Below are 144,179 nucleotides of genomic sequence, written 5' to 3'. Positions count from 1 at the left end.
GGCCACAAAGTCAGGGGAGCTTGTCTAGTCAGGCTCTTGCTCAGGAACCTGATATAAGAGAGAGAAATTTAAATCAGATAGTGGTCTGCTCCAGACTTGTGGTCTCTGGTTTCTAGGCAAGTCAAAGTCTTATGTGATCCAAGCTTATAAGGCAACCAGGAATAGGCAGAGCAAGTCAGTCTGAAGAAAACAAGAGGCCAGAGATGGGAGATGGGGAGTGTTGAACAACTTTCCATTTCTTAGGCATGTTGTGCACTTTATATCCTTGTGGTTTTTTTTCTATATGCTTACCATCAAAACCTCTTTTACTCAGGCTATTTCAATGAACTATGCAATTTAAAACCAAATGAGTTCTAATTATTCTAATAAGGTATTTCAAAAGTGATGAAAAGCTGTGTATGCAAAAATATCTAGAGCACTGCTCCTTATAATAACTAAACATGGGAAAACACTGAGTCACCCAATAATAAATAATAAATGATACTATGTTTGCTCAATGGAATATTATGCAGTCATGGTAATGCATAAGTAGAAAAAATGTATGTAAGTAAAATTTTTTCAATAGGGAAAATAAATTGACAGCTAATAGGAAAGAAAGGTAGGGGTGTGTGTGTGTGTGTGTGTGTGTGTGTGTACACACGCACACACACTAAGTGTAAATGATCAATATTGTCAAAAATTGTGCTAAATTTTTGAGAATAGGTTGAGCATATTTAAAATCCCCTGAAAGTATTTAACAGAATTTTCAAGTCTCAAAACTGGACAAAATTTTAAAAGTCAGTATAATTTTTATTTCTTTAGATTCTGAATATTTTTAGGCCATTGATACAAAGCCATCCGTCAAGATTCCTTTCCTCAGAAGTCCCTGTTTCAGGATCACAGAATTAACCATGTTAAATCATAATGCCTAGTAACACCCAGCTTTCCCTTTCATTCCTCAATGAGCAGCATGAAGAACCCACTGAAACACACTTAACATGCAAGCCCTGCTCAGCCAGGAAAATGATTTCAGTGATTGCTCTCAGCTCCAAATCCTGCACCTGGAACAGACGTGATAGGCTAGCTCCTAATAAAACTGGATTCTGCTCCAGTTTAATTTACCAAGGCATAAATTCTAAGCCACCTGAGTGAAATCAATGTAGCCCACTGGATTAAAATTCTAAGGGCAGCAGCGCCTAAGAAGGGAAAAGAAGGAAGCAGGAGAGAAGATTGGAGGGCATGAAGCAGGTGAGTGTACAAAACCAGTTTCATGTTTTCAGGACGTTGAGGGCTTGGGGGAAGAAGGGAGAAAAATAAACTATCCCAATAATTTAATGAACAGTAAGATGGGAGCATTTATGGCTATTCCGGGACACTCCAATAAAAAGCTTTTCCTGGATGCACAGACATCGATAATACTGATAATGCTCAGGAGACAGCACTGGCTTGTACACGTGGTCGCCTTTTGCACAGCCTGAGATGAGCACAACAGCCTGCCCAAGAGGCATCTGGACAGCACACAGAAAACAAAAGGCTGGGCTCCCCTCCACAGAATCCACTAGAAAGCAAAATCAGTCTGTTACAAAAACATGTTTCCTATTTTCTGTTTTATAAAGTCAGTGATGATGGAGGGTGTGTAGCAGAATCTGTTCTCCAGGAATAAGTAAAAAAGGGGAGCGTAAGGCTCAGGGATATCCCTCAGTGAGTAGAGGGAAGGACTGGCTGTAGAGTTCCCACCCGGTTTTGGACAAACACACATGTCCAGTTTGGGTTGCTAGGTCACTGCCAGTCTTACTGAAATAATGTTCTCCTGGAACCAAAGACAAAAGGCCCATAGATGTCCCAGACCATGGACTTTCCCTTAACATGACCAAGATGAAATTCTCCCTGCAACAGGATGCCAAGCCCTTCCATGGCCAAATCCACTTGCCACCATTTTTATTTGCATCAACTTCCCGCATGGACTTAATTTCCGTGCTGCGCTGTCGAATTTTAGGGAGGGGCCATGTGGCTATAAAACTGCCAGAACTGCCCTGTAAGGCAAAGGTGCCAATCTTTTTGCTATTCTGTTCATAGTCTCGTGAGCTGGTGGGATGGCAATCCTGGAGCATGAGAACGTGTAGCGGCACTGCCAGGGTGCTCTTTTGGTCCAGGCACCATAGCCCTTCTCTTGCTGGCACTGACATTCATCTCATCCCGTTTCTCCCTTCTCTTCCCTTCTATGTGCGGTTTACTTCCTGCTAATCATGTTATTTCTCAAGGCCTCAAACTTACTCATCTTCTCCCTGCTACTGTTGTTACTGCCTCAAGGAGTAAGTTTGCTACTTCCTATGTGACGGGCTTCATGGGTATGTGAACTGTGCACCAGGCACCGTGTTCAGATGAGCCCTGTGCTTGGTTAAATGTTCTGCTGGCTTAATATTCAAGAAATTCTTTTTTTTTAAAGATTTATTTCTTTATTTTTACAAGCACCGGGTACAGTCAGAAGCGCGGGAGGATGAGAGAATTCACCAGAGCCAGAGCCGGGAGCAGAGCAGGCAGAAGGACCGAAGTACACTGCTGAGGGGAGCAGCGGGCGGCAGGAAAGGTCTGCGCGCCATGTGGGACCCTCCCCCGGTGGCTGGGGAGCAGCCGGGGATCGAACCGGTGCTGCAGAGGCTGCGGGCAGCTTCGCAACCCAGCGCTCAACCGCTGCGCTACCAGGGAGACCCTTGTTCATGAAATTGTTAACAAAATTTTGAGCAAGCAAATCTACTTTTTCATTTTGCAACAGACCCCACAAATTATGTAGCTAGTCCTGAAAATCCTTCCAGTAACTTCATATCAAATCTCCCTACTCCTTTAGACTTTCTTTTTTTTTAAAGATTTATTTATTTATGCATACAAGAGCTGGGGTACAGGCCAGAGATGTGGGGGGTGAGAGGATTCACCAGAGAAAGAGTGGGGAACAGAACAGGCAGATTGACCAAAATACACTGCTGAGGGGAGCAGTGGGGTGAGACAGGAGAGGTCTGCGGCACCATGTGGGTTGCTCCCTGGCTGGCCGGGAATCGAACTTGTGCTGCAGTGGCTGCAGATAGCTTCACAGGGTGCGTCCCAACCCCTGAGCCAATCAGGGAGGCCCTGGACTTTTTTTTAATGACCTGATTGAGGGCCTCTAACCATTTTAATTGTTCTTTTCTGACCTTTGTCTGCAGAAGTTGCCACAGACCCTACATATAATCTAGTCAGCATGGACTGCAGAGATACCTCAGACTCAGCTCTTGCAGTTTCCTAAAACTGTACGTATGGTGTTAGCAATAGCAAATGTTTTATTGAGTGTTTACTATATGACAGGTATTGTGTTAAACACATACATGGGTTTAGTCCTCACAATAATCCTTGTAGCTGAGGAACAGATTTATCTTCAGATTGCAGATAAGAGAACTAGTTCAGAAAGGTTGTGATGGCAGTCTTCATTTCCCCAGCTCCACAACATGGAGTCACCTTAGATGGGCTGAGCTGAGCAGCCAGGTGAAGTTCTAGATCACTGAAGCCACATGGGCTCTGGGTGCTCTCTTGCTTCTCCAGCTTTGACTTGCACCCAGAGACTTGGGGGGACTTGGAGGAGACACATGTAGGAGAGGCACTTAAAAGAGATGTGGGTGAGACATGTGGGAAACTGTCCTTGGCGGAGACAACTGCAGCCATTACCTTAATTTGTATTCTTGTATTGCTCCTTTTGTCCCAGACCTGCCTTATCCCTTTCCTGCTCTTCCCAGCTAGGAGGTACTTAGCACTGCATAAGTTTAACCCTGTTTGACTGGACATTTGTGTGTGAGGGGATGGGTAATTTGGGGGGAGGTGGTTATTGGGAAAATATTATTAGGACTGTCCTCCCTTGTCTTCCCTCTCTATGCACACTAACTCTGTTAAAGATCTTTCACACTAAGACTACTTCCCTTTACTTCACATGGTCGATGGCAGGACTCCATTCTAGAACATGCACTCCCTTAAGTTTGGGGTCCCTGGGTACCCCTCAGTCACATGCCAACAAGGTTACATCACCTGCTTAAGATTATACTGTGGCAGGGAAGAACTGAAACCCAGGTCTGATGGGCTTTTCCACACTGTCTACTATAACAAATTCTCCCAAGTCACTCTTAGAGGCACTGATTATTGGGAAGCTAGCAGCAGTATTTACTGAACTACTTTGCCTATTCTGAGCTTATTGTCAACTAATTTTCATCTAGGATGATTCATCTGGCAAGGCATCTTTGCACACTGATTGTTCTCCTTCCACACAGCCATTTCCTTCTCCAGCTTCATGCTGTCAGCTTCTCCTCTCCCATCCCCACAAATACACTCTTTAGCTTAGCTGCTACATTAGTTTCCAATTGCTGCTGCATTACCACAAACTTAGAGTGATTTACAACAATATTAATGTATTGTCACACAGTTCCGGAAGTCAGAAGCCTGAAATGAATCAGATAGGGCTAAAATGGACAAAGATGCATTCTTTCTGGAGACTTAGGGAGAAACCATTCTTTACCTTTTTCATTTTCTAGAGGCTGTCTGAACCCCTTGGCTTGTGGCCATGTCACCCTAAACTCTGCTTATCATTATGTCTTCTTGTCTGACCCTCACCTTTCTGCTTCTCTGTAATTACTTAGCCCATCTGGATAATACGCAATAATCCTCCCATTTTAAGGTGAGCTGATTAGAAATCTTAATCCCATGTACAACTGGAATTCCCCTTTGCCATGTAATGTAACTTATTCACAGGTTCCGGGCATTGAGACGTGGTCCTTATGGGGGACCCCATATTCTGTCCACCATAGCCTCCCTACCCCCCGAATCTCTGCCTCCACCTCCCAGTTCCTCTTGTGACCTGGATTTCAGGGCTTTCCCTAACCTGCTCACCTTCCTATGGATGCATTCTGGTTCTTCTATGCTGAATCAGTAAACATTTACAGAGCACCAAGGCTCCCCTGGTGGCGCAGCGGTTGAGCGCTGGGCTGCGAAGCTGCCAGTTCGATCCCCGGTCTCCCGCGAGGATCCCATATGGTGCAACAGACCTCTGCCTTGTCCACTGCTCCCCTCAGCAGTGTATTTTGTCAGTCTGCCTGTTCTGTTCCCCGCTCTGGCTCTGGTGAATTCTCTCACCCTCCCGCGCTTCTGACTATACCCAGTGCTTGTATAAATAAATAAAATATTTCAAAAAAAAAATTTACAGAGCACCTGTACGTGCTAGGTTTTGCTAGGGACAGGAGATATGAAGTTGGGGTGGAGGGCATAGTCTCTGCCTTGAAGCTTACATCTTAGTGAATCTGACAGAAAAATCATGACAAATAAGAAAATATAGCAATTACTGGGATAAAGGGGAATACAAGTGGTGAAGGGGCATTCAGGGCTTGGGGTGGGGACTGGTATGGAAAGATAGTCCTACTGCTCCTAATCCTATCACATATCCACAAAATCACTGTGAAAAATAATTTATGTTCTTGTCTCAGATGTTTCTAAAGTGCCACTGCCTGGCAATGCCAGGCAGGGCTGGGCTGCACAGGAACATGCAGCCCTCCCTCTGAGGTCCTGAAGGCCTTCCTTTAGCGTGTGGTAGTGGCAGCTACAAGAGTCACTCATGACCAAGGTGAAGAGGACCCCTGCCAAGTGCAACAAGCTATTTGCAGTGTTCAGGAGGGGTAGGGCTCATCCCCAAAGGTGATCTTCTCATTTCCCCCAGTCTAAACCTGACCAAAAATTCTTATTTTGAAAACTGAATAGGAAGAAATTAAATACACAAAGATGTAGCTTAGTTTTTCTCTGCATCTCCAATAGAAGTCTGAAGGAATCAGAACTTAAGCTTTCAATGATTTGTGTTTGTATTAGATAATTTATCACCGCTCAGGTCGTGGATGTGCCTGGTGATTAAACTTTGTTCCTACCTGTGGCCATTTTGTAACTCTTACCATAAGAAAACCAGAAGCTATATTCTGAGGCTGTAAATTCCTACCTACAGATACTCACAAGAACCAAGGGGCCTTGTTTCCAGCTCTGTACTGAACTCTACTGTCTCCTTTTAGAAGCACAAGCAAAGTGTGTATATGTGTGAATTTTTTACATGTATATAAATTTTGTTTGACCTCCCTATTTATGACAAACTAAGCCACTTAAATCACACACACACACACACACACACAACCTTTCCAAAGGAACATAACCAAAAAACTCCTTAGATGAGACTAAATTCACGTTAAATCAGGTGACTTTGAGAAGTCACCTGTGTTGTATGGGGCTTTCCAGTTGATCAGAAGTGTTCGTGGTCACTGAATTTTACTCCTTGTAACAGCTTGTGAAATAGCTGTCCTTGATGGAGGTCCATTAAGCCCTAAAGACCTTTCAAATGTAGAATCTCCTTCTGAGAACATGGACTGAAGAGGGGTTTTCATTTTCTACTTAAACTACAAAGGACTGAACTAGGGTAAGTTGTCCTCTCTGCTTTTAGTTCCTTATCTGCCATATGGCCATCAGCCTCATGGCCTCACCTGCCACATCTAGCAACATGGACATCAGCTCCCAAGGCAACCTCCATCTTTAGTTGATTCTGACTAGTGGTGAGGGTCACAGATTCTCCGAGGTGCATCTGCAAGAAGGCCACAGAGGGCAACACCTCTCAGGAGTCCACTATGGGTTGTCTATGCTGGAAATAGCTAAAACAACCCAATCAGATCCTTTCACATGGACAATGTGAATGACAGAGCTCACAGAGAAGGTGCATCATTGAACTGCGTATTTCTTCCTCTAAATAATGCGCCAGGCCTGCTGTTTATCCCAATTCTTTTTTTTAAATATTTTTTTATTTTTAAAAAAGATTTATTTATTTATTTATTTATTTATTTATACAAGCACTGGGTACAGTCAGAAGCGCGGGAGGGTGAGAGAATTCACCAGAGCCAGAGCAGGGAACAGAACAGGCAGAGTGGTCTCCCCAGTGGCACAGTGGTTGAGCGCTGGGATGCGAAGCTGCCTGTAGCCTCTGCAGCACCGGTTCGATCCCTGGCTGCCAGGCGAGGGTCCCACATGGCGCGCAGACCTCTCCTGCCGCTCGCTGCTCCCCTCAGCAGTGTACTTCATCAGTCTGCCTGTTCCATTCCCTGCTCTGGCTCTGGTGAATTCTCTCACCCTCCCATGTTTCTGACTGTACCCAGTGCTTGTATAAATAAATCTAATAAAAAAAAAGAAAGAAAACTGATTTCTTTAAAAGGGCCTCCCCGGTAGCGCAGTGGTTGAGCGCTGGCCTGCGAAGCTGCCCGCAGCCTCTACAGTGCTGGTTCAATATTCGGCCGCTGGCAAGGGTCCCACATGGCGCTCTTGCTGCCCGCTGCTGCTGCCCGCTGCTGCTGCCCGCTGCCCTCAGCAGTGTGTTTCGTTTGTCTGTTCTGCTCCCTGCTCTGACTCTGGTGAATTCTCTCGCCCTCCTGCGCCTCTGACTGTACCCAATGCTTATATAAATAAATAAATAAATCTAAAAAAAAAGAAAAAAAAAAAAGAACAGGTAGACTGACGAAGAAATACACTGCTAAGGGGAGCAGCGGGCGAGGCATGAGAGGTCTGTCTCGCCATGTGGGACCCTCACTGGCAGCCAGGGATCGAACTGGCACTGCAGAGACTGCGGGCAGCTTCGCAGCCCAGCGCTCAACCACTGAGCCACTAAGGGAGGCCCTGTTTATCCCAATTCTTAAAGTTCTGGCACTTGGAGTTATAATGTGGCTAAAGAGACATTATCAGGCATCTACACAATATGTCTCCATTGATGAACAAAATACAGATGCCTCTCCTCCTTGAAACTTCAAATAAAGTCAAATAAATACAAAGGCCTATTTACACTGCTCATTCTAAAGATAAGGACATGGAGTCTCCAAGAGATTAAGCAATCCATAATCTTTCCTGGCTAGGCAAAGTATAGATAGCCTCTGTAACCCTAGCTCCAGGCTGTAGTTAATAAAAACAAATTTAAAAACTGAGTGAAAATTTAAAATATTACTTAAAACTAAAAATTGTTAATTGTATGTTGAATGGGGGGGCAGTTCCAAAAGGTTACATACTATATGATTCTATTTACTCACCATTTTTGAAATTACATTTTAGAAAGGGCTGTCAGGGGTTGGAGACAGGGACAGTGAAGGGGGCCAGTAGGCTTTGGCTGATTTAATTGGCAAAGTGCAGGGTGAGTTTAAGGTCAGATTTTCTCCATTGAGCCAACCACAAGGAAACCTTGGCTTCCAGGGCAATTTCTCAACTTAGTTTCCACCCTAGAGAAGTTAAGTGAAGTTGGAAGCTTTCCAAATGATTAGTGTGAGATTAGGATTAACATCCAGATACTTGCCTGGTGAAAAAGAATTTATGCTACCTTGGTGCTACAGAGAGTCAACTGGACTTTGATGTGATGGTGAAGATTGCTGACAAAACCTGCAAACCATTACATGTGATTTGTGGAAAGACAGGGTGACCAGATGGCTTGTGAAGCAGAGCCTGAAAAAAGAGCAATTCCAGCTTGGTCTGGCTCAGTTCTCTCTGAGCTGGTGACTATTTGTAGCCAATATGCCAATGGCAAGGACAGAGATGTACAAGAAGTTTGGCAGACAAAGCAAGAGGAGAGTGAAAGGAAGAGACAGGAGAGAGCTAGTGCAGGGTTCACAGCTTAAATGGACTGTGTCTGTTCTTAGCAGCTTACAAGGGCTCTAAGCAAGGTTCTCAGTCTCCATGAGCTTCAGATTCCCTGTCTGCAAAACATAGCACAATAGTGATCCCTTGCCCAGCCTATGTTACCAGGTTGTTGGGAGGAACAAATGGAGTAATATAAGTCAGAAGTATTTTATGAGCATTTAGATCCCATGCAAATGCAAAGATTAATGATATGATTTGCCAAGATTCCTACTAGGGGTCCCTAAATAAATCTGTCACTATGATTCAGCAAATAAGTTAATTTAGACCGAAGATTGGTGGGTCCACGGCCTTCAAGTGAGCCTGCCTATGGATCAGGTCTTGGTAACAGCTGCTGCACTCACATGAAGAAGGGAGCACGATGGGTCACACCTGAGCTAAGTGCTCATAACTTCAGCTGATTTCTCAGTTTCCATGGCTCATCCTTGGCCCAAGGCTATATATATATATAAGAAGCCTTAGTAATAAATGAATGCTAACTTAGAGTTTTTCCCCTCCTCTCTTTTTCCTTTTAGGAAATTTGGTAGGTAACTAGATTCGCAGTTGCTGGACAGGAGGGAGACTGTCACAGTTGGTAACAGCCTAGCCGGAGGCCCTCTGGGAGAGAAGTTATTTGAGCTGAAACCCTCTGACAAGTAGCAGAGTGTGCTAGCATTGGACTCAGGCACCTATGAGTGACCTACCTTTATCCTGAGCCATGGTTTCCTCACAAGTGGTGCTTGTCTTCTAGAATTGTTCTGAGGACTAAATGAGAGGAAAAAATATGGATCAGGTGGCACAGAGCAGAAACATAACCATCAGGATCCTTTCTCTTTTTCTTCTTCAAAGGATACAAAGGTGGTACTACAGCTCCTTTAAAAATCTTTCAAGATTTATTTTCAGAAAGAACGAAAATAGGACCCTTGGATAGCCAAGCTTATCTTCTTTGGAGCTCCGGGAAATGCATCTTGTCAAGCTTGGGATTTGGAACCAGACATAGATTCATATCCATGCTCCACTAATCACAAGCTATTTGATTTTAAGCATGTTAATCTCGCCTAATCTCAGCCTACTCAAGTGTGAAACAGTTTAATAATATCTATAAATATGGCTGCTGAGAAAGGTGAAAGCTATTGTAGTGTCTAGGACAGGGTCTCACATACAATCAGGATATACAGTCAATGTTATTTACTGTCCTGTGTGTACAGGAAGGAATGCACAAAGAAATGGAGAACTTAGTTCACAGACATGGCTCTAATTTTGTGAAGTATCAGTCATCTCTGGTTCCATCTGTGCAGTACTTTCTTGCCAGTGAAGTTAGACAATAGTTCACACAAAAGATCTTGGGGGGCATATATGAGTCAACAAGGTGATGTGACTGCCAAGAAAAAAGAGGATATAATCCCAATGCCATACCTGGACTTGAACAAGCTGGAAAGTGTGTGAAAGGGAGCAAGCAGGTTGGGGAAATGGCAGGAAAGCTATCTTTTGAGAGATTTCTGAGGGACTGGGACAAGAGAAATTTTAGAATGAGTAAATAAGCCAGTATTTGAAGGGCTGGTATGTGAAGGGATGATTTTGTTTACTGTCATTTCCTGGAGGGCAGAAATCAGACCAATGGGTAAAGTGGCATGGGGATGAATTTCAGCTCAATACAAAGAATGTACTGACAATGCAGCGATCCTGTGAGAACGCAGAGGAACAAGGCTGTTCAGTACAGGTGACATGTGTCCTAGAATTTGGCAGCAGGGGTGGGGGAAAGGAGAGTTGGGTGGGCTGGCCTCTCTTCACAACTCTGAAATTCTAACTCATGACAGGCCCACAACTGCTCCAATAGAACCAGTCTCCTGTTTAGTGATTTATGTGATCCTATTGTTCCCTGTTAAAAATCCTGGGAGCATCATAAAGTAACAGAAGATGTATTAGGTACCTCAATTCCAGTTACAGGTGACTACTACAAATGAAAGGTCCAAAAGAGGTAGTTGACAAACACATACTGCTCATCTACTCTAAGGGTGGGATGCCAGAAGTATAAAACCTAGCTCTTTTTGTGTAACTTTATACCAACAGTATAATAGAGAAAGGAAGTTATCACCATCACTAACACTTAAAAACTGATTTTGAAGTAAAAAATGATTGCTTTCAATTCAAGCACAACATTTAATATCACAAATCTGTTTTCTTATCCGTAAAATGGGGGTGATAGTGATCTTTGTGTGTTTAATCATTAGGTGAACATCTTTTATGTACCAGAGCTGGTTCTACTTGCTGGGAATTTATGTCATACCACTCTCATGGGCTTACCTTCTAGTGGGGAGATGTAGCAATAAACACAATAAGTAAACGAAGGGATGTCGGTGTGAACATACCAGGAGAAAGTGCTATGAGAAAATAAAGCAATAATGGGGACAGGGAGGGAGAAGTGGTTTCTGTCAAAGGATTAAGTGAGCAATAAGGGTAAAAGTTATTGCATGGATTGGTTGAGTAGAAAAACTTTAATCAGTGTTAGCTATTATTACCAGGAAGACTTCTGAGCTTGTACAGTTACAAATGTATCACCCCACTGCTGAATTACTGAACAGTTGTAGAGCATTCAAAACCAGAAGAAGTGGATCCTGATATTTTGTGCAGGTGGAATAAAGGAATCAATGAAAATGTCATGACTTTGGGGTTCTGGCATTGCCTCATTGTGCAAGGATGCTGGTAAAACTCTGCAGGAAATTTAGAAATGTAGAAACCAGAGCTTGAAATGAGTTACATCAGATAAGTGACCCGACTTTTCTAAGCCTTAGTTGTTCCTCCCTTTGACCAGGGCTGTCACGGCTTAGTGGTAACATGTGAAATACTGGGCACAAGCAGGTACAGCTTCCATTATTACTACCACCGTCCAAACAAACATACTGGGATTTTCAGAGTGGGAGCATTAAGAAACAAGGCAGTATTCCTCAGGAGGGAACATTCCACAATCATGTGTTGCTAGGAGTTGGACTAAGGTCACTTGTTATGAGAACAAACCAGGAAAACATAAGGAAGCGTTCAACTGATTAAATGCTCAGTCCAGGGCTCAGCTTTGCTAACTCCTTGGCTGTAGTCTTCAGAATTCCAGAAGATGCAAACAAAGGCACACTGATTCACTCAAAAGAGTTCTTCGTACAAACCTGAGGAGTTAGCCAAGAAACAGTCCAAAAGGATTTATGAAGTGTGCTTCCCTCCACAGGGCCTGCAAGTCAAGGAGATACACAAGCTCCCTTTAATCACCCTTATTTTCCCAGAGACCTCTGCAGCATAGTCCCTCTGCTTCTTACCACTGTGACTGAGTGTCTTGGGAAATGAGAATTTAATTTGTACTGTGCTGAACTTTTTCTCATGGGGACAGCTTTACAAGGAAGGAGCTTTTTGTGCTTTCTCTGAGGGGGAAAGTAGAAAGTGCATCCCTATTGATCCCATTTCTGCAAGTTCTGAAGGAAAACTTTGGGGTCTTTATTGGTGTTAGTGCCTTTCCACTATCCCCCTTCTTCCAGACAAGGGAAGCTATTTCTAGAATTGGACAGATAGCACCACAACCCTTCCTCTGCTGTTAGGGGACCTGTTTCTAGCAGTCTTGCCCTTTCAGGGGTAGCTAGGACCACCTGGTACTTCAAAAGGAAGAAAGCGGCATCAAAGGACAAAGTCAAATTTTGCTGGTCCAAGTGTGTTCTCCTCAAGCTATCTGAGGTGACAGGCTAGTGTGCTTTTATTTCCAAATCATCAGGAACTGGTACTTTTATAACACATTATAAAAACTACATATTGCTACAAGTTCTTAAATTTCTGCTCGTCTTCCTTATTACTCCATGAGGTCATTGTTTAGCCATGGACTTGAAAGAAACGTCACATAAAGTCATTTTACCCCCTTTGCATATGGGGGAAAATGCTATATTTACTGCAGTAGTTGGCACTCACTAAATACCTGCTATTATTTTTAGTATTTTCTCCTAGCTGGTGAGAAAGAGGGAACATTAACTGGCAGACTGAGATGCATGTCTGTGGGATTAACTTTCAAAATTTATAATCCATAAGACAAAGATCAAAACTCTAGAATCCAACATCTAGATCAGTGACTTATTAATCTGTGAAGTAGTAGCATCCTTACCACATACTATATGCATTAGTCACACTATTTTTTTCTTTTTAAATGCTGGTCAAGACATTTTTAATTGATTTCAAACCCAGTTTGAAAATTACAAGAGCAAATGATCACTAGCACTCCCAATCTTGATAGTATAATGAGGGGATGAACAACTAGTTCCTGCCAGTTGTTCACGACTTAGTCTCTATCAGTGTTTCACAACTTGGTTTCTGTACAAGACTGACATTATTAAAGGAAGGTGAATCTGAAAGTGTTCATTTTCAAGTCAGTTGGCTTTACAATGGTATATTCTTCATGAGCCTATGGTCACAAGGAAAAATGGTCAAATTTGTGGGTAATCTGGCCTCAATCCACTGGATAACCTAGAATTATCACTGGATAAACCCCTACCAATCTTCATGCACGTTTCTCTCAGGCAAATGTGCCTGAGATGGGCTACAGGAAAGTTTCTTCACTGGATTCGGCTGTCTTGCTAACCTGCCTTCTTTCTGGGGCATCAGTGGGAATCAAGTGGGCACTAGAAATATTTAACTAGTTTCTATTCCTTCACACTTTAGAAGCAAAGTAGAAAGTGAGGAACTTCCTAGGGGAAGAATGACATGTGACTTTCTGTCTGAAGGGGTATTTATAACATTAAAACATGAAGAGGTATTTATAATCCTTTTAACAAATAATGTTAACTGTCTTGAATTTCAACTCAGCAAAGAATAAACCATAGAATAATTTTATTTCCAAAAACTTTTACATATGTGCTCTAACCTCCCCTTTCCTCTTGCAAACACCTCAAACTGACCTCTTATCAATTTGAGTTGACAGAATTTTCATTTTGATGCAGGCTGTAATCTCATACAGGTGTAGCTCGTTTTATTGTGCTTCTCCTTGTTGTGCTTCGTATATTATGTTTTCCTCTAACTGAAGGTCTGTGACATTGAAGGTCCTGCATTGAGATGTCTAACTTTTCTTATCAATAAAGTATTTTTTTAAATTTTTTAAAAGATTTATTTATTTTATACAAGATTTATTTACTTATTTTATACAGACCAGATGCGCAGGAGGGTGAGAGGATTCACCAGAGACACAGCGGGGAACAGAACAGGCAGACTGACGAAATACACTGCTGAGGGGAGCAGCGGGGGCAGCAGGAGAGGTCTGTCGCGCCATGTGGGACCCTCGCTGGCCGGCAGGGATCAAACCGGGGCTGCAGAGGCTGCAGACAGCTTCACAACGCGGTGCTCAACCGCCTGTGCCACCAGGGGAGGCCCCAATAAAGTATTTTTAATGAAGGTGTGCACCTTTTAAAGACATTATTATTAGACACTTAGTAGACTACAGTATGGTGTAAACATAATTTTCATTTGCACTGGGAAACCAAAAAATTCATGTGACTTGCTTTACTCCAGTATTTGCTACATCACAGTGATCTGGAACTGCAAAACTGCAATCTCTCTGCAGAGTACATATATTCAATACAAAGTCCTGTGCTATTCTCTAGCTGAGGTGAGACGTGAGGATCCAGGGGTGGAAGAATGAGTTGGTCTCTTTCTCACTCACTTTTCTCCTTCTCTGGGAGATTACTCTCTCGGTTTCCTTTTATAACCATGTACACGACATTTGAGAGCTGTTTCTGCTGAGATGCCATCTCCAGATAAGTTCTGTCTGCATGGTAATGCTGGCTTACTTCATGAAGGTCAAAAGAGGGTGTCCATTGAACTACCCCACCTAGGTTGGGGTGAGTTTTCTGACTGACCAAGAAGGATGCCATCTGACGTCCGTGGTACCATCCACTTTCTAGTTCACTCCTAGCGACACATCCATTACTGTTGAGAGGCACTGCCAAGTCCTTCCAAGACTTGTGGGGGATGTTCTGTGGGGCACCAGCCAGGAAGCATTAAATCCCAAGCCACTGTCTATGAATTCACGTGAGAGCACAGCACAGTGTCCAGGAAATCTCACATCGTGTCCCACCAACTACAGCATCTCTTTCTTCCCTTAGTTTTGCAGAGTCTGGGCATGGGAGCTTTTTCTGTAATAGGGCTCACCAACTTTCAGAAAAAAGATGATCTCCCAAATTGAATGTCCCCCTTCTCTAAGGTAGGCTCCCCCCAAAAAGTGACATCCTCCAGAGTGTGATGGGTGAGAGTAATTTATGAGCTGGTTCTGCTGAAGTATTTTTTGAAAAAGTGATGCAGCAAAATGCTGGCCACAGAGTTGGCTGCAGAAAGGTAAAGATTTTAAACACCTTAGTTTTCGCTACCAGCTCTTCTCACCCATTCTTAGAAAACAGGTTAAGACTCCACACAGAATCTCATACATTAGAATTCTACTGAGTCATGTGCCAGGCACTGTAAACACAGTAGTGAACAGAGCCTTTGTCCCTGCTCTCAGGGAGTTCACAACCTAATAAGTCATTAAACACACACACACACACACACACACACACACACACACACACACACTCTCACTCAGACATCTACCTAATTCAGTTGTGAGAAGTGTTCTGCAGGAAAAACAGAGTGCCAGGAGACTGGACATGTTGGTGATGGGGTGTCAGGGAAGGATCTCCGAGGAATTAACCAGAGATCACAGGGTAAGAGATAACTAGGTGAAATGAGTGGTAAGGGTGTCTCAGGAAGAAGGAAATGCAGCTGAGGAAGGAGGTGGATTGCTTCCCTGGGACAAAGAATGGCCTGATCAACTGGGATGGAGAGATGGATCTTGGCAGGTAGGTGGAAACCAAGTCGCCTGGACCTCAAGGAACACATATGAAGGACAGTAGTCTTAATGTCTAGAGTAAAAGAAGTCACCAGAGGGTTTTAAAATCAGTGATGTCACCATCAAATTTTCATTTAAAAAGGTTATTACAGGGCCTCCCTGGTGGCGCAGCGGTTGAGAGCTGGGTTGCGAAGCTGCCCGCGGCCTCTGTGGCGCCGGTTTGATCCCCGGCTGCTCCCCGGCCACTGGAGGGTCCCGCATGGTGCGCAGACCTCTCCTGCCGCCCGCTGCTCCCCTCAGCAGTGTACTTCGGTCCTTCTGCCTGCTCTGCTCCCTGCTCTGGCTCTGGTGAATTCTCTCACCCTCCCGCGCTTCTGACTGTACCCAGTGCTTGTATAAATAAATAAATCTTTTTAAAAAAATAAAAAGGTTATTATAGCTGCACAGTCAAAAGTCCAGACTTGAGGGAGGAAGGTAGAGTGTATGGTGGTAAATTTAAAAGCACTGTAACATACACTGAGTCTAAGTTGTACCAGAAAACCCAGGAAATACTTTTAAAACTTCACAGGTGAGAGAATTTTAAACGCATAGAGACTTGGAGGCTATACTTTAATTGCTTACTTGAAACCTCAGGTATCTTCACACTGAAGACTCCCTAAGGAAGAGAGCCGTCAACTAAACCCTATTGTCAGCTACAAGAGTGCAATTACCTTGAAACGTATTTGGTGATAGTGGTAAAATAGACAAGCCACTTTTAAGTGTACAGTTCAGTAGCTTTAAGTACAATCACACTGTCGGACAGCCATCACCACCTCTCTCCAGAATCATGTCATCTTCCCCAATAACTGTATACCCATTAAACATGAACTTCCACTCCCCTTCATCTTGCCTTGGGCAAACTCCACTTTCTGGTCCATGAATTTGACTACCCTAGGAATTTCGTATGAGTGAAATTCCACAATATTTTTGTGCATGTATTTGGCTTATTTTACTTAGCATATTGTCAAGGTTCATCCATATTGCAGCATACGTCAGAATTTTCTTCCTTTTTGAGCGTGAGTAATACTCTGCTGTTTACATACGCACTTTGTGTATCCATTCATCTACCAATGGACACCTGGGTTGCTTTACCTATTGTGAATGTCACTGTGAGCACAGGTGTACAAATATGTTTGAATGCCTTCATTCACTTAAATAACCAAAAGTGGAATTGCTGGGTCATATAATATTTCTATGCTTAATTCCATTCTTCCCATTCTCACATACCTAAGCTGAAGACTGCAATGAACACATCAACCAAACACACATTGTGTTTTAATCAAAGCAATGGAAAAATCCCATCAGCTTTCTCTTGCATCACTTCTCACTTAACCTGTTGGAACATCTTACATCTATGAACTATCTTAAAGATGCCAAGGCCCTCCAGGCCTAGGCAAGCCTTCTAGAACTCTTGCCAGACTCAGCTTCAGGGTTTTCTGTTGACAGGAAGCAGGACTTAGTAAGAGTCTGCATGTAGAAATGCAACAGTGGCTCCATCCTACAACCAACCCTTAGATTTGCAACATCCCATAGGATTGATTGAGGTCAAAGTCGGGTAAGTATAAAACCTGAGTTTTTATAAAACCAGTAATGGGAAAACAGGAAGATCAGGGAAGGTGCTGAAATCCTCACCACGGCCAGCAATTGCACAATCTATCACTCCCTGAAGCACTTTTTTCCACCTGTTATAACACTGAAACTTGAGTGATTCAAATTACTTGGGAATTCATCAATCCCAGAACTTTCCTTTCTTAGAAGCTCTTCCAGAGTTTCTGTCAGAAATTCCTTTTCTGTTTAAGGGAGCAGAAAACTCCAAGGAATTTCAGGGCTGGTAACACAATACATAATAAGGCAGAGCCAAGCTTCCCTATAATTAATCAGAAACATAGCCCAGAGGCTGAAGTTTAGAAAAATTCTAAATACACGAGGTCATGTGAAGGTACGGGGCCACAGTGTAGTCAATGCTATGAGGAAAACACTTCAGGGCCCAGGTTTGGTCCCAGGGGTTATTCCCAGGCATGGTTCCTCTTGGGTGCAGGAGAGAGAAGAGAGATTAAAAAGAGTTGTTTGAATCAGCAAAGGAACACTGTGACCAGGAAATGTCTGAGGACTGGTAAGACGAAGGGTAAAACTCAACTGCTCTAGATGGAGAGGCAAGGCTTTGCCTCCCTGCTTGCACCCTCTTTCCTTCCTTTCTCATTATGTGCCAGGAAAGAACCTGATAAAACAATTGGCCCAAATCTGGAGCATCCCTGGTGGCCTAGGGGTTAAATAGAGCTATTACCACTTTGGCCTGAGTTCGATCTGTGGCCAGGGAGCCAGTCCACACGGCACAGCAGACCTGTCTCGCCTGCTGCTCCCCTCAGCAGCATATTTCAGTGAAGCTGCCTGTTCTGCTGCCCACTCTGTCTCTGGTGAATCCTCCCCCCAAACCCCACATCTCTGGCCTACACCTCAGTTCATCTATGCAATCAATCAATATAAAAAAAAACAAACCAAACAACTGGCCCAACTGTAAGACACTGCTGGGTGGTGCTGATGACTGGGTAAGGCCTCTGTTCAGAGGCCACACATATGGCTTCCCTTTCTCTGGCCTTCTTGCCCTATAATACACAGGCCTTAACCTTAGCAGGTTCTCTGTTCTCTTTTTGACTAAGCATATGGGTCGCTGCTTTGAGTTACTATACCAGTAGCCTGTCTGCGGGGTGAAGGGTCCCAGACATAGACATGAGCCTGGGAAGAGGCAGGAGCCCCTGACTAGGCAGGGGCTGAGCCTTGTAGTGTACTATCATCTAGCACGTAAGGTCACGTACTCTGATTCCCACCTGCTGATCTCCACCTATACAGCTTCCTTAGGAGTCTTGAGAGAGGAGAAATGTGGGAAATCCTGAGCTCTCCAATAACCCTCTTGCCCCCACCAGTATTTCTAGAGTAGGATGCAGCTGAAGATGTGTGCTTGGTTTAACTTCCCAGTCTTTTATGCAAACTTGATGTTAGCTTGGTCATTTATAAGCTTCTATCACTGAAACTAATTTGTTCTAGATGTTATTGCAGAGTCCTTAACTGCTAGATAGAAACAAATTATTTACACTTTATTTTCACGTACAAGTGACAGTAGCAGCAATAACATAGCATTCACTAAATATACTTTGAATCAGACTAGGTTCTAGAAATTTTTTGTTTCTGAAACACTGTATGTCCCTATCCATTCCTTAAACACAAATTTATTTTATTTATGCAACAATATAAACAGTGCTCAACATGTATGTTTTTTCTCCCTGTTCAAGGTCATTTTAATTTGGAATATCTACTATTGACAGGTGTTGAGCTATTCCAATCAGGTTACCTCTCACATTTACCTTTTTTAAATGGCAGAAATTCCTCTGCATAGTAGCTCCAGAAATAACTAACCCACACTTAGTACTTACCTAATATTGGTCTCTTAAAAGTCCCAAACATCTTACTATATGTCTGCTCAGTACAACAGTCTTTCTGCTGCTATGCAAATGACTCCCCAACTCCTCTTTATGCCCATGTTACAAATGAAGAAAAAAAAACAGATGGCAGGATATGCCTTCCATATTAGGAGAGGTACGATACAGAGATAGGTTGAGGTGGTTTCTGGGTCCCCTCCACCTGTTTCCCAGGCCTCTTTCATCTTCTGTCTTCCTTCCAGGGCACGTGGGGACTCCTTTGATGGAAGGCAAGATGGCTGCCATCCTTCAGTTATCACAGTACTGTACCTTTAGAATGGACAGCATCAGCACTGTGATAACTGAGCCAGGGCAGCCTGTCAGTCACTGTATCCGCCAGCAGCATCCTTTCTTGGTGGCTGTATTACTCCCTCCGAAGGCTCCCCATGAAGTGAAGGACTAAATGATCCCCTCTTCTGGTTCTAGATATGGGGAAGCAGCAGAAAAAGTAGGTCAGAGCCCAGGAAATGGAGAAATATTAAAAGGCCCAGTAGAATTATATTAGAATGAGAGGTGAACACATGATTAATACCTATTAATGAAGACGAGCAAGCTTTTGCTGACAATACATGGAACATGCAATAAGCTTTCTTGTTCTGCTTCAGTGTATCCCTTTTGTGCAGGCGTTCCCTGGCCCCATCTCCCTGACCTCAGTCATTCTCACCGTATTTACTGAGAAACTACTATGTTCCAAGATCCCTTCTAGATATTCAGGAAATGAAAAATTGTAAGACAGGTCCCTGTCCTCAAAACACTCATAATCAAACAAGGCAATAACACTTTACACTTGTGCAACATTTGATGCTTTCCTATGTGCTTTCTCATTTGGTGTTCGTAAGAACCTAAGGGGTTGTCAATGAATCGTTCATTAATTCATCAAAAATTATTCTGGCATTAAGTTCAGTATCCTTATCCCATTCCACAAATAGAATATAAAAACCTCTCCTAAGAGAGGTTAGGTGGTTTACCTGACCATACCACTATGTCATGGTGAACCTAGTCCTCAGTCCTTATCTAGTAACAACTGACTCCTGTGTTTTTCCCCACCACCCCAACATAGCACTTCAACTTCATGAGTCGAGTGTTAAGTTTACACAACCAAAAAAAATTTCTGAAAACATTTATTTTCTGCTTAATATTTTTAGTTTTCTCAGAATCTTAGATCATGAAACAGAAACTAGTAGGGGTTTTATGATTTAAGAAGAAATGCACATTAGCCAAAAAATGATGTTCACTGTTCGTGCTCTGAGTGCTAAGAATGTACTCATATTGAAGACAATGAAGATGATTATGTACTTAGTACAGCTGTGGGGTGATTTTCCCTACAGTTAATGTCAATTCTACCGTTATGTAGTGCAATAATTGTTAACAACCTTTGGGATGCCTTTCAAAAAAAATCGAGAGACACACATCATTTGTTTTGAAATTATCTGTACCTTTGAGATGTACTGTGCAGTAATCTCAGGGATGAGTCTTACTTTTAATAAAGAGTACAAAAAGATGCCGAAATTAGAATTCAGACTTCAAAATATCAACTTATTAAAACCATGATTCACTCATTTTGGTTCCCCCCCCTCCATCAGTCATAAGGTCTTAAGTTATTTCATTATGAGTGGAACCTGACAGATATTGGAAAAATAATTACGTTTTCAATTAAGCATTTGCTCAGTTGCAAAGACTCGTCACATGCAAATTAGGTAGCACTGTACTTGAATAAGTCAGATAGATGAATCAATTCTTTAAATCAGAAGTCAGTGGGCCTCCCCTGGTGGCGCAGCGGTTGAGCGCTGGGTTGCGAAGCTGCCCGCAGCCTCTGTAATGCCAGTTCGATCCCCGGCCACCGGCGAGGGTCCCACAAAAAAAAAAAAAAGAAATCAGAAAGTAGGAGGACACAATGAGTCTAAATTCACTATTAATTCTATGCACTGTGAAACTGACCTTATCTTCTGAAAATTAATATCCAATGAAATAACCCACCTACAAACAAATTAAAACAGCATTCTCTAACGTGCAAAAATATCTAAATGTTAAGAGGTCACTGTCTAGGTCTTAGCCAGCTGATGTAATACAGAGTTGAAACACGAGAGGGCAATGAAGATTTAAAAAAAAATTGGATCCCATAACCTAAGGTTCCTGGAAATAGTTGCAGTTTCACCCAAATTATAAACATCTGTTACATGAACAAATATATTATGATTATTGGAGAATAAAATTTTAGATAGCTGATCCATCAAAAGGGACAGAAGATTACCACCTAACATTTCCTGGCCACAAGTCCTGTCAGCTGTGGAAAAGATGAATACTTTGAAATATTGCTGGGTGGATAACTATGGGAACAAATAAATAGCTCTGATATTACTTAGTAGTTATTAGCTTTGGAAAATATGAATACTGCAGGGTGGATAACTACGGGAACAAATAAATAACTCTGATATTACTTAGTAGTTATTAGACTGTTCCTCACTAAGATCGAGTACCAGTGCAACCGAATGGCTAAATATGTAGTCTACAAGGATGAACTTACTGTTTGTAGTGTGCTACAAAACTAAAATTCACTCTATTAGTCATGACCAAAAACCATACAACTAAACATTTTGGTACAATAAGAATATTTCCTTATTTTCCTCTCATTTCATTTTTTTTCTACCTAAATGAAAGGGGTGGGGGAAACCCAAGTGACCAAGTCATAATAAAAAGCAAACTGTCATTCTGTGAATACTGAAGTTAATAATCTCTCAGAATAATTCTAAAGTTTTAAGGAATTGCATTTCATAAATCCTAATAAGCAAATGCTTCAAAATAGTTTCCTCTTGGAAATTACTCTTTCAAAATGTACATTTTGATTTAAGAAAATCAACTATATCAGACACATTTAATAGAGATTTCTTATAAAAATCAAACTTCAAAACAAGTAATTACAGGAGTTCATGCATTGTAAGAAAGTATACTCATAGGAAGAGGGAGAAAATTATAATGTAAAATGCTTTATTCTACCAGAGAGCAAACTGAATAGAAATACTAAAAACAATTTCTTCATGCTACATGCACCAATCATTACCATCTAGAAATTCAAGTAATTCTGGCAAACCGTATACTAAAAAACTTGCTCTCACACTATGTAGAGTACAAACACAAGCACACACACACAAAAAAGTTATGTCCCTCTTACCTATGGCCTGAAAATGCAAATACGATGATTTCGAACCTTTAAATATCAAATTACATATTGAACAATTGTAGGTACTGTGAAGAAACTTGCTGGCAATACAAAGCATTTGAAAATATTTTAAAACTAAAATACTTCAAACAAGTTGTTTAATTTAAATCTGACAGTCTTTTATTAAAGAAGGGTTTTTTTTTTTTCCAACTTGAAAAGCATGATCCAACTCAAGACATTGCAAAACATGCAAACTGGACCAAATTGCAATGTTATAAAAACTGCACTGTCGATAAAAGATGCTCAAATGCCAACTACTGCTTTGTCGGAGGTACACAGAAGCTGTATTTGCATTTTATTGCAAAGATTTGCTATATTCTGTGTTTGATAACTTGTGCCAAATCTGAGTAACAGATTCCTTTCTGTTTTTGTGGGTTTTTTTTTTTTTTTTTTTTTTAAGGAAAAAGGAATTAGCTAAAATGGCAAGGAAAACCCAAGGACCACAATCCAGTGTAGTCAGCCCTGATGCTGGCACAGAAGCATCAACTGGGAATAAATGAAGGCTCATTGTGTTTTACTACTTCAGCACTGTCTTCTGAACAGTCCCATGTTGCAGTTTTAGCAGGTCTATAGAAGGAAAAGTCTATCAGAGTTGGTATGCATCTAATGACACTCAGAAACAGCACAGAGCTTTCTCACTCATGCTGAACTGGGGTTTCAGCCCAAAGCTTCCAGGAGACTAAAAATTTACAAACTGGATTGGCCCATTTACTATTTAATAGAATATTCTAGTATGTGGTCTGTCCTTCCTACACAAGTAATCCACTTACATTATTTCTTTTTTAAAAAAAGATTTATTCATTTACGCTATAAGAGCGAGGGTGTAGGCCAGAGGTGGGGGGTGGGGAGGATTCACCAGAGACAGATTGGGGAGCAGAACAGGCATATCTACTGAAATACACTGCTGAGGGGAGCAGTGGGCAAGGCAGGAGAGGTCTGCTGCACCATGTGGGTCACCTCTCTGGCCGGCTGGGGAATCAACCTGAACTGTGCTGGCTGGAACTCATGCGGCAGTGGCTGGTGAAAGCTTGATAGTGCTATCTTTAACCCCTGAGCACCAGGGAGGCCCCAGCTTCCATTATTTCTAGCCCAACTATTCCACAGTTATTTTCTTTTCTGATTTTTCTCTAGATTCTACTCCCCCCCACTCATATTTTAGATATCATAATCTGCTCAGAAGTCAGTTTTATTCTGATTTCACCTCTCTATTTTACTCTTTTAAAATAACTATTCAAAAATATACCACCTGACTTCAGAATGATTCACCCTAGCTAACCATCTCTAAAAACCTGACTGTCTCCTATTAATCTATGATTTCCTTTTAACTGCAGCACTGCCATTTAAAACTGCTGGGTCTTAGACTCTCAAGTTCTCTTAATGGACAGCTAACGAGGGCAATACTAAAGACTTGCACTAACCTCTGATTCCAGAGCCTGGGGCTGTTCCAGAAAAAACAATTATATTCCTCTTTTCTAGAGTCCACCATGCTCAGCTTCTAGTCCTACACCTGTCAAGTGAATACATTTCTACTAGTAGCATACACCACAGTGGCAGCGCACTCATTCAGAGCACTATTCTTACACTGGGATTTAATTTGATGCTGTTTACATACTATTTCCTCAAATCAACAATACCATCCCTAAAGTCACAGTCTGTTTTCTGCATGTCCCTTCACAATGCTAATCTGGGTCCTTTCTGCACAGTACAAGTTCATCAGATATTGGATTAAATGATGAGCCTCTTCAACTCTCAGGAATTCTCTAAACAGGTTATCAACTAAAATACATGTTCAATCACAGCCTCTGTCTGCATGGTCTTATGCAAGGCACTTGACAGTTTGTGATCTAGAAAATGAGGGGGGGAACTAAATGGCCCTGATGTTGCCTTCAGTGCACTACTTTCTCATTAGATAAAACCAGATCCCAGGGGCTCCCTTGGTGGTGCAGGCGGCTGAGCGCAGCGATGTGATGCTATCCACAGCCTCTGCGATGCCGGTTCCATCCCCGCCGGCCTCAGAGCAACCCACATGGCAAGCAGATCTCTCCTGTCTCGCCCGCTGCTCCCCTCAGCAGTGTATTTTGTCAGTCTGCCTGTTCTGTTCCCCGCTCTGTCTCTGGTGAATCCTCTCACCCTCCCACACATCTGGCCTGTACCCTGGTTCTTGTATAAATAAATAAATAAATATTAAAAAAAAAATCCCAAAGACAGCACTATTTCTATCCAATATTATGCTTTTTTTTAAAAGGAAAGAAGTCAGCAACCTTGTGGGGTCCAATTACCACCAGTGGAACTATAGTACCAGGGCAGAAAGTAAAGGGAGAGAAGGAAAATTAATGACCGCAAGTGGTTAAGTGAGACCGGTAAGATGCTGCCAGGTGCCACAACAGTTACTGTGCCACACGCTGTTCTCTGACATATCCCGGTATGCCTAGAAACCGTGGACAAAAGCAGCTATAGCTAAGTGGGTGGGTACCTAAATTTTCCCGTGACACTCCTCTAGTATTCAGTATATTTGTATTGACCTTTCCTGATCAGGGCATGCCTCCTGCATGGAAACTGTAAAGAAGTCACTAAAAGGGCTCACATTCTGTAACAGTAATTCTTGGGATTCCCAAATATCCACATGGAAAATAGCAGAGGAATGCAAATGGCTGACGCACATGAAATAACTGCATTGTATGTAGTCAACTCTTTTGAAATTAATCCATGGACACAAAGGAACAGATTAGGGGCCAGCACTGTCCAACCGAAGTAAAATGCAAGTCACACATGTAGTTTAAAATGTGCTAGTAGCCACATTTTAAAAACATTTCAAAACAGACAGGTGAAATTAACTTTAGTTACCTATTTCATTTAGTTCAATGTATTATCATTTGAACATGGAAGCCATATAAAATTTGGGTATTTTACTTTCCTTTTTTGTACTAAGTCTCTGAAATCCAGGCTGTGTTTTAAACTGAAAACTATATTTTACACTGATAACAATTTCAATTTGAGCACTAAATTTTCCTCAGAAATACTTATCTATGTTTAGATTTCATAAAATTTACAGTTTAAAAAGTAGGTCCATATGCCCCATTTTCCAAATATTGAAGTTTTCCAATAACCCAATCTAGCATCAACATTAAAAGTTAAGTAACTTTAAATTCAGCTCTTTATCACTCTAGTCAGATTTCAGGTGCTTAATACCACATATGGCTAGTAGCTACCAAGTTAATGTGGGTCAGACAATTCTGTCACTGGATTCTTTAAACCTGAACAAGATTAAAAGACGTGTTATCCCATCAATCAGCAAGTCCTTCTACAGCACCTGAGAGGTGCTGAAATTATGCCAATAATTTTCTGCCACACCCATAATCCTTGGGTGTCAATATTCCAGGGCTGACCATTTATTAAGCAGCCTTCCCAAGGCTTAAACAACATTAGTTCAGAGAGACAGGCACAACTCAATTCAGGGGGAGGATGGAGAAATGGAGATTCAAAGATATGAAGTTATTTCTGAGGTAAGGGTTGGAAATCCTGACACAGTTACTCCTTACCCAGGATATTAGTCACCCTGCAAGTAACAGTCATTGCTTATAATAAGCCTCTCAACATCCATACTCACAGCAGCTATCACTGCATCCTCAGGTTCTTGGCCTTCCTCAAGGCTCCCTCCTAACTTCCCCCACAACCTTCTCATTCTCTAGCTAACTCTCTAGTGCACATTCCAGGAGCCCCTCTTTAATTCATTGAAAAGTGCTTGTTCTGTTGACATGCAGAAACATATGAATAATTCAATAAATGACTCTTGAAACATCCTATTAATCATTCATTGGTCTAGGTACCCAAGTTATCTGAGGAAAGCTTTTCTGAAAATACATGTAAAGTCTCCCCCAACCATTCCCCCAAAGGAACCAATTACAAATACTCCAGCTTTCTATCCCCAGGTCAAAGTTCAGCGTTCCTACTGTGGAAGATTTAAAAGTTGATCTTCTAAAGGAGCTGGATTCCTAAGGTAGTTCTATTTTCAGCTTCTTCCTGTTCTGAAGCTAAAGTTGGAAGGGTTTAGGTGGTGATGTCATGGAAGGGAGACTACTGGCAAATTTTACAGAAGGGTCTTCTCCAGCGGCTCCAGGAAGGCTCATATGGGGGCAGACTAGGGGGAATGTTCACTTCTCATATCCCCTGCCTCCCTCTTCAGTTCCAGTTATCTGTTAGCCAGCAAGAAAACAAGTTCCAATAAGCATGCAAACATATTTACATATTTTCCTTCTAAAACATCTCAAAAATGAACAGTCTGGGGAGAAGGAAAATGTCTCACTCTGAAGAAGAGGGGAGACAATCTCTCTCCACCCTTCACTCTCACGTCCCCAAATAGCTATCATAGGAATAGCGGCCAAGAGGCTGGGAAGGACAGAGAGCAAGAGGAAAGGGATTATTAAATCTAGAGGTTTGAAGTGGGAAAGGCTGCTGGGGAGATTCGGGTCAGAAAGGAGACCCTTAGGTCTCTTCCCTTGCAAGGATTCCTCCTCCCTTTTGGAATGGTTAGTTCTGGGGCTGGGTGTGCCTTCTGCTTGGGAAGCTTGTTTGGCTCTGGAAAACTAAGAGGGGCCAGGGTGGGGCCTAGGGAAAAAGAGTCACAGAAAGGCTGCTTGGTTCTGATTCTGGGTTAAGTAAGGCAAAGAAAGAAGGGGGCTGTAGGGGGGTGAGTGGCTGACTCCATTCGAAGACCCAGTGGAGAATAAAAAAAACACACTGGGGCAAAGGCGAGTTCACCTCTCTCTCGTTCTGGCTGCTTGGTTGGTGGGGTAGGGTTGGTAGGAAAGAGAAAATTCCAACACATCTGTAGACCACAACTTGCCCGGGAGGGGGCTGGTTGTGTGCTCTGCTGTACAATCGGCAGGTGAAAGCAGCACTTTTTGCTCAATTCTTGGATGGGGGTTAGCTAAGAAATCTGGGGAATTGAGGGGTCTCTGGTTTCCCTGCTGACCTCCCTTTAAAGCAGGAAAAAGCACAGGTAGGATCCTTCCCCAAGAAGGTGGCAACAGGCACGCAGGTAGCTGAGCGAAGGCAAAGATTCCTTGGCCCAGGAAGGCAGGGAGAAGTCCTGGGGTCAGCTCCGGCCAGAAGCAGGCAGTCTCGGCCAAGTCCCCTCCCCCTTTTCGCAAACCGTCCTAGCCCGGCATAAATTACAGCAACGCACCCCCCCCACCACCACCCCAATAACGTTTCCAATAAAAGCAGCAGCCTTTCATGCCTATATTTAAAAATAACGCCCTGCAAGCTCTGGATGCTGGAAATAAACAGGTGAGCCCGGAGAGAAGCGGGAAAAAAAATTGGGGATGGGAGAAAGAACGTGCAGAGAAACCGAGGTTTCCCCGCCCTCCCAGCACACCCCCGCCCTTCCAAGCCCGGGAGATTCTGCGTGGCAGGTTGCAAGCTAAAAATGTCTCTTGGACAGACCCCCTTCTCTCCTCCCCGCGCCCATTCCCCCTCCTACCCCGGGGGCCGGCGTCCCGGCCGGGTGGCAGCGCCGGGTCCCAGAGCGTCGCGCGGGGCTCGCCCTCACCCCGGACCGCCGCCGCCGCGGGGACTTGGGTCTTCCTCTCTCCTCCCGCCCTCCTCCGCCGCCTCCTCGCAGACTCCTCCCGCCGGGTCCTTCATGTAAACAACATCCAGGCTCTATTTACAGTCGCCGCCGGACGGCGAGGGACCCACGCCAGCACCCTGGAAGAAGGCGGGGGTGGGGGAAAAGCGAGTGCGCAACATTTACACACACACACCCCGCCCCGCCCCTCCGCGCCGCTCCCCCTTAGGGGCCGCAGCCGGGCGCCGGGGGGCTCCGCGCGCGCGTCCGACCTGCGCGGCTCCTGACACCTCAGCGGGGGCCCAAGGGGAGCGGCGGAAACGCTCCCGGGCGAGGAATCCCCCCACCCCGCTGGGAAACCCACACACCCCAACAACAACAAACCCAGACCAGCAGCACCCTCCGAGTGCGAGCGCGAGCGCGGGCCCCCCGCCGCCCCCGCCCCTGAGGTGCCTACCCTGAGGTGGCGAGCTCCGTGAGGCGCCCCGAGCGGCCGGAGACGGGCGGCCAGCGCCGGGCAGCGGCGCGCCCTCGGCCCCTCCGCCGCCGCCGCCCGGCCCGCCCTCGGCCCGCCCCCCGCGCGGGCGCCGAGCGGGCCGAACCCCGCGGCGGCGGGTGCGTGAGAGCGCGCGCCGCGGCCGGCCTCGCCGGAACGGCCCCCTCCGTCCGGCCCCACGGCCTCCCGCGCCCCCGGCGGGCCCCGGCGCGCCGCGAGACGGTGCCAAGAGCGCAACGGCCAGCGCTGGCGGCGGCGCCCGGGCGCGCACTCGGACGCAGACACTCGGCGGCTCCGAGCCCCGCGCGGCCGCACGCCCCCCGCAGGCGCCCGGCCCCGCGCGCGTCTCGCCGCCCCCGCGCCGGGCCCGCCGCCCCCACACCCACCTGCGCCCCCGGGGGGTCCCGGCCCCCCCGTTCCTTTGTTCTTCCCGCTATTTGCATGAGGATTATCTAATGACGCAGCAAGGCTCGCCACAACGTGACCGTCGCCATTTTTCTGTTTTTATTCTATCTCTGCCATGTGATAGATGGGCGGGGGGGGGATGGAAAAGGGAGAGAAAGACAGGATTAAAAAAAAAAAAACAAAAAACTTCCGGGTCTCATGACCGGGAAGGGAGAAAAACAAAAGGGAGACGAGACACAAGTCCCAGGGAAGGATGTGTGTGCGTACGTGCGCGCCTGTGTGTGTTTGTGTTTGTGTGTGCGCGTGCGTGCGCGCCGGCTCCCCGCCGGTGCTCGGAGAAGAAGGGAGGCCTCACGGAGGGCTGGGAGCATCCTCGCAGCTGGGGAGGACCCCGGGGGGGGGGGGTCCAGATCGCGCACCCCTCAGCTGTAGCGGTCGCCTCTCCGGGCCTCAAGCGCTTTCCAAGGCTCCGCGGAGCTGTGCGCGGGATGCCTTGCGTTCGCCCCTGAGGTCTCCCTCTCGCTCCGGGGCAGGGCGGGCGTGTGGCTCGGGGCTGCGTTCGAGAAGTCTCGCTGTTCCCGTGAAGGAGGGAATGATAAACTTGAAGGCTACTGTACTAAGTTTTCAAATTGTTGTGATTGTTGTTGTCTATGACAGCCGCGTGGCACCACTAGGCAGAGTCTAATGTGGGTTCTCGCCCTTCCTCTCTTTCTCTGCCCCAAACGGACACACCCTCGTGTGGTGTTCCTTGGGGCCATTCATCATAGGTTGATTTATATGAAAAGAAAAATTTTAATAAATGGCTGTTCAGAGTCAAGCAGCATTGTTTCAGGAGACAGTAATAGAGCAAGGTGGGTTCGTGTTACACTCATGTGATTCACATTCAGAGAGCTTGATAGGCATTTCCTTTATTCCCAAATCTGTTCACCTTAACTGAAAACACAACGGTGCTCTGCCTTGTTTTCAGTGAGATAAAAAAATTTTTTGTACTTTTGTTGCTACTGTATTTCCTTCGGGCACTTTCACTTTTATTTCTCTTGAGTTTCCTTTCGGGTTTCTTGTCTCTCATAATTCAGAACACAAGTGAACTTTTAGAGTTATCTCGGGTTCCTCACTTCATGCATGAAGAAACTTAAGTCCTTAGTTGAGTTGCTCCAGGTCACACATTTAATTAGAGTGGAGTTTGGATGGAGACCTACTCACCTGGTATCTCTGTTACAGGGGTGTATATGGGGGCGGGAAGGGGGTGGTGGTGAGGGATGGACTTGGATGGGGGAATTGCTCTGTAATAAATGTATGGCAGCAAATCTGCACATATCCTAGAAATGAAAAATGGAGAACACCAGATCATTCTCTTCTTAGGACTGGTGTGAATTGATTGCTTCTCCTAAATCCCCTTTCTTATGATGGACTCAAATATATCTGTTAATTCGTTTCCGTTTCTCACTGAACAACTCTACATGATTGTTTTAAGTTGTTTTTATTAGAATCACAAAATGGACCTCCTTTGTACACCTACTGTATCCTTTTTGTGTTTATTTCATGGCATTTTTGCAGGCACAGAGGGTTAATGTGTCTCCCTGAACTAATGGGTAAATTTGGAGCGTAACAACCATGCTATGTGTTTAGCACCTTGCCTGGCAATGAATGAACAAATGAGAGCCCCAAGGGAAGTTTTTTCCCCCCTAATTCCATCCCGACCACCTCTAGGAAATCCTTCTATGTTTCCCGTAGAAGGCAAAACACTGGAGATGCTTTTTTATTCTTACACCTTTGCAGACCATGTTGGGCAAATTTCTAATCTATAGAGCCAAGCAAAACAATTTGCTTTCTCAAATTTTTAAATCAAGTTTGGTTTCTCTTTTATATATTCCCTCTTATTCATATAAGTAGATATGCCAACACATGCCTTTTGACTTTTGCTTTCATAGACTTCCAGAGGTTAGTGAAATTTAAACTATGATTTTGCCCTGTTTAGTCTGGAATCTTATTTTCAGTGGTAGTATTCTGCTGCTTCCTGGAATCCTGTGAATTAGGTGAGGAAGCAAACAGTTGAGCAGGCTGAAAAGGTGTACAGCCTCTGGACAAAAAGTGCACATTGGCAAATTTAAAAGACTGGAGGAGGGGGGTGGGGGGCGGGAGGGGAGGGATTGGGGTCAGAATGGGGGGTTTGCAATTGTATGGGGGAATATAAAAAAAAATTTATTATTTAAAAAAAAATAAAGTAGATTCTCCTAAAAAAAAAAAAAAGACTGGAGGGTCTTTTTAACTGATGTATGCAATTATATTTACAGCTTGGAGTAAGGTCTGGATTGTCACAGATTGAGTTCATGAACTAATGCATCATTACAAAGAAGATCAAACATTAGTCCTCTAGGCTACCATGTAGCTGATGATCAAAGAGAGAGCTCTCATAGCCTCTCCAACAATCTTCCATCTCCCCAAGACACACTTGAAAAATGACAATTCCAGGTGTGTGAAAGGGTGGATTTTGGAATCAGCCAATCTCAGCTAATCAACTAATCTCAGCTCTGCCCAGTATCAGCTGTGCCATCCCAGACAAGTTACTCATCACTTCTGATTCTAGGTTTTTTACCCATAACATAAGTATAATAACACCTGGCTCAACCAGGAGGTTTTAGGAGTGAAATTTAATCAAAATTGAATAAAATATGTGTAAAGCACATACCATAATACTAGTAACATAATCTTCAGTAATAAGTGGCTGTAATGATCATTTAAATTGTATTTTTATTTCCCCCATATACTTCCCAGAATTAGTCTTTCCCCTTTGGCTTTCTGATTCTGAAAGTACAACAAACCTACTATTAATGAAAGTTCTGTGACTATGAAGATAAATAATAGAACGTGCTCTCAAGAAGTTCACACTTAAGTCTTGAAAAAGATACATAAACAAGTGAGGATACTGGTGGATTGAAGACAAGCACTCAGCTCCTACCACTTTGTGATGACCTACCTGAGAAATATTTAATTACTATCTAGATGTATTAATATCCAGGCAATGAAAAAGCTTATGGAAGCATGAAAATGCAGGGGGGGAGAAAAATCACTTCTCAAACCAACTTATATTTGTACATTAATGAAGATTACCTGTAAAACTCCTTCTAATCAGTATAATTCCACAGCTTTCAAAAAGTTTTCTGGTCTGGTATGAGATTTCCTTTGCATTTGGGCAAAAACTATGCCAGGTTTTTCCTTTGAGGTAACGTTGAAGAAGTGTAGTTAATGGTAGGCACTTTTGGTTGTTAATTAATTAGGCCATTTTAATCAAGCACTATTTTCTGAGAAACTTATTCCCAGTCCTGGTGGTTAAGAAGCAAAGCTGACAAAGATATAGACGTTGCCCCTAAGGAATTCATTCAACAAATATTTATTGATTCCCTATTGGGAATGAAATAGTAAACACGACATTGAATTTAATGAAAGATTGATATATAAACTATCTTCCCAAGAAGTATGTGATTGACACAGGGTGTGGGAAAACAAAATATATCCCTTCGCCTCCCATCCCCCCCCAAGGAGCAATGTTTGCTCCTTGAAAGATAGAACAGTTTTTTTTTTTTTTTTTAAATTTATTTATACAAGCACTAGGTGCAGTCAGAAGCACTGGAGGGTGAGAGAATTCACCAGAGCCAGGGATCAAACCAGTGCTACAGAGGCTGCGGGCAGCTTTGCAACCCAGCGCTCAACCGCTGCGCTACCAGGGAGGCCCGACAGAACAGTTCTTAAGAGAATAATTTGGTCTCTACAGCCCAAGTGAACCTAAGTATCTTGCTAGTGTTAGGTGGAATTATGAAGTGAGTGAGTTTATGTTCAATTCCCCTTTGGTCTGGGCTATTTAAATAGCTTTCTGGTCTCAGTTCCTGTCTTTCTGAACTGTTTTGTTCTCAAGAAACGACTAAAGTGATGAATCTAAAATGCAAACCCAATTATATTATTCCTCTGCTTGAAAATTTTTATGAAGCCTCATTATCTGCTAAGCATGGCACACTAGACCCTTTGTGATCTTGCAATGCTAGGCCTTCTGTAGAGGCAGGACAGGACACAATGCAGGTTTTCTGATCCAGCAGACCAGGTAAAGGAGGAGTCAGTCCTCAGTGGCTTTTGCAGGTCTTTTATTTAGATTTACCAGGCATATGGCAGGCAGGGGTGTGGGGGGCCGGGAGGCTGGCAGTCCTCCCAGACCCCAGCAAATCCTCACTCTATCTGGGCTCTCTGGCGTTCTCTCTGCTTCTCTTCTCTCGGCTTCTGTTTGTTCTTGGCTTCTGCTGGCATCCCCGTGACGCCGCCCTTATAAACTCAGTCTCTCAGCCCAGGTGTACCTACTTCAGGTGCCCGCCATCAGGCATGCATTCAGGACCACAGGTTTCCCTCATCTATCCTAATGGCGGGAGGGCAGAAAAATCTGATACTTTTTCCTTACCCTACACCTTCCAAGTCTCATCCTCCATAAGATCCCCCATGTAGAGTTTGACAGATTTAATAAATAAAAATTCTGGATACCCAGTTAAATTTAAATTTCAGATAAATAGTATTTTTTTGGGGGTTATGAACATGTCCCCCAGTATTGCATACTTACTTATACTTAAATGTATCCTTTGTTAATCTGAAATCTAAATTTAAGTGAGCATTCTATATTCTGTCTGGCAGCAGTACTGGAGCTAATCTGATTAACTTGCCATTCCCCACTAGTCTCTTCATGCCTTTGTCAGTATTTGACCACATCTCCACCCTGCTCCTTTTCCACATGCGATTCTTCGGCTTCTTCTTGGGCTAGATGTGGGGCTCTGGAACTTGCCAGGTGTGAGCTCAAAATTGACTCTTGCTGGGGACCGACCTGACCACCTGTTCAATATCTAGGTTTCTGCCCTAGTTCCTATTTATCATTTCCATTCTCCCTCCTGAAACTGGAGTTCTGCTGTGAACCCTAGTTTCCTTAGCAGGGGGGTCCACCCCTGGTTTTTCACATGTCTCTCCCTGGCGCTGTGGGGTTAAATCCTTTTTCCAAGTTGCTGACTGGGCTCCTGACCAGTTAGGATGGATCATTAAAGCTGCCTTATGTGCTGCCACTTCCCTGTCGTACTTACTACAAGTGATGGAAGAGACTCAAATGAGATCAAGTTTGTGAAATTGGTTTGTAAAGTATAAAACCTCTATGATGGTAATTCAGTTTGGAGATTAATTTCAAGTTCTTCACCTGGTCCTGTATATGAAAGTGCCTCACAAAAGTGCTCTGGGTGTCCCTTGTTCCCATTCATATCTAGTGATGTTTGATGCTGAAAATTATATGGACTTTTTTTCTGAATTTCCTCTAATTTTTGATTAAGTGCATTCGATCACACTGACTATTTCATTATGAGTGGATCTGGATTTAATTAAAAAAATTAATGTTATAAAACAGGGCACACCTCTTAGTGACTGCAACTAGTCTCACAAACTATGTCATACCCTGGGCTTATGTAATAAACTCTGATCTTTTCTATTGTATTTCATTTTTTTTTTAAATTGGCTGACCCACCAAATTAGTTTCATAACCCACCAATGGGTTGTGACCTGCATTTTGATACATGCTGATCCGCGTTACCCATTGAGATTTTCTGTATTAACCAACTGACCAGGACAATTTTCAAATGTCTACTTCATTTGGTGCTATCTCCAATAGCAACCACCTTTGCCCACAAAAGGAGTTGAAGCTACCTCATTGAGGTAGCCTCCTGTTAAGATCAGTAAGAAAAGTACTGTAGCCAGACTTTCTAAGCTACCTGACATTAATATATAAAATTTCTGGGAAGGTCATTTATAGAGATAGCTGCAAAATTTTCACTAACGGCAACTCATTCATCTTAGAACAGAAGGATATTGTTGGGGGGCTCTTCTTTCTCAAATTTTTAAAATAATTCCTGGTTGGGTTAAAGAGACATTTTGGTTTCTGAGGAGTCATACTAATTTCAGGGCTAAAACATAAACAACAGTTCTCTAATTCATGGCTATAATGTTATTTTATTCTCCTTTCTCGTAAATGACCAGCAGGTTAATCTAATATTCAGACTGCCTTTTAAGAAGCTGGAGAACAGTAGATTCCAGAGAAAATAAGGAAAATATTTGCAAAGGAAGCATGGTCCAAATGGAATGGAAAGAAGACAATTTATTTAAGGAATTTTTATGATACAAAGAGTCAATCCAGGTGCTGGAATTTAGGACTTTCTCTCTCCTCCCCTTCTTTTACATAGGATTGCCTCATTTATTTTTCTTTATGGTCGGGTTTCAGTATAGTTTGTTTTATTGGCCTGCAAAATACCAGTTTTAGATCAGCAGTGGTACAAAAACTAGATTGGAGAAAATCAAAGAGAAAACAGGAGAAGAGGAATTCGAGGCAACTAGTCAAGGTGATGATTTGGGTTGCAGAGAAATACAGTGGTAACCAGATGAGGAAAGTAGAGTCAAGGGGAGATTTTAATTTATTGGTTTTTTTTTTAAAGATTTATTTATTTATACAAGAAGCGGGGTACAGGCCAGATGCATGGGAGGGTGAGAGGACTCGCCAGAGACAGAGCGGGGAGCAGAACAGGCAGACTGATGAAACACACTACTTAGGGGAGCAGCAGGCGTGCCAGGAGAGGTCTGCCGCACCACGTGGGCCCCTCGCCCACCCGGGATCGAACCCGCGCTGCAGAGACTGAGAATAGCTTTGCAGCGCTGCGCTCAACTGCCTGCGCCACCAGGGGAGGCCCTTTATTGGTTTTTAAAGTGTTTGAAATGGTTTGTTTATACACAGATGTAAATGACCCAGTAGAAGAAAAATTCGTGATGGACAACAGAGAGGGAGGATTTTGTTGGTCTAGACCTTGAGTCTTTAACAGTGTAGATCTAATGCATTAGTGGAAGTTTTTCTGTAGGAGCACTGGGAGTGCGTTCTTCCTGGCAGGAGACAAGGCAGGATCTAAGGGGATACAATCCTATAGTATGTGTAAGAGTGAGTTGAACTCTTCCCGACTCCGGTTTCCTCAACGAGGAAAGCAGTGGTTTTCAACTGAGAGTGAGATTAGGGAGAAGAAAGAAATAGGTGTGTGTAGGGTAAAGAAAATGTCAGGCTTTTCTGCCCTTCCGCCATCAGGATAGATGATGGATCCTTGTCCTGAATGCATGCCTGATGGTGGGCACCTGGAATAGGGTGTGGGCATAGGTAGATGGGATTCAGCTGAGCTAAGATTGGGCTTTTTTTTTTTTTTTAAAAGAGGCATGTTTTTATTTGTTTGTTTGTTTTGTTTATACATGCACTGGGTACAGTCAGAAGCGCGGGAGGGTGAGAGAATTCACCAGAGCCAGAGCAGGGAGCAGAGCAGGCAGAGGGACCGAAGTACACTGCTGAGGGGAGCAGCGGGCGGCAGGAGAGGTCTGGGCGCCATGTGGGACCCTCCTCCAGTGGGCGAGGAGCAGCCGGGGATCGAACCGGCGCCACGCAGGCTGCGGACAGCTTCGCAACCCAGCACTCAACCGCTGCGCCACTGGGGAGGCCCTAAGACTGGGCTTTTAAGGGCGGCATCACGGGGACGCCAGCAGCAGCAGCAGTAGAAGCCGAAAGAGAAGAAGCCCGAAGCAGAAGCAGAGAACACCAGAGAGCCCAGATAGAGTGAAGATTTGCTGGGGGCTGGGAGGACTGCCAGCCTCCCAGCCCCCCAGCACCCCTGCCTGCCACGTATCTGCTGAACCCCATTAAAAAACCTGCAAAACCACTGAGGACTGACTCCTCCTTTACCCGGTCTGCATGGGATCAGAAAACCTGCACTGTGTCCTGTCCAGCCTCTACAGTGTGAAACAGTCTTTTAGCAGAAAATGAATTCAGGAATGTAGAATGTAGGAAAGCAAATAGATTTGAGAGATTTTTGGATATTAGCTGGGAAACAGTAATCGCCTTCTTAAATTCCTGGTGAAAGTTTAAAGTGAGGCCAGACCAGTGTGGGTGGAAAGTTGGATTTAACTGGGGTTGTGATTTTATTCACCTGTGTGACAGATTAAACTGATGAAGAGAATTTAGGGAGTGAGTATACTTAAAGACTCAGGTTTTTAAACTAGATAAAGGGGGAATAGCGGATCACAGTGAGCAAGGGACAATAAAAACAACGGTGCCCAGGAAGCTCCTCCCTCTGGTCTTTGCGTGACTGGCGCCCTCTTGTGGGTTAGTCATTCCCAGGTCACTTTTTTAAGTCCGATGATAAAGGTGTTTTCTTATCTGTCATCTATCTGTCTATCATCTATCTATCTATCTATCTATCTATCTATCTATCTATCTATCTATCTATCTTCTATCTATCTATGCATCCATATCAATCATCTATCTTAGTATCTATCATCATTTTTATATCTTTGTGTCCATCATCTATCTCTGCATCTACATCCACATGTGTATATACTTCCCTGCTACACCTGTCTGTCCAACTATGCGTCTGTGCTTGAGTCCATCCACCCACTAATTCATCTGTCCTTCCATCTATCCATCCATGGTCCATTTTACTCCACTAGAATATAAGTCCAATGAGAGTAAGTACCTGTCTGTAATAGTTACTATTTTATAAACATAGCACTTATTTAGCACAGGAAAAATATATGATAGATCAAAAACTATGTGATACAAGAATAATGAATGACTAGGATATGATTTTAAGGTGTTCTCCATGCTGTTATAAAAGGAATTAATTTAACGCAGTTTCAAATTGTTTATTAACCCTTTATAGATATACTGTTAGTTTTTTAAATATTGTTCTAATATCTTGCAGCCTTGTTAAGTATAATGACTAGTTCTAGTACTTTTTTTGGTAGATTCTTTGCATTAATATTTTTTTAGTTTTATTCAGGTATAGTAATATATTTAAATATATTTGTAATAAAATTGTGGTATATTTAAAGTGTACAGTAAGATGATTTAACATACTATACATTGTGAGAAAATCACCACTATCAATTAAAATATCTCTCACCTCATGTTTTTACCTTTTTTGGTGAGAATACTTAAGCTCTCTTAGCAAATTTTAATTATATGATACTGTGTTACCAACTATAGTAAATACCATGTTATACATTAGATCCTAAGACCTTATCCATCTCAGGATGTACTCTTACCAGCCTCTCCTTATCTCCATCACTGCCCAGCCACTGGCAACCACCATTCTGCTCAACGTTTCTATGAAGTCAACATTGCTTTGCTATTTTTTTCCCCTAAAGATTCACCAATTTTATGCATTCAACAACTGAGGCATAGGCCAGAGGCGCAGGGGGTGAGAGGATTCACCAGAGACAGAGTGGGGAGTAGAACAGGCAGATTGACTGAAGTACACTGCTGAGGGGAGCAGCGGGCAAGACAGGAGAGGTCTGCAGTGCCATGTGAGTAGCTCCCTGGCTGGGGATTAAACTCGTGCTGCAGTGGCTGCTGTTAGCTTCATAATACTGAGACTTAACTACTTGTCACCAGGGAGGCCCCTGGCTTTTTTTTTTTTTTAATTTCCAAGTGATGTGTGTGCACAGTCATAAGTGAAGGATGAATCAGATATCCAGTGATAGCACTAAGCTAACATCCACTTCTCAAGTCACACTTTTAGTCAAACTCCATAAAACTTTTATACACATCACTATTAATTCATTTTTAGCCTCCAATTGATCTGTATTTCAGACTTGTTTCAGACTTTGTTTCTTTCTCTCACAGTTACACTTGTTAGATTTGGCTCATTATTTCAGACCACTTAGATATTTTTGCATCCTAATTTTCTAACATCCATCACAATTTATCCCAAATTCATGAATCCCTATATTTGAGCAATAGAGCTCAGTCTTTTTTTTTTTTTTTAAGATTTATTTATTTATTTATTTATACAAGCACTGGGTACAGTCAGAAGCGTGGGAGGGTGAGAGAATTCACCAGAGCCAGAGCGGGGAGCAGAGCAGGCAGAAGGACCGAAGTACACTGTTGAGGGGAGCAGCGGGCGGCAGGAGAGGTCTGCGCGCCATGTGGGACCCTCCTCTGGTGGCCGGGGAGCAGCCAGGGGCCAGGGATCGAACCGGAGCTGCAGAGGCTGCGGGCAGCTTCGCAACCCAGCGCTCAACCGCTTCGCCACCGGGGAGGCCCCAATAGAGCTCAGTCTTATCAAATAAATTCTGAACATCAGGCTCAGGGCAGGGGCTAAGTACAGTGGTATGCCATTGTGGAGACCTCTGGTCGCTTGTGATCAGCAATAGCACTCTTTAAGAATGATTGCTCAAGGGCGTCCCCGGTGACAGCGCTATCAAGCTATCACCAACCACTGCAGCTCCAGTTCGAATCCAGGCAGGCCAGGGAGCTAACCTACATGGTGTAGCAGACCTCTCCTGTGTCTCCCACTGCTCCCTTCAGCAGTTTGTTTCAATGGATCTGTCTGTTCTGCTCCTCAAGTCCGTCTGGTAAATCCTCTCACACACACACCCCCGTACCTCTGGCCTGTACCCCAGTTCTTGCATGCATAAATAAATCAATCTTTAAAAAAAAGGTTGCTCAGCTATCAACAGTTACACAGTGACTGATGCGTGCTTCCTTTCCTTCTTCTGTAAAATCATGATTGTATTACAAACACATTGGACTATTGTAAAGATAAATGATTAAACACCTGGAATGAGCTTAGAGTAGTGCACAGCACAGAGCATCTGCTCAAGAAGGTGAGTCATTATTATTTGAGGAAGCAAGGACTTTATAAACAAAAGTTTGTCCTTTATCTTCATCTTGTCATTTCTTAGCTGTGCATCCTTAAATAAGTTTTTTTTTTAACTTCTCTAAATCTACCTCAATTTCCTCATCTTAAAATAATTATAATTACATTGTCTTTTAAAAGCTGTGAGGAATAATTGAAATAATGTATGTTTACCGCAATGCTTGATACTGGATAAGTATTCGGTGCAATGATTATTATTGGCATTCATCTTGCACACATTTTAATATCTTCCCTCCATCCTCCAGCCAAAATATTTCCAAAAGTTTGAACACATACAGGTATATTACTTCTATAACAATACCCTGAGCAACTTCTTTGGTAATTGAATAGTTTATTTGTACAGTTAGAATTCATTTATTTTTTTTTTTTTTACTTTTTTTTTTTTTTTTTTTAATAGAGGCATGCTTTATTTATTTGTTTGCTGGTTTGTTTGTTTGTTTTGTTTATACATGCACTGGGTACAGTCAGAAGCGCGGGAGGGTGAGAGAATTCACCAGAGCCAGAGCGGGGAGCAGAGCAGGCAGAAGGACCGAAGTACACTGCTGAGGGGAGCAGCGGGCCGCAGGAGAGGTCTGCGCACCATGTGGGACCCTCCTCCGGTGGCCGGGGAGCAGCCCGGGATCGAACCGGCGCCGCAAAGGCCTCGGGCAGCTTCGCAACCCAGTGCTCAACCGCTGCGCCACCGGGGAGGCCCAGTTAGAATTCATTTAAACCATCCTTTAAAACCCTTCTAAAATTCTAGAAACACAAACAAAATAATTATTTAAATGTTAATATGTGTTGTGGCATGATTACTGATTTTGGATTCACTGTCTGATGCTCTAGACTTGCATATTACATTTGCTGCATATAGAGTTTGCAAGACAACTCCAGGGACCCTTAGAAAGATTTGCAGACTGGGAAGCACAGTTTGATTATTCATGATTGTTAATGTTTGTATGTTTGTATTTTATCACTCCTTTATCCTAACATTTATTTGCTGCTGAAAATATCACTCAGGAATGCAACCACCAATAACAATGCTGTTTCTGTGAGAAAATTAGTCTGCCTGGCCTTGGTTACGTATCACATGGCATCACTCCCCAGACTCACTCTGGTGAAAGCCAGATACTGTTTGACACATACAACATTCCAAAATGTGGTAGGAAAAAAAATCCCAAATCTTAGACAGATATGATTCCACAAAACAGACACTTCAAAAGCTAATGCCTTCTGGCAACTAAAAATCAAGGCTTGATATTTTGACATAGCATTTTTAAAATAATTTTGTGTCAAATTTTCTAAAAAGTGTCTGCATGATTACAATATACCTTGCCATCAAATACACTTGGATTCATTATTAATACACTTCCTTATCAGCCGTGCTTTACAAAAATGGGGAGGGGAGAGTGGACATTACCTATCTTATTGGACGCTCAGTGTTTCTTTTCCAAAATGGAGATAATAGTTACCAAGAGGATTGTTCCGAAAATTAGATGTCAGCATAATGCCCAGTATGTGGTAGATACTTAAGACATGTTAGTTCCCTTCCTTCCTTTTTAGTTATAATCGGTGACCAGTTAAAAAATATGAATGGAAGTCCTCCCTGGTGGCTCAGGGCTTAAAGTCTCAGCACTATCAAGCTGTCGCCAGCCACAGCAACACAAGTTGGATCCCTTGCCAAGGAGCTAACCCACATGGCACAGCAAACCTCTCCTGTCTCGCCCATTGCTCCCTTCAGCAGTGTATATCAGTAGATCCCCTGTTCTGCTCCTTACTCTGTCTCTAGTGAATTCTCTCACCGCACCCCTGCCCCCATACCTCTGGCCTGCACCCCAGTTCTTGGATGCATAAATAAAAATAAATCTTTAAAAAAATGTATGAATGGAGTGGGAAAAAAGTAATTATTTCAAATGCATCATCTATTTATAGTGTATATATGTTTATGTTACATATAAAGATATAAATGATATCAAAAAGCTAATATACTTAGGGACTTCTGTGTCAAAAATATAATTCAGGCCATTTTATAAGTGATTCAGATAACTAATATGTGGTCCAATTTCTACCTTGCTGTGAACTCCCTGAGGGTGGCAACAAATCCTTTTAGAGTTTCTGAGAACAGAGAAAATCCAACTGTCATGCTACAAAATATTGGCTCCTCTGTCAGGTGCTTGCTTCTCCTCTCAGCAGTCTCTTGCTGTGGTTTCTTAGGTTACAGGTACAATTAGTGAGCTAAGGCTTTAATGTATGGGTTGAAGCTTATTATTATTATCAGCTTTAATGTGACTATGTCTTAAGTCTTATTATTTTTGGGTTTCAATCATCGCTGTCATTATCAGATCTGCTGGTTATCAGTTATTTTAGGGCCAAAACCAACAAAACACAAGCAGCTGGAATCCTAAGGACAATAAAATCAACTCTGTTATTCAGGAACTCAATTCAAATTCTTAATTTTAGAGTTTTTTAGAATTTCCCAACTGGATGTGTATTCCAGTTTAACTTTGTTATGTCCATGGCAAAACACTTTGCAAAGCAAAATAGTAAACATGATTGCAAAAGGCATGTTCACCTAACCAAAGAAAACAGTAGGATGAGAACATTGGGAACTCATTAGAAGTTTCCATTTACTTAAACAATTAGAAGCATGCATGTATATACAACGATTTCACAATGTATTTTCCTAATGTATTTTCCTCTTTCTCTCCCTCATTAGACAGGACTCTGTTGAGGGCAGGAACTGTATTCTTGTGCAGAGGAATACTTAATACATGTTAGCTAAATGCCAAGTTCCTTCCATGTTGTATAGAAGGCTTAGATGTTAGGTTCTTTACACTCACCAGTCTTTGCAAGTTTATGTGTACAAAACTGTCAGTAGGGTCTGCAGAGTCGGTGTTAGAGGTATAAGAGATTTGGTGGAAGAGACAAGCTATATAAAGAATAAAAGGGAGGAAAAACAGGATTGTGTAGGAAGAACCTCAGGCCATGAAGTAGTTCTAAGAGAACCTTGGAAGACCCACCAGGCAGCTCCAGGAGCAAAGACCATTTATTAGAACAGTCCCAGTTGGGAGAAAACAGTCAAGCCCTACTATCTGCACCATGCTTAGTTGTTGACTGGAGCTGGTAAAGAAGAGCCTGGCCTCAGTTCAAAGGCCAAGGCAGACCCTGAAGATGCCAATGGCCAGAGGCATTCAGCTAGCTGCACTTCTTACCGCCATAGCAACTTTTTTCTTGTAGAAAGCATTGTACCTCCATGATTGCTGCAAATACCACTGACCCTGCCTGACTCTTTCCCTGTGTATATAGGAAGCCTGAGGGTATAAAAAGTAGAGAAATCTGATTTGCAAAGATCTCATGCCCCCAGTGTGCTCAGTATGAGGGTCAGTCAATTGAAAGAATTTGCCAGTTGCTGCACTGTCTACCATTAGAGGGATGTGCCAAACCACAGCCAGGGCAGATAGAGATTGGATGGCATTCACTCACCCCTCTATCCCCTCTGGTTGACTGCTGAGGTTTGCTCTATTCATTTCATGACCTCACAATACCAAAGCCCCACATCTTACACAATTGACTTTTATAGATTCCACTTGGGACACTGTGATAGGGTTTTATTCTATTCATAATGTGAACCTTTTATTTTTTTAATTATATAAGTCAAACATACTCTTCATAAAAAATTTAGACAATGCAACCTATTCTACTGAAATAAAGTAAAAATTACTCATAATTTCACTTCCCAAAGACAATTATTAGCAATTTTATGTTTTCTCTTTCAATCACATACAAAACAAAATATCCTTCCTCTCTCCTCATTTAACAAATGTCACGTACATTTCTCAAAGACAGATCATTCTCATTCATTTTTTAGTGCAGCCTGGGGCCTGGACTGAGAAGTCAGGGGTGCTAGGGTCAGATGAAGTGACTTTGAGGAAGGAAAGTGGGTGGTTATGGAGTGGTCAACTTCCAAAGCTGTTTTTTGGTTTGGGGACTTTCTGGGTGTCCTGAGTCCCCATCATGAAATGACCTCTTACCCCTATTTGACTTGGAGTCAACCGAGTGTGTAAATGATCTTGGGTTTGGGAAAACACAAGACTAGGAAAACTCACTCCCTGGGTCCACCATGTGGTTGACTGCCACTCAAGCCACTGTGTAGAATTGTAGACCAACTTGTCTATCTAACACTGTGTACCTACTGCATGATGGAACATTTCACTATAAAGTCTAGTGAGAAAGACAGGAAAACTGATCTTTAAAATACCTTCTAACACAGCAAAGGAACAGATCAAACCAAATCTAACTAAAATAAACACTTGGAACCTGACTGTGGAACTGGGATTACCAGACAGGGAGAGGGTAAGGCACCAAGGGGTGGAGAGGACAATGGGCTCTAGTGGAGGGTTATTGGTACTTTGTCGATGGGTGTGGTGTGATAAACTGCATTTGTAGAGGCATGAACCTGTACTCCTAAAACAAATAGGGTTGTGAACCAATGTTATCTCCATAAAATAAAGTAAAATACCTTCTGATATCTTCTAAGTAGCAAGATATACATGGTATAGTGACAGGATAAAAGTGGGACTGTTTACATGGTATAGTGACAGGATAAAAGTGGGACTGTTTATCTGCAATATATATGCAGGTTTCAGTGACTATGTTGGCTTTTAAAGAGAAAGGACAGAAAAGGATGAGACAACACCATGTGCAGAGACACAAATAGGTGAATAATATGCCTGAGGAAGAAAATGACACTAAGTGAGACTGAAAATTAAGGTGGAATGGATAGGGCTTTGGGGTAATTTATTTCATAGCATTGAAAAAATAAAGCAATGGTCGCATGCCTGTTAGGTGTTGGGCTAGGGATATAAAGTTATACAAGATGGGATTTCAGGTCATAATGTTTGAAAATGAATCTTTGAAATGTTGATTGAGACCTAGTAACCTCAATAATTTGGGGAGTCCCACTATGGTTGTTCTCAATGGCCACCTTCAACTGGCTATATATTTAGTAACACCACATTCTTAGTCTTTCCATAAAAGAGAATTTGTATCTGAAGTTTCTGGGTAAGTGCATATGCATGATCTTGCTGAGCACTTGATTCCTGAGGGCATCAACTGTAAGAGCTGGAAAGGGCCCCAGAGTTCATTCAGATATCCTTCATTTCACTCATGATGTTGCTGAGGACCAAAGAAAAGACAAAATGATTTTCTCTGTCCCTTCTACTGTGCTTGTTACTTGTCTTGAAGGAAACTAGACTAGGTCAATGTAGAGGCAGGACTGGACCACAGTGCAGGTTTTCTGATCCCATGCAGACTGGGTAAAGGAGGAGTCAGAGTCCTCAGTGGTTTTTTGCAGGTCTTTTATTGGGGTTCACCAGGCATATGGCAGGCAGGGGTGCTGGGGAGCCAGGAAGCTGGCAGGCCTCCCAGCCCCCAGCAGGTCTTCACTCTGGGCTCTCAGGCCTTCTCTCGGCTTCTGCTTCTCTTGCTTCTCTCTCGGCTTCTGCTCGGCTTCTGCTGCTGCTTTCTCGGCTACTTGCGTCCCTGTGACGCCACCCTTAAAAGCACAGTCTTAGCCCAGGTGTACCCACTTCAGGTGCCCGCCATCAGGCATGCATTCAAGATCACAGGGTTCCCTCATCTATCCTGATGGCGGGAGGGCAGAAAAGCCTGATACCTTTTACCTTACCCTACAGTCAATGTTTTTGAAACTTATTTTCATTATTGCCTGGAACACTTTCAGACATTTTTCCTAATCACTCCCCTCCAATGAAACTCAATATCTCAGATATGTTATATACATGTTATGTACTATATAGATCTGTTTATGTGCCCAAAAGAGTAAGATTTGTTTTCAACTCCCAAGAACCAATGTTTGCCCCCTTGGGGGCGATATTGTCTTCTTGAGAATGCATGGGATAGACAGACCAAATGTGGCCAGGTTTCCAAGGTTTTGAAATTCAGATAGAGAAACTGCATTTGGTGCAACAAGCAATAGGGAGCCATAGGAGGCTCTTGAGAAGAGGAATGCAGTAAGGAAAGAGGTGAAGACCCTACTGCACATAACAGTATCCATCAAATACTATGTGCCAGCTGCTCTGCTGCCAATGTAGATAATAACATTAAGAAAAAGACCAACATGGGCCTCTGTAGGGTAAGGAAAAATGTCAGGCTTTTCTGCCCTCCTGCCATCAGGATAGATGATGGATCCTTGTGGTCCTGAATGCATGCCTGATGGCGGGCACCTGGAATAGGGTGTGGGCATAGGTAGATGGGATTCACCTGGGCTAAGACTGTGCTTTTTAAGGGTGGCATCATGGGGACGCCAGTAGAAGCCGAAAGAGAAGCCTAGAAAAAAGCAGCAGAAGCCGAGAGAAGCAGAGAAGGCCGGAGAGCCCAGAGAGAGTGAAGACTTGCTGGGGGCTGGGAGGCCTGCCAGCCTCTCGGCCCCCCAGCACCCCGACCTGCTGTGTGCCTGGTAAACCCCAATAAAAACCTGCAAAAAGCCACTGAGGACTCTGACTCATCCTTTACCCGGTCTGCTGGATCAGAAAACCTGCACTGTGTCCATTCCTGACCCTACAGCCTCCCATTCCCTTACAGACTGGAGTGAGACAGATACTATTAAATATATGCACAGATAATTTTTATTAGAGTTGTAATAAGTGTTACAACAGGCTTTCTTCTTTTTTTTTTTTAACCAACAATATAGTAGTTGTCATGTTCCAAACATGTGCTATGCTAAGCACTATAAAAATAACAGCTCATTTACCAGAGAGGAAAAGTTATATCCATTTGACAACTAGGAAACCAAGGCATGGAAAGTGCTTTACCAAAGGCACATGACTGATAACAGTGGAGCTAATACTCGAACCCAGGCTGTCTGGCTCCAGAGTTAGTTTTTAAATCACTACAGTATAGTTTAAAAAGCTGTGGGTATAGCGTACAAGGCTCCTTTCAAGTTAGACAAGAGCAGGATGTGTGATCACCCTGGAACAATGATGATGTGCTTTGAGTCCCAGGGACTGATCTGTGGAAAGCCTTGTTAATAAGATTAGAGGCATGGATGGGGAGTCAGGTGTATACTCACCCTCCCTCAAGCCCAAATCTGCCTTCTACATAGACTATGAGCTTTCTAAGGGAAAGTCATGAATAGGGTTTATCTTTTTACCTCCATCAATGAGGAGAGGGTCTTACCAATACCCTCACTAAGCGTTTTCAGATTTAAGGCTGCTGGCTGGCTGGTTGGCTGGATGAGGGTAGGTAGACGGGAACATGGACTAGAGAGCAAATAAATACCAACACCCAAAAGGAGGTAACAAGTTCGTTAGGAGAATCAGTGACACTTTCATAAAGGTGATGCTTTTGAGTTGAGTCCTGAAGAATAATCAAGTGCAGTGCTTTTCAAACTATAGTGTACTTAGGAAACACCTGGGGACCTTGTTAAAATTCAGTAACTAATTCAGGAGGTCTGGGATGCAGCTCTACATTCTGTGTTTCTAACAAGCTCCCAGGTGATACTGCTGCTGGTCCTCAGACTGAACTTTGTGTGCCAAGGATGTCTAGGGAATATGGGTGGGGGGGACAGGGAAGAAGATAGGAAGAGCGGAAGATGATCTAAACAGATAGAACTATTGGGAGTTGTACTGGCTCAGGCCTGGAGCAAGCAGAGACCTCAGCAACACAGATTGTGGGGAAGATGATGGGAGAGGTATAGACACATAGGACTGTCTGGGTGGATATGGGAAACCCAGGTGTAGGGGCAGGAATGGGCAAGTGCAGGTTTTCTATGATCCCAGCAGAAGGGGTAAGGGAGGAGTCAGAGTCCTGGAACCCTCGGTGGCTTTTCAGGCTTTTATTGGGATTTATTGGGTACATGGCAGCTAGGGGTACAGGGGGCCGAGAGGCTGGCAGACCTCCCAGCCCCCAGCAAGTCTTCACTCTGTCTGGGCTCTCTGGTGATCTCTGCTGCTCTGCTCTCTCGTGGTTCTTCATCTGCTTCTCTGCTTCTACTGCTTCTCTTCTGCTGGCGTCCCCGTGATGCTGCCCTTAAAAGCCCAGTCTTATGCCCACACCCTATTCCAGATGCCCGCCATCAGGCATGCATTCAGGACCACAGGGTGCCATCATTTATCCTAATGGTGGGAAGGCAGAAAAACCTGATACGTTTTACCTTACCCTACACCAGGCTTTTATGGAGGGAGAGTCAAGGAGACCTGAAGCAATACACATGGCCCCAAAAGCAGAGATGAGTGAAAGGCAGGCAGAGAAGAGAACTAACATTTCTTGAATAGTTACATATCTTTGCCTATATCCTAATTAATGCCCATACCTGTATCATCCATCATGTTATATATTTTTTTAAAGATTTACTTATTTATGGGCCTCCCCTGGTGGCGCAGCTGGGCTGTGAAGCTTCACAGCTGTGCTGTGAAGCTGCCTGCAGCCTCTGCGGTGTCCTTTCGATCCCCGGCTGCCAGCAAGGGTCCCACATGGCACGACAGACCTCTCCTGCCACCCGCTGCTCCCCTCAGCAGTGTATTTCGTCAATCTGCCTGTTCTGTTCCCCACTCTGGCTCTGGTGAATTCTCTCACCCTCCCGCGCGTCTAACTGTACCCAGTGCTTGTATACATAAATAAATTTAAAAAAAAAGATTTACTTATTTATGTATACAAGAACTGGAGTACAGGCCAGAGGTATGGGAAGTGAGAGGATTCACCAATGACAGAATGGGGAGCGGAACAGGCAGACTGTCTAAAATATACTGCTGAGGGGAGCATCAGGCAAGACAGAAGAAGTCTGCTGTGCCATGTGGGTTAGCTCCCTGGCTGGGGATTGAACTCATGCCGCGGTGGCTAGTGATAGCTTGAGAGCACTGAGACTTAACCCCTATGCCACCACGGAGGCCAGGTTTTCTGATTCTTGCGATAACAGAGACAATGACTCTGAACTACTAAATATAAAGGCTTTCCCCATCCCCATCAGCCATTTAATGCTGAATAGAGGCCACCTTATTAATCTCCAAGGATTGCAACTTTCCACTAAGAAACAGAAAACATGAAATTTTTGTTTAAGAAATGGAATTGAGTCACTTAGTGTATAATTAGCTGTTATTTTCTAACCCCTACTTTATGATTCATTCAGGCCTCTTATCAGAAAACTAAAGACATACTCAAAAAATCTACATTTTATACATAGCTCTGTACAAAACAGGAATAAATGGATACTCCTGAAATAAACATAAAAATATACTGTATTCCGTGGAAACCCACAATGATAGCGTTTAGAGTGAGATTTATGCACATGAGCTTTCCAGGTAGGATAGAGAATTTAAGTCCAATTATGAAGAAACCAAGCCACTGGAAGAATCATCTAGGTAAATAAAGAAGTCACAATTTTTGGGAGTGGCATCCTGAATCAGAAGCTGAGTGAGGAAGTTTTGGGAGATGACAGAACCAAGGCAGCTCAGCCTGGTGACACAGAAGTCACTGCTGGGGCTACTGGGTTCTTTGAGGTGTCCTTTACGTCCCTTCCCTAAGAGGCTTACATAGGGACCTGTGACAGACAGGCAGGTAGTTTTACTTATTTTATTTAAACTTATGGTCTGAGTACTCTTGCAAGTATTATGCCATTTATTATTATTTTAAAGATTTATTTATTTATGCAAAAGAACTGGGGTACAGGCCAGAGGTGCAGGGGTTCAGAGGATTCACCAGAGCCAGAGCGGGGAGTAGAACAGGCAGACCAATGAAGTACACTGCTGAGGGGAGCAGCAGGCGCAGCAGGAGAGGTCTGTGTGCCATATAGGACCCTCCACCGGTGGCCGGGGATCGAACCGGCACTGCAGAGGCTGCGGGCAGCTTCTCAGCCCAGCGCTCAACCGCTGGGCCACCGGGGAGGCCCTCTTCCTAGAGATATTATGGGAATTGTATGAAGTACGGACCACATGGCTGATAGCCTTCAGAAAACGGTTTCAAGTATTAATATGGTGAGAAGAGGTACGGTGTAGATGGCCATCAGGTCCCTTCTAATGACACGATTTTATGATTCCACATACCACAGTATTTATCCCCAAGTGACCTTTCACAAAAATGGCTTCTGAATGTCTGTGTCCCAGCCCTGTACTCAGACTGGGGAAGCGTGGGAGAACAGGTCAAAAAGAAGAGCCTCTCTCAGAAGCTGTTGATGGAGTTCGTTTTGTGAGGTAGAAAAGAGAGATGTGCGATTCTTTTGGAGGATGTAACTTTTCTTGCTGAACCAATAATTCTTCACATTTATTTTTACCCTGGTTTCCTTTTGCACTTAATCTAGTAAGTGCAAAAAGTCACTCATGACATCTCTCTAGGATGTTTGCATTTTATTTAATTATTTTTTTAAGATGTATTTATTTATTTATACAAGAACCGGGGTACGGACTAGAATCGCTGGACGGTGAGAGAATACACCAGAGACAAAGCGGGGAACAGAACAGACTGACAAAATACACTGCTGAGGGGAACAGCGAGCGAGACAGGAGGGGTCCGCTTCGCCATGTGGGACCCTCTCCTACCGCCGGAATTGAACCCACACTGCAGAGGCTGCGGACAGCTTCATAGTGCAACGCTCAACTGCCTGCACCACCAGGGGAGGCCCTAGGATGTTTGCATTTTAGGGGGAAAAAAACAACAGAAGAGGAAGAAAAGAGGGGAAAAAAGAAAGGTTTCTAATGGTGCAAATCAAGGCATGACCCAACGAACATGCTCCTGTTATGAACTGCAAGGGCCCCAAGATCTTCCTGAATAAATAGGGCTCTGCCTGTAGGAAACGTGATCTGATTTTTCCTCTTCCTTTGCCATGGAAAAATTCCACTCCCACCACTAGCAACTCCTCTGGCTTCGAGCCAAGAGGCAATCAGCCTGCCTTTTTCTACTTTTCTCCTTCCCGACAACACAGGGTTCTGACGACTCTTCCAGAGCCTGGGCCTTCACAGTGCACAGTGCTGTCACTCAGCAGGTGGGTTGTTTAAGATTTATGCAGCCCAACCAGAGGGGTTCAGCCTCAGCTTTCCCCTTTTTTCTCCAGGTGCACCATTATAACAAGCAAGCCAGGGGAGTCTTTAGGAGGAGTCAAAGGGATCCTGCTTGTTAGAATGATTTTTAGATTTAAAGCACCAGTTGCAGACTTTGATCTTTAAAGTGTGTGAGCTTTTAAAATCTCAATTTTCATTTTGAAGTTCAAAAGTAATGGCAGCTTGGGACAACAAATCAAATAATACCATCCTGTGAAAACATAGTCATCAATATCCCCTTCTGCTTAAATTGCATATATATGTGTGTAGACAGGTACATACATATATACAGGTACATGTATAAATGTGTGAATATATAGATGTATATGTACATATATGTTCACATATTTAGAAGGTTTTGTCACCCTCTTTTAAAATGGGACAGTATAAACCCAGAAAAAAAACTTGCTTTTTCCACCTATATTTCATTCAAACCCCTCCAAATAAATACATACAGTTTTTATATTTTATGCATAATACCCATTGTCTAGATGTGTCATATTTTACTTTTATGTCCCCTTATAATATTCCAGTGGTTTCTAGTATTTTTTATTTTGCCTTTTCAAGTACTATTGCCTTAAAGATTCATATAACTATATTCTTCTTTATTCATAAATATAGTTTAGTAGGAGAGACTTAAAAAGTTGAATTTCTGTGTTCACCTGAGGATTTTAGATACTACCAGAAAAAAAGATTCAGTGCCTAGCAAAACAGTCATTTGGTGACAGCTTTTTCCTCTTTGTTAGGAAAGAGGCCTGGAAAAATAATGTGCCCCTTTTTTCCTTCCCTGCACCATTATTCTCCTGCAATAGAATGGGCAAGGATAATATATCCTTTGTAATTCAGCAAGGAATAAAAATGGCCAGTTTGCTGGGTTATTAGAGGATACAAGAGAGGCTCAAATTAAACCACCTCATATTCCGCCAGTAAATCTTTTGTTCCTTTATTTTTTTCCTTTCCTGAAAAGACAGATTATAAGGAAGAGAAGGCAAAGAGAGATGAGTTGTGCATTGCTGAGCTTTAATTGGCAAATAGTTAAATGACAGCACCTGCAAAACCATTGACTTATCCTTCGTGCAGGGTGTGAATATTTCTTTCTTCTTTTTGCAGACCAGAAGAGAGAGGGAATGAGATGAATGAGATGAATCACAATAAAAGTCCTCGTCCATTATTATTTTTGAGTTTTCCTATCCCAGAGACTCATCAAAGCACAAGGCTGAAAAGACATAGGTCCTCTGGCCTCTTCTTCCCATTGTCTCTGGACTCACCGTGCTCTTATTTCTACATTCCTCCTGCACACAGTTGGATTTTGGTTATTTCTTTCTTACTTCCATACCTTCAAAAGAACATTTATTGGATAATTCTAAGTGTGCTAGACCAAGAGAGACTCTGGGAACAAAGAGGAAAGAGAGAGCCTCACTTCCAAGAGCTTACAAATAAGGGGAAGAAAAATTGGGAGACTTAAAATAATAAGGTAACGACAGAGATGGGTCTAAGTACTAGGGCCACACAGAGAGGAAGCACCTTATCTAGCTAGGAGTTTGGGCAGGGAAAAGAGCATAGTAAGAATAAGCTGTGAACCTCCCCCCTCCACCCCGCTTTTACTTTATTTTATGCTGAATGTATTCCCTAGCCATAAGTTTTTATTCCTTCTATGCAACTTCCTCTCTGGTTTAGCAACAATCTGCTCTTTTTCAGTGCAGATATTCTCAATGTGGCAGGGAGAACTCATGTAGGGATTAATCTGGTCATAAACTCTGTAAGTTCTGTGCTGTATCCTGGAGACTTTATTCATCTGGTTGTGTTCAATGACCGGAGAATCTACATCTAAATGTTGAATGCAGTCCCTCCCTGGTGGCACAAGGGTTAAGTCTCAGCACTATGAAGCCATTAGCAGCCACTGCAGCACAGAGTTCGATCCCTGGCCAGAGAGTTACCCACATTGCACAGCAGACCTCTCCTGACTTGCCCGCTGCTCCCCTCAGCAGTGTATTTCAGTCAATCTGCCTGTTCTGTTCCCCACTCTCTCTCTGGTGAATCCTCTCTCTCTCTCTCTCTCTCTCTCTCTCTCTCTCTCTCTCACACACACACACACACACACTGTACTTCTGGCCTACACCCCAGCTCTTAGAAAATGATGCAACAATTCCTCTCAGCCCCACATTAAACCCAAGTTGAGTGTGGACGATCTAATCTTAAAATGGAGATTGAATCTCTGCCAGCCACCCACAGCTGGACTCCAGCTACAGCCACAGGGCCCAGAGCAGTCAGAGCAGTTGAGAAAACTTTCTAATTGTGGTCTGAACTTTGCAAGTATACATGATAGTTTATGAACACACAGATACATTGGGGTGGAGAACCCCAATCTAAATGTTACAGGGTCTTCGATCTTATGACTTACTCTTACCCTGAAGAGGTGTTTCCACAGTGTGTCTCGGCCAGGCTGATGGTGTGTAGTAGAACCATAGAAACAATTTCTAGAGAGCATTCCCAAAAGCCCATCTAGAGGAAAGAAAATCTGGTGGTGGTGGTGGTACTAAAGAAGAATCAAAGAATGTACTTTGAGACTGCTTTGAAATGTCTGGTGAGGTTGAAAGCATAGAAGTTAGGAAAGAGAAAGGATTCACTTTTGTAACTTCTGATGACAACACCATTGATAAAATTGTTGTTCAGATGTACTACACTATTAGTGATCATAACTGTGAAGTGAAAAAGGCTCTTTCTAAAGAATAGGTGCAGTCAGTTGGATCACATAGAGGGGGTCAGGCAATTTTATGGGTCTGGAGGGAACACTGGCCATGGTGCAGGGAATGTTGCTTGTGATGGAGGTGGGTGGTGGCACAGTCAGTTATGACAGACCCAATAGTGGGCACCCTGGGTCTAGAGGTGCTGATGGCAACTGTGGTCCACACAATTCTGGTTATAGTCACTGAGGGGGTGATGAGCAAGGGTGTAGAAAGTGGGCTGGAGGTGCGGAAGGATATAAAGTTTACAATGAAGGGCCTCCCCGGTGGCGCAGCGGTTGAGCGCTGGGTTGCGAAGCTGCCCACAGCCTCTTCGGCGCCGGTTCGATCCCCGGCTGCTCCCCGGCCCCGGAGGAGGATCCCACATGGTGCGCAGACCTCTCCTGCCACCCGCTGCTCCCCTCAGCAGTGTGCTTCGGTCCTTCTGCCTGTTCTGCTCCTCGCTCTGGCTCTGGTGAATTCTCTCACCCTCCCGCGCTTCTGACTATACCCAGTGCATGTATAAACAAAACAAACAAACAAATATAATAAATAAATAAATAAAAACATGCCTCTATAAAAGTTTACAATGAAGAAGAACATTTTGGTAGTGGCAACTATGGTGGTGTTGGGAACTATATAATGATGTGGAAATTAAAGTGGGCATCAATCAAATCATGAATCACCGAAGGGGGCAGTTTTGATGGAATAAACTTTTTTTTTTCTTTTTAAAATTTATTTGCTTCATTATACCTTTGTTAATTTTGGGACAGTATTTGATTTCTCCCCTCTGATGTAGTTCTCCCACTACCATAGCACCCCAGATCCACCACCACTATCCTTTGTGTTCTTTCCTCCCCTCTTTTGACCCCTTTCTTCCTCTGTCCCCTGCTGTGCACCTCAGATCTATGGTTACCTTGCAAGTTTTGTTTTTTGTTTGTTTTTCCTGGCACTTTGGGATCTCTATATTCCGCATATAAGTGAAGCCTTAATGGAAGAAACATAAGCAGTCCTTATAGGGTGGTAGTTATAGATTTGATGGTAGAAGTGGTGGATGTGGTAGTAAAAAGTTCTAAAAACTCAGCAGGAGAAAAGGGGAAGTAGTTCTTAGCAGGAGAGAGAATGGAGCATTAACAGGAAAGTTGCTGGTGACTTTGAAACAATCATCTCAAATGAATGAGAGAAGCTATAAAAATCTGCCAGGAAAGAAATGATGATTATCCGAAAAGGTACTCCAGTTAAATAGGTTAAAAGTTAAAAAAAACCTTGTTCAGGACTGTCAAAGACAGGTTGTAAAATGTACAGTTAATGAATAACACAATGTAATGTCAACTGCATGTATTTTCCTGTCCTCTTTTTTTTAAAAAAAAAAATTTATTTATCTATGCATGTAAGAACTGGGGTGCAAGCCAGAAGTGCAGGAGGTGAGAGGATTCACCAGAGACAGAGTGGGGAGCAGAACAGACAAATGTACTGAAATACACTGTGGGTGAGACAGGAGAGGTCTGCTGTGCCATGTGCGTTGCTCCCTGACAGGCTGGGGATTGAACTTGTGCTGTAGTGGCTGGCAGTAACTTGATAGCACTGTCTTTAACCTCTGTGCTACCAGGGAGGCCCCTTCCTGTGCTCTTTTATTTACTGTAACTTTTTTGTCTTCATTTTATTGTGTTAGGCATATTGGCCTGGTTTGTAAATTGTAGCAGTGGTACCACAAATAAAAAGAGGAGAGATATAGACTGCAGTTATGGCCCTTGGGCAAGTCATTTTACCTCTCCCTGTTCAGTTTCCTCCTCTGCCTCTGCTATCATTAAGATGGACTTAATAGGACATTGTTCATTGGAAGGATTACGGCAGATGAAACACATGAAAGAGCCAGAAACATGGTAAATCCTCAATAAATATTACTTCCTTCCTCCTTTACAAGACAATGCTGCAAGAAGACATTGATTAATTCCTTCTAGTTATTTTTAGCAGTCATGTGTCAGTCACTATTCTAGGAGACACAGGCTGAGTAAGGCAAACAGTGTCCTTAGGACTTGGATAAGAGTGAACTCTTGGAGCCAGATGGTCTAGGTTTGAATCTACTCTTTACTAGCTGTATAATCATTTACAACTCACTTAATTTGTCTCAGTTTGATGATCTGTAAAACAAGAATAGTAATAGTTCCTTGAAGGGTCTGTGTGTTGAATTGTGAAGGAGTTAGCAATGTGCCTGACACATGGTAAGCACTCACTAAATATTAGTTATTAATCTTCATGAAGTTTACAATTCTATGTGGAGAGGAAAGGGCAAGAATATTTTTCTGCAGGTAAAGAAACTCAGGTAAAGAAACTGAGGTTCAGAGAGGTTAAACAAACTGCCTAAGTCAAATAGATAGTAGGGGTGGTGGTGAGACTTCGTCCTCTGTTCCATCTGACTTCAAAGTCTACAATATTTCTGTCAAACTCAGCAGACTTTTTTATGGTGTGACTTCTCCAGGACATTCCCCATGATGGATTCTATTGGTGGAAGGAATTTTAAAGGGTTGCCAGTGGAAGAGCATGATTTATAAGCCTCCAGAGACCTTCGTTTTCTTGATTTGGTCCACTGCAAAGTCCAGTTTCTGTCTCCTTAGTAAATCAGAGCATCCCTCAATTCATTAAAAAAGTTGCCTGGAAATGAGTCTCAGGAAACATGTGAGGCACGGAGGTGGTGATTGCTTGACATTATATAATATCAACTGGATTTTTGTATTTTGTTTTAAAAATTGACTTTGCGCCATGTTCCAGGTGCTGTCCTAGATGATGAGGCTATCAGGTCAAATACAAGGCTGCCTCTTCAGTTAGTGGAGTCCCACGCACAAAACCAGGCGCCCTCACACAACATGCTAGGATGATGACCTTATGAAAATTCAGCAGTAGACATCCTGAAAAAGAAGTGATTGACTCAGTAGGGATTGAGATTCAAGTAAGGATTCTGTAGTCAGAGAAGGGAAAGAAGGGGATTGAGGTGTTAAGTCAATTTTCCTTTCTCAGCTTCCCTGTTATAATCACCCTTATCCCATTTGATCACATTAAAAGGCATACTTGTCCCCATCTTATTATGATAGTTGCACTGGGGGTAAAAACTATCAGGGCTCCAAAGAGATCATTCAAAATGCTGGAATAGGCTAAGTGCCTACTCATCCAGACAATATTCTTTCAGAGTAGGCCTTGTGCTTTTTCCCTGATTTATAAACATCCTGTGAAGAATGAAAGCTAGCATCTGGAATTGACTATTTTTGTTCCTGTTGGGATATTTTGAATCTTGTTACACTAAAAGGTAGAATAAGGGGCTTCCCTGATGGCGCAAGGGGTTAAGATGCAGCACGATGAAACTATCTGCAGCCACTGCAGCCACTGCAACAGTTCCTCCCCAGCCAGGGAGGTGACCCACATGGCATGGCAGATCTCTCCTGATTCACCCGCTGCTCCCCTCAGCAGTGTATTTCACTACATCTGCCTGTTCTGTTCCCTACTCTGTCTCTGGTGAATCCTCTCACCCCCCATACCTCTGTTCTGTACCCCAGTTCTTGTATGCATAAATAAATCTTAAAAAAAAAATAAAAGGTAGAATAGGGACATGAAGACAATATTTTAACTCCTTAGCCTTTCTGTCCCGACTGTTGTCAAAGAATTTATCACTGATGATCCAAATCTTATGACACTCAAAACAAAAAACCCCATAAAGAAAGGGGTTATTTATAAAATGTACTAAATAGGATGGCATTTTATATACTTTATTGGATTCAGGAATCAGTTCTCAGAAAGGTTTGTTCTCTGTCTCTTTCTCTCAATCCAAAGGTGCTGGGTATGGTGTGGTAACCAAGATGTGTGAACCTATACTTCTGAATCACTTGCAGTGTTGAAAACCAGTTACTTCAATAAAAAAATACAATTAAGAAAAGTGAGGCGGTTGTCATGGAGATGTGTCTCAACACGTTTATTTGAATAGGAAATGTAGTTAGATCTTTTCTGTCAGGAAAAAAGTCTGATTTGACAGTGAAGACTGATTTTGCCAGTGTTAGGTCGCTATTTCCCATAAATCAAATGAGCTAAAAACACAGCGCTGAGATTTTTGAATAAAATATATTTAAATCACATGATTTGGGCCTCTCTGGTGGCCTCAGTACTATCACCTCTACAGCCTGAGTTCGATCCCTCCACCGGAGCTAACCACATGGCACAGCAGACCTCTTCTGTCACACCCACTGCTTCTCTTAGCAGTGTATTTCAGTAGATCTGCCTGTTCTCCTCTCTACTCTGTCACTGGTGAATCCTCTCATCCCCATACCTCTGGCCTATACCACAGTTCTTCTTTGCAATAAATAAATAAATAAATAAATAAATAAATAAATAAATAAATAAATAAGTAGATAAATAAATAAACAAACCACGTGATTTAAGAGAGGAAAATTGCTTTTCAAAAATTTTATTACCCACGGTGATTAACAGAATTTTCATTTTCTAATCCTTTTTGGATGTATCAGGTTAATCAAAATGCCACCATGTGGAAACATAAACAGGTATGATTTGACAATTGTTTGATAATTTTTGAGAAGAAAGTCTTTTTGGTAAACTTCCCAGAAATCCAGAAAGTGAGCTACTTTCATGAGAAGATAACAAACCCTTTTACAGGTCAGTTACTTTCTCATTCTTTGCTTGTAACAGAACTGAGGGGAAAGCAAGTTTCAGCAAAAAAAAATTGTATTTTAATGATAGATCGCTCTGTGGTTTTGTAATATAACTTGGAAGGAGTTGAAAGAATTAAATGATACTGCTGCACCAGAACTCCTTTTCCCATTCTCTGATTTCTGAGAAAAAGTTTTCTCAACACTTATACCTAAACACATGGAAAATAGAGTGGAATTAAGGCTAAACTATATCTCAGTCTAGCAATATTTGTAAACTAATTTTTAAATCTTAATTTATGTTAGTAAGAGAGGCAATTAAAATCAAATGTCAATTTTCTTTAATAATTTTAATCAATAGTGTATTACTAATAATTATAATGATAACTTAATTCCTAGAATTGAATTCTTTTTTTTTTTGTGGTTACACATGTAATTTTATTTTATTTTACATATATTTTTACATCTTTTTTCTTTTTAAAGATTTATTTATTTATGCATACAAGAACTGGGGTACAGGCCAGAGGTGCAGGGAGTTAAGAGGATTCACCAGTGACAGAGCGGGGAACAGAACAGGCAGATTGACTGAAAGACACTGCTGAGGGGAGCAGCGGGTGAGTCAGGAGAGGTCTGCTGGCCATGTGGGTAGCTCCCTGGCCGGGGATCAAATTTTTGCTGCAGTGGCTGTGAACACGTTCATAGGTTGCGTCTTAACCCCTTGCGCCACCAGGGAGGCCTTTACATCATTTTTCATTTTTGCACAATGTATGCATTTTCATCTTGGTTATAGTCCCCATACAATTCCCACCACCCTTGTTTTGATCCTACTCCCTTCTCTGCCCTCCACCCCCTGTAGTGTGTCTCTGATTTATAGTTGCTTGTTGATTTTGATTCTTACTTTATTATTCTTAAAAAGAAAAAGCTTAAGGAAAATGTGTGTATACACACAAATACACACACACATATTTGTCTCTAAGTATATTATCATAATCAAGAAGACTGCCAAGAATAAAAATATATTACATTCCAATAAAATTGAGGGGAAGTAGTAATAAGATGTTGGTTCAAGATAAAAAGAATTGATGTTAGAAATGTAATTGTCATAAAAGAGCTTGTTCCTGTAATTTTGAAGAAGATTACAGTTTTATTTTTTAATGCCATAATATGACTGGAATTATACTTCTGGCAACTTTTTACATTTATGATATACAATTTTAACAGTTTCAAAGCTATTTTAAGAGGTACTGGGGCACACAATTTCAAAGACCCTCAATACAATATAATGCATTTGAAGGACATTTACTCCCTCATTTGTGGCCCTCCTGGCTGAGTAATGGATGCCATTTGCCCTTAGTAAGGAAATTCAGAAACCTGGGGCCTCCCTGGTGGTGTATGGGGTTAAGTCTTAGCACTGTGAAGCTATCATCCCTGGCCAGGGAGGTGATCCACCTGGTGCAGCAGACGTCTTCTTGTGTCACCCGCTACTCCGCTCTGCAGTGTATTTCAGTCAGTCTGCCTGTTCTGTTCCCCACTCAGTCTCTGGTGAACCCTCTTAACCCCCTGCACCTCTGGCCTGTACCCCAGTTCTTGTATGCATAAATAAATCTTAAAAAAAAATGCAAATCAATCACATCATTTTTGTAATTATATAACTCAATGATTCTCCATTCCCTTTAAATAAAACCTAAAGGACTGTACAGAAATCCTCTGTGATCTATCTCCTGCTGTCTCTCCTGTTTTGTTTATCTTTACTCTTAAAACTCTAACCTTTAATAATTCTGAGTCCTTTCCTCCCTCCATATTTCCATGTCTTGATGTTAGTCCCTTTGCCTGGGTTATACTGTGTGCTTTTGTGTCCTTGGTCTGAGCGCAACCTTCAACTCTAATCTCAAGAATTAAAAGAATTAATAGTTTTTTTTTTTCTGGAAAGGCCTTGTTTTCTCCCTCAGACAGACTTGAGTGATTTCTCCTTTTCCTGGAGTCAATTGGAGAAAAGTCTTGAATATAGCCTGAAACATGGTCTTCTTCTTTTTTTTTTTTTTTTAAGATTTATTTATTTATGCATACAAGAACGGGGGTACAGGCTAGAGGTGAGGGGGATAAAAGGATTCACCAGAGACAGAGTGGGGAACAGAACAGGCAGATTGACTGAAGTACACTGCTGAGGGGAGCAGCAGGCGAGTCAGGAGAGGTCTGCTGTGTCATGTGGGTAGCTCCCTGGGCGGCCTAGGATAGAACTCGTGCTACAGCAGACAGGAACAGCTTCATAGGTTGCGTCTTAACCCCTTATGCCACCAGGGAGGCCCAACATGGTCTTCTTTTAAGGCAAGGCAACCTTAGGATGTTGCTGTTTAAAACTTCCCCCTATCACCTCAAACTGGACTCCATTTGGCTAGATTTTGGAACTGCTTTTTTTGTTGAATTTTCCTTTTGCTAAGAATTTAACACTTTAGGAGATTATGCTAAAATAAGTCAGACACAAAAAGACAAATACTAAATGATTTCCCTACATGGGAGATAAAGAATCAAAATAAATGAACAAACAAAACAAAAACAAACTCTTAGCTTCTGAGAACAGAACAGTAGTTACCTACATTGCTGGTGATTGTAATGTAGTGTAGATAGATGTTTAAGTATAATGCTGTGTACCTGAAACTTATACTGTTATATACAAATGTTACCTTAATTTAAAAAGAAAGAATTTAACCTTTATCTCTTTCTCTCATTTAAAAGGTTCCTGGCAGTGGGCCTCCCTGGTGGTGCAGGGGTTAAAGGCAGCATTATCAAGCTATCATCAGCAACTGCAGCATGAGTTCGATCCCCGCAGCCCCACTGACTAGGAACAACCCATATGGCACAGCAGACCTCTACTGTCTCACCCCAAATGATTGAGGAAGAACTAAAGTGTGGAATAGTCTAGTTTCAGAGAGTATTCATGAGCAATTATTAAAAATGTCTTTACAATTATATGTCAGTGTGAGTTAATAATTACTGGGTTTACCAAAAAGGTAACTTCAATTTTAGGTTATATGACATTTTTAGCAAAAGGAATCTTAGTACTTCAACCAGGCTGTGAGATATTGAAACATTAAAATTTTTCTGTGACCAAAATTAAATTTTATTATGAGCCTATGTCAGGATGTTTTAACTGTAGTTAATAGTAAATACAACTCAAACTGATTTAGAGAATAAAGAATTTATTGGCTTATGTAAGAGGAAGTCTAAAAGCAGGGAGAATTCGGGGTTGGTTTAGAGGCTGAAGGACCAGTTCTTTTCATCTTTCTGCTCTACCATCCATACTGTTGGCTTGATATTAAACTGGTCATACAGGGAGGCCATCACCAACACTGGGTCTACAAAGATATCTTGTTTGAAAGAAAAATTGATTGGGCCTCCCGGGTGGCACAGGGGGAGCACAGTGCTGTGAAGCTGTCCGCAGGCTCTGTAGCACAGGTTTGATTCCCGGCCACCCAGGGAGATAACCACATGGTACACTCCTCTCTTGTCTTGCCCACTGCTCCCCTCAGCAGTGTATTTCAGTCAGTCTCCCTGCTCCTAATGAATGGCAAGAGGTAATTGAATGTCTTCAGAGCAATCCCATATGGCAATTGAGTCAAGGTTGTTTCTCCAAGCTTCATTGCTGGTTTCTCAACAAAGTAGAGAAGGAATAGGAGTAGTTGCCAAGGAGTCAACCACAATGTCCAAACCTACACATCCATTTTGAGAAGTGGTAAAAACTTCAGCTTACTTAATTCTATATGTCTTACCCCAGTTTTGGCAATAGTGGGATTTTTGAATGATAAAACATTGAGGAAAAATCCCAGTCTAGACACCATCCATTTGTGATATTTTGTTTACATCTGGATTTTAATTACAGAGAACTTGTCCTTATTCCTGACTCCCAGGCTCTTAGTTTGATTCATTCTCTCTCTCGTCCTCCCATCTCCCTCTTCTTCTCTTCTCCCTTCATATTTCCACCCCCCTAATACTCCTCTTGAGTATAAATAAAAAGATAACAGTATTACAGAGGTCTCTGAATCAGCATAGCAAAGTGATTTAAGAGTTTGGGCTCTGGAGTCAGGATGCTTGATTTATGTCCTTAATCTTCTACTTGAGGCTGAGGACCTCAGGCAACTCATCAGATAACTTGCTTCAGTTGTGAGATCTAAAACAGACACACAATACTAGGTCACTGATGTCATAGTGTTAGAGGCAGAATGAGGAGTACCCTGGGACCCTCAAACCTGTCTGCTCTAAGTGGGTTCTGCCATCTACTGCATAAGGAAATGTAAAAGCTTCAATAGAGGGCCTCCCTGGTGGCGCGAGGGGTTAAGCACCACACTATGAAGCAATCTGCGGCCTCTAGAGCACGAGTTTGATCCCTGGCCGGCCAAGTGCAGCAGACCTCTCCTGACTGGCCCACTGCTCCCCTCAGCAGTGTATTTCAGTAGATCTACCAGTTCTGCTTCCCACTCTGTCTCTGGTGAATCCTCTCACCTCCCCCCCCCCCAGCATCTCTGGCCTGTACCCCAGCTCTTGTATGCATAAATAAATAAATCTTTAAAAAAAAAAAACCTTCAATAGAAAATAACTTTTGTACAGTTAGTGTGCAATAGAGAAGAGAAAGCATAGTTAAAATAGTTTCCAATTAAACACTCAAAGTTACCCATCCCCTTATAGGCAAATGCCCAGCCAAACAGGGTTGGCCCAAAACAGGGCCACCGAGACCCTAATGCTTGCCACAAGTCTAAGGTGTGGAACCATAGGTAAGGGGAAGAAGAGGCCAGGCAGGTCCAGAAGGAAAAGAGCAAAATCAAAATACAAGTCAAGATAAAGATTGCCATTATCAGCTTCCCCACGTATCTGTCTCTTTCAAGTGTCCCTTCCTTGTCCCCCAAGCCAGAGTGACTTCTTTCCCACAAGTCTCTCTGCTCCATGAGCTTCCTCCAGGGCTGCTTTCTTCCTTCCGTCCGTCTCCTCTACAGGTCCTTTTTATCTTTGTCTGGATGCTCAGCTCGACTCTTTAATTGGTGGGGTAGGGAACCAGGAACTTCCCCTTTCTATGGATATCACACTGTTACAAATAGTATTACATATAACATATATATTTGACTTGAAACATTTATTGCACAAGCACTCAATAAATGTTAATTATTTACAAGATTTTAAGATAATTTAAAAATTATATCTATATGTAACTATCTGTATCTTAGAACTTCCCTGGCGCAGCAAACACTCTAAATGTTAGTGATCATCTTTACCACGCTTGTCAAAAGACCAGGCTTGGGCCTCTTTGGTGGCACAGGGGTGAAGTCTCAGTGCTATTGTTACAGGTCAGGGAGAGGGGCACCCCAGACCCTGCAAACCTGCCTGCTCTAAATAGGTTCTGCCATCCGCCACATCAACACAAAACATAGGAGACTTTAATGAAAAGGAACTTTAATACAATTAGGAAACAATACAGGAAAGGCAAAGAATATAGTTTCTAAAAATCAAGCACCCAAAGTTACCTGTTCCCTCGTGGGTAAAAGTCCATCCAAGCAGGATTGGCCCAGAGCAAGGCCACAAAGCCTGTCACAAGTCTAAAGCATCTTCCAGGGGGGACCCACAGAAAAGGATCAGAAACAACCAGACAAGTCTCGGAGGAAAAGAGCAAAGTCAAAATCAAGACAAAAACCGCCTTTGTTAATCTCCCCATGGGTCTCTCACCCACATCTGTGTCACCCAGTCCACGACCAAAAGGCAAGTGCAGTTTCTTCATGTGTCTCTCAGCTCCATGTGCCTCCTCCAGGCCTCCTTCTGGCTCTCCATCCTGCCTCCTTCTTTCCTCAGTCTCCTCTGCAGCTTCTTCTCTCCCTGCTCAGCTCCACCCTATTTTGGGAGGGGCAGGAAACTTGGCACCTCCCCATTTCCTGGGGACCACCCTGTTACACTATCAGTGCTATCACCAGGATGGCCTGAGTTAGATCCCTGGCCTCCAGGGAGCTACCCCACATATGGCACAACAGACCTCTCCTGTCTCCCCCCACTCTACATCCAGGCTTGATAAACTAGATTTGGGCACAATAGACGCACTATTCAGTTCCAGTCCCTTCTTCCACTTGTGGCAGAAGAAAGCTGCACTCTCCCTGGCAGTTCGATTTGCACAGAAGAAAATCACACCCACAAGTATCTGCTCTGCAGATGCACCTACTAACCCTAAAGCAGTTTCCAGAAGGAATTCTACTGATAGTGGTTAGGAAGGTGGGGTGAATGGCTGACTCTGTTACAGGGCAGGGAGAGGGGCCCCCCAGACCCCCCAAATCTGCCTGCTCTAAATAGGTTCTGCCATCCTCCACATCAACACAAAACATAGGGGACTTTAATGGGAAGGAACTTTATTTATTTTTTATTTTTTTAAAGATTTTTAAAAAATTTATTTATACAAGCACTGGGTACAGTCAGAAGCGCGGGAGGGTGAGAGAATTCACCAGAACCAGAGTGGGGAACAGAATAGCAGACCAATGAAATACACTGCTGAGGGGAGCAGTGGGTGGCAGGAGAGGTCTGCGCACCCAGCACTCAACTGCTGTGCCACCAGGGGAGGGCCAATGGGAAGGAACTTTAATACAATTAGTGTTATAAGACAGGGAGAGGGGCAGCCCAAAACCCCGCAAACCTGCCTATTCTAAATGGGTTCTGCCATCCGCCGCATCAACACAAAACATATGAGACTTTAATGGGAAGGAACTTTAATTAAACTAGGAAACAACACAGGTAAGGCAAAAAGTCTAGTTTCTAAATGAAGCACCCAAAGTTACCCATCCCCTCGTGGGTAAAAGTCCATCCATATGGGATTGGCCCAGAGCAAGGCCCCAAGGCCTGCCACAAGTCTAAAGCATCTTCCAGTGGAGACCCACAGAAAAGGGTCACAAACAACTGGACAAGCCCGGAAGGAAAAGAGCAAAATCAACATCAAGATAAAAGCTGCCATTGTCACCTCCCCATGGGTCTCACCCACATCTGTGTCACCCCGTCCACGACCAAAAGACAAGCGCAGCTTCTTCACGTGTCTCTAGGCTCCATGCGCCTCCTCCAGGTCTCCTGGCTCCATCCTGCTTCCTTCCTTCCTCAGTCTCTTCTCCAGCTTCTCCTCTTCCTACTCAGCTCCACCCTTCCTTGGGTGGGGCAGGGAACCTCCCCCTTTCCTGGGGACCACCCTGTTACAATCCCCCCTTTTAATTTTTATTCCACCTATCTATGGTGGCACAGATCTCAGGGTGTAGTCTTAGGAGACAGTCTTTTTTGAGGGTTACAATGTGTGTAAGAGAAGCAACAATTAGTCAGCAGCATTGTCCATGAATGTCCAGTATGACAGTTTCATTACTTAAAAATAGTCCATTATCCAAGCCAAAAGAAAAAAAAATTTGGAGAATTGGCTAAAACAAGATAGCAAATATATCAAAATCACAGGGAAAAAATGTTAAAATGGTTCAACTTATGCAAAAACGAATTCTCTCAACCTTGATCCCAAACTTTAACAGCATAGCACAAATTTGCAAATTAAATTTACTTTTAAACCATTTTTCCTATTTTTGCATAAAATCACAGGGCAGAAAATAACTAACAGCAATTTTTAGCTGGCTTTGTTGAAATACTCCACACAGGATCAGAGCGAACCGGTGGCATCCAGTCGATGCATGCTTCAGGTATAAAGTTGGTCTCATCAGACTCCACCTGGGCTTTCCTCTTCTCGAGGGTATCAGGGCATTTTCGTTGGCCGGGTTGTCCAGTCCTGCCAATGGAGGCAAGCTTCCTCACCTTCTTTGGAGGTCTCTGGAACCCTACAAACAAGGCAAACAGGTTCTCCTCTTCTTGGTTCAGCTCTTTTTCAACTTTTGGAAGAACTCCACACAAAGCCACACAATCAAACTCATGTCCAATTTTTTTGTTAAAACAGGCAAAATCCCTATGTAAGTTATGCAAAAACAGACTCTAAGATAAGTAGCAAAAATTACTACCACTATTTGTATGCTGTGTTGGTATCAAGGGGAGAGAAAATGTGACAAGTTAGTTTTGCTGGAAAAAAAAATTACAACCTTTCTGCAGATCCTGGTTACTCAAAACAAAACAAAACAAAACAAAAACTTCGTGGATTCAGGACAGAATGCATAAAAAAATTTCCAGTATGTCAAAGAAACCTTAGTAAATGTCAGGTGTATTTCCAGGTCTATTCAGTCCTTTGTAGGAAAGTTTTTTACTCTCAACAGTTCCATCAATAGGAATCTGTTGAGACCTTTTTTCCCTATATTGCCAGATACAATTTCTGTAGACATGAAACAATTGAATTATACAATATTACAAGGTGACAATCACCAGTGACAATTTAAATACCAGATACTAAGAGGTCGTTTTTTTTTTAAATACACATTTTAGAAAACCACTGTTAACATTCTGTATACACCAAAGTTTTACCATTTTCCCAAGTGACAATGCTTCCCTTCCAGTTTTACTTCATTAGGTAAAAGCCAAACAGAACAAATTCATCTAATGCCTTTCCAGGAGGAAAGGGAGAAACTTTGTGGAGTGTCTCAGGAGCTCTACTGAGGTTCCACAAAATTTCCTTGCATCAGTCAAATGACAGGCTACCAAATTTGTACTTGAATTTAGATTTCTGGGAAGCTTTGCCATAAATATCAGAAAATTAGCAGAAACAACAATATTCAATCTCTAAGAAGGCACCGGCTTAGTTCAGTAGCACAACGTTGACAATCAAACCATAACTTTTTGTTTTTCTCATAACTGGAGACTCTTTTTTTTCCTTTCCAACGTCTATGGGCACCATGTATATCAATTCGTCCATCACTGGAGGTCAAGACAGTTAGACACAAGGACATACAGACATACAACGTATAGACAAAGACAGTTTTTTTTTTTTTTTTAGTTATGCCACGTAGAATATGTTATGTAACTGCAGTTTTACTCCATAGGCTCAGAAAAAAAATGTCAAAGTCCAAAAAAAATGTGGAGTGTTGCTGGCAGAAAAATTTCCGGTTGTCATCCTACAAACCTAAGACTTTGGAAATAGGAAGGAAAAGTTTTATTAATCACAAGAGTTAAACGACCTTGTTTATCAACTTAGGGTTTTCAGTGTTGAAGACTTTTTTGTTAGAAGTCAATCCTGGGGTATTCTGTACAGCAACTGAAAGAATAAAAGTTAACTTTCAAGCAAAAGGAGTCATCTCTTGTTAGCCACCAAGCAGGCACTCCTTGGGTTTCCTGGAATACAACCTGAAAAAGCAAAATCAAATTATCAGTAATTAACTTTCAATTAAAAGGAGTCATCTCCTTACTTCTGTTAGCCACTCTGGGACAGAAGCTGAAAGAGCAGATTCAACATCAAAGCACGGATTACACCTCCCCCACAGTAGGGAGGGACAACAACAACAACACAGGTATGAAAACCTGGTACAGTTACATGATGCACCCTAAAGAGTGCTTTCCATAACAGACCTTCGTCAGTAGGAAGCAGAAACTTAGAATCTTGTCTTACACCAGCAATTGAACAAATCCAGGATTCAAAATGGCAAACATGCCCAAAACAAATTGTGTAGACAAAATTCACAGCAGCAAATCCTTTCAGACTCAGACAAAATCTTGTTAATTTTTCTGATCCAGACTTTGCAAAAATTCAAGTTATCTCCAAGAATCCATCAAGGATACCAGCGATTACCAGTTACTGCTTAAGGCTACTCTTTCCTTAACACCCAGGCATACATTTGCTAATTAAAACACCACTGCTCCACAATTGGCTTGCAAAATCCATCAGGCAGAGAGCAGGAAGTAGCCAAAGACAAAGCAACATACCACTGAAGAACCATTATTGCCTTTAGAAATGCTAATGAGACAGTAGAGATTACAAAAAGAAAGAAAAAAAAAGTTCCAAAGTCCTAGCAACAAGAAACTCTGAATTTTACAAGAGCCAGCCAAGTGGCCTCAGACGCCATCTTTGATCTGGCCACATGGTCCAATGTACTGCATAATCTTTTGAGTAAAACTGGCACAGAACAATTTCCACAAAATCAAATGTCTTAGCAAGTCACTACAAACAAATTACATACAGACACACAGATCTTCACAAAGCCCAAGCCAGTTTTTCAACAGCAAATCGGCATATGAAACAAACACACTGGAGAAACCAAAAATCACATTTGCGCTTATGGTAGCCAGTGCCATAGGGAAGCCCAATTTCCCCATGGGGCTGACTAACCACGGATGGCTCTGTCCTAAATCACGTTGGACGCCAAATCTGTTATAGGACAGGGAGAGGGGCAGCCCAAAACCCCGCAAACCTGCCTATTCTAAATGGGTTCTGCCATCCGCCGCATCAACACAAAACATATGAGACTTTAATGGGAAGGAACTTTAATTAAACTAGGAAACAACACAGGTAAGGCAAAAAGTCTAGTTTCTAAATGAAGCACCCAAAGTTACCCATCCCCTCGTGGGTAAAAGTCCATCCATATGGGATTGGCCCAGAGCAAGGCCCCAAGGCCTGCCACAAGTCTAAAGCATCTTCCAGTGGAGACCCACAGAAAAGGGTCACAAACAACTGGACAAGCCCGGAAGGAAAAGAGCAAAATCAACATCAAGATAAAAGCTGCCATTGTCACCTCCCCATGGGTCTCACCCACATCTGTGTCACCCCGTCCACGACCAAAAGACAAGCGCAGCTTCTTCACGTGTCTCTAGGCTCCATGCGCCTCCTCCAGGTCTCCTGGCTCCATCCTGCTTCCTTCCTTCCTCAGTCTCTTCTCCAGCTTCTCCTCTTCCTACTCAGCTCCACCCTTCCTTGGGTGGGGCAGGGAACCTCCCCCTTTCCTGGGGACCACCCTGTTACATTAGGAAAGGCAAAGAACAGAGTTTCTAAATCAAGCACCCAAAGTTATGCATCCCCTTGTGGGTAAAAGTCCACCCAAGCAGGATTGGCCCAGAACAAGGCCCCAAAGCCTGCCACAAGTCTAAAGCATCTTCCAGTGGGGACCCACAGAAAAGGATCAGAAACAATCAGACAAGTCTGGGAGGAAAAGAGCAAAATCAAAATCAAGACAAAAACTGCCACCGTCACCTCCCCACGGGTCTCTCACCCACATCTGTTTTAACCAGTCCACTACCAAAAGGCAAGTGCAGTTTCTTCACGTGTCTCTCGGCTCCATGTGCCTCCTCCAGGGCTCCTTCTGGCTCTCCATCCTGCTTCCTTCCTTCCTCAGTCACCTCTGCAGCTTCTTCTCTCCCTGGTCAGCTCCACCCTCCTTTTGGCAGGGAACCTGGAACCTCCCCTTTTCCTGGGGACCATCCTGTTGCAGAACAACATAGTCCTGTCCACCCGTCCATCCCAACTGTTATAGATTCAAGGCCGGAAGGAAACTGAAAGAACTCAGGCTAGGGATGAAACTGTATAGGCTCATGGTTGAGGCCATATTTGAGTCAAAACACACCCACAAGGGCTGTACGCACAGGGAAAAAAAAAAACAGACTTTTCAGGACTAGAGACAAATATTATACTGCTAGTCCTGCAGAACTAGTGCGCTTATGGTGACCAACGCAAGGAATGTTACTTTGGGCTGGTCAACCGCGGGTGTAACTTGGAAACCACGCTGGGCGCCAAACTGTTGTAGAGCAACCCCGATACAAAACGGGGTGCCTGACTGTGGGTCCTCACCCGCGCGCTTAAAAGGACTTATCAATGCTCTACTGCAGGCACACGTGAAAGGTTAATAAAAGGTTTATTTACAAGGGAAAGGGAAATGAGGAAATGTACAGCTCTGGGAGAAAAGTGGGAGACAAAGTTTTAAATGAGTCCTACCCGATCCGCCGATCAGGAATCCCAAAATGGCGCTCTGAGAGCTGGCCGCCAGCCAGGAGCGGTGAAGCCAGGAGGCGAGCGATCGCGAGCCAGAGAGCGAGCAAGGCCCACGTGTTTGGTTTTTATATCCAACCTGGCTGCCCAACTCCACCCTCAGGTCCCAGCCACCCTCCCCTTGGTGGTGATGGGATTTGTCTTTTCCAATGTCCTGATGGCTTTAGTCTGGAGTGGGGGTGGAGTCCACAAAGCCTGTATGAGATTATCTCAGGACATCCTTTCCCCCTAACAATAGGGCAGCCCCAATACAAAACGGGGTGCCTGACTGTGGGTCCTCACCCACACGCTTAAAAGAACTTATCAAATACTCTACTGCAGGCACATGCGAAAGGTTAATTAAAGGTTTATTTACAAGGGAAGGGCAAATGAGGAAATGTACAACTCAGGGAGAAAAGTGGGAGACAAAGTTTTAAATGCGTCCTACCCAATCCGCCTATCTGGAACCCCAAATGGCGCTCTGAGAGCTGGCCACGGGCCAGGAGCCGTGAAGCCAGGAGGCGAGCGACAAAGCGAGCGCCCCAAGGGCCACGTGTTTAGTTTTTTATATCAACCCTGGCTGCTTAACTCCACCCTCAGGTCCCAGCCACCTTCCCTTTGGTGGTGACAGGATTTGTCTTTCCCAATGTCCTGATGGCTTTGGTCTGGAGTGGGGGTGGAGTCCACAAAGCCTGCATGGGATTAGCTCAGAACATCCTTTCCCCCTAACACTACTACCACTACTTTGCTACACAAACCAGAACAAAGTTTTGAGCAAAAGATCATTATATTTGGAGAGTAGAATATAAAAGAATTGTTATTTTGCTTTGTAGTGATTCACAGTAAAAAAATTAAGTGCGAGGATTCAACATCTTCAATTTCTGAGAGAGCATCTCTATCATAGACTATCTTTCCAGAAGCGATTTATAAATACTCTGCCTGTTATGGAGACACAAGAAGAAATGTTGATTTCTTCCCTCCAAGTTTTTTTTTTTAATTCTTGAGAATTTTTTTTTGTCTGGTTTTAATATCTGGTAAGATGTTATAGGTTAATAACCACATGGGCTAGTAAGATTTAGGGGTAAGATGATTCTTTCACTTGTAAGAATGTACTGTGGTCACAAATAATGACATGGTAGTTCTTTATTCACCATTTATTCCTTTTTCAATGCAACCCTTTGGCTTCTTGAGTATTTAATGAGTGCTTACACAGAGAAAGGAGTCGGATACTCAGGGATCAACATCATATTATATTTTTTAGCTTTCTTTTCTGATTCTTGGCAGGCCCAAGGCACTAGTCTTTCTTCTGTTTGTCAGAGAAGATTCATGGAGGGCAAAGAGAAAAACAACTTTATCCAGTCATTCATTGAACTGAGAGTAATTCACTAGTATTTGTTCTCCATACATAATTATGTTCTCCTAATATAATTGCCATCTCAACCTCTCCCAAAATGGAATTTCAAACCAATCAATTTAGAATTTCCTTATCAACACTAGAGAGGTAATCTGCATAATAAGGCCACCCTGTCTTCCCCTAAGGGAAGGTGGCCTTGTCTGGAAAAAAAAAAAAAAGCTTTCTTTTCTTTGGCTAATCACCTTGTCCCACCTTCTTTTTGACTTCCATAATACAACTTGGTCCACCCTTTTATTTGTTAGGTGGAATGTTGTCCTATTCATGTATCCTGAAAAAAGCCAATTAGATCTTCAAATTTACTCTGACGGATTTTCTAAAACAATACCTAACTGTGTACAGGCCATAATGAATAAGATAAACCCACTGTGTTCAAGGAGCTTGCAGTCTCCTCAGATACAATAGAAGTAAGCCTGAAGTGATGATAGAAAGACAGTAATGGAGAGATGATAGTAGAAAGAATGGGGCTTACATTTTTGAAGTAGGATCATTGTCATAGCTGTGAACTGTGCTTGGGGTGATCACATCATTAAAAAAAATCCTGGTGAGTTAAATTACATTTCAAAGGTCTACTTTGAGCTACATTAGAGTATGTGATATGCATGCTTGATGATGCAAGAGATAATTGGACATTGTGCTAGAGATGATTCTAGGTGGTCCATGGATTGGCTTTAGAGAACATAAAGCTGAATATTAAAATACTCCTTTTCTAATTCTATTTTGACTTAAGTGATTGCAGGTGAACAGAAAGTCTCATTTAGATGTTGTATGTCTTAAATACCTCTTAAGCTCCCCTACTTGAAAAAAAGATTATATCCAGAAACAAAACAGGCAGTCAGTAGATTCCAGCTGGCATTTGGTAATTTATTTTATTTTAAGCTTTTATTTATGATTAATGAGCTATATGTTTTTTTCCAAATAAATTATTTAAACAAATTGAATCGATAAAGAAGCATGATAAGCAGCAAAGAGTGAAGGGGCTACAAGGTTATTGCACAACTGTGAAGGTAGTATGAAAATGGCTGGAGTTTAGTAAACTAAACTGGAAAACAGCACCGGGAATGAGAACTGAAAGGTGCGGAACGGTAAAGGAAAGGAGAGCCAGGCTCAATTTCTCAAAGGAAGCAAAACTTATTGCGCCCCGGGCCGACCTCACGGACCTAAGGTGGGGGTCTGTGAAGCCACGCCGGTTGTGAGGAGAGATGTCCCTTTTATAGGGTGAGGAGAGGTCAGGCAGGAAAACTGGGTTGGCAGAGGAAACAGGTTTAGGCGGAACAAAGTTGTTTTGGGTGGAGCCGAGTTGTTTTCTCCTGTTTATGGCTTCACTTTAGGCTTGGTGGGGTCAGTGGTCCTGGTGTCAGGGTCATTTGTTTTTTTCTATGTGGGCATCCTTATTCCTGGCCCCTGCATCGACCTTTCAAGAACATCTGGGTTTTCTCAGATGTTAATTCCAAGAACTTGGGCAGTTCACCTAATCTTTCAGAACACTAGTTTCTCATCAGCAAAATAGGAACAAGAATCTTTACATTACCATCTTTGCAGGCTGATAAGAATCCAAAGGAGTGTGTTAAAGTGTGAGCAAATGTAAACTTTGTATTACCATCTAGTGAAGCTGTGTAACAGGAGAATGCCTGGGTCAGGCTACCTGTAGCTGCTGGAAGCCAATTGAATGGTGACAGGAATCTGTAACACACACTTTATTGTCAGAAAACGGGTGATCTGAGAGAATGGGGTATTATACCTTGAAAACCTGTCTGATATCTCATATCAAACTGGCCTTTCTCTAGTGAATGAAACAAAGACAATTAACCATAAGTGCATTTCCCACCACAGCAGCCTATCATGGTTGGTGCCCTCATCTTTGTCATGTCTACAAAGTTGTTACCTCCTTGGTCATCTTAACTGAGGTGTATCCTGTTTTCCTGGGCCTGGAAAAAACAGCCTGTTTTCCTGATGGTGTCCATGTCCAACACTTCTTCAGGTGTCACTGGGAGAAGACTCTCAGTTCAAAATAAGAGTTTCAGTTCAAAGAAAACAGATTATTAATCACATAGTGTTTGCATGTAGTCTATGCTGTGTTTATGTGCAGATACTTATACTTAGTATGGTGCCCCTCCCTTTTTCTCTAACCCCTATTGTAGAGCAACCCCGATACTAAACGGGGTGCCTGACTGTGGGTCCTCACCCACACGCTTAAAAGGACTTATCAATGCTCTACTGCAGGCACACACAAAAGGTTAATAAAAGGTTTATTTACAAGGAAAGGGAAAATGAGAAAATGAACAGCTCAGGGAAAAAAATGGGAGACAAAGTTTTAAATGAGTCCTACCTGATCCGCCGATCAGGAATCCCAAAATGGCGCTCTCAGAGCTGGCCGCCAGCCAGGAGCCGTGAAGCCAGGAGGCGAGCGATAGCGAGAGCCCCAAGGCCCACGTGTTTTGGTTTTTATATCCAACCTGGCTGTCCAACTCTACCCTCAGGTCCCAGCCACCTTTTCTTTGGTGGTGATGGGATTTGTCTTTTCCAATGTCCTAATGGCTTTAGTCTGGAGTGGGGGTGGGGTACACAAAGCCTACATGGAATTAACTTAGGACATCATTTCCCCCTAACACTATCAGTTGCAGTGGAAACAGGACTAGATGTTAAGTGTATTGGGAAAGGGACAGGAATTTGTGAACATTACCAGCGTACTTGTGACAGTCAAAGTACTATGCAAAGTACTTTTTGAGGACAAAAAGTACTTTTTTGAGGACAGTCAAAGTACTTTTTGAGGACAAAAAGATGAATAAAATTTGGTCTCTGCCATTGAGAGTTTAGTTTGTCCACAGGGGAAATGAAACTGTGATAAGTATTCTAAATGGGTTAAAAAGACCAGACAAGGGAAAGAGGAAGAAATTGATTATAGGAGTGCTAGTAATAAGAATAGCTACCATTTGTAGAGTACCCGCCTAAGGCAAGGAAGCCTGCTAGGTATTTTGTTGCATGAACTCGTTTATTCTTCACAATTTAGGTATTGAGATCAAGGACCAGGATTAATAACAGCGAGGATGTTCATATTTGAATACTTATTATTTTGTGCCCAGTGTTGTATTTAATCTTCTGTGTTATCTCATTTAAACCTTACCACAAGTCTGTGAGATGAGGATTATTTCCCTTTCACAGATAAGCAAATTAAGACTCACAGAGCTCAAGATGCTCAGTTAGTGAATGGTGCTGTTGAAATCTGATCCCAGGGATTTTTGACCCTTTCTTTGGGTTTGGGTTCCATCACTTATCAGTAGCTAAGCTGTGTGGGACCTTGAGGCGGCAATACAAGAGGGATCTTTTGGAAATTTGGGTTTCTCTATGTTTACCTAAGTCACAACTCTTTTTGTTTCATAATCTGAGCTTCTAAATTCCGAAAGCATCAAGTCTTAGGACCAGGTGAGTGGCTAGGGCTGCTCTATGATACTCTAAGGTGATGTTGGAAAAGACATGGCAAAAGTAGGCAAAAGAACTGGGTTATAGGGCAAAGTAAGATATAGTCCATCTAGTCTGGGGGTTGGATAGAAGCTGTTTCCTGTGGGGACATACAGAATCAATTCTTGTATCTATCAAGATACAAGATACAAGAATTGATATATTGATCTTGAGAGATAAAAACCTTCAGATGTACTAAAACCTATTGAGGTCACACAGCAGACAGCTGTGTCTCAAGGGAATAGGCATCTCCATGTCTCATTGCTTATTTTAGTAGAAGTGGTTTTTCCAAGAGTGCTCTTTAGACCAGCAGCCTCAGCATTACCTGGAAACTTGTTTGAAATGCTTAGCTCAGATCCACAGAATCAGAAAGTGTGCAGGTGGCGCTCAGCAGTATGTATTAATAAGGATTTGAAGTAACTGTTTTCTGCTCAGGTTTGAAGACTGCAAGGTATCTGCTACATATTATACAATATATGGCAGGAAGAAGAGGGGAGATTCCAGTCCCCTTCTCCCCTATAGAAAGTCATCTCCCTCTTTGTTTCCAGCTGAAAGGTTGAAGGGGCTCTGTGTAACAACCTCCTGAGGTCTACAGCACACTCAGTTATTTGACACAGAGGGGTGTGTTTATGGAACAAATGCTGGCCTGGGTGTGCTGCCAGGTAGCTAGATGGGGCTGTGTCTGGACCCCTGTGTGTGGAAGAGGCAGAACAGGAGTAGAGATGGATCCCATCCCCTCAATCTCCTAACACAGACTGAGCAGCCAGGAATCCAGAGGAGACTTTCTCTTTTTCTTTTTTTTTTTTTTTTTTTTTTTTTTAAAGATTTATTTATTTATTTATACAAGCACTGGGTACAGTCAGAAGCGCGGAAGGGTGAGAGAATTCACCAGAGCCAGAGCCGGGAACAGAACAGGCAGACTGATGAAGTACACTGCTGAGGGTGTTAGGGGGAAGTGATGTCCTGAGTTAATCCCATACAGGATTAACTTTGTGGACTCCACCCCCACTCCAGACTAAAGCCATCAAGACTCTGGGAAAGACAAATCCCATCACCACCAAGGGAGGGTGGCTGGGACCTGAGGGTGGAGTTGGGCAGCCAGGTTGGATATAAAAAACCAAACACGTGGGCCTTGGGCTCTCTCTGGCTCGCAATCGCTCGCCTCCTGGCTTCACCGCTCCTGGCTGGCGGCCAGCTCTCAGAGCGCCATTTTGGGATTCCTAATCGGCGGATCGGGTAGGACTCATTTAAAACTTTGTCTCCCACTTTTCTCCCAGAGCTGTACATTTCCTCATTTCCCCTTCCCTTTGTAAATAAACCTTTTATTAACCTTTCACGTGTGCCTACAGTAGAGCATTGATAAGTCCTTTTAAGCGCGCGGGTGAGGACCCACAGTCAGGCACCCCGTTTTGTATCGGGGTTGCTCTACAACAAGGGGAGCAGTTGGCGGCAGGAGAGGTCTGCCCGCCATGTGGGACCCTCGCCCGGCTGCTGGGGATCGAACTGGCGCTGTAGAGGCTTCGGGCAGCTTTGCAACCCAGCGCTCAACAGCTGCACCACCGGGGAGACCCCAGAGGAGACTTTCCGTACACCATCCCCCTTATCTGTGTTCTTCCCATGTGGGAGCCACAGGGTGTCCAGACTCAGATTCAGAAGGACAGAGGGGGAGAACCCATTGACTGCAAAGTCATACGGAGGTGACCTGAGTGCCCCTGTTTAGGATTTTATAAAATTTATCCTGAAGGGGCAATAACATCTCAGGAGGGGAAATAATAGAACATTATTTGCACTTCAGCAATACCTGCATGTAGGATAGACTGGTGTAAGTCAGAGACTTATCAGGTTACCCACTAGACAGAGTGGCAATGAGGTCTGTGGGTGGGTGGGAATAGAGAACACGAATTGGGATATAAGGCAGGAACGGGAGGAGATAACCCCTATTTGGGACTTGGTGAGTTGCAGATGTAGTGCCAGCATCTTGGTCTCTAAAGACCAGGGATCAGTTGCCTGTATGGTCCCCAGTGCAGAAGAGCGACCATTCTTCTTCTTCCCCAAGGAACTGGGTTTTGGCAGATGGGGGTTCAAAACCCCCCTTAGAATGCAACTTTCACAAGGTTAAGTTTCTGGTTCCCAGCTATGTTTCCAAGCTCCAAAACTATCTGGCACATAGTAGGTGCTCAGTGTACATTTTTTCAATGAATGAATGGTTATAGTCCAAGCCCTCTTTGCTCCACTGTGGATACCCCACCCGAAGGGTCATTGCATCAATAAATCACCTAACCCCAACTCCTCGCACAGTAGGCGCTCAACAAGTTGCTTTCCCTATCCCTTACAGAACATCGGGTTCCTAGGTGATCATAAAAGAGGGGCTTCGGTCCCTCACGTCTTGTCACCTTTTCGCCCACGCAGCCCCCCAGGGGGTCTTTGGGAGCCGGGCACGACCCGGTGGGAGTCCGGCCGCGGGAGCGGAGGGGGCGCGGGGCGCTGGAGAGGAGCCGGGCTCCGGGCTTACGTAAGGCGCGAGTCCCCAGCGGCCGGCCGGGGCTCCGAGTGGGGGCGGGTGCAGGCGGCGCCGCCCAGCGGGATCCGGGTTGGAAGCCTCTCCGAGCGCCGCTTCCCAGCCGAGGTGTGTTTATTTGACTGCCTTGGGTGGAGAGGCGCCGGACTCCGGCTCCTCGCCGCGGGGGAGCGCGTCCGCCAACCCCAGCCGAAGGTGGGCGCGGGGTCGTGGCGCTGGCGAGGGCAGCGCGCCACTGGCATGGGCGGCCGCTGCGCTTCCAGGGGATGTGACAGCCGCCGGGGAGGGGCCGAGGCGCGAACTAAACGCTGCCCACGTGCGGGGGCCGGGGCGGGGGCTCAGTCCCCAAGCCGCCCGGCGTTGCGCGGCGGCTGGGGGCGCGCTGGGAGTCACCACCTCTCCAGGCTTCCCCGGCTTGGTGGAGACTGGCGTGGGGACACCGGCCGCCCGGCTCCCTACTGGGACACATCGTGGGGAGGGAGGTCGAGGAAGGCAACGAGGTGGGACTGGCCGGGTCGACCTCTCAGCCTCTGGAGAGCTGATCACGCCAGGGGCGGGGGCTCGGGAGTGGTCCAGAATCGCTGCGGGGGGGCGAGGGCGGGGAGGCTTAGCCTGGCGCCTTACTCCGCCTTCGAGTCGGCCCCGGAGCTGCGGGAGGGGTTGTCTTAAAAGTCTCTCCTTCCCACTGCAGGGGCTGCAGGCGAGTCCCGGTGCGAGCGGAGGGTGCCAGGCGCAGGGCAAACGAGAAAAGTTCCCGGGGCTTTCCGGGGCCGCCCCCTCCTCGCGAAGGCAATGGCTTCCAAACTCCTGCGCGCGGTCATCCTTGGGCCGCCCGGTTCTGGCAAGGGCACCGTGTGCCAGAGGATCGCCCAGAACTTTGGCCTTCAGCATCTCTCCAGCGGCCACTTCTTGCGGGAGAACATCAAGGCCAACACGGGTGAGGGGGTGCGGGGCTGAGCCGAAGCGGGGTCGGTTTACGCAGGGGAGACACAGTCAGAGAGGGACCTGGTCTCCGTCCCCGGGCGCCCTTCCCCCGCCCGCGTGTGGTCGTGCAGACTCGTACGTGCCGGGGCGCATGCAACCCGCTGCCAGCGGCCGTGCGGCTTAACCGCGCCCCGGAGTAGACCGAGGCTTGCAGGGAGCCAGGCGGGAGGTGCATACGGCTCCTCTCTCCACCCGGACTCCTGGCTCGGGGTAGAAGCTGGTAGTCATCCAGGCGAGGGAGCGCGGACCAGGCAGCGGAAAACCCCAAGCTTTTCTCTCGCTGTGCTTCCTAAGGGCAGAGCCACCGCCGCACCCCCCACCCCGCCCCTGTACGCTCTGCTCCCCTCCCCCGTTCCTAGTGAATCGGGGCGGTCCCTCCTCGCGCCCTAGCCCCCCCTGGCCGAGCGCCGCCCACCTGTGGGAGTCGGGCCCGGCTGCGCGTTGGGGAACCTGTGGAGCCGCGGGGCTCGCAGCCGCGCGCCTCTCCAGCCCCGCCGCGCCGCCTCGGGCCTCTGGGGGAGAGCCTTGGGTGGCTTTGAAAGGCCTGTCTGTTTGCAGCCGCCTTCTAAGGTAAACTCTCACCAACTCCCTCCTCCCCAAGCTGGGGCCTGGCGGTTGGGAGACTAGTAGGAGACTGATAAATTACGTTTTGAATCCAGCTTCCCTGGAAATGGCTTCTGGAGAATGCCTCCCTCGGCTTGCGTGGTGAATTGGGAAATACAGATGAGTGCCTGATCTCTTACTGTTTCAGCACACACTTCTCTCCCCCCACCCCAGGTTCACACCAGCTCCTAATGAATTGGCATTAAAAGGAGAGAGGTAGCAGTTGTACTTCTCCGAGGTACATAACCCCTCTGGGATGTAGATGCTCATAATTAGCAACTCCTTTATGGAAACGAGGTGCTTTACTATTGCAACTGTTCTCATCGGTGTGCAAGGTACTTATTGTCCACGATGGGCTAATTATGCAGGAATCTTCATTGCAGAAACATAGATTAGTTTGGAGGTGGGTGGAGGACTGTTCTGGAATACAGAAGAAAATCTTCAAAGCAAGGAATTAAGCAAATTCAAAGCTAGAGTATTATTCATCATCTAGGCAGTTGTGAAATCACACTTTGGAGTTTCAAGTACATGGTCTGCACCAACCCTATCTCTCAAGAGTTCTGTGTATCAGACTATACCTTGAACTTTATCTTGCAGGTATAGTTACCTCAAGTCGGATTATTTTAATGCCTCATTCAAATGCGTGTTCTGTTTCCAGTGCAGTTGGGCATGAGGGGCATGCCATGTGAGCAGGAAGGCTGGCTGTCAAACCTAAGGATTTGGGCAGAGGTAGTGTGGTGTCTCTTCTCTGTGGTGGGGAGATGGAGGCAAAATGAGGGATGCACAGGGCTGGAGTGGGATTCAGCCTATTTCTTAGCATTCCCTACATTTGCTTCGGTGCCTTGCATCTTTCTGGCCTGTAGGGGCTTCACACTGTCCTGGCACTGGATTAGAGGACTTTCAGACTTTTTTAGACTTTTAAAGCACATGTGATTGGATATGGTTTATTTCTGCATTTTTCTAGTGTTTTTGAAAACTTTCCACTTGCTGTTTTCCCTTATTCTCATTTTACCTTTCCTTTTTCTTGAATTATAGTTTCTATTCTTTCACTCAATTTCATTTATCTTCAATATTTCTCCCTGTACTAAGAAGTGAGAGTGAAATGTTTATTACTTTAGGGATCAAGTAGTTTTTGCATAAACCAATTTGAAAAGTGTACCAGGGAAAGAAGAATTTAAAAAAAAGGAGCAATTTGCTTTGAAAGTGACTTGTTTCTATTGGACTTAGGGGGTGTGCTTGGATTATTTTTCTATGTCAGAAGGTCTAAGGATCGTACAGGCTCACTGCCTGGCAAATAAAACATTCCACAGTATTTATTTTTCTGTTACCTGCTGTTTGTTTTCAGCTAATTTCCTAGTAGAGAAACACAACAATCCCACTGTATGTGCCCTTTTATAGCTGAAGGTTTGAAGGGGATGATGAAGCACAACAAAACCCCAGGAAATAAAACCTTGGTAGGAATTTCATTTGGAAAGTAGCTCAGGCCATCTGCTTCAGCCTTGATTCAGGCATTCTTGTGTCCATATTGCTGTTCTGTAGCCGCTGCATGCTGAAAATCTGTTCCTCCAGGGAAGGTGCTGGTCATTGCTTCTGGGCAGTCTTCCCTCACCTGCCATGGCAGAATACATAACTTTTCTCTGTGCATAGCTTGTTGATTCTGTTGCTGCTGTCACATACAGTTAAAATGCAGTCAAGCAAATGAATTTCTGATGCATCCACTAGATAGGTACTAAATTCCTGCTATGTGTCAGTGTGGGTGCTGGGGACTCTAGCAATATTTAAAATAATCTACACACCCGTTTGTACCTTCTACCCTCACCGTGTTGTGGTTCCCACTGAGAACCTTAGAGGACAGGCATCCTGCAAAGTACTAATGCAGAAAGGATGGATTAGTCTCACAGCGTTTCACCCATTGGCTCTTCCTCCTTGGCTTCTGGGAGCTGTGCAGGCTGAAATTTACCAAAGACCTTATTTGAAGACCCACTCCCAAATCTTTGGCTGGCTGGCTGGCTTTCTTTTCTTTTCTTTTCTCTTCTCTTCTTCTCTTCTCTTCTCTTCTCTTCTCTTCTCTTCTCTTCTCTTCTCTTCTCTTCTTTCTCTTCTTCTTTCTTTCTTTCTTTCTTTCTTTCTTCTTTCTTTCTTTCTTCTTTCTTTCTTCTTTCTTTCTTTCTTTCTTCTTTCTTTCTGGCTGGCGGCTGGCTGGCTTCTTTCTTTCTTTTCTCTTCTCTTCTCTTCTCTTCTCTTCTCTTCTCTTCTCTTCTCTTCTCTTCTCTTCTCTTCTCTTCTCTTTCTTTCTTTCTTTCTTTGTCTCTCTCTCTCTTTTTTTTTTAAAGATTTATTTATGCATACAAGAGCTGGGGTACAGGACTGAGATGCGGGGATGGGGGGAGAGGATTCACCAGAGACAGAGTGGGGAACAGAACAGGCAGATTGACTGAAATACACTGCTGAGGGGAGCAGTGGGTGAGTCTGGAGAGGTCTGCTGTGCCGTGTGGGTTGCTCTCTGGGCAGCTGGGATCGAACTCGTGCTGCAGAGGCTGCGGATTGCTTCATAGTGCTGTGCTTAACCCCTTGCGCCACCAGGGAGGCCTCTGGCTCTCCCTTTCTTTAGCATATTTCATAAGTAAGTAGTCGAGGGAGTTCCAAGATAGCCAGGAGCTGGGTTCTACACTCTGTTGCACAAAAAAAGATAGCTTTGTGTACTCCGGTATATACATGCACATGCACACACGTGTATAGCATGCATATACATACTCAATCACTTGGTTGGCATTTAATAGTGAGTCCCATTAAAACATTTTATATTTAGTGACTGTTTTTGTTGAGTGAGAGTGACTGAACTCTTCCATTGAAGGACATGAGAATCCTATTATAAGGGTTTGACAAAGGGTGGTATTTGTAAAAGTCACATTATTCTGCATTGGACTTATCTCAAGTGTAGAAAAACTGGCAAATTTCTACTTGGAAGTCTCGGACTTGATTGAGAGAAAAGATGTTCAGGAATAAACCTGTTTCTGTTCTTAATTAATATTAACTGCTACTCTTGCTGGGGTGTTGGAGATGGGACTAGCATTTGAAATTAGACTATGGGCTGAGTTTCTCTTTTGAAAAGATGACCTAGTTCAGAGGGCTCAGGTTTTTTGAGTACTCATTAAGTATAAATATGTCTTTTATGTAAAACTTCTGAGCATTGGCGGCTAGAGAGATTGTATTAGAGAGGCTTGAGAGGCAAAGGTCAACCATGGAACTAAAATAACGTTGAACAGTCAATTTTTTTTTAAAAGATCTATCCATTTATGCATACAATAACTGGGGTACAGGCCAGAGGCGCGGAGGGGTGAGAGAATTCACCAGAGACAGAGTGGGGAATGGAACAGGCAGACTGATGAAATACACTGCTGAGGGGAGCAGTGGGCGAGTCAGGAGAAGTCTGCTGCGCCATGTGGGTTACTCCCTGGTCGGGGATCGAACTCGTGCTTCAGTGGCTATGGTTAGCTTCATAGGTTGCATCTTAACCCCTTGTGCCACCAGGGAGGCCCAGTCAACTTTTTTTGTAGATTATATAAGTCTTGATTTATTACAGGATTTCTAGAATATGCTACATGCAATTATTTTTCTTGTCAAGGGTCTGACAAGTTATGAGGTATCTCTTCAGGTCCCAGGTCTTCTTCATTTCCCCTGATTTTTTTTTCCTGGTTTCTTGTAGGTTTTCACATATTTGAAGAGCACTATTTCTAAATTCAGTAAGGTGTTTCATCAGTAAGTCTGCCACAGTTATGTGCACAGCAAAATCTAAACATTCTTCTAGTGTGGTCATTTTTTTTTTTAAGTAGCTTTTTCTGATCAAGGTAGAAAATTTGAAAAAATGACAATTATGGAAGAAACTGAAGAGACAAGTAAAAATTACCTGTCACCACCTTGATATAAACATTCTAACAGAAGTCATTTTTTTCTTTCCTGTGTGTTTACCCTGCTATCCCCAGCAAACTAAGTTGTCATTAGATTAGCTGATCACCTTTTTCCCTCCCACTAATACTGCAATGTATTGTGAGCATTTTCCTGAGTTCTTAAAACTTCAAAAATATTTAAGATACTTATATAATATTTTACTCATTCAGCAGATGCTTTTTGAGTGTCTAAATATTCCTTAGATAGGAGAGTCCACAGTGCATTGAGGTGACTAGGGTAGTGGGGGCAGAAGATAAGCACACATGGAATAAACAGGATAGTACAGTTGAGTGAGGTGAAAGGTCCTCAACCCACAACCCCAAACCTGTAGTCGGAAATCTATGCATAATTTTGACTTCCCCCAAAACTTTACTAATTGCTTGATGTTGACCACAGCCTGGTAGTTACAGACAATTAATACATATTTGTATGTAGCATATGTATCATATATTATCTCTAACAAGCTAGAGAAAATGTTATTAAGAAAATCATAAGGAAGGGAAAAATACATGAATTGTACTGTATTGATGCTCTAAGTTTACACCATCTGTTTACCATAAAACTCAGTGTAAATGGACTTACAAATCCAAGTACAAATCCAAGTTAAGAGTCCACCTGTATTAGAGGTACATATTATGAAGGAAAGGAAATAGTGGTGCTTTAGTAATGAGGGCTTAAGGTGGCTTTCCTAGGTTATGTGATTAGGGGAGGTCTCTCTGGGAAGTAAATAGCCAGAAGGAACAGTATTCCATCCAAGGAGAAGGAACAGCAAGCGCAAAGACCCTATGGTGAGAACAAGCATACTTATATGAGGAACAGGAAAAAAAAAAACCTCTATGTTTGGAGCATAGAGCACAAGAATGTGTGGAAGGAGGCCAGGTGAGAGAGATGAGCAGCCCTAGAGGTATTGAATTTTATCCTGAGGGCACAGGAATCTATAAAAGTGTTTTAAATAGGACAGTGATGTGAGTGTATAATTACCTTGTAAGGGATGCGGTGCCATATGTGTGACTTAACTGAGCAAGAGTGGTACCAGGGAGATTCATTGAAATGAAGAGAGTGGACCATGGGTGGGTTGGGTGTTAGCGGTGGATGAGAGTCTTTAGGATGTGTGAAAGCAGAGCCAGCTGGACAAATGACATGGTTGTAAGGGGTGATAAGAAAGAAAGCAGCAGTCCACAGTGAGTCCTAGGATTTTGACCCGAGGGCCTAGGTGAATGTACCTTATGGTTGAACTGGTGTGTCTAACCAATCTGGTATGGAACATTTATTTGCTGTTTACTAATGCTCTTATAAATGTCATCGCATGTAAATTATTGAGCACATATACTTCCCTTGGGATAGGTTACCAGAAATAAAATAATTGGACCTAAATAGTTTTTAAACCATAGGGGAAGAAGGGGGTTTTAAACTTAGCTTATAAACATCTATTAATTCCTGGTGTAACAGTAGTATAGGTGTGACTTTATTCATATACATTTTGACTTAATATTTTTTTTATGTATAGGGGTAGAGACACATTTTGTACATACATACTTAAACTTTTGTTTTTCTGATTATAGAAATAGTATAAGTTATCAAAAGTTTAGAAAGCTGAGTAAGATGAAAAAGATAATCATTTGTAATCCCACTAACTGGAAGGAAAAATTATTAATACGGTAATTGTAGACACAGTAATTATTTATCCAGTATATTTTCTCAAATATATTTTATATTACTGTTTTGAAAACTGAGTGTTTGACTTTATTCATCGTACCACTGAATTTTCCAATGCCATTAGATTCTGTTTTTTAATGTTAGTTTAATGCCCTTGTACTGTTTTAATGTCATAAGGAAGCAATGGTGTACCCAGCATTAAGGAAGAAGGGGGATTATTGTGGAGGACTTTTTAAAGATGATTCCTGTGCTGAGTCTTGGCAAATGAGGTGGGCAGTCATGCCACAACATACCTGGAACTCCACTCCTAGAGCTTGTTTGTGACACACCAACTTAAGTGAATGCAGCGGATCATGAAAATAGTAAACTTGGCACCAGCTCTAAATCCACCCATTATAAGGGGTATATTGAATTGCTCATTTGTTTTAAAGTCTGCCAACTCATTGTTAAATGGTACAGTATTAAGCTAGTCTGCTCTTGAACATGCTCTTGTGTTCCATGTAGTATGAAGATTTAAGGATTGGAAATTACAATTTTCATGTAATCTTTTAGACAGTATGCTTCCTCAATGGATCAGATATCTCGACCATGTATTGTCTTTTAGCAAACGAGGTATTTTTCCGAAGCCTGAGGAGATATTAGGGGCTTTGGATTACTCTTTCCCCAGCTCATCACTTTGATGTTTTGTCCTCAGGTTGGCCTTTAAGACATGGTACAAAAGGTCTCATTTGTACAGCTTCATGAATCCCATTAGATGGCTGATGTTATATTTTAACAGTGTCACTTCCACGTTCCAAGAGTTCTTGTGCTAGTTAAACAACAGGTCAGGCAGAAGGATCCCTTACTTAGAGCAGCTCATAGTATTGAAATGCAAAGTCACTCCTACTCATTAAACTCCCAAGAAGCTAGAAGTCAAGTACTTTCTGTTTTCTAGCACTTTATTTTTGGATACCAACAACTTGTGATCCAGGTACTTTGTCATTCCTAGCATGTCATAACCTAACATTTGCATTGGGCCAAGTGTGTGCTAGCTACTAGATGGGCTGGTGTATATGTATTACATCTATTACACACAAATCCAAAGAGCATTTATGCTCTTCCCTTATGCACAGGGGATTGCATTCCAAGACTCCCAGTGAATGCCTGAAACTATATAATGCCGAATCCTATATAATTCTATGTTATTCCCTTTTTATACATACCAGAGAAAAGTTGTATTTATATATTAGGCACAGTAAGATACTCTTAACTCCAGGTATCCCTCAGAGGTATTGCAGGTTCAGCTTCACACTGCTTCAGTAATATGAATATTACAATAATGTGAGTCACAATTTTGGGTTTCCTAGTGCATATAAAAGCTATGTTTACATTATACTGTGTGATAACATGTCTACAAAAAGGGTACATACCTTAATTTAAAATGCTTTATTGCTATAAAAAATGTTAACCATCATCGGAACCTTCAGTGAGTTGTCATTTTTTGCCACCAAACTTCAATCTCTGAAGAAAGCACTATCTGCGAGGCACAATCAAGGGAGACCGAATAAAGCAAGGTATGCCTGTAATAATAAAATGGAACAGTTGAAATAATATATTGTAATAAAAGTTAAGTGAATGTGATCTCTCTCAAAATACTTAATATTTGTACTTAATATTTTTGGACGGTGACTGACCTTGGGTAAGTGAACCGTGAAAACAGTGGGAAGCTACAGGACCACAATACATCACAAATAAAGAAATGGCCTCAGAGAGGTTGAGTACTTGCCTTAGTGTGGACAGCAGTTAGAGAAGGTGGCATTCAGACTTGGCACTCTAGCTCAGGTTAAACTAACCATGATGTCACGCTGCCATGCATAGTCTCCAGTAAGTAGCAGATTCCCCCTTCAAGCCTTGTAAAAACCACATTAGGACAGTGGGTGGCGGGGAATTATCTTGTTCCTATGCAGAGATTCAGCAGGTTAGTTAAGGTTTTGGGTTTTTTTAGTTGTCATTGTTCTGTCTCTAAAACAATAAAAATCTAAAAATGGAAACATATTTCTTCTCAAAAATGGACCAAAAAAGGCCTAAAGTAGTAACCAGAGGTAATTGTGAGGGAGTAGAAATTGCTTTTCATCAAAATGGTAAGAGTTCTGGAAAAACATCTGAACATGGTATTATTTCATTAGTCATTGAACAAGTGTTTCTATGCCTGCATTTGATATAGGGAGACCTATAAAAGTACTCTTGGGACATTTAGAGTCTAGTGTTCAAGTTCTAGGTTTCACATTATGTTCCCATGAGTCATATCTTATATATGGATGTGTGTGTGTGTATATATATATATATATATATACCTCCATGTGGTGAATATATATATACACATGTATGTGGATGAAATGTTGGTGTGTGTGTATATCTGTATATACACACATATATATATGGATGACATATGGTATATATATATGTGGATGAAGTGTTGAGGTCATGGAGGACAGCTGGAGGAGGACTTTGTTCAGATGTACCTTTCTCCTGTAATGCCTTTCCCACTTCTGTTAATCTCTCCAAAATCTATTTTCAGTCTCATTGCTTCCATGAAGCTTTTCCACAGCTGTTGCTGCAGTTCCACGTCATTTTCGTGTCTGAAAATTCTCTTATACCCATCTGTACCTCTAATATGGCATTCATTATCACCTCCCTGCAAGATGATCTATTCCATCACTTTAGTTAGAGTCTCTTAACAGCTGAATGGTAAATTCATTTGTGTCAAATCTGCTCAAAAATGTTTTGGTAGTTTTGATGTTTTATGTCAAAAGGGGCGATATGCTACAAACAAGGAAAATAAACAAGATAACCTAGTAAACATTTTACCTTATATGCGGTATAAATACTGTGAAGAAAGCACAAGGGTGCAATAGTAGAAGTGGCTGGAAGGACTCCTTTAGATTGCGAATTCAGAGAAGACCTCTCTGAGGAGGTGATGTTTTAGCCGAGCTCTCAGTATAGGAGCCAGGTGTGATTTGCAGGCAGAGGGAACAGTGTGGAAAGACCCCAATGTAGGAGTGAACTTTCAGTAAGTGGAGAAGAGAGGAGGCACTGTCTTTGCTGGAGCACTGGAAGGAGATGGTAGAGGAGGAAGCTGGAAAGACCCAGAGGGCCTTAAGGCATGGCCAGCAGGTGGGGCTTCATTACAACTAGTTGGGAAGCCATGGATTCTGGGATGTTGGGTTTTTCTGATACTGAAAAACAACTTGTATAAAGTTTTATCCTTTTAGAATGTGCAAATCATTGGTTTTAGTGTATTTACAGAGTTGGGCAACCATCAACCACTATCTCATTCCAAAACATTTTTGTTACCCAAGGAAGAAATCCCATACCCATTAACCAGGTATTCCTCATTCCTTCCTCTCAGCCCCAGACAATCACTTACCTGTTTTCTGTTCATATAGAAAACAGAATTTGCCTATTCTTCTGGATATTTTATATAAATAGATGACTGTGATATTTGTATCAGGCTTCTTTCACTTAGCATGTTTTCAAGATTTATCTGACTTGTAATGTGTATATCCCTTTTTATTACCAAATAATATTCTGTGGTTGGGTATATATATTTCTGTTCATTTATTCATGAGATAATGAACTCTTGGGTTGTTGTTTCCTGGTATGAACATTAAATTACAAGTGTGTGAAGGACTAATATTGTTGAATATCTTTTCAGGTACTGTTTGGTCATATCTTTGGATAAATGTCTATTAAAACCCTTCGCCCATTTAAAAATTGAATCATTTGCCCATTGTTGAGTTTTTTTATATATTCTGGATGTAATTCCCTTATTAGGTATGTGATTTGCATGTTTTCCCATTTGTAACTTTATTGATGGTGTCCTTGGAAGCACAAAGGGTTTTCATTTTAAATAAGTCCAGTTTATCCATTTTTTTCGTTTTTACCTGTGCTTTTTGATATCTTAGCTAAGAACCATCACCTAATCCAAGGTGAAGCCATTGCTTTTAAATGTGGGGTTGACAGCATGATTCACATCTTTAGTAGATCACTCAAGCTTTTGGAAATTGAACTGAAATTTCAAGAGTAAAGGCCGGGAGAGCAGTTAGGATCTTCTTACAGTATCCATATACAAATGGGTAGACCTTAAACGTCAGTAAGTACCTGTGAAATTGATGTATTCCAATAACATTTTGTTAATAGGAATAAACAGTGGTCTCCAACTTTAAGGAGTTCACAAGGTAAAACTTATACCCAAGAAAATATCTTATGGCAGATTATACTCAGTGATATAAAAAAGAATGTAAATTCTTTTAAGAACAGTGAGAGAATTACTTAGAGTTTGTTTTTGTATCTGCAATGCCTAACGTACAATCAGTGTTTAATGGTTGTTACCTTTTAGGATGAAAGAGTAAATGAAAGGTTTAGGAGAGAATGAGTCTTGAAGAATGTGAAAGATACTGCAGATGGAAAAGTAGGGAGCAGGGTGTTTTCATTGGAAGGATCATGTCTGGGAGTAGGTGATTAAAATGAAGGGTATTTTGATTGAAACTTAGAGTTGGAAGAATTACAGGCAAGGAAGCTGGAAATGTCCCCTGTGGCTTACGTGTAATTCCAGATTGAGTTTATAAATAGGGAGACCATGGGGAGTCAATGCTTTGCTCAGACTCCTCTTTATTTTTAAAAAAAAAAAGATTTATTTATTTATTTATACAAGCACTGGGTACAGTCAGAAGCGCCGAAGGGTGAGAGAATTCACCAGAGCCAGAGTGGGGAGCAGTGGGCATGGCAGGAGAGGTCTTTCGCACCATGTGGGACCCTCACCCAGTGGCTGGGGATCAAACCAGCGCTGCAGAGGGTGCGGGCAGCTTTGCAACCCAGCGCTCACCGCTGCGCCACCGGGAGACCCTTTGCTCAGACTCCTTTAGTGGCATGATTGTTGTCTTTCATAGCAAAGTATGGAGTGGACTGTAGAAGAGGGAAAGTGGAGCACAGCTAAGTATTGCAGCAGTTTGGAGACGTCTAGGTAGAAGTAATGGAAAGAGGGGATTTGAGAGAAGTCAAGTAGTGGCAGTACCTAGTGTGACTGCCTGTATGGGAAGGGCAGAACCAACTGCACTCCTTTGAAGGTTGAACTCTGATGATTGTGGGTAAAAGTAGTTCAATCCAGGGTTGGGGATTAGTTGAGGACAACTATAACAGTTAACATACTGTGGGAAGTCCCAGGAGCAAGTATCTAGGGGATTTGACATGAAAAGTGGTAAGTGCAGGATCTGGCTATGTAGCAGAGAGGAAATATGCCTGGGCTTTGGAGTCAGGCATAACCCTTTGGCTCAACCTCTTACTTAATGACTTTGTAAACTTCAGGGGAAGTTAACTTGATTTTCTCCTTTGTAGGAATCCCTGTCTGGTAGGACTATTGGGAGGGTCAAATGGGGTCATCTAAAATGCCTGGCTAGTAGGAGGCTTCTTTCTATTGTTCCCTCCTTCCCTGGAGTCTTATAATGCTTTGATTTCATTTAAAATCTCTCCTATTGCTGTTTTAAATGGAATCACTGGTACAATCCAGTGGGGTTTACGGTGTGTGTGTGTGTGTGTGTGTGTGTGTGTGTGTGTGTTTGTGTCCATCCCTACACCACCCAATCACTCAGCAGAGGTTATAAGTGCTCACAGTTTTTGAACTCCCTATTCATTGTGTTGTCCTATTTTCTTCTGAACTACTCAAAGTGCAAATTTCCAGTCTTGTCCAAACCAAAATACTTGCAATGAAGTTAAGTTGTGTGTACCTCTTTTGGAAGACTCCTTGAATACAATACTGCTTTTAAAAAATTATGTCATCATTAAGATGGACAGCTAAGTTTACTTAAAACTCTGATTGGATAGATTTTCTAAAGATCTTTTAATGTCCTGGGCTCTAGATAAATTTGATTTGATTTTTGGTTTGCTTATTTTCCCAAATTCTAACTCAACTGCTCCTGTATTCTTTCCTCTACATCACCCCTGTAAATCTTGATAAGACTAGCCAAAGTAGTTTGCAGGAGAGTTATAAAATATTGATTACCTATCAATGCACAGTTTCCCTAAATGGTAACTATAAATACTGTCTCAGTACATAATTTAGCTTTCCCAAAAGGGAAATTGATTTTCAACTTGCATTCCTTCAGTGGCTTCGTGTTTAAAAAAATCAAGAATCTAGCTTTGGAATAAAATGAAAGGGCAAGACCTCCTTTCCATTGAGCTTTTATAGTTTTGTTTTAGTTTTCTAGGGCTTTTAGAAACTAAACACTATGCATAACAATGAATGTTAAGTTTAATTATTTGTTCCATTTCTTAATGTCTTAGAATTGGAAGGGATTTTAAGTCCTTCTGTCCAAGTGGCTGTTCTGTGCCGGATCCCTTGTATAGCAGCAGACAGCCAACTCGTCGCCTCTGGAGGCAGGCTCTTTCATTGCTGGACAGGTCTAATTGTTGGAAGATTTTTTTTCCCTTATACTGAGATGAAAGCCAACTCCTTGAAACTGTCATCCATAAACTGTCACCCACTTGTCCAGCTTCAGTCTTTTGGTGTCACATAAATCCTCTAGCTCTGCAGATAATTGAAAGTAGTTGCTAGGTACCACTTCCCCCACTTAAGTTGTCTTTTTCTTTCTCAAGAAAAATAGCCCAATCTTCTTCAACTGTTCTTCCCAGGGTATCATTTTTTTAGACTCTTTCTCAGCCAGGTCATGGTGACACTTTTTTTTTTTTTTAATTTTAAGGAATGTTTTTATATTATCTGAACTTTTTTTTAAAGATTTATTTATTTATGCATACAAGAGCTGGGGTACAGGCCAGAGATGTGGGGGGTGAGAGGATCCACCAGAGAGTGGGGAACAGAACAGGTAGACTGACCGAAACACACTGCTGAGGGGAGCAGCGGGTGAGAGAAGAGGTCGGCTTCGCCATGTGGGTTTCTCTCTGGGCGGCTGGGGGATCGAACTTGTGCTGCAGAGGCTGCAGATTGCCTCACAGTGTGGTGCTCAACCCCTTGTGCCACCAGGGAGGCCCGACACTTTTTTTTTAAAGATTTATTTATTAATGCATACAAGAGCTGGGTACAGGCCAGAGGTGGGGGGGTGGTGGTGAGAGGATTAACCAGAGACAGAGTGGGGAATAAAATAGGCAGACTGACTGAAATACATTGCTGAGGGGAGCAGTGGGTGAGACAGGAGAGGTCTGCTGCACCATGTGGGTTGCTCCCTGGTCAGCCGGGGATTGAACTCATGCTGCAGAGGCTGTAGATTGCTTCATAGTGCGGTGCTTAACCCCTTGCGCCACCAGGGAGGCCCTTCACGGTGACACTTTGGAGCAGTGATGGTCACCACTGCTGATGACTGACTGAGGGGTAGTGGGGCCATTCTAGCTGTTGAGTGCCTACTTTCATATTCTGCCTTCTATTCAACTGAATATTTATTGGGAGTATTTCTGACTGTTGCCCTGCAGTGCACACTGTAGCTCAGTTAGCCTTGTAAAGCCTAGAGAATTGGAGGCTACATACCAGGGTCATCTCAGAACCTAGACTACTCCATGCTACTCAGTTTGTACTCTCATCCTTTGAGTGAGGGGTCTTAGGTCTCCCTTGGCTTATTCTGAGGCGTACAATGGCTGTACAATTAGGGTCAAGTCAGAAAATTTCATGGAGTTTGGAATTAAAGGTAGCTTAAACATTGTAGGATATTGATCAGTGATGAAAAAGGATAAAATTGCCTGAATTATCATGAATTATAACTTACATGGATTGTTCATCATATATTATTTGTAAACTCTAAGACTATAGATTTATGCTAAATACCTTAGTAATACAAATGAGAGTAATGGTAGTGCTACCTCGTTAGTTTTTTTTTTTTTGGTGTGTGTGAGTATTAAACAAGTTAATATGTGTTGGTAGGATTGAGGCTAATGTGAGTAGAATGAGGCACTCTCCTTGGGTGGAAATTTAAGGGGGTTCCAAAACTCTACAAATAGCTTAATAAATAAAATGAGCAAACTAGTAAAATTTTAAATCAAGCCCACATCTGGCCACCTCTAGATAAGGATGAGGTGAATGGGAGTGAGTTGTACAAGTGCAGGGGTGGATCCTGTCTATCCTGTCTTTGTTTAAAATGTTCATAGTTTTCCATAATGGATTTTTTGCATTAATCTTGATTTTTTAAAAAATATTGCATGAAAATATTTTTATCTTGATTAATGGAGTTTACTTGTGTGCGTGTGTGCAACTGTGTGCATGGATGGACACTGGCTTTTTTTTTTTTTTTAATTTTTGCATGGAAGAACTGGAGTGTAGATCAGAAGTGCTGGGGTTGAGGGTGTGTGTGTGTGAGAGAGGATTTACCAGAATAGGTGGATTTACGGAAATACACTGCTGAGGGAAGCTATGGGCGAGACAGAAGAGGTCTGCTATGCTGTTGTGGGGTTAGTATCCCTGGCCTGCATCTCAGGCCATAGCAGTGATAGTGATGAGACATAACCATGGCCAGTGTGTTGGTGTCTGTTTTTAGTAGTTAGAAGATTGCCACAGTGTTGGTTTTGTAGAGGAACTGAATTTTAGATGCTTGTGGAAGGATTTTTTTGCAGCATAGATGCTTTTAACTGTTTGTCTCAGCGTGCCAACTCAGAGCTCATCATCAAGATCAGTTTTAGCCCTTGAATGTCATGTTTCAAACACTGCCAGAGTTCAAACCTCAAAGTAAAAAATGTGTGCACTTAGCTTATGTCTAGAGAAGTCTAGCCAAACCGAACAGCACTGAAACACTTCTTCGTCTCCCTGACAGCTAGGATTGTGAAAGACAGCCACAGATGGCAGCTGAGCCATAGCCGGAACTACTGTTAGCTGGCCCGAGATGCTTTATGTGCCAGTAGCCAGGAGCCTTTGGGGGTGGAGAGTAGTGTTTCTAGAAGCTAAATGGTGATGATAGAGTCTTTCTCTAATTCTGGTTCTGCTCCAGTTGCCCTTTGGTTATGTACCCCTGATTGTAATCATATCTTGGAAATCTCTTTCATACTTAGTGGCCAGTGAAAGGCAGAAAAGAAAGTTGCAGTGTCAATATTTTGGTGGTTTTGTTTTCAACAGAGCAAAGTGTTAGACAAGGCAGACTTCTATGAGGGAATCATCTCTATTATTGTGGCCTTTCTTTGTGGATTTTTTTTTTCCTTTTGACACAAAAAGCTAATTTTGCTTTCTGCACAAAGTAGCCAAAATCACTTTTAAAAGTTTGACTTTTATAGGTTTGCATGTACCTGCAGACTTTTTCCTTTTGCTTTAGATTTCAGAGAAGTAGAATCTAATTATACACTTTTAAGAAGTGGAATGGGTTTAAAACAGAACTTTATTTTGTTGGCAGACATTACTGCCTTGCTGTGGCCAGGTTTGCCTTATTGTACAAGTTTAATCATTTTCTTTAAAGATTTATTTATTTATACATATAAGAGCTGGGGTATAGGCCTGAGATGGGGAGGGGGGCAGTGAGAGGATTCACCAGAGACAGTGTGGGGAGCAGAACAGGTGGATCTACACACAGCTGAGGGGAGCAGCGAGCCAGACAGGAGAGGTCTGCTGCATCATGTGGGTTAGCTCCCTGGCTAGGGTTCGAACTTGTGCTGCAGTGGCTGCTGATAGCTCCATGGCACTGACACTTAACCCCTTGTGCTACCAGGGAGGCCCTCAAGTTTAATCATTTTTACAGAATCCAGGTATCTACTGGCAAGCATTAAAAAAAGGCGGGGGGGGGGATGGTGGGCAAGTTTTGTCTTAAGAGAATGGGTATCACTTCTTTGCATCAATTTTTAAAAACATCTGGGGCTGCTGCTAAACTAAATGCCTACTTTATTTTCCTCCTTCATTTGGCAGGTGGAGAAAATTGAAAAATTTTAAAGTCAGGCTAACATGAGTCTATCTGGTAGAGCATTCACTTTGATGTGTATCGTATTTGGAATAGCAGTAGCTAGCAGGAGATGTCTAGACTTGGGGGTAGCATAAGCTTAGAAGTTGAAATCAAGGGACCAATACACTAGCGACAGTTTGATGTATGAGGGAAACATTCACAGATATCTAGGAAATCAAATTGGAATGGAGGCAGCTGTGGGAGCAGATTGTTCTACCCTTGGTTTAATGGGCAGCAATTCCTACTGGGTAGCTTACCAGCTCAATTTTAGATTAATGAGGTAAGACTTGTGGAGTTTCAAGATGAAATCCAGTGCTTCCTTCTCTTCCTCCTCACCATTTGTGTTTCTTGGCCAACTTGGACTGGGTTTTTGAAGAGATTTGTGAACCACAAATCCTGGTCGTTGGGGCTGAGTCATTATGTGTGTCTTGGGAGTGACTGCACAGAAAAGAGGTGCTACCTCAGGGTTGATTGGTGGTAGTGGGTGTGTTTGTGGCACTTGGCTGGCTGTCCAGCGTTCTCTGTTGAGTCAGATTCCTGTCCTCACCCCTGCTTGTAGGGTAGATAGCACTCAACTCCCCTGTAGCTGGGTTGACAGTGCTAGCCAACCTCCTTAGTCATCCGGGATTTTAGGCTTCTCTGGAATTGTTCACTTCTACTTTGTTTCACCCCATGCTGGATGTTGCCTATCTTTCTTCTCCCAAATGATCACTAATCTAAAGTGGTTGTACTGAAGGTTTGGAGTGATGGGGATTAGAATCTGGCACAGGCAACCATTTTCTTGATGTGGCCTATCAGGTATCACTGTCCTAAAACCTCTCAGTTATGCCCAACACCCCTTCTAGCCCCTGCTGGCCCCTCCTCTAGTTTTAGAGCTCCCTTTGTTGTCTCATTGCTCTTTCCCATTTTCAAGGCTTTGTTCTTTTTTTAATACTTCCTCTGTATTACTTTCTTATCCAGCATAATTTCTTCTTTACCATTAACCCCCCAAATAAATCATAGCCCTATCTTTGCTAAACTCAGAACTCACCGAATTGCTTTCTCAGAATGAAGGACCTAGAACAGAGCCTGCATGTGTGTTTTATCTCTTCACTGTCTGTGTGTTTTTAACCTGATTACATTTATTTATTTGTTTATTTTTGCATACAAGAACTGGGGTATAGGCCAGAGGTGTGGGGGGTGAGAGGATTCACCAGAGACAGAGTGGGGAACAGAACAGGCAGACTGATTGAAATACACTGCTGAGGGTAGCAGCAGGCAAGACAGGAGAGGTCTGCCGCACCATGTGGGTCACCTCCCTGGTCGGGGATCGAACTTGTGCTGCAGTTGCTGCGGACAGCTTCATAGGTTGCACCTTAATCCCTTGTGCCACTAGGAAGGCCCCTGATTACATTTTTAGATAAAGTTTCTTATGTCCTTTCAAGTGAATCTCTAGGAAAGAAAGGAATATTACACAGACTTAGTTACCCTTTGCTTAGGACAAATCTTCAAATGTCATGATTATTGTTTTTTCTTGCTTCATTTTATTTTGCTTTTCTTTCTTCCTTTTTTTTTTTTTTTTGGAAAACACACACACACACACACACACAACACTATTTGTTCATTTATTCAATTTAATACCTTATTGATGGACTCCTTCACCACCTGAGGCTCAGTTTAAGTCCTTCAATTGAGCAAGACCAACCCTTGAGGTATTCCCGGCTCTGAAGGGGAGAGGGCAGCTAGCTGAACAAAGGATTCCAATATGGCAGGAACTGGGAGCAAGATTAATTGCTTGAGGAAATGGGGAGGGCTCCTGAGGCCAGACCTGGAATCCAAGCAGCTAGGGCATCTGTTAAGAGTTCAGGCTCAGGGTTCACACTTTACCTCCTGAGAAGTCAGTGCAGGTTGCTCAAGCACGTTGTTATCTCCATTTCTTCAAGTTACAAACCAAGAATATTAATGGCACCCCCTCTAAGTGTTGTAAGATTTAAATGAGATGATGCCTGTAAAGGATTAGCATAGGGCTTGGCCCAATTTTTTTGTTTTCCTGTAATATGATCCATGACAGGAATAAGTTTAACCTTGAAATTGAATACATGCATATAAATACAAATACGTATGATTGGTACACATTTTAAAATATATAATATTTTCCCTTTTTATATATAAAAGACTTATGGTTTCAATGCAAGAAAGCATTGTTGATAGCATTCAACAACTACTGGTCCTGTGCTTGACACAATGACTGTCTGCTGGGATTGCTCTTGCTAGGTGTTCAAGGATGACTAGGTGTGCTGGCTGACTTACTGGACCACACGACCCCACTGGGAACCCATCAGAGAAAAGGGTGTTAGTTTCAGCTGTTTCCCTCCTCTTTCCTTTGCTGGCAGGATTGTCTGCTTCAGCTCTGGGAGGCTGAGGAGCAGGGTACGTCTTTGGTTTGCTTGGTAGAGTTCCCACCAGAACCTTGCCAGAAAGCCAAGGGGTGGGGGGGGAGGCAGAGAGAGAAGCCCTCATGGGCAGCAGTAGCAATCCATCCTGTGTGAGCAGATGGCACTGGAGGAAACAGCAGCTTTCCTTGTGCTGATCAGCAGCCAAGATCCTGCACAGAGAGGCAGCTGATATGATGCCTGGCACAACCAGATCCGCCCCCTAGGCCTTCTGCAGCGGAAGGAATTCCTTTTCATGTTACTCTGTAAATGAAATTCCTCCCTATCTTCTGAATGGGGCCAGTAGTTGGGCTGTGATAAGGTTACAGAGAAGCTCTTCTGTCCTTTCTGCAGAGAAAAATCCATGAGATCTGGCTATGATTCCCCTCAGGACTGAAAATGTTCTGGAGGATAAGAGGCGTGAGTTTGAGAAAATGATTAAGCAATTTGGGTCTGAAACTCATCTAGGATTTTGGCAAAACTTTCCAATTACTTGCCTTTTCCCATTTGTTCCTTTGCCCAACTTCTGTTGTCTCCACCCCAACCTGCTTTCTCTCCTGTTGCTTATATAAGGCAGCATGGAGTACTATGCCAGATGTTCATGGTGCATTTATAAATGCATATGTTCCTATTCTGGGCCAAGAAGTTACTCTTGATTTAGGATAGCCAGTTTTTCAGAATATGAAGCTCTATCTTTTTCTTTCATGATTTATTTAAAGTCTTAAAATGAGGTCACTGTGCTGATTTATTCTTTGAGTCAGTATGGAGGGTCAAATAGTCGATGGCTGGTAGGATGAGAAAGCTTAAGGATAAAGCCTCTGCCGGATGTCCTTTGTGCTTAGATACTGGATCACCTTTCTCAGTGATGCTGGCCCTACCCCTACCCAAAGTCATGGATTTTGTCTATGTCTTGGTTATTATAGAAATATACCCACTGCCAACACATTTCTGGACTCAAGGTGAAACATTAGATTAATTGAATGTAAATATTCAATTTGGTTGGCGAGAAAAGAGGCTTCCTTATTCCCAGGAATTCTTCTAGGCAAAGTATGATAGAAAAAGCACTCACACTCAAACCTGACTTTTAATTGGAACTCTATGCCTGACATCTATAGTGGAAATGACCAGTGCCTGCACTCCCTCTCCTCACTGCCTAGATGGAACCTTGGTGGTTGAAAGGATGCTGTTGTGGTTTGAGGTATATAGACCACAAAGCCCAGGTATAGGGAATTGAAATCTCACTTCTGAGATTACAGAGGTTGAAGGTCCAACACTATTTCATAGGGATAAGTGAAGTGCATTGCCATGTTCTGTCCTGTGGTTGAAGTCACTGTTCCTTCAGGAGAGGCCAGTTGTGACTGGATCCCATTGGGATCTTAGTCTGATAATATCCAAAGGAACAAAGAATGAATAATCACTTTATAATTTCAGAAGTTTGTATTTTATACTAAATATGTTATAAAAGCTATCTTTGTTACCTTTTTAGAAATAGCTTAGAAATTCCTAATGTCTCATGATTTATCAGGAAATTTTAGGGTGAGACTTATGTGTGTCACAGAAACACAGAAAAAGCGTCAATTCAAAGAAAGCCATTTCTTGGCAGTAACCTAGTGTAACCTCTCATTTGGGGTGACTAAAAGTATTTTATATGATGATTTGAAAATGATAAGTTGTCTCCTTCATGCTAAACTTTCTACCTCTTCTGTTAGAGAATATTTTGGAGTCTTAATCTCAGAAATCTTCGAGTTGACTCATACATATTTTGTGGGTGTTTAAGAATGTCAGATAGATTCAGAGGAGCAAGCATCTACTTGTAGTAACAGATCTTTTCTTGTTAAGAGGTCAGGCTTGGCAGCCAATTGCAACCTGTAGTAATGTTCTTTCTGTACTAGCTTGAGCAGACTGAAGCAATAGCTGTGAGAACCATGTATGAAAATGCACGAAGTGTCCATTTATTTAGATGCATCAGTTAACAGTGTTTCACTTAATTTAGTAATTAGATTTACTTAGGTATTCAAAGCTTGCCAAAGCATTAGACTGTAAGATAACATTTAAAGGAAACTTTGCTGTATATAATTCTTACTGCATGATTGAGAAAGTTTTTCTGAGTCTTAATTGCCTTAAAAACACTAGCCAAAATAAGCCAGAAGGAAAAAGATAAATATTGGATGATTTCACTTATATGCAAAATATAGAGAAACTGAATGAAAAAGGACAAAACTAGCAATCTGACCATAGATTACCATGCTGAGGTATACAGCAAGGAAGGGGAAGGAAGGGGTTTAAAGCAGGGGAGGAAAGGACACAAGAGTCTATGGTGATGGTTCATGGGTGGTGGCGGAAGAACTATGGGGTCTACACCGGAGGGGAGAAATCAATTACTGTACAAAAATGAATAACGATGTAAGAAAAAAAAATTAAAAACACTACTGACTCCTAGCATTGAATGCAATAGATAGAAGGTATTTTGGGTGTGCAATGAGAAGAAAGTTCATTTAATGTGTCGGACCTTGGGGAGGGAGTTAGAGAGTTTAAAGATGTGATCTTCCCAATAGAGTGAGTGGCATTTACTGATTATTAGGTAAGACAGTCTCTGGCTTCAGGGGCATTATAATCTGGTATAGAGGATTTGTTTGTAAACCATCCCTGCTCAATAAGAGTGAAGTATAGGCAGAGGTATAGGCCACGCCATGTTGGTTATGTGGACTGTGACCTGCATGGGGGGCACCTGACTGAGGGGTGTGTGTGGTGCCTTTCTGCCTAGTCATGGATCTGTCCACCAAGCTGTGTTTCATGGCATGCAGCTGAGTCAGCATGGAGGAATGGATGTCTTGAAACACATGCATAGGTAGGGCACGTCTGCTGGCAATGTGGCCATGGGAGTGCTTCTGTCCCAAGGCCATGTCTTTTCCCCCCTAATTGTAATAGCAATGCCATGTGGATGAGCTTCAGCCCAGGTGCTGGTAGAGTACAGGAGGGGCCACTACTCTTATGGTCATGGAAAAATAGATGGCTGCTAGACATTGTATTTATTTGAAGGTGGTTCTTTCAGTCAACCTATGTTAGCTCCTCAAAGGGCAACACCAGGGCGGGACGCTTTCTTTGGGCCTGAGGTTAGGGTGTGGTGTCTACTTCTTTCCCTGCCCTGGGTACACATGCTTCATAATACTGTCTCTCTCTTGCCCTGTCTGAGGCAAGAGACTCCAGTCTCACTCTCCTTGTGCCTGGGAAAGGGAAGGGGCCAAAGACTTGGGCTGTATCTGTGTTGGGAAGAAGGGTTTGAGGAGGAATTCCAGGCCATATCTAGAGACTGAATGCTACCCATCCTAGGGTGTTCCCATGTCCTCCTGTAGGCCAACAGGTGTGCTTTTGGTATTCAAGGAGAAAGTGACTTGTGCCAACTTGTGTTTTTGTAAGGTCCTCCTGGGAGCTGTGTGGAGGATGGGTCAGAAGAGGAAGGGCCTTCAGGAGAGAGGAGGCTGACTAGTTAAAAGATACAGGATTGCAGGGTGCTTAGAGTTTGGTAGGAGGCTGCAGCACAGAAATACTTAATATACATCATTTATTTATTTAATCGAAGATACAGCACTTAATGGAAGTGAGGTGGCTGGTAGAGCAGGGTCTGATATTTCCCCATAGGACATATTGTCACCACAAACACTTTCTCTGTAGGCAGATCTTGCCAGAGTTCACGAAGAAGCTCTTGTCACTTTTATACTGAGACTTGCTTCACCATTCTAGAAGAATGTACTCTTAACATTCAGAGTGCTTCTGTTCAAGGAAATGTGCATAAACATTGAGAGTCAATGTAATATGGTGTCTAAGAAAATGCACTTTGGTGTCAGTCTGCTTTTTAGTTTGCTTACCAGCTCTGCCACTTAGCAGCTGAGTTATTTTGGGCTAGTCCTTAACCTCTCGGTGATTCAGTTTATTCCTTTATGATACAGGGCAAAGAATATCATTGACCCTCATAGCTCTTTATGAGAATTAAATGGTTTTATGTGTCTAAACACCTCCCATATAGCAGCAGATATTGATACCTGCCAGATAGCAGCAAAAATTGATATCCTTCAATGAGTGAAATTTGCAAAAGGGCATCATTCCAGGTCCTTTATACATTAATCACATGTGACTTTCAAAACAACTCTAGGTGATATTCCCATTTTATAGATGAAGAAACTGAGGCACAAATGTACCATGTGACTGAGTTATTATGGCCTTTAAGAGGTGGTGGCAGGAGTTGAACCCAGGCAGTCTGGTTCTAAGTGTGTGCTCTAGACCATTACACTAAGTTCAGGATTTTCATAGCTACCAACAGAAAGTGTCAGGGAGTGATTTAAAATCACATCTTTTTGGTGCGAAGGAAATAGAAGGCCTGGCATTTAGCAAGGCAACTTGAAGGGTGGATCTGGCACTGAAATAAGTCATTTGAGTTAAGTGCCAAAAATACCTTCAATTTAGTAGGAGTTTCTTTCATAATTTCTACTTCTTAAGGACTTTGATATCAATTTCTTAACCACGATTTTTTAAAAAACTTGTTTTCTGACTAGAGGAGATTCATCAAAGTGACTTTAAGCATAAACAGTTTATAAAATGAAAATTTTCTTCACTTTTTTATTTTACGTGACTGCTTCAGTGCTGACATAATTCTTACGTGTTTGTGGTGGTGTTTAAAGAACTGCTTTGTGGCATCACGAAGCTCTAACGCATTTTTGACTGTGCCTGGTAGTGTGTGTGTGTGTTTGTATGTCTTATATGTGCACAATCTTTTTTTTTTTTTAAAGATTTATTTACTTATGCAAAAACTGGGATATAGGCCAGAGACTCTGGAGGGTGAGGAGATTTACCAGAGACAGAGCGGGGAGCAGAACAGGCAGTCTGACTGAAAGCACTGCTGAGGGGAGCAGCGGGTGTGACAGGACAGGTCTGCCGCACCATGTGGGTCTCTCCCTGGCTGGCCAGGAATCAAACCTGCATGCAGAGGCTGCAGGCAGTTTCACAGCGCAGTGCTCAACCTGCTGCGCCACTGGGGAGGCCCGTATGTGCACAGTCTTAATGACATTTTGGAGAAGGGGTGGTATTGGGATGGGCAGTAGTTTCTTTAGTTCTAGGCAACCCACTGAGGAAATCTAGTTCTTTCATTTTCAACATTTTCTAGCTTAAACAGCAAAAGGAGCAGTGGGTTATATTTTACTGTTGATTCCATCTTGGGGATGCACTGTGGATATTTGTCCAGCTGTCTTGTGTATCCACTTTGACCTTTTTAGGCCCTCAGAAAAAAAGAGGATGGATGACATGTGGTGTGTATATTTTAAAGATTGGCAATTGTGTATCCACCACTGAGCTAAGAAGAGAGAATGTTAACAGTACACTCGAAGCCCCCATATGTCCTTTCTCCATTAACCCCCATCCTCTATCCTGCATCTAGTGTTATTCACTTGTTTTGCCATATGTATGTCACTTAACAGTATATTGTTTAATTTGATCTCCTTTACACTTTTATATAACTGGACAAATTCTTTTTTTTTTCTTATTTTTCGAAGATTTATTTTTGTTTACTTATGCATACAAAATCTGGGGTGTAGGCCAGAGGTGCAGAGGATGAGAGGATTCATCAGAGATAGAGATAGAGTGGGGAGCAGAACAGGTGGATCTACTGAGACACACTGCTGAGGGGAGCAGTGGGCGAGACAGGAGAGGTCTGTTGCACCATGTGTGGTAGCTCCCTGGCCGGGGATTGAACTCCTGCCACAGTGGCTGGTGACAGCTTTCTTGATAGTGCTGAGACTTTGACCCCTGTACCACCAGAAAGACCAGCAATTCATACAATAAAACCTAGTACCTTTGGTACTGATAAAAGAGAGAAGACCGTTCTTAGAACTTGACTTTTGTTTGAAATAGACCAAGTTGTCAACTGTTTGATGCCTGGCCAAGTCATCAGAAGCGTTGAGCAAATTACTTCTGTGGGGCTTCGCTGGTGGCGCAAGGGGTTAAACACAGTGCTATGAAGCAGTCAGCAGCTACTGCAGCACAAGTTCGATCCCCAGCCAGGGAGGTGATGCACATGGCGCAGCAGACCTCTCCTGTCTAGCCCGCTGCTCCCCTCAGCAGTGTATTTCAGTCAATCCGCCTGTTCTGCTCCCCACACTATCTCTGGTGAATCCTCTCACACTCCCCCTCTGCCCACCTCTGGCCTATACTCCAGCTCTTGTATGCATAAATAAATAAATCCTTAAAAAAACAAAAAACCAAATTACTTCTGATGTTCTCTTCATTCTTTCCCTGACACGTAGGGAAATGTGTCATCACTTGGCACAGAGCAGTTGCCCAGTAAATATTTTTGGAATGAAGAGCTGAATTGTAGTAGCAAGGTTGGTGCACTCCCTTGTGGCCACATCCATGTGGTTTTTGTGATGTCTCTTTGCCACTGAATTGAACATAGAAAACCTATCTGGAAAAGAAACAGCCCAATGTAAATTCTCAATCTAGCACACAGATCAGCAGTGGCATTATTTATGTGCAGACTGGCAGTTCCATCTTGAGTTGCTAGCTACCTGTGTTGTGGAAGAGTCAGACCTGGGCCTTGGGGCATGTAAGGAGGGTCTTGGCAGAGTTGGGATCCTCAGATGTGTGCTGCAGACCTCTCTGACTGTAGCGGAAAACAATGTTGTGGTATCTTGGGCTGGGGTGGGGGTCAGAGAGTATTGGAAGGAAGTTATTGAATAGTAAATTCTCTCTTTTGAATCCTAATGGGGAAATAAAATCTCTTTCAGATTTATAGCAGAGGCAACATGACTTAGAATTTCAGTAACCTAATTATGAGCCCCCTGACACTGTTGGTGGCATCCAAACTTAAACTTAAGGTACAAAGTAGAGTCCTCCTTGGGTGAAACCATCCTTTCCTACCCCCTCTTCCATCTCCACCTGTTTTGTGAATTGCTCAGAATAGGGTGCTCGGCATCTTTCAAAATAGCCTTTCCCCCTCCAGCAATTCATCAGTTACACATAAGGTTTTCCTACCTGGGCACAATTTCCCCTTGTGAGTCTCTGCTTTGGTGAACTGCGGTTCCTGGGGGAGAGAATTTTCATCTGTGGTTCTGAGAATTGGGAGTGACTCTGTGGTGGCTTAGCGGTCCCTGTCAGGGTCATGGTAGGGTCTTTGCATACCTTATTGGAGGGCAAGGCCACAAAACATTTGTCTTTGACCCTATCCCGGCACTTCTTGAGCTAGTTTTTTTGTTTTTGTTTTTTTAATTTGGCTTTATTTATTTAATTTTAAAGATTTATTTATTTATTTTGTAGAAGAACTGGGGTATAGGCCAGACAGAGGTGCAGGGGTAAGAAGATTCACCAAAGAGAATGGTGAGTAGAACGGGTGAACTGACTGAAAGACATTGCTGAGGGGAACAGTGGGCGAGACAGCAGAGGTTTGCTGCGCCATATATAGGTTAGCTCCCCAGCAAGATGTCGAACTCAGGCCTCAGAGGTGATAGAGCTGAGACTTAACTCCTAGGCCACCAGGGAAGTCCTTGAATTAGTTACTGAAAGAAGTAAGGCACCCGGATTGATAAGACAATTACTCAAATCATCTAAAAAGATATCTCTCTTCCATGGGGCCTCCCTTGTGGCACAAGGGGTTAAGCACAGCACTGTGAAGCTATCTGCAGCCTCTGCAACATGAGTTCAATCCCCAGCCAACCAGGGAGCTACCCACATGGTGCATCAGACCTCTCCTGTCTTGCCCGCTGCTCCCCTCAGCAGTGTATTTCAGTCAGTCTGCCTGTTCTGTTCCCCACTTTGTCTCCGGTGAATTCTCTCACCCCCTGTTCCTCTGGCCTGTACCCCAGTTCTTGTATGCATAAATAAATAAATCTATTTTTTTTTTTTTAAAAAAGATCTCTCTTCCTTTTGCTGAAAGTATTTTATTTTTTTAGTAATTGAGGTTTGATCCATAGATTACCATTCCTGTTAATGACTTTATCTGGTTTAAATTGATTATCTTGAAGTCCTAACCTTTACCTTTGTTAAAACAAATCTTTTTGTCTCCAGTGTAAGAGACTAAGGGAACCTCACTGGTGCATTGGCTTTCTGCAATTCTAGACTAGTATTTAAGGAATAAATCTTAGTGGTCAGAGGTGAATTAGTTGGCAGATTCAATGTCTGACCAAATGCTTTCATTTAGAATTTAGTTTGTGCCAAGTAACTTATTTTGGTCTCATAATATAACTATGTATATGGAACTTCATCAGTGATATAAGCCAGTTAATTGTGATAACTTAGTTTTCTGCTTGAAAGTGTAAACGTCCATGAAATTTTGCTATTGAAAAGCATTTGGCAGGTTAGCATGCCCAATGTTTAGGATGCAAGCTCTGGGACCTTATCAGTTTGGTACAAGGCTGGGCACATGGTGAACTTTAATGTGAAATCAGTAAATATCAGCAGAATGATAAACTACTAAATGATAAGAGTATTTAAAATACAAATGCAACCATATGCTATTTTCATATTCCCCCTAAGTGAAAAGTGTACCATTCCCCCCACTCCAATACATGACATGCCTTTCATATTTCGGATCTTTGTGGATTTATTTCTGTTTGGAAGTCATTCAGCTTTTGAAATGTTTAAGCTATCTGTCCTGAATATTGGAGAGCGGGGGCGAGGGGATGTTTGGCTGTAGAATGAATTTGTATGTGTGTATTGGGTGTGTTATGGTTTTTCTAAAGAAGTGCTATTTTAGTTGTCTGTCCTAGTTATTTAGAAAAATGCATTTTTTAATCTAGTATTAAAATAATTCACAGTGTCAGTCCAACATCATTGAACAGTTTGCAATGGTTTCTCATGTTTGCTGCCATGAATACAATAATCTGTTAGTCTATTCATGTGAGTTTGGACAAACTTTAATGTGAAAGAACTGAGATCATTAAAAAGAATTTTTCATAACCTTGGAAGCATTAGTTTTGAAGTGATGACCAACTTAATAGGTGGCCTTAAATTCTGTATATCTTAAATTTTTAAACTTGGTATTATCTTAAATAGCTTTAAAATAGATACCTTTAAATAGATAGATACCTTTAAATTCTGAAAAAGTGTACATTATTTGATCTGGTTAGAAATTTAAAATATACATTTCTCAAGGTTACCAAGATCATATTTATTTTAATTTATATTTAATAGTAATTGGATGGAATAGGTTGTTAAGATGCATTGCCAAAAAATTTATATTTTAAAAATAGGTGGTAAATTGAGTTTCTTCTATATTTAATAACTTTGAGAATGGTAATATAGTTTTATAATCCTACCATTTTATAACTTGACATGAATTCTGTCCTTCTCTGAAGAAAATTTTTACAAATATGGCTTTAATCATTGTTATTCTGCTTAATTTCATAAATACCTGATGGATTTTCTTTTTATTGTAAAGTTTTAAAAATGGCCTATTTTTGGCACTCTAAATTTATTAAGTTTACTTTTGAAATCTTACTGTAGTTTGTAAATTATTCTTCTGAGTATGCATACATTAAAGATACAAAAGCTGTGTAAGAGAATTGTATATATGTCTATAGTCTAGAATACTACTTGAAAAATTGGAGCGGGCTTGTATTTTAGGCAAACTAGCATTAGCATTTAATTATACTACTTTGTCTTTCAAGCAAAGTAACAAGGACAGATGGAGGTCCAGCTTTCCTGTTTTCTGATAAATGCTTTATTTCAGATTGCTGCTATAGTGATGTCTTCATTTGATGCAGATATATTGTTAAGTCCATTTGGCTCTGGCTATTGGTTTTTCTGGGTTTCCATGGTAGGGATGGAGAGCTGTGGTAGAAGTTTGATTTTGTGTCAAATAGAGGACATGTTGTCTGCTCTGCTGTAGAAGAGCCAAGGCTGCCAAAAACAGCTGGAAAAGTATGTTGTGCTAAGATCTTTCTCTTAATTAGTAAATTGGATTAAGATGGTTCTGGAAGTCTTCCAAAGAGTTATTTTAAACTTGGAGTTGCATAGTCAACATGGGGATAGCTTGAGGTACTCTCTCAAGGGTCAGAACATTTTCTAATGTTGCTTCTGCTGTATTGTACACTGTCCTCTCTTGTTTGGCTTACTGTCCTGCCTCCTTTGATTCCACTCTGCCCACGCCTCCAGCCAGATCTCACACTGCTGTAGTCACACAGGCCCTGCGCTTCTTTTCTTTTCTTTTTTTTAAAGATTTATTTATTTACTTATACAAGAACCGGGGTACAGGCCAGATGTGTGGGAGGGTGAGAGGATTCACCAGAGCCAGAGCGGGGTACAGAACAGGCAGACTGACGAAATACACTGCTGAGGGGAGCAGTGGGTGCAACAGGAGAGGTCTGGTGCGCCATGTGGGACCCTCCTCTGGTGGCTGGGAGTGGCCGGGGATCGAACTGGCGCTGCAGAGGCTGCGGGCAGCTTTGCAACCCGCAGCGCCACTGGGGAGGCCCTGTCGTTAGATCTTGGAATCATAGTTCTGTAATGTACAGGGATATCAGACTGTTTTTGCTAGGGGAGGGATTTTTCTATTTTCAGAGTGTTCCTTCATTCATGCAAAAATTTTTGAGCATTGAATACATGTCAGAGTATATTCTAAGTACTGAGGATATGGCATTAAACAAAATATTTCATTTTTTCCCCATTGAGCTAGTAATATTGTAATTGGGGGAGGCAGAAAATAGGTTAACAAATACAAATACAAAATACAAAATAGGTTAACAAAATACAAAATAGGTTAACAAATACAAAATAGGTTAACAAATACATCAATATGTAGTATGTAAGTATGTAACAAATACATCAATATGTGGTATGTAGTATGTATGTAAATACATCAATATGTAGTATGTAAGTTAACAAATACATCAATATGTAGTATGGAGTTCTGGAAAACAATGCAAAGTAGGATAAGAGACTGGTTAAGTGATGGGTATGTGTCATTATGTCATTTTTGATAGAGTGAAAGGTGTAATTGAGATGATAATTAATCAGCTAAATGAAGTACTGGGTGAAGGAGCTTTCTACCAGAGGGAACAACAAATGCAAAGTTACCGAAGCTGGCACTTGTTTGTTCTTTTCGGGATTAAGGAGGCTGATATGAATGCAATAGAATGAGCAATGGAGAGGGAAGTAGGCAGTGGGACAGAGAACTAAGACCTGGTCACACAGGGACTTATACACCAAGGTGAAGACTTTGTCTTGTACTTTAAATGAAATGGGAAGCCATTGGAAGGTTATTATCAGTTAGCATTTTTTTTTTAAGATTTCTATTTATTTATACAAGAACTGGGGTACAGGCCAGATGCGTGGGAGGGTGAGAGAGGATTCACAGGAGGCAGAATGGGGAACAGAACAGGCAGACTGACGAAATACACCTGCTGAGGGGAGCAGCGGGCGAGATAGGCGAGGTCTGCCGTGCCATGTGGGACCCTCCCCTGCTGGCCGGGATCGAACCGGTGCTGCAGAGGCTGTGGACAGCTTCACAGCACTGAGCTCAACCACCTGTGCCACCAGGGGAGGCCCTATCAGTTAGCATTTTTAAAAAATATTTATTTATGCATGCAAAAACTGGGGTACAGGCCAGAGGTGCGGGGGTAGGAGGTAAGAGGATTCACCAGAGACAGTGGGGAACAGAAAAGGCAGATTGACTGAAACACACTGCTGAGGAGAGCAGTGGGCGAGTCAGGAGAGGTCTGCTGTGCAATGTGAGTAGCTCCCTGGCCAGGGATGGAACTCTGTGTTGCAGAAGCTGCGGATAGCTTCATAGTGCTGCAACTTAACCCCTTGCTCCACCAAGGAGGCCCTCAGTTAGCATTTTTAAAAAGTCATTTTAGTTGTGGTAGGCAAAGGAATAATCTGAATGCTACTGAGAGTGAAGTAAGCCGAGAATCCTGTTTAGGTAATTACTAATAATTCTTTTGGTTGACTGATATGCTGAAGATCCCAGAAGCCATCTTTTGATTTTGTAGGTCGATAATTGACATGAACAAAGGAGCCACTTTGATCCTCAAGATCCTTTATTAGTCTGATTTCTTTGGCGAGTTGTCTCCTCTTCACTATGTCAAGATTTGAAAATCAGGGTTCGGAGTGTTGACTCACTGCTTCCTTCCCTTGTCTTTGCTCTTTGATGAGCCATCCGCCAAGGTGACCGTGGCTGTGTAGGGCCATCACTGTGCTTTTCTCTTCTCACAACCGCTGTTGTTCCACAGACTGTTGGGCTCTTCTATTTTGATCATTTGGGAGATATTTGAGATATTGCACTGTGGAACTAGGGTTTCACCAGCTTCATGTTAAATTTGATGCAAAAAATGGAGGGAGGAGAGTGATGCTATTGACTGAGGCAAGAAACATTAGGGCAACAGCATGGTGGTAGGGGAAAGTGTGGTTTTGTACATGTTGAGTTTGGGCTGTCAATGGGAGGTACATATGATCCATCTAGTGGAGATACTCAGGCCTTGGGGGCATCGCTTTGGATACTGTTTTTTCATTCACGGTATTTGTCTGGTAGCCAGCAATCAGAGATAGGGACCTCTTCATAGCCTGTATTTAATGCTGAGGCTGGAGTTAGGGGTGTAGACTTAGTCTGGGAAAGAAAAGGCACCATCTAAATTCAAGGTGAAGGTGGGGCAAAATGATTCTTGAGCTTTTTTCTCAGTAATATGATTCTTTGTGATGTTTTTATTAAAACTTAATTGGCCTGTCAAGAATGTGATTCTTAATGATGCCCTGGAGAGCAGACTTTATCTTTGTTAAAAAAGAATTCAATTTTATAGAAATTTGAAAAATTTGAATTAATGATTTGTTCTGCTGAACCTTATAATTTCTACATGTAAAAAATTGTAATTTTAAATTTAAAGACATTTCCTTCTGAAAATGTTTTTCTTTAAATTCCTATCCTTTTATGAACTTGGCATTCCACTGATAACACTGAGTTGCTTTTACAACTGTGTCAGCAAGGTGCCATCTGCTTAGATTGAGGCTCATGAGAAGAAATGAACCTGTTGTTAGTATTATCCAGTATTCTTTTCAGAAGACTGATGGACTTTTTACCTTTGGTCTCTAAGGAATTGGCGGGCTTTGTGGCTTCCTTTAGTCTTTAGTATACCATGAGCCGTGGAGTTGATCACATATCCTTGTTTTGAACTGTTGGGAGGCTCTGAACCCAATTTGTGGCTCATCTCTAGAAAGTAGTCAGGATTTCTTCCTTGACCTTTTGTATACCATTGTCCAGAATTCTAGACTCCATCTTGGGTGTCCAATCTTACTTTCTCTTTGCCTACTTTATTTTTACATCTGGCTGTGCATATCTTCAAGAGATGCCTTTGTACGTCTTTAGGAGATGAATGGGAACTATTGCCACCATTTTTGAAACCGATATTTAAGGTATTACCCTAAAAAGCATCTACCACACCTCTCCCCCTTCCCAGGGAGCAACAGGGAGGAATGGGAGACAAGAAAAAAGTTTGTAAGTACTTTTTTAAAAAAAAGCTATTTTGAGTGTCTCTTTTCCTCTTTTTAACAGAAGTGGGTGATATGGCAAAGCAGTACATAGAGAAAGGTCTGTTGGTTCCAGATCATGTGATCACACGTCTGATGATGTCAGAGCTGGAGAATCGTCGTGGCCAGCATTGGCTACTGGATGGTGAGTTGAACCTGTGGGCAAACTGGATTTTTGGTTGTCATCTCCTTGCACACTCTCTTAATTTCTTAGTTTGCAAAATATTTTTTCTTTTAAACTTTCAGATATTTATCCAACTTGTCAACATGATAGAAACCCACTGCGATGAAACCTTTTAAGTCCTTTGTCTTCAGATTGTCATCTTAAGAACTATTGACTTAAGCAATTACTTAGTAAAATTCCATTAATATTACAGTTTATGTGGTGCCTTTTATTTCCATAACTAAGTCATCATAAGTATAACATATCATAAACCAGAGGTTTGTTCATCCACAATAAACCACGCAAATTAAAATCATGATTTATGATTTTTTTTACCTGTTAGCAAAGATTGAATGCCTAAAAATTTATTTATTTATTTAAAATGAAATTTTTAAAAAGATTTATTTATTTATTTATACAAGCACTGGGTACAGTCAGAAGCGCAGGAGGGTGAGAGAATTCACCAGAGCCAGAAGGCAGAGCAGAGCAGGCAGACTGACGAAGTACACTGCTGAGGGGAGCAGCAGGCGGCAGGAGAGGTCTGTGCGCCATGTGGGACCCTTTCCTGGCGGCCAGGGATCGAACCGGCGCTGCGGAGGCTGTGGGCAGCTTTGCAACCCAGCGCTCAACCGCTGTGCCACTGGGGAGGCCCAGAATGCCTAAAAATTTATTATTGAGAATATAGGAAATAAGTATTATAAAACTGGTAACTTTAGAGACCAGTTTAGCAAACTTTAAACATTTGGACTCAGTAATTCCTTCTTGTCTAAAAATATGTCTTGGGAGGGTGTTTATTTCAGCATTATTTATAAAAAGCAAAAAACTGGTAACAGCCTAGTATGTATCATAAGGATACCTTATATTTTGTTATGTTTATTAACCAAATAATGTGTACTGTATGTGTTATGATAGAGCTCTGAGATAAACTGCCAATTGAGAAAAAGCTAATTGCAATATAGTGTTGCAGTATAGTAGACAAACTATTGTCTCGGTAAAAATAGAGGGATAGTATGATATTACTCTCTATACTTTCTATATATACAAACACAGTCTTATCTCTCCTTAAAAGCATGTCAAAACCTGAGAATATTGCACTCTTGGTAAGGATTAAGTTTGGGGAAGAGACTTAACTTTAGCTGTGTATATCCTTTAGTATCATTTGGTAAATAATACATGAACCTGATTTAAAAATTGACCATTGATTCTACACGAGGATGGTTGAACAGGAAGTTGTTGGCTAAAGGAATCACCAGAGAGTTGTTAAGTAGAGGCACAACTCGAGCAGATTTGTGTCTTTGAAATTTTGTTATCAGTACAGGAGAGATTAGGTGCAGAGGTGGGAAAGTGGTGGTGATTAGAAGCTAAATAAGAGGTTGTTAAATAATTTTTTCCAAGGAATGTTGAAGGTCTGAATTTGAGTAACAGAAGTGAAATGGGAAGGAGGTGCCATTCCTGAGAGAATGGATGAAGATTGACAGGTGCAGGCATTGTGACTGATGTTAGGTATTACACCCTTTGATTCCCCTTTGAGCTTTTTGAGTTTCTTGGCTATAATCACCTTTCCTATGCTTCTCCAGGGCACATTAATTTCTCCAGACTCTGTATATTTAATGCACAAAAGCTGGCTCCCTTCTACTTGTATGGGGTTTTGCCATGACTGATAAACTTTGATTTTGCTACCACTTAACATCTAATTGCTGTAGTTTGAGTTACTTTGTTTTCAAATTTTTATTGGACTACCATTGGTTTATATACTTGTTAGTAGTTTGTAAATATAGAATCTCCCCTCTAGTCTGAGTTACTTAAGTTTTCTCACTTTGTAAAATAAACTTGTATAGTTTTAGTAAATTTAAAATCGTTTTTTAAAATTTTTTTTATTTTTTAAAAGATTTATTTATTCATTTGTACAAAAACTGGGTACAGTCAGAAGCGCGGGAGGGTGAGAGAATTCACCAGAGCCAGAGCAGAGAGCAGTGCAGGCAGACTGACGAAATACACTGCTGAGGGGAGCAGCGGGCGGCAGGAGGGGTCTGAGGGCCATGTGGGACCCTCACCTGGTGGCTGCGGGCAGCTTTGCAACCCAGTGCTCAACCGTGTTTTTTTTTTTTTTAAGATTTATTTATTTTTATACAAGAGCTGGGGTACAGGCCAGAGGTGTGGGAGGGTGAGAGGATTCACCAGAGACAGAGCGGGGAGCAGAACAGGCAGAAGGACTGAAGTATACTGCTGAGGGGAGCAGCGGGTGAGACAGGAGAGGTCTGGTGCGCCTTGTGGGAATCTCCCTGGGAGGCTAGGAATTGAACTCTTGCTGCAGAGGCTGCGGACAGCTTCACAGTGCAGCGCTCAACCCACTGCGCTACTGGGGAGGCCCTAAAATCTGTTTTTAAATGGATCGTCTATGTTAAAATCCTTTGGTAATAACCACTAACCTGGGTCAGTGCTGACTGCCTGTTTTGAATCCTAGCTCTGTCATTTACTGGTATTTTGTGTGACCTTGGGCAAGTCATCTTACCTTTCTGTGCATCATATGCCTCGTAACAATCGGGGATTCAAAAAAGATTTGTAAGAATGAGGTCAGTGGATCTATGTAAAGTCCCTGGAGAGTCATCTAGTAAGTGCTATAACAGTGTGAGGTTTTAATATTGTTTGTTTTCGTACATGATGTTCAGGTTCTAAATAAATATTTTTTGGTGACAGTGTAAAGTGTTGAGTTAAAAAAAATAGCTTTAAAAATATTTAGTCAAACGAAGTTGGGAAGTCAGTTCCAGTTATGGAATGTTTTATGTATCTTTTTATTGCTTTGCTTTTGCCATAATGCTTCCTCTCAGGGACTGAAGTTCTTTTACATCATAGACCTGTTTTTAGTCAAGTACGTCACTCTCTGAACTGATTTAGTTTGTATCTTTCTCCTTGAAAGCCCATCTGGTCATTTTTTCAGTTGTGAGTTTTCTTTCAAGCTCTGGAATAAATCCACTTGGCAAAGTGAGGGTTGTCGGGAATGGTTGGTTCTGTGTTCAGCTGTAAAAGCCTTATGCTGTGGGGCACACGCTCTGCGGAGGGTGTGCATGTGCTAAAGGTGATTGAACGTGGAAAGGTCAAGAAGAGAATCGTGATGATGGATGACTCATCATCTAGATCCATATGGCTGTAGAGAAGCATTCTGCAAATGGTGGGTGGAAAGTGGAGAGGATGCAAGCCACGGTGGTGTTGTGGAAGACAGGGATGGTGAGTGCACTGAGGTTTGGTCAGCTGTGTCCTTGCAAAAAAAATGCTCAGCATTCCCTTGCCTCACAGTGTACTTTCCAGCTGGGTGAGAAACACACGTATGTGTTTTTACACACATTATATATTGCCCCCCCTTTTCCTTTAATTTCCTTGGAAGTCAATGTGTTACAGCAGTTTTTTCTAAAAATAGTTTTCCTTAATTTTCAAGACAAATATTCTACCAGAGGAATGTAATGGACAAGCCTTCTTATTTTATTATAAAACCATGTGTTGTTTTTGTTTTTGAGTTGCATTGAGAAAATATTTATTGCTGACTGGGTGATCTTAAGGTGAGATAGTAACTAGGGAACAATCTAACAGTTCTTTAAAGCAAATGAAGAATTCTTCACTTTCTAGAAAAACTTTGACTTCACTGCAACTCAACACCTAATTGCTGTAGTTTGAATTACCTTGTTTTTAAATTTTATTGGACTACCGTTGTTTTACATAGTTAGTATTTTGTAAATATAGGATCTCCCCTCTAGTATGAATTATATAAGTTTCCTCACCTTGTAAAATAAACTTGTATAGTTTTAGTAAATTTAAAATCTGCAGTGGGGCCTCCCCGGTGACACAGCAGGTAGAGCGCTGCACTGTGAAGCTGTCCGCAGCCTCTGCAGTTCGGATTGGATTCCTGGAGGCAAGGGAGATTCCCACACGATGTGGCGGACCTCTCCTGGCTCGCCCACTGCTCCCCTCAACAGTGCTTTCAGTCTGTCTGCCTGTTGTGTTCCCCACTCTGACTCTGGTGAATCCTCTCACCCTCCCGCAACTCTGGCCTGTACCCCAGCTCTTGTATAAATAAATAAATCTTTAAAAAAAAATAAATAAAATCTGGCAGTATGGTGGGATCAGCAAGCAAGTGTGTTAATAGGCTTTTTCTTAATAGGCTTTTTCATTTCTAAACTGGGCTGCCAACCTGTGTCTTTAAATAGTAACCTTAAAGTTCTCCAACTTTATTCTAATTTATCTTCAGGTAGCAAGAGGCTTGCAATATGATTTTAGGAGCAGGTATCACAGTCTGGTTTCACAGAAAATAGCTTTAAATTTTGGATTTATAAGTGGAATATAATTTAAACCTTTTTATTAAAGATAATATATCTTTAGAAAAGGAATCGTTCAGTCTGTGGTCACATGGTTTGTTTCCCAGTGAGCTAACTGGTGCTATCTATAGGTAATCCTGGAGATTAAAAAAAAAAAAAAAAAGAAAAAAAGCTGAATTACAAGCTGCTTAAATGTGTGCAGTATTTGTGTATGTTTGTTTTCCCTGAGAGTTAAATGATCTCAGACCTGAAATATTCCAGGGTAAATGTTCACTCCAAGTTTTTGGTAGCCAAATAAAAAGGTTACCAGGATAATAAAAAAGGATGTTGGGAAACCAAATTACAGATACTCTGAAGTATTTTGTCCTGGTTTTGTAAATGGACTTCACTATACTGGACAGGTACATAACTACTCTGACTTTATCCATCCCCTCCATATTTTTTCTTTCTGAATCAGACCTTTGAATAGTGTTACAACCCACTGGGCAACATATGCCTACAGAAAAAGTCAGTAATCACACATCTTCTGAATCACATCTTGTAGGAAATGACAAGGGCATTTTTTTTTCTGTTGCCCTTGTGAATATGGCATATGTTTCAAGAATAAAATGTGTAATAGGTTTGTCTAGAACGTCGTTGGAAGACATTCATTCTCATTTTTTAAGATTCTTTTTTTTTTTTTTTTTTTTTTTGCGTAGAAGAACTGGGGTGAAGGCCAGAGGCAGTGCGGGGAGGGGTGAGAGAATTCAGCGGAAGCAGAATGGGGAGTAGAGCAGGTAGATATTTACTGATTGAAGCTCTGTTGGTTCAACAAACATTTGTAATTCATAGGTAATGGGAGAAATACCTGGGCATTTGTAAAGTGAGTTAAGTACAAGTATGACTGACGTGCACTGGGATAGTGGTAGTGAAGGAAAAAAGAAGAAAATTAGAGAGAGAGCAGAGGTAAAGCAATCTCGTTTTGGAGCTCCTGATGGAGAAGTGGAAGGTATGTTACCAAGCAGTCATTGTCCAGATAGGATACATCTGTGTTCTGGGAAGTAAAGCGAGATTTTTATAAGTCAGGAACCATATTCCAGGTGAAAATGACAGCATGAATAAAACAGTGTGGTATCCATTAGTTTGTTTTTTTTTTTTTTTAAGATTTATTTATTTATTTATACAAGCACTGGGTACAGTCAGAAGTGCGGGAGGGTGAGAAAATTCACCAGAGCCAGAGCAGAGAGCAGAACAGGCAGACTGACGAAGTACACTGCTGAGGGGAGCAGCGGGCGGCAGGAGAGGTCTGCGAGCCATGTGGGAACCTCACCCAGTGGCTGGGGATCGAACCGGCGCTGCAGAGGCTGTGGGCAGCTTCGCAACCCAGTGCTCAACCGCTGTGCCACCGGGGAGGCCAATATCCATTAGTCTTAATGCCACATTCCTGTAGACCCTGTAGACAGCATAAAAATGTCTGATAGTTTTTTATTTTGCATTCAAATTTCTCATTTGAGAAGACAATTTGGGTAACAGCCCTTGAATGAATGTTGTTTTTCTCATTTTCTTTGGGGGCACGTTATTGTCATTTATTATTATTTTGGTGCTTTGAATGTAGACTTTGTTCAAGGTGTCTGTTTAATGTTTGTGTTTTGTTTTTGCTTTGGTTTCATGAAGGATCAGTGACTATTTGTTGAGTTTGGTTGATATAGAAAATTGTTATGGCCACATAGCCATACTAGTCTGCATAAGGATGTATCTTAGTGATTTTTTAAAATCATTTCCTTGGAAGAAGGAATTATAAAAACTAAGAGTTATGGTTGATCATACTTCCTAACAAGATTGCTAAGTATTTAGATGTGAATAAAAGGATTTGTAGATATTATAATTAAATTGGGGTTGAATAGTTTACTGCAGGAGAACATGACTTCACCAGCGGAAGAGGAATACAAAGAAGAAAAATGGTCTGCATCTACCTTAAGTAAGTTGAGGTTAACACTTCTCCAAACAGTAATAATGGTCGGGTTACACAGAAAAGGTCATTAATTAGAGGGATTAAAGGAACCAAATGACACATGACTTGAAATTTAGCATTCTCCCATCTTATCCAAAGGGCATCATCTGGTATATATAACTGTTAATTCCATTAAAACTGTTTCAACCCCTTTGTTAATGGTCCCAGGTGATTGTGTAAATCTCTTATGGTTTCAAGTATTCATAATTTTTTTTAAACTAAACATATTTGTTGAGCCTCAACTCTGTACAGGCACTGCCCAGATGCATGTTAGAACAACAAACATGGGCAAGAATTGGCCCTCTTGGCATTTAGAATCTGGTTGTGATTCAACCTTTGCGCTACTTACTGAGGATGTCTTTTTATTTCTATGATTGAAATATAATCTAGGAGAACTTTGGCTTTTATCTGATGACTTTTCACATATGTAGTGTTCCCTTTGGCACTCTTGAACTCAGAATATCTGACTAAGAGCCCTTGGAATTCTCTTTTCTTCATTTGCTTGGTTCTGTTTTGAGATCCCCATCCTCATATCCAGTTTTGGTGACTTTTTTTCTGATTGCTCTGCTACCTCAGGGTGAGGAACAGTGTAAACATAGCAGACAATCCTGACTTTGTTGACTTCTTGTTTACAAACAATGACCAGATTTTAACATGTAAGCATTAAGAGCCCTATGGAAAACATATGTACACAGAGATTTAAACCTATCATAGAAAAACTTGCTTCAGAGATCAAAGAACAAATTGAAAAGACATTTTGTCTGTGAGTGGCCCTATGAAAGGGACCTTCGCCCCACCATGGAAGGAAGAACATGCTTCCTGACTTCATTGCTACAGGAAAACCAAATGCTGCATAAACCATTCATATATAGGAACTTGGTAGCAGTGGTGGGTGATGAAAGGTGAGAAGTAGCCCAGAGGGGAAACTGATTGATCCTGTTTTAGGGGTGAGAGAGACAGCGACTAGGCAGTTTTCCCAGAGAAGGTGGCAGCAGGAGCTAAATCTTCAAAGTCGGAATAAAGCTTATTCTAGTTGCAGGGACCATCATGCATAAAAAGCATTGAGGCATGAAGCAACATGGTGTTTTCTGGAAATCACAGTAGTTGGATAATCCTTGTCAAAAATATGAGCAGATGAGACTGGGAAAATGGTCAGGGCAAATGTTAAAACACTTGGTGAAATTCAAAACCACGAAGGCGAATAAGCATTAGAGTTAATATTAAAAATGAGTTAGAAGAAAGTTAAAAATAAAATTTAAAGCCATGAGTTGGAGTCAACTTGTTTGTTAACTTTCTTTCCAACTAACACTTAAAAATTAACTAGATAAATTTTCAATTCCAATAAACTTTAGATATCTGGTTTCTTTATATTTGGGTATGTTTTCATGTTTTCCGATGCATTGACCCATTTGCTATCACTACTTAATTAGAAATCTATAAAGTAAGGCATGGGGTGAAACTTTGTTCAAATCCTAATTTTAGATGTTAGGAGAGTCTTCTTCCCTAATGTGTGAAGCAGGTATCTTGGGAAGGGAAAAATTAAGAAAACTCATTGCAAAGCTTTATCCAAAGCATCTGAGGATACCACGCTAGAGTAATAGCAGAACAGAATTATCGTGCATTTAATATGCACAAAGCTCCATGCTAAGAAAGCAATGGTGTGTTGGGAAAAGCATTAGTTTAGGAATCAGACCTGAACAGCTTAGCTTTGTAGTCTTGAGTGAGCAAAGTTAACTGTCTTGTATTCCTATCATCCAGAAAATAGGAGTATCTATAACATAGGTTTGGAACTTCTAGCATTTTTCTCCCTTTTGAATATGATTTCCTTCCTCTATTAGCCTCTTGAATTGTTTCTTTTCCATAGAAAAGAATTGTTTTTTGATCTGCAATTAATTTCTTACTTTTCAGGGACATCCCTAATATCTTTTTTGCCCATGTGGAATGCCAGTTATATTGGAAATATTATATTGAATGTTCTTTGTCTATATCATATTTTGTTGAAATTTTTCTTGCTTCTGTGCTTCCTTTTGCCTTCATGTATGTGCAGATCTTTAATCTGGAGGGCATGAGGAGATCAAAACTTTGTTTATATTTTATAACTGCTTCATAATTTCTTCATGTGCCTTGTATACTCAGGCTGCAGGGCCTTGGCACTTACTATGTCCTCTACCTCCAGGCATCCACGTGGGTTGCTGCATTCAGATCTCTACTCAGATATTTTTTTCTTCAGATAGTTCTTCCTGTACCACCTTATCTATCCATATCACTCTTTCATACCTTATGATCATGTGACATTATGTGTTTACCTGCATATTTGATGTACCTTCTTTACATGGTCACACCAATGCAGGTCTTGGGAAGCAGGCCTACCTGTTTTAGCCATGGCTTTATTGAAAAGGCTTACAACTGTGTTGGACACATAGAAAAATTTTATAAATATACATCTGATGATAGAAAGGTCTCACTCTCAGCCTGGAGCTGATTCTGTGTAGGGATACTTGGCCTTTTCATTTCCTTTGCGGTGAAAATACTGGCCTTTAGTGAAACCATTTACAAATTACTTTTTTCTCAATTGAGGTATGGTGGGGACAATCTTTCTGGAATTTTTTATAGAGGGCTATGTGTGAATAACAAGCAAGCAGAATTCACAAATAGAAGAGACTTTAAGCAAGGGACTTGCAGACAACAGCTTCCTCCTAGTGTGGCATGGATCTTCCCTCTCTGGGCAGAGGGCTCAGTTATTTTATTACACATTCTTTAAGCAAAAGGTGTTTAAACTAATAGTTTCATCTATGTTCTTAAGTAGGGAAAACCATCACACTGGTGCCGGAGGATCTCAATGCCGCTGTGGAATTTCCCTAAAATGCTTAAATAGGAATTCTTTCACCTTTTTATTTCCCTAAGCCACTTTGAAGAACCAACCTTGTGGTTAAAACCCTCATTTTCTGGAGTATTTGTCTTCTCTTTGTCAGTGGATCACTAAATAGTGATTATAGCTTATCTGGGTTTTTTGAATCACTACCTACTCACCCATGACTTCTGGAAAGCAGGACCTACTTGCTACTAATCTTTTGAATTCTAAGATTATATATAGTAGAGTAATTCCAGTGTCCCAGGAAACTTGCGTGAATAGAGAGTGAGTCCCAACACAGCAGAAAACATGGTACTTAAAAGTGAAACAGTATAGGCTATGTCTGCCAACATCTGGAGCACTGCTGCCACTTAGTCTTTTCACCATCCCTTAATCAAAACTGAAGGAATTAGAAGGTAGAGGTCTGAGATACATGTGCAAATACATATTGTGTTAACAGATAAGGTTATTTTAAGATGGGAGAGAAAGCTTTTCATAAAACAGGTATTGATGGTGATTAATTTTGACTTGCTATTAAGGCTTCTGGTTGGTGTTGGGAATCATTTGAACCCCTGGGTTAGGGGAAGGCTATGGCAGAACTATGGCCTGCTTTTGGCTTCAGCTAATCATTCAGTGATTAATTGTGGTGAACAATGGCTTGCATTTGCAACTTGGTTCTTGCTTTCCCCACAACTGGGAAGAGATGGGTGGTCAGAGGCAACCACTTTGGCCCAAGATCTTAATGGAGTTAGGAAGGGGGCCCGATGCTTTCTGACTGTTTCATAAGCTGCCAGTCCCAGGCAGCTATTGGATGAAGTTGCCCTTCAGAATTGCTCATTTATTTTCATCAAGCAGAGGGCTGGCTTTCCTGCCTGGGAATGTGGTGGTGGACTCTCTGGCTCAGTGCCCCCTCTGGAGCAAGCGCACTCTAAATTAGAAAAACAGAAGCGGCCTAGTTCCTACTCCTTTCCACTGCCTCAGCTTGTTGCTGTGGCTCCTCTTGCTTCAGTTACCTCCCTCAGGCTCTTGGCATGGCTCCGAGGAGCAGGTGCCAAGGCCCAAGTGGGAACACAGCACCCCTCAAGAATTTAGTGATACCTTCCCGCTCCTAGTGAAACTGTTTGGGGGTCTTAAAAACCTGCAGGCACCATGCTTAGTGATCGAAGGTGACAGAATCTGGGGAGAAATGTAAGTACATAAAACTCAGTTTTCAGCATGAATTGTTTGATTGGACAGGACCGGGCAGCTTTTCGAGGCCTGGTTTGGAGGCGAGGCGTAGGGATAGCCTGGTGAGGAAGCACAAGGTAGATTTTTCCCAGATGAGAAGCCAGGCAATGCTATAGTCTCATATGTATGGCAGGGAAGAAGGCAAACTTTCCAAGCTTAAATATGATCTTTATTTTCCTTTATTGAGTTTCCTTGTTTCCTCAACTATTAATGGAATATATTCACTGGGAATAGGTTGTCTAAGGAGCGTGGAATACTGCTAGTCATTTAGAGGGCCTGTCTTTGAGGATTACTTTTAAGTTGAAAATTGAAAGGCAACCCACAACTTTGTAGCTGTTCTCTCCAAGTGCTAAAATCACGAATGCTGCCACCTGTTGGCAAAATTTGAGTGCGCAGCTTGGTCAGCAATTGCTGATGGTCAGAAACACCCGATCCAAGTGCATTCTGACTATATCTCAAGCTGTTCTGGAATAAACACAGCCCTAGCCCTCAAAGAGCTCCTCATTTAGTAGGGCCTACAAGCAAGTGTATTTAAAGAGCAGCACACATCCACAACCAGAGTGGCAAATTCTCCTTTGGCCCAGCAATGTGAGCAATGACATGCCTAGTCTAAATCTCTTTACTGAGACAAGATAGTCTCTTAGAATGCATTCGCTTAAACACTTTACATATCCATTTTCATCTTTTCATATTCAGAATGACTATCCTTATTTAGATACAGATTTTGTTATAAGATTGCCACAGGTCATGTTTTAACATGTCACACACCTGCTATTTTCCTTTTTCAGATGCCCATATCCTATCAATTCACAGCACCAGGGGAGTGAGTTTCATATAAAGAGTAGATTTCCAGAAGAGAACCTGATCATGAATGTTAACGAGAAGTACATTTGAGAGCAAAATGCTGTAAGCACACCCCACATGTCAATATGAGCATCTCAGGTCCTCATGCAGGGACACGTTTCCTTGATCATTGATTTCCATTAGTCTTCATGCTGTGATAATATGTACAGCTGGATAGAGACGCTGCTAAAAGTGATTTCAGAGGCGCTGGTCAGATTGCACCTTATCTAGCATTCTGCTTTTGACAGCTGATTGATGTGAGAATTCTGAATTATTTTGATGATGTGCTCAACCCAGCTTGAGATACTGATGTAAATCAATTCAGGAAATGCTGGAGCTATGAGGGATACCATTTCCCATTGTGTGCCAGGGATCTGTTTGGATCTCTAAACTGAAGAATATCTTATTTTGAGAACCTCGTAGGTAGATAAATACTGATGCCCACTTCATGGGACTTTGCCTTTTGTCTTAACTAGAGTGACAGCCCCTTTCCAGGACCAGTGACCCGCCAGACCTATGACACTGCATCCCAATTTCAGTGTGAGCCCCAGTCCAGCCACAGGGCCTTTGTGTCCATGTTAGCAACTGAAGCAGCATACCTTCCCTGAAAATCTTACTTTTTCAGGCTAGTTCTTTCTGACTGCCTTTTATCTCTGTGATTCTTGGTGACTGATGGGAAGGTAAGTCATTCTCCAGTGGCCTTTTTTCTTTTCATCCTTTTCTCTTTTGCTATGAACTGATACCTCTCCCCCGCTTCATCTTTGCCACAATTTCCCATCTACCCTCTGGAATTCATTTTCCTTATAATTTCTCCACCTGGCTCTCCCCGTGCTCTGTCTTTGCGGGATGTTCCTCTACCATCTGCTTTAATGAAAACCTTAGGATGTTACTATCTTTTCTTATTGATAAGACTGATTTTCTCATATAGAAACTTGTCGACCAAGGGGTATTATTCTTTCTTCCCACCACCTCTCTCGTACTTTTATAAAAATTCAAGTTTACCTTTTCTCTTTTGTGTTATTCTGGTCATCAAGCTGACTATTTGTGTTTTTTATTTCCAGTCCCACCTTGCCTTCATTTTTCCCCAACCAGTATTGGCCTTTATTCCGTGTCACTCCTCACACCCCAGTATAAAGGCTGTTTGTTGAATTATTATTGGAATGTGAACTTGGAATCCATCTGATTCTGCTTCTCCCCAATCTGAGTTGCCTGGACTCTGTGAATACTTCTAGAAATCGGGTGCTCACTAGTGGAATAATGAAGCTATCACTTTTTGGATTTGGCTTCTCTTGTAACTCTCATAGCTTGCATTGGATTAGCACCTTTAAAGCTATGTCCATATGCTCCCTCAAGGTACTATCAGCAGCTTAATGTTGTCTGTTCTGAATTTACCATTCTATAACCCACATTAAAGCTCATCATGATAAGATATTGAACTAGATCAGGAGAGTAGATTTAGAAGCTTCACATTAAAAAAAGTAAAAAATAAAATAAAAGGGAGGTAAGTGATGAAAGAACGGTCAGCAGATAACCTCAGAGTGCTAAGCTCACAGGAGTGGCAGCTGTGCTGTGCCCAGGTTCTAAGCTTGTTGAGGGTGAGCTCCTTTCTGCCTGGAATCTGTGTGATTAACAACTAAAAATGCTGAGCTGAAAAGATGGCAGGATCACAGAGCACCAGTGACCACAAAACTCATGATCATAAATCTCAGAAAGGGGATTAAATATGGGTGAGATGGGTGGTGAGGGCTTTCCTTCCTGTTGCCTTTAATTGATTGAGAAACCAGATGAACCCCAAAAATCTCTACCAACAACAGCCATTTATGAGACCCACAATGTGTCTAGCACTTTGCATCTTAAAAATTTTATCCTTTATTTTCTCTATTAATCCTCAAAACTGCCCTATGCAGTAGGCATTATACTTTTACAGGCTGAGTTGTGTGCCCCCCTCGCCTCAGAATATGACTATGATTTCGCAATAAACTCTTTTTATTTATTTATTCATTTGCATGGAAGAATTGGGGTGTAGGCCAGGGGTGTGGGGGCGTGGTGAGAGGGTTCATCAGAGACAGTGTGGGTAACAGAACAGGCAGATCTAATGAAATACACTGCTGAGGGGAGCAGTGGGTGAGATAGGTCTGCTGCACCATATGTGGGGTAGTTCCCTGGCTGGGGATGGAACACAGGCTATAGCTGTGATAGCACAGAGACTTAACCCTGGGGCCACCGGGGATGCCCCTGCAATAAACCCTTTAAAGAGGTAATTAAGTTCAAAATGAAGTCATTGGGGTGGGCCCTAATGTAATATGACAAGAAATAAGAGGAAATTTGGGTACATGCACACATATAAGAAAGACCCTATGAACATACAGGGAGAAAGTGGCCCTTAGAAAGCCAAGGAGAGAAGCCTCCAAAGAAACCAGCCCTACAGACACCTGGATCTCAGACTTTGAGCCTTAAGGACTATGAAAAAATTCAATTTCCTTTGTTTAGGTTACCCTTCCTGTGTTAAGCCACTTTCGGCCTAGCAAATTAATACACCCTTGTTTCCTATCTGAGAAAACTAAGGATCCGCAAGATTGTGTGAACATTCTCATTCTTTGGCTTGGTTGATCTAGGGTTAAATCCAAGTGTGGGACCTCCCTGATGGTGCAGGGGTTAAAGTCTCAGCGCTATCAAGCTATTGCCAGGAGCTAGCCCACATGGCCGCTGTAGACCTCTCTTGTCTTGCCCTCTGCTCCCCTCAGCAGTGTATTTCAGTAAATCCTCCTGTTCTTCTCCCCACTCTGTCTCTGGTGAATCCTCTCACCCCCTGCACCTCTGACCTACACCACAGTTCTTGTATGCATAAATAAGTAAAAATAAATCTTTAAAAAAAATCCAGGTGTGTCTAATTCCAGTGTTTTGTGCCCGTCACTAATGTGTTATGCTGAATCCTGGCTGGATCCGCTTACAGCTGCTTCTCCTTAACTTTTGGAACTGCAACTGGCACTAAATCTTTGACTTTTAGTTCACTGTTGTGTTTTCTAATATTTCTGGCTTTCTTCCCTGTCATACCACTTGCTCTAAAGGTAAATAAAGTTCTGGGCAGAAATAGCACAAACAGGTGACTTGAGTAAGGGACTTTTTGAATCTGGAAAAATGTGCCTGTATTTGGACCTTCTTTCTCAGCTCTCTTTTGGTGAACTGAAGTACAGGAGATGTGTACTTCATTAGAAGTAGTTTTAAGCTCTCTCTCCTTCCCTCCCCCGCCCCCCCCCAATGGGGCAGATATCGAGTATTGTACTTCTTGCTGTCACTGAGAAGTTGGGTGCTTGTTACTCAATCAGGAGGAAATAGAATCACGCACATTTTCCATCTAGGAAGCCTGGGATGGAATCTGGGCATCCATAACCTCTTCTATTCTTTTAACTCTTTTCTGGTGATTTTGATGCGACCATCAAAGGGAGAACCTTGATATTGGGGAATGACTTATTTCTATTGTTAATTCTAAATCATCTGACATAGTTGCATTCCAACAACATTGACATTTTAAAACACTACTTTCCCATTTTAGCTTTCATTACCTACTTACAGTGTAGTACAGTATAGTCCTTTTCATAGTATTTCCATCAATCTTTAACCTGTTTTGAGAATGGGAGGACATAAAAGTCATTGACATAACAGATCTCTAAGCCACCAGTACAAGTGATTCTCAGTGGCTTTTAACAGTTTCAAATTTGAGAGCCCAGGGGAATGGAACTACCCTAAAATATTTTGAGATAGATTCCTCCTGAGATCTGCTTTTTTTCCCACAGCTGCATTTTCCACCCATTCCTCCAGAGGGCCCCAGAGTTCAGAACAGTTGGGGAGCTGAGCCCACTGGCTTGTACTCTCATAGTACAAGTTCCTCCATAGATAAGGAAAGTTTGCCTAACAAGATTTAATTTTTATTTGTTGAAGGTACTGTCATTCTCTTTTAGAGCTCTCTACTCTTTCCTAGTGCTTTTCTCAGCCCTCAACTTCTATCCAAAGTATAAATGACAATGCTTCTCGGCAGTGGATGGTGATATAAGATACAAGGCTTTCTTTAGTGGGGCCATCTCTAAAATTCTCTGTGCATGTTTATCAGTAAAAACTTTGAGTTTACATTTTCAATAGATAGCTATCCATCTTTGTATAAATTATGTACACATAATTTTATTAATATATATACCTTATAAAATGTACCCTCCCAAACTGAATCTTAAAGAATGAGCAAAAAAGTTACAAACAGCATTTCTATTTTCTCTCTGTAGTCCAAGAAAGGGCACTTTGGAAGCTACTGCTTTAGAAAATAGCTTTTCCTTGGAAAGAGATTTGGGGGAAAGAGCATAGATATTGATCTTGGTTGTTTTGGCTGCAGGCATCTCACTAACACCAATTGTCATCTTGAAGCTTTAGGGAGAGGGGGTTATTCAAGGACAGCAGGACCTGGCAGTTAGTGTGAGAGTGCCTTTATGTGGATGGCTCATTGCCCTGACTGCTGGCATTTTAGTGCGGAATGTACCAGACCTCGTACCAGAGGCAACACCTTAAATCCCCATCTCATGAAGCTAAAATTTTAGGTTTGACTCTGCTGCACAGTGTAGGGGGAAGCTAGGCTGAAGCTGACCAATAGAATTAGCATTGCTCCTGGGCCTGCTACCCAGTTCTCTATCTAACACCCCCAGTCTTATCTATAGTGAGCCATTGTGAGCAAGGAGTTGGAGGAAAAGACCTGGTTGTGAGCATGCATAGTATCAAAAGGGAATTTTTTGGGACAGGTGAAAGTCCTTGTAGTTTTATTGGACTCTACTGAAGATCCTTTCTCTACTCTCTCCCCTCCCCCCAATCCATGCGGCCATAGATTGAATTGAATCCCAATAGCCCAAAATGGGTCCAAATTCTTGCTCCATGGTGACCCAGATAGCATCACAGTGTTATCTACCTGGTAGCTGTCACAAACTTGAGGTGCAAGGGTAATTTTCCGTTTTGGAGAAATTAGAAAATAAACTCCATAACAGGGCTCTCAAACTGTATATAGTGAAAGTTCAGTTTTGTGGTTTTTTTCCAGCCCTTTGCATAGTATGCCTTTTGTCACTCACAACAAAAACGAACTACTGGAAAAATTAATGGAAAGAAAAACAGTTAGACTTTAATTTAGATTTGACAGCTTTTAAAATTTGCTTCGTGAAATCGCTGTAACACTCCTAAATGCTCTCATTTCTGTACTTACTGTGATCCACACTGGCACCGGACCACAGACTATATATTGAGTTTTGATTAAAGTTCCTTTCTGAGTAGTATATGTGCAGATTTGATTTTTTCTGTCACTGAAAATATTTCATTGACTAATTATAATTGAGAACTGTTTTGCACTTGATATGTGTGTATAAATGTGTGTGTGTGTATATATATATATGGGTTTTTTTTTTTTTTTTTTTGCATATAGGTTTTCCTAGGACTTTAGTTCAGGCTGAAACCCTGGACAAAATCTGTGACCTGGATCTAGTGATCACTTTGAACATTCCATTTGAAACACTTAAAGATCGTCTCAGCCGGCGCTGGATTCATCCTCCCAGTGGAAGAGTATATAACCTGGACTTCAACCCACCTCATGTGCATGTAAGAATATACAAAGTGCTTTAACAAATTGACAGGAGAGGCAAAACATTTCCATTGGAAAGTGAGTGAAGGATATCAAGAGACTATTAAAAAGAGCAAATCTCCAAGGTCAACAAATACTTAAAAAAATTTCTCATTCACTAGGGGTCAAGGAATGCAAATTAAAGTTATTGTTAGTGAGGGATCTTGACTTTAGACATATACAAAGTATTAAGAGTTTGTAAATAACAATATACATTGAATCTTTAAAACTTCATTGAATTCACTTGGGAATATGTGCTATGGAAATGAAAGCCTTAACAACCAGAAAGGAACTAAACCAAATTCTGAAAACAAAATGAGTGTTCACATAGAGGGGTTAATTAAATAAATTTAGAGAACAGCCACATTTGGAATATTATATAGCTGGTAAAATTAGTGGCTTAAGTGGTATACTCTCATGGAGAGGAGTCTAGGTGTTGCTGAATGAGATAAGCAAATGGCAGAATGTCCCATTTCTGTGAAACAGTGACGATTCTTCTTTATATGTATATTTAAATGCGCCCTCTAGCATGTAAGAGCAAGAATAAAGATAGGAAGGCTATATCCCAGGATGGCAAGGTGATTGGGACTGAGAATGACTAAGGAAGTGTGGTCAGATTGGGGTCATGTGAGTGGAGGGAGTCAGGAGGTATAAGGACTAGGGACAGAATAAAAAGGTTGCCCTTAGTAGTTCAAAACAATTTATTTTAAAAAGCATTATTCTTTCTGGTAAAGACATGAGTTGGTTCAAACTGGTCAATCTTAACTCCGGTTGTTAGGTAGTAGTTATATACTTGTGTCCTATTGGGTTGATGTTTCTAAAATAGATTAAACTTGAATATACAGTCAGTATTTACTACAGAAAATTACTTCAAGGAGGTAAAGATGACTTCCCAGCTTCTGGGTACCTATAGAGTCTGTCAAATTCCACCAAATTTTTTTCATTTGGTCTAAGTATTAGTCTCCTTATTGAAATATTTTTATAAATGTAAGTTGTTCAAGAATGCCTTCTTAGTGCAAGGGGTTGTGTGAGCACTATGAAGCTATCCGCAGCCACCACAGCATGAGTTCACTCCCCGGCCAGCGAGCTAACCCACATGGCACAGCAGACCTCTCCTGTCTCACCCGCTACTCCCCTCCACAATGTATTTCAGTAGATCTGCCTGTTCTGCTCCCCAGTTTGTCTGTGGTGAATCATCTCACCACCCCCTCACACCTCTTACCTGTACTCCAGCTCTTGTATGCATAAATAAATAAAATAAATCTTATAAGCTGGAGTACAGGCCAGAGATGCAGGGGTTGAGAGGATTCACCAGAGACAGTGGGAAACAGAACAGGCGGACTGACTGAAATACACTGCCGAGAGGAGCAGTGGGTGAGACAGGAGTGGTCTGCCTTGCCATGTTGGTTGCTTCCTGGACAGCCAGGGATTGAACTCATGCTGCAGAGGCCGCAAATTGCTTTATAGTGAGGTGCTTAACCCCCTGCGCCACCAGGAAGGCCCCCTAAAATAAATCTTTAAAAATTTTTTTTGAGAAGCTTTAATACTGAATACTTTCCAAAGACTTGGTATCTCTAAAAGAACACCTGCAATTACAGAGCTACTTCAAAGACAGCTCAAAGTCTGGGCCAGCTCTTACAGTCTCTGGGGTCCAGCCCCAGGACACAGTTGTTGCATTTGTTGGTGCTCTGTTCTGTAAACCACCTCTGAGTTTTGCAGCTATGAGTAAAACAAAGGAGATACCTTCTCCCATCTCCTTCTCTTGTTGTGTCAGGTTGATAGCCGTAATACGTGTGTGACAGCTCAGTGGCTAACCAGTAAATCGTATGTGTAAATTATGTGTCCAAGGTCCTGAGTTGTAATGAATTTTAGTGCATTTCAAGTTTATAGTCAGTTTCTGATTATCCAGTTGAGTTGCCTGACTTTTGACAGGTTTTTTCTTGTGACTACCTCTGGTGGGTAATAGCCATGGCATGGGAGACAAAATTCTTTTTGTGTCCATTTTGCTATTTTCAAACAGGTATGACTCCGAGGAAGTTAAACCATATCGAAAATCAGGTTTTTGTTTTTTTTTTTTAAACTTTAATTTAAAAATATTCAGATCTCAGAATATTTGATTCTGTGTCATGGATTTATGCCTCTTCTAATTCACCTTTAGAGAAGTCATTATTTGACTTAGTAAAATAACCAAAGGTTAATCTCTGAAATGCTACATGATAGAATTTGAAAACTGACAGAACTAAGACTGAAATTCTCTCAGATTTGTGTTTTGTCCTAAATATCAGTTATTTCTTTCACATATTTTGTTATTTTCCATATTAAGAACTCAGGCCTTAGAAAATGAGGCTGTTTTAAGAGTATCTTGAAGGACCAGAGTGACCTTGTTTCAAGGTTGTTTCTTGTTGGGTGATATTGAATAACATTTAATTTATTTATTTTTAACCTTAAAAGAGACAATTTGTGGAAGTAATCTTTTTAATTCAAATCTAATTAAATAGTGTTTTTACCACTTTTTAAAAAAGAATTATTTATTTGTACAAGAACTGGGGTACAGGCCAGAGGCACGAGAGGGTGACAGAATTCACCAGAGACAGAGTGGGGAGCAGAACAGGCATATATATTAAAATACACTGCTGAGGGGAGCAGCGGGCAGGAAAGGTCTGATGTGCCATGTGGGTATCTCCTTGGCCGGTGGGGAATCAAACCTGTGCTGCAGAGGCTGCTGACAGCTTCACAGCTCTGAACTCAACCCATTGTGCCACCGGGGAGGCCCGTTTTTACCACTTTAAAAAAAGAATAAATTTATATAATTTTTAAAAATTCAGTCTAAAGATTGTGAATTGCAGTTACCATTTATCAACAGGATATGTTTAGGAAGATTTGAGAAGTTCATAAAATATAATGTGAGCTCTCATGAAATAAGGTTGACATGCAGTTAAATAGTGTTCTTTCTTTTTCAATGACCTGACCATTACCATTGTCACCCAGGCTTAATTGATCACATGGTAGGAATCAAAGGTGAATCCAGGACAGTTTTAACCTTTGGAATGCCCCAACTGTTGACCCTATTAACAGATTTCTCTGGTATTTCTAGGGGATTGATGACATCACCGGTGAACCATTAATTCAGCAGGAGGATGATAAACCTGAAGCAGTTGCTGCCAGATTAAGACAGTACAAGGATGTGGCAAAGCCAGTCATTGAATTATACAAGTGAGTGTGCTTCAATATCTTCACAGCAGATGGCCAGCTAGAATGGAATGGCACTTTGTGGGAAATTAAGTAAGATAAACCCTAGAAGTCTAGTATACCTCTCCAGAAATCAGATTAAATGTCAGAGTTGTTTGTATGTGGGAGACAAAGTCCAGTATTTTAATGCTGAAACTCTTACAGCATAAGGGATAAAACCAGGGCATCTAAGCTTGGTTGTAAAAGCGAATCTTGACTTTTTCAAAATTTTTCTTGTAAAGTGGCTGAAGTAATGGTTTACGTAATTGCAGATGTAAATGTATCTGTATCTGATTTAGATAAAAAACTAAAGGGACTTTTTTGGCTTTTTTGGCCTCACTCTGGAGGGAGTTTAACAAAGAAAAACTAAAAGTATAAACTACAGATTGCAAACTCCGATGTCTGCAAGGGCTAAACAGGTATCCGGAATGAGTGTCAAACCTGGCAGGGAATGTCACAAGCTGGACAGTTGAGTGAAAGTTGGTCTAGACAGTTCCTGTGCTGCTCCAGGCAATTATCACCACAGGACCACTCAGGCCTGGTATGGCCAGTGACCCCTATTATTAAAGAGAAGTAGAAATCTGACTCTTCATGTGTGAAAAAAAATTGCAATTTTTATATTGGCAACAAATTAAAAAATGTTGTCAGCATGCAAGCTAAGCAAAGCCTGTTTGTGACTACATGCAGGGCAACAGTTCACAATCTCCATCCACTGTGATCTCATGCTGTAGTCCCTAAATAATCTAGTAACCCAGATGTTCCCCATCATATTTATGATATAGTGCAGTGTTCCATGACCTATTGTTGGAAGTAATAGGGTTTTAGAGTATCAAGATTTGTTAGTGATTGGCCTATCATAAATTTATGAGGCTGATTTGTAATTGTTCGTCTAATGTTACTATTTCTTTTAAAGGAGAGAAGGAAAAGTGCCTTCATGGCAAGCTTGCCAGAATTGCAAAAAGCTACAGCTTTATTTAGACATAGCTGGTAGGGGTGTTGACACCATTTGAAGGGGCTGTCTTGGCCCTTAGCATTGTGTGATACAGATCACAACACCATGTTGTATCACACCCAGGATCTTCATGTGCCCTAGTACCATGTTAAAAGGAAAGCTAAAATGCTCTTGTTTACTGGACTTTGTTTTTCAGGAGCCGAGGAGTGCTCCACCAGTTTTCTGGTACGGAGACCAACAAAATCTGGCCGTATGTTTACACGCTTTTCTCAAACAAGATCACGCCTATTCAGTCCAAAGAAGCATACTGAGCCGGCCCAGCAGAAGAACCAGGAAGATGCCATTCACTCAATTGTACGTGTAGTATCGGTGCCATGTCCCAATTAGAAGCTCTCACTAGCTGCAGTAGCGTGCAGTGGTCTTTTCTAGTTTAAATGATGAACTGATATGAAAACTAATGAGTAGAAAGAGTTGATGAAGAGACTCTTCTGTCTTTCAAAAGAAGGACCACCTACACATGTTTAAGATTTCTCTGCACGTGTGTGAAGCCCTTCTCAGGAAAGCGACACCTGGCTGGATTTCAGACAACATATAACCCAAGCTCTAGCTGAGTTTTGACTTCCAGGGCATGCTTTTTATGCATGATGGTGGTGGTACCTGATCCCCCCATCTCCCAAAGGCTGTTGAACCTCAGCACCAGAAAGCTGAGAGTCCCAAGGCTGTTGCTTGGGCCTGTCCCAGTTTCTCCAGTATGTGTCCCCTTGGTGACCATGAGATTGAAGCCAGTTGCTCTCAGTGGTTGCATCTCTGGCCGTGAGTGGCTGTGTCCACAATTCATGATTTCTATTCTGTATCCACATTCCACAGAATCTCTCCTTTATGAAAGAATTTGGCTTGTAGACTGTATTTTTTTAAAAATGTTTTTTCCCTCCTGGGCTATTAAATAAAGTAGCTATTTCTGAAAGAAGGTAAGAACTAAGGGGTGATATGGAATCTCTTCATGCACCAGAAACTGAGCTCTGTGGAGGGTCTCACCTTAACTGCTTGTTTGATGCACAGTTAACCCCGCTCTTTTTTTTTTTTTTTTTTTGGTGGAAAAATAAAATCCCCAATGTCTTTTGGTCATCCTCAAAAAAAAAAAAATTGAAAAATTATCAACTATATAAGTATTAAAAGGTCATATTTTATGCATAGAAATAACAAGACTGAATGGAATTAACTGGAGTGTAAAAATAGTTGTGCTTTTTACTCAAGATAAAAAGATGTTTTGAAAATGCTGCTACGTATTGATGCTGACAGTGTTTATCTCCTGTAAGTGACCCAAAGCATATTAGGGAATGAAGCCTGTGGGGTAGAGGGAAATGCTGCACTAACTGTGCCTCATCTGAGTATGACAGCTTTACAATTATGGGAAAACAAGATTCTTTTTTCTATTCCAAAGATGCTTTCTATAGGGTGGTCATTACGTCTAAAGATTTAGATAATACTATCTTGTCACTCATTGTAATATATTACCAATAAACCATGTACTAAGGGTTTACCTGATTTCAGACTTGGTGGCCACTTTGCATAATTTTGCTTTCCTCTGGGACAGACAATGAAATTTATTCCAGTTGCCTTAAAAATAAATATTCCTCTTCATGCATCCCAACTGTCCCCAGGAAGAGTCCTTTGCTATTCCTGGTAGTGACTTCTGCCTAACCGTATTGGGTGACAAAAGGAGGTTGATTTCAGTATTTTAGTGGCGATGAAACAATGTATTTTATTTTTGCAGTTGTGCTAGTGAATCTCCAGTCAATTCACTGGCATGTGCATTCTGTTGTAGCAAGTGCATCTCCTTATAGATAGTGCCCCAAATCTTGCCAGTTCCTCCTCCTTTGCCCCTTCACATGAATGTTCTTTGACTACTTTAGTGAAAACATATAGGACAGTCTCCTCTTCATCCTCTGAATCGCAGCACAATATAAGACGTTTACTGTTTAGGTTTGTGCAGTTGAAATGCCAAGTCAGTCGATGACACATCAGTGAATGGTGCCACCTTCTGAGTGCTTTACAGGAGTCCTGCTTGAATGCCAGTTGATGGAGATAGAGTGAAAATCAGGTGTGTGGACACAGCTCAGGTTTTCTAGGGAAACAGGTATAATGCTAGGAGAATCGTACAGTATAGAGTAGTACTCTTAGGGTGACAATTTCCATAAGCTAGCAAGGTAAGGTTGTGTCTGCATCATTCAGAAGAAAAAAAAAAAAAGATGTGCTTTTGGGGGAAAAAAATCTTCAAACCTCTTTGTTCACTTTCCTGAGTGTATAACAGATGTTCCACTGTAATCACTGCCTCCTGGGGCTTTGGGGGTAAGGTTTGGGAAATGGTAAATGGCCTGAATCCAAGTCCCTGCCTAACCTCTTCATTCTTCCCTTTCTTTTCCCTTCTAGCAAAATAGACAGTTATGGCCGACACCAGAGTCACTCAGCATGTCTCACCGGTTTACTTTACCCAATAGTTGAGAGTCCTTTGTTAGATGACACCATTAAGAAACAAAACACCTTTCCTGTGATCTTTGAGGATGATGCTTGTCTCATTTTCTGTGGCTTAAAAAGATCTATTTCTAATGGTTTTCTTTAGCAAACTCCAATTTTCCCTTCAATGATTTTGTTTTCTTGAAAAATTTTGACAAAAGTAAAATTAAAAAGACCTTTCTTTTCTTCTAGAACCCCACATGTGGTTCCTTCAGTTAGTTACACAACAAAAATCGTTTGGGTGATCTCTTAGATTCCAGTCTGTCCTCATGTTCTGTGATTATTGCCAGCTCTGAATTCATTTTATTTTCTATTATCCTAGCAGGAGTCCCACTAACTTAGAATTTGAAACCATAGCTGTGTTTAATACCCTGTAACACGATAAAGACTTAAAATCAGTCCTATTCATTGAAGGCCGACTGAATGATGTGCAGTTTTAGAACAATTCTAAGCATTTATTCTTTCAAACATCCTTCGAGATTGGCATGATTCCATATTTATAAACAAAGAAGCCTGGGTCAGAAACTAAAGCATCTTGCCCAGGTGCCTACTGCCAATCAGCAGGGAAACCAGGACTAGTCCAGGTCTTCCTGACTCTGCAAGCTGTGTTTGCGTGGAAGTTAACTCTCTATGTCCTATGCCAGGCAACCCAGGGCAGGTGCCCGCTGGGCTTGGCTTGAATATCTGAGTGGCCTCACATCAAAAGTAGCTGAGTTCACCATGGGGACATCCAGCCCTGTATGAAACTCCCATTTCCTTTTGCTTAAGCAAAGGAAGCTGCTAGAGGAGCCATCTGAGCCCTAGATCCTCCTCTGCAACTATCATTTAAAATAAAATGAAAGTTCTCAAAATAGGCTGGACTTGGATTCAGGCTCACCAGTGGCAGAAGTAAGCTCGTGTTTGTCACCTGGGTGTCCATGGTATTGCACCCTGAAAGGACTTTTCCCCTTGACTTCCACCAGCCGGGATGCTCACACATAGGCCTGGGCTCCTGAGAGCTTTCCAAACACTGTTCACTTTTCTTCTCTGAGATCAGAACAATTTGTTCCCCCTCTCCCACTCCCGAACATAATAAATGGCTCTCATCATGAATTGGTCCTCTGTAATAGGTGAACAAATGAGATTGAGCACCTAATACAGGATAAGCTGTGACTTGTGTCCCAGCTCCCTAAATGAGTGCCAATTCAGGCCTGTCCACCACGTGATAGGGTGGCACTGCTTTTGTCGCCATATCGTTCTGACTGCAGCTGATCTTCCTATCTGATCCTCCTTCCCCAGTGTATACCCTTCTGTCCACCATAATGCAGCAGTTACATTCTCATGAGCTTCTACCTCTCCCACTGGGAGGAAAGGTAAAAAGTAAGAGTCATGGGTGAGGGGAGTTTTTGGAGAGAGGTACTACTGTGGCTTCTCCTGCCATGTTATACAATATTGACACAAGACGATTTTAAATAGAAAGACACTTGGGTAAACCCACAGATAGGAATTTTATAAAATTTGTTTCCCTGGAGCCTAAGTTTAATATTTAACATCAAATATTTCACTGTCTAAAGAGTTTCCAACCTTCTGGGGATCTTCACTCAGATCACAAAGACCACATGTTTCTACATGTATTAAGATACAGGCACTCTTGGTAGTAATTGTTTACTGGTACTTCATGCTGAGCACATTACATGCATTGTCTAATTCAATCCTGAGCAATTAGCCTATGTAATATTATCTCAATGATCTGCCTTCCTTGTATTTAAAAACTGAAATAATCCCATTTACTGAAACTTGTTTTTTCATGTACCTACAGGGATTAGTCAGGATATTCAAAAGGGCCTTTGCTGTACCTTTTCTTAGTTTGAGTTCCCCATTCTGTCAGCAGGAAGGACCATGTGTCTGCCCCCTACCTGAAACCTTTGCTTTTGGCACTCTCATGCTGACACAGGAACTGGGCACTTGGTGGGTGTGGGTGGTAGTTGCACACTGAATATACAGAGGCCACCAGTCTCTTCTGTCCTCAGGTTGGGTAATGGGATTTCGGGAGGCATTTCATCTACCTGATGAATTTCATGTATTAGTTTTCACTGAACAGACACCATCGTTTCTTGTTAGAGTTAATTTTGCCAGAAAGGTCATTCGCAAGACAGAGTTGTGTTTATAGTATGAAATGCTTTTTCTCTATTCCCCTCTATTTGTAGTAATTCTTTTATACATTTGGTGTCTGAAAAGGACCCAGTAATAATAGATAATTCTTTTCACATAGGAATGTGGCCTGGTTATCATCCCTTTCCTTTTATAACTGACCCAGTCTGGTTTCCAGATGAGAAATGTGCAAAACCCAGATGTTGGGGAGACCTGAAACCACATTTCAACTCTGAAGAAAAATCTGTTTCCTGCATCTGTTGAGACATAAGTACAGTTTATATGCCATACCTTATCTTTTAACAAATGGTAGGATTCATTGACAAAATAGATGCCATTATCTAAATACTTCAGGGAATCCCCCAATTTGAAGAGAGAGAGAGAGAGAGCAGAGAAACATTTTTGAAAGGGAGAAAGGTCCTGTATGTGTCGAAATACATTCCTTCCTTGGTAATAACTAGGACACCCAGTGTCATTCTTGAAATAAAAGGTTTCCTCCTTAAAACTTTTCAAAGGAGCAGCACACTTGTGAAGATTCTCCCAAGGTCTGGTGTGTGTCTAATTTCATTTTAAAAAACCTTTCTTCATTTTCAAGTTTTGGCTGTAAATTTAGAAATGTACCAAATGATAGCAAACTTTTTTGGTATTTAATATAGAGAAGAGTGAAAAGGCAAAGTGAAAACAATCTTTAAGTTCCAAGGAGTCAGGGCTTAGAGGACTTTTCTAGTTTTATGAGAATTTGTACTACTGATTTTTATATATTGTTGAGATGAACAGATCTTGGGAAATGTTGAGTTACAATGGCATTTCACTGTGATTCCCCTTAAGCTCAAATCTGTTCTCTAACCTGATGTCTCTTTGGTTTACTGTCCTGTGAAGTGTTAGCTCTAGTTTTCCAGAATTGTGTGTTTACAATGAATCAGTGCTTTTCTTTAGTGTGAAAGTTGTCAGCCCTCTTGATTTTGGTGTACACACTTAATTCAAAGTATCAAAAACTGTAGTCTGATCTGTTATATGTTTTCCTCTTAAGTGTTTCATCTATTATTTTATCTTGCTTGAAGATTGAGTCATACTTTTTAATTTGATGGAAATAAAGTCTTTTTCTGCTTCTAACTAGTGAGTTCATTTTAGCATTGTATATATTTTTTACTCTTGTCAAGCATACAACCTTACAGATACTGCGTTTATTCCTCCCTGTAACCATTATACTGTCAATGGTTTATCTCCAACTCACAGCCGGCCATGGGGGTGGAACAGAGAGCATGGTGTTGCCTGGATAGATAAGGGGACAGTTGGTTTCAGAGCAAGATCCTGATCCCAGGAGTTATGACCCCCAGTTTTTAAAAATTTTTTATTTTTGCTTAGAACTGGAGTGTAGGCCATAGGTGCCGGGGGTGAGAGGATTCACCAGAGACAGAGTGGGGAGCAGAACAGGTGAATCTACTGAAATACATTGCTGAGGGGAGCAGCTGGCAAGACAGGAGAGGTCTGCTGCACCATATGTGGGTTAGTTCCCTGACCAGAGATAGAACTCAGGTGTGTGGTGGTGATGGTACTGAGATTTAACCCCTGGGCCACTAGGGAGGCCACCCTGATTCTTTTATTTCCTGTTAGATTATGTTGCTTCATTTTGTGTACCCTCAAATTCCTAATTTATCTAGCACTACAATCATCACAGATTTTTTTTAAAGATTTATTTATGCATACAAGAGCTGGGGTACAGGCCAGAAATGCAGAGGGTGAGAGGACTCACCAGAGACAGAGTGGGAACAGAACAGGCAGAGTGACTGAAATACACTGCTGAGGGGAGCAGCGGGCAAGACAGGAGAGGTCTGCTGCGCCATGTGGGTTTCTCCCTGGCCAGTGGGGATAAAAACTCGTGCTGCAGAGGCTGTGGATTACCTCATAGTGCAGTGCTTAACCCCTTGTGCCACCCAGTCATCACAGATTTTTATGAACATTCTTTAATTTTATTTTTGAAACAACTGGATAATGTGAGCAGATTTGCTCCCTATTTTTCAAATTAGGAGACTGAATCTACCTATCATTGCCAGTGTCGGGTTAATCAGCAAAAGCAGGAACCCCCCAGGCCTATCTGGTGGGAGCTAGAGCAATGAAGGAAAAACAACTTCTGTAGGAGAAACCTCCTGCTGGAAGGTGACCTGGATATGATGGCGATGCAGTGGATAATACTGAAGTTTCTGGAGATTTTGCATCTCTGCCCCACTGGCTTTGTTCTTGGGCATATGCTTTGCTTTTGTCACAGACAAAATGTTTTTGAGCAGAAGCCTTAGGAGTCAGGACATGGTCACAAACCTCTTTTCTCCTGCAGTGAGACTAGCAGTGTCTTCTTGCTTTTTCTTTCAACCTGAATCCTAAAATGAAGATACAGAGCAGGGATACAGCCAGCCCATGATGAATGAGTAATATGCATGAAAAATAAATCTTTGCTTATATGAGGCACTAAAGTTTGGTACCACAGCACAATTTGGCCCAAGCTGACTTATAGAAATGGGCCCAAGACTAGTATGTCATATCCAGTGATAGCTTTGTTTCTTTTACCAAGCACTTTTAGGGCCTGGGGATGCAAAGATGAATAATATCCAGCTTTTGCCCTTGACTTCCTCACAGTCTCCTTGAGGGGGTGGACATATGATTAGATAACTCCACCCGTAACGGTTGGAATTAATCACTGGATTTTATTTGAGAGAACACAAAGGGAATGACTTGCTTGATCATGGCAAAGCAAATCTCTCAGTTGAGTGATGCAGGAGAGTGGGAGGGCCAGCTGGGGGGGATGGTATGTGGGCAGATTGTGAGCATGTATGCCTTGTGAAGGCCAGAGGTAGGACTGGAGTAATAGAGATAAATTTGAGTTGTACTAGGAGGTTGTACTGACCTTGTCTTAACTTTTTCATGATAGATGGTAGAGGCTCTGCTAGAAAGTGGCTCATCTGATTAGCATTCTAAAATTGTAATTATAGATCTAAACTCACATGTGGTAGTAGAGCACAAGGAAGGATGATTGGGTTATAACAGGAGTAAAAGAGTTGAATGCCTCCAAGGGAGAAGTCTGGAATAGAAACATGAATTGGGGATAAGTGAGCAGTGGGAGTGGTGGGGACTGTGTACACTGCTTTTTCTTTTTTTGTTTTAAAAGATTTATTTATTGACTCCACACACCCCCCCCTCGGAGCAAGTGCGCTTGCGCCGCTCGCTTGAGCCGAGGTCGGGAACATGGCCGCGCGGTCCCTGTGGGCGGGCCGGCGGCGGTTGCAGCGCCTCCTGGCCTGGAGTGCCGCCTCTGACGGCAGATGGATGCGTCCTTTCAGCACTGCCACCCAGAGAACCACTGGCGAGGACTGCAGTTCCGAGGACCCTCCTGATGAGCTTGGGCCCTCTCTTGCAGAAAGAGCCTTAAAGCTAAAAGCTGTTAAACTGGAGAAGGAAGTCCAGGATTTAACAGTGAGATACCAAAGAGCTGTAGCTGATGGTGAAAACATAAGAAGGCGAACCCAGAGATGTGTAGAAGATGCCAAGATATTTGGAATTCAGAGTTTCTGTAAGGACTTGGTGGAGGTGGCAGACATTTTGGAGAAGACAACAGGGTGCATTTCTGAAGAAACAGAGCCTGGGGACCAGAAGCTCACTCTGGAGAAGATCTTCCGAGGGTTGTCACTTTTAGAGGCAAAGCTGAAAAATGTGTTTGCTAAGCATGGCCTGGAGAAGATGACACCCATCGGTGACAAATACGACCCTCATGAGCATGAACTCATTTGTCACGTGCCTGCTGGTGTTGGGGTGCAGCCTGGCACTGTGGCATTAGTCAGGCAAGATGGCTACAAGCTTCATGGCCGCACCATTAGACTTGCCCGGGTGGAAGTGGCGGTGGAGTCTCCGAGAAGACTCTAAATAGGCCATCGGGAACTGAGCGCTCGCCCAGAGTGCAGTCACCTGTGTCTCCTTTATTTATTAAGCTAGGTTTGTATTGTACATGAGGTACTTCATGTGGTCTGGGTTGGATTTAGTCATATTGGCTTTATTTCTGAGATACTGTTCATTTCACGTGACCTGTTTGGTCTCATCAGAAACCTTGCCCTTGGGCATTTGAACAATGTGACAAGTGTTTGTATGACCTTTATCAGAATATGTTTAGGAAAATTGTTTTTAAATTGATACTTTGTTCACTTTCATTCCAAAATCTTTTTGAAAGGTAAAGACAAGTATAAGTTTGTGTATTTTCAAATGATTGTTCCTCTTTAATGTCTCTACCATGGTTTGTTAGGATCTTATATTTTGTGGGAAAAGGAGATGATAAGGATTGGTTCAACATTTGGGTACTTAGATGATAAAACATTGTAATTGTACGAATTTAGATCATTTGAGTTGATTTTTATACACTTGGATTTTCAGGACATTTTAATTTTCCTTTTAGCAATCATTTGTCCTTGTATGCCCTGTCAGGCACATGTCATAGTTCCCCTCATTGTTCCTTTCTGGCTCCATTTACAAGAACTAAAGGTCCAGGCAAGGCTTGGAAGGCAGGGAACATTGAAACATTGGAACTACCCCAAAGCCTTGTGAGGAAGGAGGACCAGCAAACCTGGTGCTGAGTATCTTCAACTTACTTTCAGCCTCCCTGGGTATATAATCATTTCTGGGAAATGAGGCAGCACAAGCAGCTTATTTTATAAATTGTTCTGTGTAAGTAATTTACCTACAGTTTTTCTTTCATGAGCCCTGAAATCTAGTTTGCCTTGTTATCCTTTACCTATTCATTAAAGAGAAGATGGTCAAGACAAAAATGTTAGGTTCCCACCATTTCTCATTTTCATTGAGTTACACTAATTTTTTTTTTTTTTTTTTTTTTCCACAAATCACTACCTCTGTTACATTGACAAACTTTAGTTCCTAGTTATTATGTCATGGTGTAAACATCTCACTCCCTTCTATGTATTTACCTGGGGTCATTGAGCCTATGTGTTTCTTATTTTTTCGGTATTGCTTATAACTAGTAGTCTGTAAATGTGTTGTTCAATAAATGGGTTAGCAAATGAATTAAAAAAAAAAAAAAGATTTATTTATTTTTATATAAGAGCTGGGGTACAGGCCAGAGGCGTGGGAGGGTGAGAGGATTCACCAGAGACAGATGGGGAGCACAATAGGCAGATCTGCTGAAATACACTGCTGAGGGGAGCAGTGGGAGAGACAGGAGAGATCTGCTGCACCATGTGGGCATTTCCCTGGCTGGCCAGGAATTTAACCCGCACTGCAGAGGCTGCAGACAGCTTCACAGCACTGTGCTCAACCCGCTGCACCACGGGGGAGGCCTGCACTGTTTTTTCTAAAAGGGGATTGTTCTGTTCTGGCCCATTGTTAGCACTTCAGCATGCTGACCCAGTGCTGTCAAGTCACCCAATTTGTTCAGATTAAGCCAGACAGTTATGCTTTTACCTGAAATCTTATTTTTAAGTGTTAGTGATTTAAATTTAAAAAAAATTGCACAAGTCAAACAGCATATCCTTTTACCCAAATAACCAGGGAACAGAATATTATAAACTCATTTTATTTGAGTGGGGACATAAATATCAGAATGGGCTATAGAGCCATGTGGACATGCAAGATTGGGCAGGAATTAGTTGGAAAAGGAGAGGTTCCAGAGAGTCCATATTAGCTGGAGAAATATTAAGAAGGGCCATGCTGGATTAGACCACTCATTGTAGAGAAATGAAAGGAAGGAACTTAAAAGTACAAAGCCTAAATGTGTAAGTTTTGAGGAGGGAATAGCCACTGGGAGATAACACATGATCTTGGAAAGAGGAAGCCTCTCTTGGAAATTTGGTGACAAAGAGAAAAATAAAAAAGTTGGTGGATATTAAAAGCCTTATAGGAATTAGAATTCAATGAAATCTAAGACAATCTAAATTATCACACCCCCCCAACATATCCCCACAGATGGTATTCCTTTTTTTTAAGATTTATTTATGCATACAAGAGCTGGGGTGAGAGGATTCACCAGAGAGAGTGGGGAGCAGAACAGGCAGATTTACTGAAATACACTGCTGAGGGGAGCGGCCAGTGAGACAGGAGAGGTCTGCTGCGCCATGTGGTCACCCCCCTGGCCAGGGATTGAATTCATGCTGCAGTAGCTGCAGATTGCCTCATAGTGCTGATGCTTAACCCGTTGTACCACCAGGGAGGCCCCAAAGGTGGTATCCCTTAAAGAAATTGTACTTCACTGTACCAACTGAAGAGGGCATTATTGAGCTTTGAAACTTGCAAGTTGCTGAAATCCAACCCCACCTGCAGAAATACCTGGTCTAGAAAAATAAGTCTTGACTAGAAAAAGGCAACTAACATTCACACAGTTACTTTTTAAAGAGAATAAATTGAGAATCAAATTTCTTTAGCTGATGAAAACGTTCAAGAACCAACCTCAAAATAGAAAAAACTAGCACAACACTCCAATATCAATCAAATACTCTTTAACAAGCAATAACAGATATGAAAAAGTACAATAAATTGGAAATTCACAAATCCAGAAGAGGAGTGGACACACAAAAATTTTTTTAAAAGATTTATTTTTATTTATTTATGCATACAAGAACTGGGGTGTAGACCAGAGGTGTGGGCGGGAGGGGTATGAGAGATAGCGCTGAGACTTTAACCCCTATGCCACCATGGAGGCCCTAAAACAAAAATATTCAAGTGAAAATTGACTGAACACAAAGTGAAAAAAAATGATCCCTCAAATTAGGACTAAATTACAAGATTCATGAAGGGGTATAGATTCAACAAAGCGTACAACAGAAAAATGGAAAAGTGACATAAACATTTACCAAGAGAATTAATATTAAAAAAGCAAAAAACTCAGAAATATGGGTCTCCCTGGTGGCACAAGGGGTTGAGACGCAACCTATGAAGCTGACTGCAGCTGCTGCAGCACAAGTTTGATTCCTGGCCAGGGAGCAACCCACATGGCGCAGCAGACCTCCCCTGACTCGCCTGCTACTCCCCTCAGCAGTGTATTTCACTCATTCTGCCTGTTCTGTTCCCACTCTGTTCACACCTCTGGCCTGTACCCCCGTTCTTGTATGCATAAATAAATACATCCTAACAAAAATCTCAGAAATAAAATAATAGATATAAAAGAGAGACAATGAAGATCTAACACACCTATAACTGAATGTTCTAAAGAAGAACAATAAAATAATAAATCAAACTGGCATTTAAAGCTAATTCAGTAAAAGCTTACAAAAAAAATAAATAAATCCTAAACAGTGGAGCTAAAAATTGACTATAAAAGTCAACTTTAAAACATATTTTAGTATGTCCAGGAAAATCACTCTGGGCATGCAGGCAAAATCATGAAGTGGTTCAATATACGAATCAAAACAAGAATGGAATCTTTTCAGAGAAAGGAAGTATGAATCAAAGGTTTTATATCCTGCCCAGCCTCAGTTATCATGCAGATGTAGCAAAAATAATGTCTACAGTTGCTACTCTGGATGAAGAGTAGCAGGGGTAATAGTCTTTCCCTAGTCCCTGACAAATACAAACCAGTTTCCTGTCTGTAGATTTGTCTGAGTATTTCATATAAATGGAATCATGTAAGTGTTCTTTGGTGACTGACATTTTCATTGAGCATGGTGTTTTGATGATCTCATTGGTGTTTGAACACTTAATTGAATTTGGTAGAAGATATCACAGATTCATCTTGCATTTTGCTTTCTAAGGCTGGAATTAGCAATATCTCAAAAGTTTTCTTTTAGTGGAAATTGGTATTTCAAAAACACTAAGATCTTGGTACTAGATGTGCTCATTTTTATTGTGGTGCTATTTGATAGAATTAAGAAGTACGTATTTTTTTAATTATAAGTTCAAACTGGTATTTATAATTCAAATTTCAACATTACAGAGTTTTTTCATATTCTGTTTTTATAGTTTTATTCTTAAAAGGAGTATCCTGATTCCTATTAACATTAACATTTATTTATTTCCTTTATCTAGGTGTTACTCCCAGAGTCATATAAGTCAACTCATTGGGCTGTTCAAAACTAGGAAGGTTTTCTTTAAAAAAAAAAAAAAAAAAGCCTGTTCATTAGGGTACTTAGTGGTTTAATAGATTTGCCTTCTGGTGAGAGCTCCTTATCTTTTTGAAAAGCAGTAGCAGATGGCTCACTGGTAGTTGGTTATTGAGTATTGTATGTCA

At 42.1% G+C, this 144,179-nt stretch overlaps 2 protein-coding genes across 2 annotated transcripts; both read left to right on the top strand.

The window, feature by feature from the left end:
- Positions 1-77,756: 77,756 nt before the first annotated feature.
- On the top strand, positions 77,757-131,979 carry LOC119236450 (adenylate kinase 4, mitochondrial). The gene is made up of 5 exons (XM_037500282.2): positions 77,757-78,054; positions 110,144-110,263; positions 126,949-127,121; positions 130,238-130,356; positions 131,520-131,979. The coding sequence occupies exons 1-5, from the start codon at positions 77,910-77,912 to the stop codon at positions 131,632-131,634; spliced, it is 672 nt and encodes a 223-aa protein (XP_037356179.1). The 5' UTR covers positions 77,757-77,909; the 3' UTR covers positions 131,635-131,979.
- A 7,191-nt stretch (positions 131,980-139,170) lies between these two features.
- Positions 139,171-141,021, top strand: LOC119235505 (grpE protein homolog 2, mitochondrial-like). The gene has a single exon (XM_037498912.2). The coding sequence runs from the start codon at positions 139,205-139,207 to the stop codon at positions 139,877-139,879; it is 675 nt and encodes a 224-aa protein (XP_037354809.1). The 5' UTR covers positions 139,171-139,204; the 3' UTR covers positions 139,880-141,021.
- The last annotated feature ends 3,158 nt before the right edge of the window (positions 141,022-144,179 follow it).

The sequence above is a fragment of the Talpa occidentalis genome, unplaced genomic scaffold (assembly GCF_014898055.3).
Source record: "Talpa occidentalis isolate TD23 unplaced genomic scaffold, MPIMG_talOcc4v2.1 talOcc4.9, whole genome shotgun sequence".
Classification (NCBI taxonomy): domain Eukaryota; kingdom Metazoa; phylum Chordata; class Mammalia; order Eulipotyphla; family Talpidae; genus Talpa; species Talpa occidentalis.
This window is presented reverse-complemented; position numbering and strand designations above follow the sequence as displayed.

Excerpts from the sequence above, each read along its gene's own strand:
- LOC119236450 (XM_037500282.2), top strand. The coding sequence starts at position 77,910 with ATGGCTTCCAAACTCCTGCGCGCGGTCATCCTTGGGCCGCCCGGTTCT. Across the intron at positions 110,264-126,948 it reads CCAGCATTGGCTACTGGATG|GTTTTCCTAGGACTTTAGTT; the intron begins GTGAGTTGAACC and ends TTTTGCATATAG. Across the intron at positions 130,357-131,519 it reads CCAGTCATTGAATTATACAA|GAGCCGAGGAGTGCTCCACC; the intron begins GTGAGTGTGCTT and ends TTTGTTTTTCAG.
- LOC119235505 (XM_037498912.2), top strand. The coding sequence starts at position 139,205 with ATGGCCGCGCGGTCCCTGTGGGCGGGCCGGCGGCGGTTGCAGCGCCTC.